General features: G+C 45.1%; 1 protein-coding gene across 1 annotated transcript; it reads right to left on the reverse strand.

Moving 5' to 3' along the window:
• Positions 1-36,065: 36,065 nt before the first annotated feature.
• LOC141178652 (dynein axonemal heavy chain 7-like) lies at positions 36,066-78,481 on the reverse strand. Its single transcript, XM_073660545.1, has 3 exons — positions 78,325-78,481; positions 36,940-37,065; positions 36,066-36,400 (listed from the first exon to the last, which is right to left on the reverse strand). The coding sequence occupies exons 1-3, from the start codon at positions 78,414-78,416 to the stop codon at positions 36,280-36,282; spliced, it is 339 nt and encodes a 112-aa protein (XP_073516646.1). The 5' UTR covers positions 78,417-78,481; the 3' UTR covers positions 36,066-36,279.
• Positions 78,482-144,179: the final 65,698 nt, after the last annotated feature.

A 144,179-nucleotide genomic window follows, 5' to 3' on the forward strand; every position in this document is an offset into this window, starting at 1 on the left:
GCCCCCAATTCAAAAGTGAAATTTCTTAAAGAGACAGTACACTTTCATATAAAATTGCCAAAAATAACCTTACACCATTGCCCACTACAATTATAAACCCCATACATATTTAAAATCACCCTGGGAACCTTCTTAGGGTGTCTTGACTAGTGTTGAGCCACCCCCGTAGTGTTCGAGTTCGGTTCGTCGAACACCCGTGTGTTTGCCGAACTGTTCGTCGAACTGTTCGTCGAACACCTTCGAACACCGTTAAAACCAATGGCAGGCAAACAAAAACACATAGAAAACACCTTCAAAGGTGTCCAAAAGCTGACAAACTGCTCAGAAGACACAACTAACACATGGAAAAGTGACAAGTACATATAGTCATGCGAAAAGAAAAGAGGTGGAGGAGTAAAAGGAGGGGGAGACACAGATATAGGCATGTCATGCCCTTCTAAAATCCAAAAAGTGAGAAGCCGACACGTTCAGTCCGCTCCTGCCCGTGCCACCTCCGTGTCGCCGGGTTTGTGCCAGAGCCGCGGTGAACCCTGACGGCCAGCCCCCCTCTCCCAATACTGGTGCCTGTCTGCTGGTGGGTCGAGCGAGCCCCCCTGTGGTGGAGGCAGCTCTAAGCTTTTTAATTTAAATTGTCTCTCTAATTTGAATGAATACACTTTAAATCCATTTACAAGGATCTATTGGAGGGCAAGTCTCATGCCAGCAGCCGCGTAATTCCAGCTCCAGTAGCGTCCACTAAAGCTGCTGCAGTTAAAAAGCTTTTATAAGGATCGAGCTCGGCAGTCCACCGCAAGGCATCCTACTGCCAGTCCCAGCCCCTATGCCTTGGGGTGCCTCCTGATGCTCTTCACTGAGTATCCCGTGGTCCCGAAGCATTTCCTTTGAAAAAATTAAGTGTCCAAACTACAGGTGGTGTAGCTTGCTTAACAGCCGGGATAATCCGCTGACTAGCAGACACTGCTACTAGGCACAAAGTATTTCCTGGGCTAGATGCAGTTAAAAATTTGTAATTAGATACTCTCGTTGGATGCTGAGAAAGCATTCCATAGAGTCTCCTGGCACGCCATATATGATTCTCTTAAAAAGCTTGGGGTAGGGGTCTAGGGGATCCTTTTATAGCCAAAATCACGGCTCTGTATCGCAATACGTCACCTAGGCTGAAGATGAATGGAACTGTAGCACCCTGAGGGCTCGGTTGCTACAGAGGTATTGCACCTCACCCAGAGGTGTGATATCTCACTCTCAGGTAAGGATGTAGTGTGGATCAGGACCCGACACCTGCATGCATTACACCACATTGCCGTGGGGCAGGGCAACCAATATGCCCCTGAGATGGGCACGACAGTCCCTGTCCCTGGCTGGAGTGGGGGGAGGGAACACTGAGGAAGGGGAACCCTGTAGTGCAGGAGCAGGGAGGAAGCAGTTCCTGGGTGCATTGAGAAGGGAGTATAAAATGTGGGCACCATCTTAGTTCAGTGCAGAGAAGTCTGAGAAGAAGTGGCAGGGAGCAGGGGCTCTGCATGAGCTCTGCTCCGGAGGCGGGCCTAGTAACAGAGGCCCAGGCCTGGAAGAGGGAGAAGGAAGGAAGAGGAGCGGAGAAGGCTCGAGGAACGAAGGGATCCCAGGGGTGCGGACGGGCGAGTCGCCACCGCACGCCCGAATCCACCTGCGTGGAGGGGTCAGGCCAAAGGGGGAGACCGGTCCCCGAAACTAGTGGAGGCAGGAAACGACCCTCAGCTAGAAACAGGAGGCTGTGACATTTTATATGGCGCAGCCCCTCGCTACACCCGCTAGGAAGGCACCACATAGGGTCAGGGAAACTGGCGCCAAGTTTACCAAGAGGAGGCCCGAGGCAGCCGGACAGAAGGGTTGGTAAGAAAGGCCAGACAAAGGACACACAAAGGGGGTCCTGTGAAGCGCTCCAAAGTTATCTGGGAGTTGTCTGAGCCCCTCACCTGGTGAGCACAGTACGACGTGGGCAGCCGTTACCTGCAGACGTGGTCTGGATAATAAGAACTGTGAGTAAAGGCCCTGGACTGCATCACTGACTCCATGTCGTTACTGCTGCTGCCCTGCACCATCACCCCCATCCTCCGCATACACTGCCCTGAGGCTATACTCCTCCCGTGGGGAGTTATGCTACGCTCTGCTGCACCCACAACACCAGCCTCAGCGGTCTGCCCTGGAGCGGCGGTTCACTCTGACCGCAATCCACGGATGGCGTAGTCGGACATTTAAACATCAAAACCACATAAATAGTTCCGCCACTGGTTTGACCGCCCTGAGCCACGGAACCGGGTCGCCGTCACGGAGACTAAAACCACCAGCATCCACCAAAAAGGGTCCGGCTCCGGGTGTCCCAAGGCCCAGGGGGCGCGTCAGAACATTTTCATCACCTTTCACAATCACCAATGGGACAAGGCAGGGATGTTCTCTGTCCCCTCTCTTATACATCCTAGTGACGGAGCACCTGCTCTCATCAATTCGCCATAACCCCAATATTAGGTGGATTGAGGTGGGAGGCACCGAGTACAAGTGCTCTCTATTTGCTGATGACGTCCTAGTATATATCACTCAATCACATATATCCATCCATGCTGTTATGGCTGAAATAGATCACTTTGTTACATGGTCAAATTTTAAAATCAATGCAGCGAAGTCTGAGGCCCTCGATGTCTCCCTCCCCAAATCCATATAGGATTCCATCCAGTCCAACTTTCCCTTTGCCTGGCCCTCACAGGGTATCAAATACTTAGGAATTCCTATTCATAGAGACCTCTCCCATCTATGTTATCTTAATTTTGGGCCCTTTATTGAACAACTCCATACAGACCACGGTTGGCAAGTTAGAACTGTAAGATTCACTACGTGAACCACTGGTGTTTTGTGGAAAAGCACATGTACACTGTGTTCCAAATTATTATGCAAAAAGTGTTTAGGAGTGATAAGGGAAGAATTCGTTTGTTTGTCAGTTAAACTCATTGATGGTGATGTGTGTCAGGGCTCTTTATATCACTGTAAGCAATTGCAGACACCTGTGCTAATTAGTTTGGCAGGTGTGTCCAATGAAAGGCAAGACTACTTCAAGACTACTTAAGAAGGCTGTCTCACATTATTAAGCAGCCTACATTTTCTGCCAAAATGGGAAAGAAAAAGGATGTGTCGGCTGCTGAGAAGCAACAAATTGTGGAGTGTTTAGGTCAAGGCATGACTACAATCAACATTGTGCGATGATCAGGATGAAGTGTCTTGGCAATCAAGAAGTATGTAGCTGATTCACAGTACACACGTGTGCGTGCTGATAAGGGCAAATTGAGGACTCTTTCCTACAGGCAATTACGTCAGGTTGAAAGAGCAGCGGCAAAAAAGCCTTGTCATAGCAGCAGACAAGTTTTTGAAGCTGCTGGTGCCTCCAACGTCCCCCAAACAACAAGATGCAGGGTCCTTCAGAGGTTTGCAGCTGTGCATACGCCATCCTGTCGACCTCCTCTATCCACTTCACACAAGCAGAAACGGCTCCAGTGGGCCAAACATTACATGAAGACTGATTTCAAAACTGTTTTGTTCACGGATGAGTGCCGTGCAGCGCTCGATGGTCCAGATGGATGGAGTGGAGGATGGCTGGTTGATGGACACCCCACGCAAACACGGCTACAGCGCCAACAAGGAGGAGGTGGAGTAATGTTTTGGGCTGGAATCATGGGGAGAGAGATTGTCGGCCCCTTTAGGATCCCTGAAGGCGCTAAAGATGAACTCCATAATGTATGTGGATTTTCTCAAACAGCACTTCCTGCCATGGTTCAAGAAGAAGAACCGTGTATTTCACAGCAAGATCATTTTTTTGCATGATAATGCACCATCTCATGCTGCACATAAAACATATGCATCTCTGGCTGATATGGGCATAAAAGGGGACAAACTTATGGTGTGACCCCCATGCTCCCCTGACCTCTACCCCATTCAGAACCTTTCGAGCATCATTAAAAGGAGTGTCTATGATGGCGGGAGGCAGTTCACATCTAAGCAACAGCTCTGGGAGGGTATTCTGTCCTCATGCAAAACAATTGAAGCAGAAACCATCCAAAACCTGACAAATTCAATGGACGAGAGAGTTCAGAAGCTCCTTTCGAACAAGGGGTCCTATGTGAAAATGTAACATCACCTAGAATAAAGTTTTGAGTTGAAAGCTGTTTGATTTCAGTTTCTAACAACCTGCTAATGCTTATAATTTCAAAAATGACCATTTTTTTGGTCTTTATTAAAATGAAAAGGTTGATCGAAAAGTTTGGGGGATCTAAGAGTGTGGCAACCCAGTAGTCATGATTACTTCGAATTCTGACAATATGAGGGTCATGCTGCAGGTAGTGCAGCAAGAAGGCACTTATGTGTCTTGCGCATCTCGGAGCCCCAAAATTATTTTCCGGGCTAGATGCAGCTAAAAATTATTATTAATTTTAAATCTGGTGAAGCTTTAGTATAGATGGCCTAATAGGATCAGTGCTGCACACTGCTACAAAGCCCAAATTATTTTCCAGTCAAGATACAGATAAACATGATTAGTAATTTTAAATCTGGTGGAGCTTATTATAGATGGCCTAATAGAATCAGTGCTGCACACTGCTACAAAGCCCAAAATATTTTCCAGCCAAGATACAGATAAACATGATTAGTAATTTGAAAGCTTAAAACGGTTGGTAGGGTGATTTTAACCAATCATCAAGCTTTTACTCTCCCCAGGATGACACAGGGGTAGAAAAGTCGTTTCGGATCCATGATTTGTTCATCTTTATGAACGTGAGTCTGTCTACATTATCAGTGGAGAGCCGCGTGCGCTTATCTGTCAGCACACCACCAGCAGCGCTGAACACACGTTCAGACAGAACGCTGGCTGCGGGGCATGACAAGATCTCCAAGGCTTAAGTGGCTAGCTCCGGCCATTTATCCAGATTGGAAGCCCAAAAAGAGCAAGGGTCCAGTGACACAGTCATGGCTTCAATGTTTACTTGGAGATACTCCTGTACCATCGTCTCTAGGCGTTGACTATGTGTCAGACTTCTTGTCTCCTGTGGCCTTGCAAAGGATGGGCTAAAAAAGTGGTGAAATGATTCCGCAAAATTGATGTTACCAGCAGATACTGTGGTTCTGTTACGGTTTGAGTGCTGAACACTTGACGGTCCCACGGTTGGCAAGTTGGAACTGTGAGATTCACTACGTGCACCACTGGTGTTTTGTGGAAAAGCACATGTAAGATTCTGCAACAGTCTCTGCTGATACTCCTGCATGCGTGCATCCCTTTCTATGGCAGGAATAATTTCTGCAAATTTACTTTTGTACCGGGGATCTAACAGTGTGGCAACCCAGTAGTCAGGATTATTTTTAATTCTCACAATTCGAGGGTCATGTTGCAGGTAGTGCAGCAAGAAGGCACTCATGTGTGTTGCGCATCCAGGAGCACCAAGTCCCTGTTGTGTTGGTGGCGCGGTAACAATCATGCTTCCTTCCTCTGTCCTCTCCCCCCAACCTCGCACAACAGAAATGTGATCAAGGTCTCCCTCATCTGATGAGTCTTCCATCAGTTCGTCCTCCACTTCTTCCTGGGCTCCTGCACCTTCCTCACTAGTTTGGCTGCTACCATGCGCCCTGGTAAAACCATCTCCCCCACCCTCACATGCCTGCCGCCTTGGTGCTGCCGACCGTCTGGACCTTGCAGATGTTAGCCCTTCCGCATACAACTCCTCCTCCTCTACTTCCTCCACCTCCTCTTGTGCCACCACCTGACTCCGAATTCTGTTTAACATGTGCTCCAGCATGTAAATCACCGGAATAGTCATGCTGATAATGGCATCGTCAGCACTAAACATCTTCGTCGCCATTTCAAAACTGTGCAGAAGGGTGCATAGGTCCCTGATCTGAGACCACTCCTCCAGCGTGATTTGCCCCACCTCTGGATCTCGTTGGCCCAGGCTATACGTCAGAACGTATTGCACCAGGGCTTGTCGGTGCTGCCACAGTCGCTGCAACATGTGCAGAGTTCAATTCCACCGGGTAGGCACATCGCATTTTAGCCGGTGAAGTGGCAGGCCCAACGACTTCTGTAGAGATGTAAGTCGCTGAGCTGCGGGATGCGAACGGCGGAAGTGAGCACACAGCGACCGTGCCCTCTGCAGAAGGCCATCTAGTCTGGGATAGTGGGTTAAAAATTGCTGGACAACCAGGTTCAACACGTGAGCCATACAAGGCACGTGTGTGACATTGCCCCGGCGAAGGGCCGCACCCAGGTTTGCAGCATTGTCGCACACGGCCTTCCCTGGTTTCAGGTCCAGTGGAGACAACCATTCATGAAATTGGTTCTCCAGAGCTGACCACAACTCCTCAGCTGTGTGACTCACATTTCCCAGACATTTCAAAGTAAAAACCGCCTGACGACGTTGAGCCCTACTGCCAGCATAGTAAGGAGGTGTGCAGGATCCCTTCTGCGCAGTTAGAAAGCTTGTGGCATGACCAGACAGGCTTTGGGTGCAGGTGGAAGACCGAGAGGAGGTTGAGGAGGCAGAAGCAGTGGAGGAACGACATGTAACGCCCCTGTCCATGCCTACTCGTCCAAGTGTCTGTGGTGAAATGCACCCTGTCACACACAGAGTTTCTCAAAGAAGCGGTGATGTTGTGTGCGACATGCTGGTGGAGCGCAGGCACACCTTTCTTTGAGAAGTAGTGCCGACTGGGCATCTGGTACTGGGGCACTGCGACGGACATAAGGTCTCGAAAATCCTCTGTGTCCACCAGGCGGAAAGGCAGCATTTCTGTAGCCAAGAGCTTGCAGATGGTGAAATTCAACCTCTTAGCTTTCTCATGGCTAGGAGGAAATGGTCTTTTACTTGTCCACATCTGAGGGACCGAGGGCTGGCTATTGTGCTTAGACGGGGTTGATAAGGGTGTCCCCGGCAAACTGCCGGTCTGTGAGGAAGATGCAGGCGGACATGTTACGTTGCCTTGATCCAAAGGTGGTGCTATCGATGTCGGACAGCGCTCAACACCAGCTGGTGTTACCACCTCCAAAGAAAATGATGACCTGCCAATCACGCTGGCTGTTGCGGGTAAAGAGGTGGCAGGTCTGCGCCCCAAAACAGGTGTGACTGCTGTCCCCCCAGTCACAGAGGATGAAGAGGCCGCGGATGCACAAGATATGGCAGACGGTGGTTGGCCCGGCCGGCTAGGCCGCATTGTAGCACACTGAGCTTCCCACTGCAACTTATGCTTCATGTCCATGTGCCGGTTCATGCATGAAGTACTCAAACTATGTATTTTTTGGCCTCTACTTAGCTTTTGCTGACAAATGTTACAGATAACACGAGTTGGGTCATCTTTATCGATCTGAAAAAATGCCCAGGCTATGCAAGGCTTAGCACCCATGCGACCTGAAGAGCCACCACGACTTGTGGTGAGAGGCAGAGTTGTGTTTGAGGATGCAGTTGTTGACGTGCTTCCAGTACTATGTCTCTGTCCAGGAAGGCGCAACCTGACCTCGCCGTCACTAGCATCTTCCTCCACCTCCTCTGCTGACCTCATCTCTTGGCTGACTGTGGGTTGACAGTAAGTGGGATCTCCAACCTCATCATCATCACCCTGTGCGTTATCACACCCGTCGTCCTCAGAGCCAACCTGTTCCTGCCCTGACAAAAAACTAAAGTTGTCGCTCCAATCAGGTATTTGAGTCTTATCATCGTCTTCCTCATTGTCTCCACCAACAGGAGTTACAGTTTGGGAATGAGGGTCTACATTATGGTCAGAACCTTCTGCGTCTGGTCCTGGATCCAACTCATAAAGATTCTGGGCATCAGTGCAGATCATTTCCTCGTCTGGATTCACAGAAGCGCTGGAGTCGACCTCTGATTCCCAGGCTATAGTATGAGTAAACAGCTCTGCAGACTCAACCATCTGTTCTACCTCATACTCAGACGGGCAGCTGGAGATTTGGGAGCTGTGAGGAAGCAAGTGCGATTGGGGTGACACCTTTGAGGACTGGAGTATTTGTGATGTTGAAGTTGATGTGGAGGAGAGCCCACTTAAAGGAGCACTTGATATCCGTTGAAGCACCTGCTGTTTTTGTGCCTCATCTGGAATTTGTAGCGATTGGCGTGGCCGTAAGAAAGGGATCTTATCACATTGTCCGCAAAAAGAAGTAGACATTTTAGTTTGGCTGGAAGATGGTCTTTCTTCTGCATATGTTACTGTTGCTTTAACACCTACCCCACGGACACAACCTTTTTTCCCCTTCCCAACACGCCTATTCCCCTTTCCACCAGCAGCAGGCCTTTTTCCACTCATTTTGGTGGTTAACTAATTCACAACTCTGGAGTTGTTTGCACAAAAAAACAATGGATGGGAACCGAGCAGAGCTGAGTGGCCAAACTGTGGTATTAGGCCAAAACTATTGGCTGGGTTAGATGCAGAAAAAAATTATATTCAATTTGCAACCTGATGGAGGTCAGTATAGATGGACTAATAGAACAAGTCCCACACACAGCTAGAAGCCCAAATATTTTTTCAGAGGTAGATGCAGAAAAAAATGTTATTCAGTTTGCAACCTGATGGAGGTCTGTATAGATGGATTAATAGAACAAGTCCCACACACTGCTAGAAGGCCCAATATTTTTTCAGAGCTAGATGCAGACAAAAAATTATTTTGAATTTGCAACCTGATGGAGGTCAGTATAGATGGACTAATAGAACAAGTCCCACACACAGCTAGAAGGCCAAATATTATTTCAGAGCTAGATGCAGAAAAAAAATATTTTTAATTTGCAACCTGATGGAGGTCAGTATAGATGGACTAATAGAGAAAGTCCCACACACTGCTAGAAGGCCAAATATTTTTTCAGAGCTAGATGCAGATAAAAATTATTTTTAATTTGCAACCTGATAGAGGTCAGTATAGATGGACTAATAGAACAAGTCCCACACACAGCTAGAAGCCCAAATATTTTTTCAGAGGTAGATGCAGATAAAAATTATTTTTAATTTGCAACCTGATGGAGGTCAGTATAGATGGACTAATAGAGAAAGTCCCACACACTGCTAGAAGGCCAAATATTTTTTCAGAGCTAGATGCAGATAAAAATTATTTTTAATTTGCAACCTGATGGAGGTCAGTATAGATGGACTAATAGAACAAGTCCCACACACAGCTAGAAGCCCAAATATTTTTTCAGAGGTACTGTAGATGCAGATAAAAAGTATTTTTAATTTGCAACCTGATGGAGGTCAGTATAGATGGACTAATAGAGAAAGTCCCACACACTGCTAGAAGGCCAAATATTTTTTCAGAGCTAGATGCAGATAAAAATTATATTCAATTTGCAACCTGATGGAGGTCAGTATAGATGGACTAATAGAACAAGTCCCACACACAGCTAGAAGCCCAAATATTTTTTTCAGACGTACTGTAGATGCAGATAAAAATTATTTTTAATTTGCAACCTGATGGAGGTCAGTATAGATGGACTAATAGAGAAAGTCGCACACACTGCTAGAAGGCCAAATATTTTTTCAGAGCTAGATGCAGAAAAAAATATATTCAGTTTGTAACCTGATGGAGGTCAGTATAGATGGACTAATAGAGAAAGTCCCACACACTGCTAGAAGGCCACATATTTTTTCAGAGGTAGATGCAGAAAAAAATATATTCAGTTTGCAACCTGATGGAGGTCTGTATAGATGGATTAATAGAACAAGTCCCACACACAGCTAGAAGCCCAATATTTTTTCAGAGGTAGATGCAGAAAAAAATATATTCAGTTTGCAACCTGATGGAGGTCAGTATAGATGGACTAATACAACAAGTCCCACACACAGCTAGAAGCCCAATATTTTTTCAGAGGTAGATGCAGAAAAAAATATATTCAGTTTGCAACCTGATGGATGTCTGTATAGATGGATTAATAGAACAAGTCCCACACACAGCTAGAAGCCCAATATTTTTTCAGAGGTAGATGCAGAAAAAAATATATTCAGTTTGCAACCTGATGGAGGTCAGTATAGATGGACTAATACAACAAGTCCCACACACAGCTAGAAGCCCAATATTTTTTCAGAGGTAGATGCAGAAAAAAATATATTCAGTTTGCAACCTGATGGAGGTCTGTATAGATGGAGTAATATAACAAGTCCCACACACAGCTAGAAGCCCAATATTTTTTCAGAGGTAGATGCAGAAAAAAATATATTCAATTTGCAACCTGATGGAGGTCAGTATAGATGGAGTAATAGAGAAAGTCCCACACACAGCTAGAAGCCCAATATTTTTTCAGAGCTAGATGCAGAAAAAAATTATATTCAATTTGCAACCTGATGGAGGTCAGTATAGATGGACTAATAGAATGATGCTATGCCCAAAAGATTTTACTTCACTAGGTGCAGTAAAAAAATTGGTATTCTATACACAGGTGGTATATCTTGCAACACAGATAGGCTACTCCACTGACTAACACACTCTGCAATAGGCCAAAAAGGATTAGCTTTGCTAGATTCAGCCAAATGCTGTGAAAAAAACTTGCACAGCACTGGCACAGACCTGCCTGGCAAAAACTGATAGGAACTGATGTAACCTAGTCCTGAAAAGGACTCCAATTACAATTAGTATTTACTCCCACAATCTATCTATTTAAGAGCACAGACCTGCCTGATAAAAGTCGTAGGAAATGCTGTAACCTAGTCCTTAAAAGGACTGCAATCACAACTCTTCCCTACTCCCAAGCTATCTGTAGATTTGTGCGAAAATTGGCTTGAAATTAACAAGGTATAGCGCACACAGCAACAGCGGTGCCGTCTAACACGCAGCTGCAGCAGTGAGAAAATGGTGGCGACGGGGAAAATGGCTTTGTCTTATAGGGCAAGGACATGTGACATACACTGCCAATGACACATGCCCTTGCTTGTGTGAAAAAAAGCACTTCGCTCCGTGTGTGCGCTGCTGATAGGCTGACAGATTGCACCTCCCCACTGTAAATGCGGGAAAGAGGAAAAAAAAATGGAGATCTTCATTGTTCCTGCAGAGATCTATCCCCTGCCCCTCCCCCCACCCCGCTGTACACTCAAACTGCGTATTAACATTAATTTTCATCATTACTGAGAAAAAATCCAGTTATGATTTTGGTGCACGAACAGTTATCGAACATAACCTCGAACAGCCGAATTTTTCTCAAATTGTTCGTGTTCGCCGAACGGCTCGAACACCGCCCAAAACAGCTCGAATTTGAGATTGGCGAACAGTTCGAGTAGAACAACGCTCATCTCTAATTATAAACCCCATACATATTTAAAATCACCCTGGGAACCATCTCAGGGTGTCTTGACAGTGCTATACTGCGATTTCCAGCCCCCAATTCAAAAGTTAAGTTTCTTAAAGAGACAGCACACTTTCATATAAAATGGCCAAAAATAACCTTATACCATTGCCCACTACAATTATAAACCCCATACTTATTAAAAATCACCCTGGGAACCTTCTTAGGGTGTCCTGAAAATGCTATACTGCGATTTCCAGCCCCCAATTCAAAAGTGAAATTTCTTAAAGAGACAGTACACTTTCATATATAAAATGGCCAAAAATAACCTTATACCATTGCCCACTACAATGATAAACCCCATACATATTTAAAATCACCCTGGGAACCTCCCCAGGGTGTCCTGAAAATGCTATACTGCGATTTCCAGCCCCCAATTCAAAAGTGAAATTCCTTCAAGAGACAGTACACTTTCATATAAAATGGCCAAAAATAACCTTATACCATTGCCCACTACAATTATAAACCCCATACATATTTAAAATCACCCTGGGAACCTTCTTAGGGTGTCTTGACAGTGCTATACTGTGATTTCCAGCCCCCAATTCAAAAGTTAAGTTTCTTAAAGAGACAGTACACTTTCATATAAAATGGCCAAAAATAACCTTATACCATTGCCCACTACAATTATAAACCCCATACATATTTAAAATCACCCTGGGAACCTCCCCAGGGTGTCCTGAAAATGCTATACTGCGATTTCCAGCCCCCAATTCAAAAGTGAAATTCCTTCAAGAGACAGTACACTTTCATATAAAATGGCCAAAAATAACCTTATACCATTGCCCACTACAATTATAAACCCCATACATATTTAAAATCACCCGGGGAACCTTCTTAGGGTGTCTTGACAGTGCTATACTGCGATTTCCAGCTCCCAATTCAAAAGTTAAGTTCCTTAAAGAGACAGTACACTTCCATATAAAATGGCCAAAAATAACCTTATACCATTGCCCACTACAATTATAAACCCCATACATATTTAAAATCACCCTGGGAACCTTCTTAGGGTGTCTTGACAGTGCTATATTGCGATTTCCAGCCCCCAATTCAAAAGTGAAATTTCTTAAAGAGACAGTACACTTTCATATAAAATGGCCAAAAATAACCTTATACAATTGCCCACTACAATTATAAACCCCATACATATTTAAAATCACCATGGGAACCTTCTCAGGGTGTCCTGAAAATGCTATGCTGCGATTTCCAGCCCACAATTCAAAAGTTAAGATTCTTAAAGAGACAGTACACTTTCATATAAAATGGCCAAAAATAACCTTATACCATTGCCCACTACAATTATAAACCCCATACATATTTAAAATCACCCTGGGAACCTTCTTAGGGTGTCTTGACAGTGCTATATTGCGATTTCCAGCCCCCAATTCAATACTTAAGTTTCTTAAAGAGACAGTACACTTTCATATAAAATGGCCAAAAATAACCTTATACCATTGCCCACTACGATTATAAACCCCATACATATTTAAAATCACCATGGGAACCTTCCCAGGGTGTCCTGAAAATGCTATGCTGCGATTTCCAGCCCACAATTCAAAAGTTAAGATTCTTAAAGAGACAGTACACTTTCATATAAAATGGCCAAAAATAACCTTATACCATTGCCCACTACAATTATAAACCCCATACATATTTAAAATCACCCTGGGAACCTTCTTAGGGTGTCTTGACAGTGCTATACTGCGATTTCCAGCCCCCAATTCAAAAGTTAAGTTTCTTAAAGAGACAGTACACTTTCATATAAAATGGCCAAAAATAACCTTATACCATTCCCCACTACAATTATAAACCCCATACATATTTAAAATCACCCTGGGAACCTTCTTAGGGTGTCTTGACAGTGCTATACTGCGATTTCCAGCCCCCAATTCAAAAGTGAAATTTCTTAAAGAGACAGTACACTTTCATATAAAATGGCCAAAAATAACCTTATACCATTGCCCACAACAATTATAAACCCCATACATATTTAAAATCACCATGGGAACCTTCCCAGGGTGTCCTGAAAATGCTATACTGCAATTTCCAGCCCCCAATTCAAAAGTTAAGTTTCTTAAAGAGACAGTACACTTTCATATAAAATGGCCAAAAATAACCTTATACCATTGCCCACTACAATTATAAACCCCATCCATATTTAAAATCACCCTGGGAACCTAATTAGGGTGTCTTGACAGTGCTATACTGCGATTTCCAGCCCCCAATTCAAAAGTCAAGTTCCTTAAAGAGACAGTACACTTTCATATAAAATGGCCAAAAATAACCTTATACCATTGCCCACTACAATTATAAACCCCATACATATTTAAAATCACCCTGGGAACCTTCTTAGGGTGTCTTGACAGTGCTATACTGCGATTTCCAGCCCACAATTCAAAAGTGAAATTTCTTAAAGAGACAGTACACTTTCATATAAAATGGCCAAAAATAACCTTATACCATTGCCCACTACAATTATAAACCCCATACATATTTAAAATCACCCTGGGAACCTTCTTAGGGTGTCCTTAAAATGCTATACTGCGATTTCCAGCCCCCAATTCAAAAGTTAAGCTTCTTAAAGAGACAGTACACTTTCATAAAAAATGGCCAAAAATAACCTTATACCATTGCCCACTACAATTATAAACCTCATACATATTTAAAATCACCCTGGGAACCTTCTTAGGGTGTCTTGACAGTGCTATACTGTGATTTCCAGCCCCCAATTCAAAAGTTAAGTTCTTAAAGAGACAGTACACTTTCATATAAAATGGCCAAAAATAACCTTATACCATTGACAACTACAATTATAAACCCCATACATATTTAAAATCACCCTGGGAACCTTCTTAGGGTATCTTGACAGTGCTATACTGCAATTTCCAGCCGACAATTCAAAAGTGAAATTTCTTAAAGAGACAGTACACTTTCATATAAAATGGCCAAAAATAACCTTATACCATTGCCCACTACAATTATAAACCCCATACATATTTAAAATCACCCTGGGAACCTTCCCAGGGTGTCCTGAAAATGCTATACTGTGATTTCCAGCCCCCAATTCAAAAGTTAAGTTTCTTAAAGAGACAGTACACTTTCATATAAAATGGCCAAAAATAACCTTATACCATTGCCCACTACAATTATAAACCCCATCCATATTTAAAATCACCCTGGGAACCTCCCCAGGGAGTCCTAAAAATGCTATACTGCAATTTCCAGCCCCCAATTCAAAAGTTAAGTTTCTTAAAGAGACAGTACACTTTCATATAAAATGGCCAAAAATAACCTTATACCATTCCCCATTACAATTATAAACCCCATACATATTTAAAATCACCCTGGGAACCTTCTTAGGGTGTCTTGACAGTGCTATACTACGATTTCCAACCCCCAATTAAAAAGTGAAATTTCTTAAAGAGACAGTACACTTTCATATAAAATGGCCAAAAATAACCTTATACCATTGCCCACTACAATTATAAACCCCATACATATTTAAAATCACCCTGGGAACCTAAATAGGGTGTCTTGACAGTGCTATACTGCGATTTCCAGCCCCCAATTAAAAAGTGAAATTTCTTAAAGAGACAGTACACTTTCATATAAAATGGCCAAAAATAACCTTATACCATTGCCCACTACAATTATAAACCCCATCCATATTTAAAATCACCCTGGGAACCTTCTTAGGATGTCTTGACAGTGCTATACTGCAATTTCCAGCCCACAATTCAAAAGTGAAATTTCTTAAAGAGACAGTACACTTTCATATAAAATGGCCAAAAATAACCTTATACCATTGCCCACTACAATTATAAAACCCATACATATTTAAAATCACCCTGGGAACCTTCTTAGGGTGTCTTGACAGTGCTATACTGCAATTTCCAGCCCCCAATTCAAAAGTGAAATTTCTTAAAGAGACAGTACACTTTCATATAAAATGGCCAAAAATAACCTTATACCATTGCCCACTACAATTATAAACCCCATACATATTTAAACTCACCCTGGGAACCTTCTTAGGGTGTCTTGACAGTGCTATACTGCGATTTCCAGCCCCCAATTCAAAAGTTAAGTTTCTTAAAGAGACAGTACACTTTCATATAAAATGGCCAAAAATAACCTTATACCATTGCCCACTACAATTATAAACCCCATACATATTTAAAATCACCCTGGGAACCTTCCCAGGGTGTCCTGAAAATGCTATACTGTGATTTCCAGCCCCCAATTCAAAAGTTAAGTTTCTTAAAGAGACAGTACACTTTCATATAAAATGGCCAAAAATAACCTTATACCATTGCCCACTACAATTATAAACCCCATCCATATTTAAAATCACCCTGGGAACCTTCTTAGGATGTCTTGACAGTGCAATACTGCGATTTCCAGCCCCCAATTAAAAAGTGAAATTTCTTAAAGAGACAGTACACTTTCATATACAATGGGCAAAAATAACCTTATACCATTGCCCACTACAATTATAAACCCCATACATATTTAAAATCACCCTGGGAACCTTCTTAAGATGTCTTGACAGTGCTATACTGCGATTTCCAGCCCCCAATTCAAAAGTTAAGTTTCTTAAAGAGACAGTACACTTTCATATAAAATGGCCAAAAATAACCTTATACCATTCCCCACTACAATTATAAACCCCATACATATTTAAAATCACCCTGGGAACCTTCTTAGGGTGTCTTGACAGTGCTATACTGCGATTTCCAGCCCCCAATTCAAAAGTGAAATTTCTTAAAGAGACAGTACACTTTCATATAAAATGGCCAAAAATAACCTTATACCATTGCCCACAACAATTATAAACTCCATACATATTTAAAATCACCATGGGAACCTTCCCAGGGTGTCCTGAAAATGCTATACTGCAATTTCCAGCCCCCAATTCAAAAGTTAAGTTTCTTAAAGAGACAGTACACTTTCATATAAAATGGCCAAAAATAACCTTATACCATTGCCCACTACAATTATAAACCCCATACTTATTAAAAATCACCCTGGGAACCTTCTTAGGGTGTCCTGAAAATGCTATACTGCGATTTCCAGCCCCCAATTCAAAACTTAAGTTTCTTAAAGAGACAGTACACTTTCATATAAAATGGCCAAAAATAACCTTATACCATTGCCCACTACAATTATAAACCCCATACATATTTAAAATCACCCTGGGAACCTCCCCAGGGTGTCCTAAAAATGCTATACTGCGATTTCCAGCTCCCAATTCAAAAGTTAAGTTCCTTAAAGAGACAGTACACTTCCATATAAAATGGCCAAAAATAACCTTATACCATTGCCCACTACAATTATAAACCCCATACATATTTAAAATCACCCTGGGAACCTTCTTAGGGTGTCTTGACAGTGCTATACTGCGATTTCCAGCCCCCAATTCAAAAGTGAAATTTCTTAAAGAGACAGTACACTTTCATATAAAATGGCCAAAAATAACCTTATACAATTGCCCACTACAATTATAAACCCCATACATATTTAAAATCACCATGGGAACCTTCCCAGGGTGTCCTGAAAATGCTATGCTGCGATTTCCAGCCCACAATTCAAAAGTTAAGATTCTTAAAGAGACAGTACACTTTCATATAAAATGGCCAAAAATAACCTTATACCATTGCCCACTACAATTATAAACCCCATACATATTTAAAATCACCCTGGGAACCTTCTTAGGGTGTCTTGACAGTGCTATATTGCGATTTCCAGCCCCCAATTCAATACTTAAGTTTCTTAAAGAGACAGTACACTTTCATATAAAATGGCCAAAAATAACCTTATACCATTGCCCACTACGATTATAAACCCCATACATATTTAAAATCACCATGGGAACCTTCCCAGGGTGTCCTGAAAATGCTATGCTGCGATTTCCAGCCCACAATTCAAAAGTTAAGATTCTTAAAGAGACAGTACACTTTCATATAAAATGGCCAAAAATAACCTTATACCATTGCCCACTACAATTATAAACCCCATACATATTTAAAATCACCCTGGGAACCTTCTTAGGGTGTCTTGACAGTGCTATACTGCGATTTCCAGCCCCCAATTCAAAAGTTAAGTTTCTTAAAGAGACAGTACACTTTCATATAAAATGGCCAAAAATAACCTTATACCATTCCCCACTACAATTATAAACCCCATACATATTTAAAATCACCCTGGGAACCTTCTTAGGGTGTCTTGACAGTGCTATACTGCGATTTCCAGCCCCCAATTCAAAAGTGAAATTTCTTAAAGAGACAGTACACTTTCATATAAAATGGCCAAAAATAACCTTATACCATTGCCCACAACAATTATAAACCCCATACATATTTAAAATCACCATGGGAACCTTCCCAGGGTGTCCTGAAAATGCTATACTGCAATTTCCAGCCCCCAATTCAAAAGTTAAGTTTCTTAAAGAGACAGTACACTTTCATATAAAATGGCCAAAAATAACCTTATACCATTGCCCACTACAATTATAAACCCCATACTTATTAAAAATCACCCTGGGAACCTTCTTAGGGTGTCCTGAAAATGCTATACTGCGATTTCCAGCCCCCAATTCAAAACTTAAGTTTCTTAAAGAGACAGTACACTTTCATATAAAATGGCCAAAAATAACCTTATACCATTGCCCACTACAATTATAAACCCCATACATATTTAAAATCACCCTGGGAACCTCCCCAGGGTGTCCTGAAAATGCTATACTGCGATTTCCATCCCCCAATTCAAAAGTTAAGATTCTTAAAGAGACAGTACACTTTCATATAAAATGGCCAAAAATAACCTTATACCATTGCCCACTACAATTATAAACCCCATACATATTTAAAATCACCCTGGGAACCTTCTTAGGGTGTCTTGACAGTGCTATACTGCGATTTCCAGCCCCCAATTCAAAAGTTAAGTTTCTTAAAGAGACAGTACACTTTCATATAAAATGGCCAAAAATAACCTTATACCATTCCCCATTACAATTATAAACCCCATACATATTTAAAATCACCCTGGGAACCTTCTTAGGGTGTCTTGACAGTGCTATACTGCGATTACCAACCCCCAATTAAAAAGTGAAATTTCTTAAAGAGACAGTACACTTTCATATAAAATGGCCAAAAATAACCTTATACCATTGCCCACTACAATTATAAACCCCATCCATATTTAAAATCACCCTGGGAACCTAATTAGGGTGTCTTGACAGTGCTATACTGCGATTTCCAGCCCCCAATTCAAAAGTCAAGTTCCTTAAAGAGACAGTACACTTTCATATAAAATGGCCAAAAATAACCTTATACCATTGCCCACTACAATTATAAACCCCATACATATTTAAAATCACCCTGGGAACCTTCTTAGGGTGTCTTGACAGTGCTATACTGCGATTTCCAGCCCACAATTCAAAAGTGAAATTTCTTAAAGAGACAGTACACTTTCATATAAAATGGCCAAAAATAACCTTATACCATTGCCCACTACAATTATAAACCCCATACATATTTAAAATCACCCTGGGAACCTTCTTAGGGTGTCCTTAAAATGCTATACTGCGATTTCCAGCCCCCAATTCAAAAGTTAAGCTTCTTAAAGAGACAGTACACTTTCATAAAAAATGGCCAAAAATAACCTTATACCATTGCCCACTACAATTATAAACCCCATACATATTTAAAATCACCCTGGGAACCTTCTTAGGGTGTCTTGACAGTGCTATACTGTGATTTCTAGCCCCCAATTCAAAAGTTAAGTTCTTAAAGAGACAGTACACTTTCATATAAAATGGCCAAAAATAACCTTATACCATTGACAACTACAATTATAAACCCCATACATATTTAAAATCACCCTGGGAACCTTCTTAGGGTATCTTGACAGTGCTATACTGCAATTTCCAGCCGACAATTCAAAAGTGAAATTTCTTAAAGAGACAGTACACTTTCATATAAAATGGCCAAAAATAACCTTATACCATTGCCCACTACAATTATAAACCCCATACATATTTAAAATCACCTTGGGAACCTTCCCAGGGTGTCCTGAAAATGCTATACTGTGATTTCCAGCCCCCAATTCAAAAGTTAAGTTTCTTAAAGAGACAGTACACTTTCATATAAAATGGCCAAAAATAACCTTATACCATTGCCCACTACAATTATAAACCCCATACATATTTAAAATCACCCTGGGAACCTTCTTAGGGTTTCTTGACAGTGCTATACTGCGATTTCCAGCCTACAATTCAAAAGTGAAATTTCTTAAAGAGACAGTACACTTTCAAATAAAATGGCCACAAATACAATTATAAACCCCATCCATATTTAAAATCACCCTGGGAACCTCCCCAGGGAGTCCTAAAAATGCTATACTGCAATTTCCAGCCCCCAATTCAAAAGTTAAGTTTCTTAAAGAGACAGTACACTTTCATATAAAATGGCCAAAAATAACCTTATACCATTCCCCATTACAATTATAAACCCCATACATATTTAAAATCACCCTGGGAACCTTCTTAGGGTGTCTTGACAGTGCTATACTACGATTTCCAACCCCCAATTAAAAAGTGAAATTTCTTAAAGAGACAGTACACTTTCAAATAAAATGGCCACAAATAACCTTATACCATTGCCCACTACAATTATAAACCCCATCCATATTTAAAATCACCCTGGGAACCTAAATAGGGTGTCTTGACAGTGCTATACTGCGATTTCCAGCCCCCAATTCAAAAGTGAAATTTCTTAAAGAGACAGTACACTTTCATATAAAATGGCCAAAAATAACCTTATACCATTGCCCACTACAATTATAAACCCCATACATATTTAAAATCACCCTGGGAACCTAAATAGGGTGTCTTGACAGTGCTATACTGCGATTTCCAGCCCCCAATTCAAAAGTTAAGTTTCTTAAAGAGACAGTACACTTTCATATAAAATGGCCAAAAATAACCTTATACCATTGCCCACTACAATTATAAACCCCATCCATATTTAAAATCACCCTGGGAACCTTCTTAGGATGTCTTGACAGTGCTATACTGCGATTTCCAGCCCCCAATTCAAAAGTTAAGTTTCTTAAAGAGACAGTACACTTTCATATACAATGGGCAAAAATAACCTTATACCATTGCCCACTACAATTATAAACCCCATACATATTTAAAATCACCCTGGGAACCTTCTTAGGGTGTCTTGACAGTGCTATACTGCGATTTCCAGCCCCCAATTCAAAAGTTAAATTTCTTAAAGAGACAGTACACTTTCATATAAAATGGCCAAAAATAACCTTATACCATTGCCCACTACAATTATAAACCCCATACATATTTAAAATCACCCTGGGAACCTTCTTAGGATGTCTTGACAGTGCTATACTGCGATTTCCAGCCCCCAATTCAAAAGTTAAGTTTCTTAAAGAGACAATACACTTTTATATAAAATGGCCAAAAATAACCTTATACCATTGCCCACTACAATTATAAACCCCATACATATTTAAAATCACCATGGGAACCTTCCCAGGGTGTCCTGAAAATGCTATACTGCGATTTCCAGCCCCCAATTCAAAAGTTAAGTTTCTTAAAGAGACAGTACACTTTCATATAAAATGGCCAAAAATAACCTTATACCATTGACAACTACAAATATAAACCCCATACATATTTAAAATCACCCTGGGAACCTTCTTAGGGTGTCTTGACAGTGCTATACTGCAATTTCCAGCCCACAATTCAAAAGTGAAATTTCTTAAAGAGACAGTACACTTTCATATAAAATGGCCAAAAATAACCTTATACCATTGCCCACTACAATTATAAAACCCATACATATTTAAAATCACCCTGGGAACCTTCTTAGGGTGTCTTGACAGTGCTATACTGCAATTTCCAGCCCCCAATTCAAAAGTGAAATTTCTTAAAGAGACAGTACACTTTCATATAAAATGGCCAAAAATAACCTTATACCATTGCCCACTACAATTATAAACCCCATACATATTTAAAATCACCCTGGGAACCTTCTTAGGGTGTCTTGACAGTGCTATACTGCGATTTCCAGCCCCCAATTCAAAAGTTAAGTTTCTTAAAGAGACAGTACACTTTCATATAAAATGGCCAAAAATAACCTTATACCATTGCCCACTACAATTATAAACCCCATACATATTTAAAATCACCCTGGGAACCTTCCCAGGGTGTCCTGAAAATGCTATACTGTGATTTCCAGCCCCCAATTCAAAAGTTAAGTTTCTTAAAGAGACAGTACACTTTCATATAAAATGGCCAAAAATAACCTTATACCATTGCCCACTACAATTATAAACCCCATCCATATTTAAAATCACCCTGGGAACCTTCTTAGGATGTCTTGACAGTGCAATACTGCGATTTCCAGCCCCCAAATAAAAAGTGAAATTTCTTAAAGAGACAGTACACTTTCATATACAATGGGCAAAAATAACCTTATACCATTGCCCACTACAATTATAAACCCCATACATATTTAAAATCACCCTGGGAACCTTCTTAAGATGTCTTGACAGTGCTATACTGCGATTTCCAGCCCCCAATTCAAAAGTTAAGTTTCTTAAAGAGACAGTACACTTTCATATAAAATGGGCAAAAATAACCTTATACCATTGCCCACTACAATTATAAACCCCATACATATTTAAAATCACCCTGGGAACCTTCTTAGGGTGTCTTGACAGTGCTATACTGCGATTTCCAGCCCCCAATTCAAAAGTTAAATTTCTTAAAGAGACAGTACACTTTCATATAAAATGGCCAAAAATAACCTTATACCATTGCCCACTACAATTATAAACCCCATACATATTTAAAATCACCCTGGGAACCTTCTTAGGATGTCTTGACAGTGCTATACTGTGATTTCCAGCCCCCAATTCAAAAGTTAAGTTTCTTAAAGAGACAGTACACTTTTATATAAAATGGCCAAAAATAACCTTATACCATTGCCCACTACAATTATAAACCCCATACATATTTAAAATCACCATGGGAACCTTCCCAGGGTGTCCTGAAAATGCTATACTGCGATTTCCAGCCCCCAATTCAAAAGTTAAGTTTCTTAAAGAGACAGTACACTTTCATATAAAATGGCCAAAAATAACCTTATACCATTGACAACTACAATTATAAACCCCATACATATTTAAAATCACCCTGGGAACCTTCTTAGGGTGTCTTGACAGTGCTATACTGCAATTTCCAGCCCACAATTCAAAAGTGAAATTTCTTAAAGAGACAGTACACTTTCATATAAAATGGCCAAAAATAACCTTATACCATTGCCCACTACAATTATAAACCCCATACATATTTAAAATCACCCTGGGAACCTTCTTAGGGTGTCTTGACAGTGCTATACTGCGATTTCCAGCCCCCAATTCAAAAGTTAAGTTTCTTAAAGAGACAGTACACTTTCATATAAAATGGCCAAAAATAACCTTATACCATTGCCCACTACAATTATAAACCCCATACATATTTAAAATCACCCTGGGAACCTTCCCAGGGTGTCCTGAAAATGCTATACTGTGATTTCCAGCCCCCAATTCAAAAGTTAAGTTTCTTAAAGAGACAGTACACTTTCATATAAAATGGCCAAAAATAACCTTATACCATTGCCCACTACAATTATAAACCCCATCCATATTTAAAATCACCCTGGGAACCATCTTAGGGTGTCTTGACAGTGCTATACTGCGATTTCCAGCCCCCAATTCAAAAGTTAAGTTTCTTAAAAAGACAGTACACTTTCATATAAAATGGCCAAAAATAACCTTATACCATTGCCCACTACAATTATAAACCCCATACATATTTATAATCACCCTGGGAACCTTCTTAGGGTGTCTTGACAGTGCTATACTGCGATTTCCAGCCCCCAATTCAAAAGTGAAATTTCTTAAAGAGACAGTACACTTTCATATAAAATGGCCAAAAATAACCTTATACCATTGCCCACTACAATTATAAACCCCATCCATATTTAAAACCACCCTGGGAACCATCTTAGGGTGTCTTGACAGTGCTATACTGCGATTTCCAGCCCCCAATTCAAAAGTTAAGTTTCTTAAAAAGACAGTACACTTTCATATAAAATGGCCAAAAATAACCTTATACCATTGCCCACTACAATTATAAACCCCATACATATTTATAATCACCCTGGGAACCTTCTTAGGGTGTCTTGACAGTGCTATACTGCGATTTCCAGCCCCCAATTCAAAAGTGAAATTTCTTAAAGAGACAGTACACTTTCATATAAAATGGCCAAAAATAACCTTATACCATTGCCCACTACAATTATAAACCCCATACATATTTAAAATCACCCTGGTAACCTTCTTAGGGTGTCTTGACAGTGCTATACTGTGATTTCCAGCCCCCAATTCAAAAGTTAAGTTCTTAAAGAGACAGTACACTTTCATATAAAATGGCCAAAAATAACCTTATACCATTGACAACTACAATTATAAACCCCATACATATTTAAAATCACCCTGGGAACCTTCTTAGGGTGTCTTGACAGTGCTATACTGCGATTTCCAGCCCCCAATTCAAAAGTTAAGTTTCTTAAAGAGACAGTACACTTTCATATAAAATGGCCAAAAATAACCTTATACCATTGCCCACTACAATTATAAACCCCATACATATTTAAAATCACCCTGGGAACCTTCTTAGGGTGTCTTGACAGTGCTATACTGCGATTTCCAGCCCCCAATTCAAAAGTTAAGTTTCTTAAAGAGACAGTACACTTTCATATAAAATGGCCAAAAATAACCTTATACCATTGACAACTACAATTATAAACCCCATACATATTTAAAATCACCCTGGGAACCTTTTTAGGGTGTCTTGACAGTGCTATACTGCAATTTCCAGCCCACAATTCAAAAGTGAAATTTCTTAAAGAGACAGTACACTTTCATATAAAATGGCCAAAAATAACCTTATACCATTGCCCACTACAATTATAAAACCCATACATATTTAAAATCACCCTGGGAACCTTCTTAGGGTGTCTTGACAGTGCTATACTGCAATTTCCAGCCCCCAATTCAAAAGTGAAATTTCTTAAAGAGACAGTACACTTTCATATAAAATGGCCAAAAATAACCTTATACCATTGCCCACTACAATTATAAACCCCATCCATATTTAAAATCACCCTGGGAACCATCTTAGGGTGTCTTGACAGTGCTATACTGCGATTTCCAGCCCCCAATTCAAAAGTTAAGTTTCTTAAAAAGACAGTACACTTTCATATAAAATGGCCAAAAATAACCTTATACCATTGCCCACTACAATTATAAACCCCATACATATTTAAAATCACCCTGGGAACCTTCTTAGGGTGTCTTGACAGTGCTATACTGTGATTTCCAGCCCCTAATTCAAAAGTTAAGTTCTTAAAAAGACAGTACACTTTCATATAAAATGGCCAAAAATAACCTTATACCATTGCCCACTACAATTATAAACCCCATACATATTTAAAATCACCCTGGGAACCTTCTTAGGGTGTCTTGACAGTGCTATACTGCGATTTCCAGCCCCCAATTCAAAAGTTAAGTTTCTTAAAGAGACAGTACACTTTCATATAAAATGGCCAAAAATAACCTTATACCGTAGACAACTACAATTATAAACCCCATACATATTTAAAATCACCCTGGGAACCTTCTTAGGGTGTCTTGACAGTGCTATACTGCAATTTCCAGCCCACAATTCAAAAGTGAAATTTCTTAAAGAGACAGTACACTTTCATATAAAATGGCCAAAAATAACCTTATACCATTGCCCACTACAATTATAAAACTCATACATATTTAAAATCACCCTGGGAACCTTCTTAGGGTGTCTTGACAGTGCTATACTGTGATTTCCAGCCCCCAATTCAAAAAAGAAATTTCTTAAAGAGACAGTACACTTTCATATAAAATGGCCAAAAATAACCTTATACCATTGCCCACTACAATTATAAACCCCATACATATTTAAAATCACCCTGGGAACCTTCTTAGGGTGTCTTGACAGTGCTATACTGTGATTTCCAGCCCCCAATTCAAAAGTTAAGTTTCTTAAAGAGACAGTACACTTTCATATAAAATGGCCAAAAATAACCTTATACCATTGCCCAATACAATTATAAACCCCATACATATTTAAAATCACCATGGGAACCTTCCCAGGGTGTCCTGAAAATGCTATACTGCAATTTCCAGCCCCCAATTCAAAAGTTAAGTTTCTTAAAGAGACAGTACACTTTCATATAAAATGGCCAAAAATAACCTTATACCATTGCCCACTACAATTATAAACCCCATACATATTTAAAATCACCCTGGGAACCTTCTTAGGGTGTCTTGACAGTGCTATACTGCGATTTCCAGCCCCCAATTCAAAAGTTAACTTTCTTAAAGAGACAGTACACTTTCATATAAAATGGCCAAAAATAACCTTATACCATTGCCCACTACAATTATAAACCCCATACATATTTAAAATCACCCTGGGAACCTTCTTAGGGTGTCCTGAAAATGCTATACTGCGATTTCCAGCCCCCAATTCAAAAGTTAAGTTTCTTAAAGAGACAGTACACTTTCATATAAAATGGCCAAAAATAACCTTATACCATTGCCCACTACAATTATAAACCCCATACATATTTAAAATCACCCTGGGAACCTTCTTAGGGTGTCTTGACAGTGCTATACTGCGATTTCCAGCCCCCAATTCAAAAGTTAAGTTTCTTAAAGAGACAGTACACTTTCATATAAAATGGCCAAAAATAACCTTATACCATTGCCCACTACAATTATAAACCCCATACATATTTAAAATCACCCTGGGAACCTTCCCAGGGTGTCCTGAAAATGCTATACTGTGATTTCCAGCCCCCAATTCAAAAGTTAAGTTTCTTAAAGAGACAGTACACTTTCATATAAAATGGCCAAAAATAACCTTATACCATTGCCCACTACAATTATAAACCCCATACATATTTATAATCACCCTGGGAACCTTCTTAGGGTGTCTTGACAGTGCTATACTGCGATTTCCAGCCCCCAATTCAAAAGTGAAATTTCTTAAAGAGACAGTACACTTTCATATAAAATGGCCAAAAATAACCTTATACCATTGCCCACTACAATTATAAACCCCATCCATATTTAAAACCACCCTGGGAACCATCTTAGGGTGTCTTGACAGTGCTATACTGCGATTTCCAGCCCCCAATTCAAAAGTTAAGTTTCTTAAAAAGACAGTACACTTTCATATAAAATGGCCAAAAATAACCTTATACCATTGCCCACTACAATTATAAACCCCATACATATTTATAATCACCCTGGGAACCTTCTTAGGGTGTCTTGACAGTGCTATACTGCGATTTCCAGCCCCCAATTCAAAAGTGAAATTTCTTAAAGAGACAGTACACTTTCATATAAAATGGCCAAAAATAACCTTATACCATTGCCCACTACAATTATAAACCCCATACATATTTAAAATCACCCTGGTAACCTTCTTAGGGTGTCTTGACAGTGCTATACTGTGATTTCCAGCCCCCAATTCAAAAGTTAAGTTCTTAAAGAGACAGTACACTTTCATATAAAATGGCCAAAAATAACCTTATACCATTGACAACTACAATTATAAACCCCATACATATTTAAAATCACCCTGGGAACCTTCTTAGGGTGTCTTGACAGTGCTATACTGCGATTTCCAGCCCCCAATTCAAAAGTTAACTTTCTTAAAGAGACAGTACACTTTCATATAAAATGGCCAAAAATAACCTTATACCATTGACAACTACAATTATAAACCCCATACATATTTAAAATCACCCTGGGAACCTTCTTAGGGTGTCTTGACAGTGCTATACTGCAATTTCCAGCCCACAATTCAAAAGTGAAATTTCTTAAAGAGACAGTACACTTTCATATAAAATGGCCAAAAATAACCTTATACCATTGCCCACTACAATTATAAACCCCATATATATTTAAAATCACCCTGGGAACCTTCTTAGGGTGTCTTGACAGTGCTATAGTGCGATTTCCAGCCCCCAATTTAAAAGTGAAATTTCTTAAAGAGACAGTAAACTTTCATATAAAATGGCCAAAAATAACCTTATACCATTGCCCACTACAATTATAAACCCCATACATATTTAAAATCACCATGGGAACCTTCCCAGGGTGTCCTGAAAATGCTATACTGCAATTTCCAGCCCCCAATTCAAAAGTTAAGTTTCTTAAAGAGACAGTACACTTTCATATAAAATGGCCAAAAATAACCTTATACCATTGCCCACTACAATTATAAACACCATACATATTTAAAATCACCCTGGGAACCTTCTTAGGGTGTCTTGACAGTGCTATACTGCGATTTCCAGCCCCCAATTCAAAAGTTAAGTTTCTTAAAGAGACAGTACTTTCATATAAAATGGCCAAAAATAACCTTATACCATTGCCCACTACAATTATAAACCCCATACATATTTAAAATCACCCTGGGAACCTTCCCAGGATGTCCTGAAAATGCTATACTGCGATTTCCAGCCCCCAATTCAAAAGTTAAGTTTCTTAAAGAGACAGTACACTTTCATATAAAATGGCCAAAAATAACCTTATACCATTGCCCACTACAATTATAAACCCCATACATATTTAAAATCACCCTGGGAACCTTCTTAGGGTGTCTTGACAGTGCTATACTGCGATTTCCAGCCCCCAATTCAAAAGTTAAATTTCTTAAAGAGACAGTACACTTTCATATAAAATGGCCAAAAATAACCTTATACCATTGACAACTACAATTATAAACCCCATACATATTTAAAATCACCCTGGGAACCTTCTTATGGTGTCTTGACAGTGCTATACTGCGATTTCCAGCCCCCAATTCAAAAGTTAAGTTTCTTAAAGAGACAGTACACTTTCATATAAAATGGCCAAAAATAACCTTATACCATTGCCCACTACAATTATAAACCCCATACATATTTAAAATCACCCTGGGAACCTTCTTAGGGTTTCTTGACTGCTATACTGCGATTTCCAGCCCCCAATTCAAAAGTTAAGTTTCTTAAAGAGACAGTACACTTTCAGAAAAAATGGCCGAAAATAACCTTGTACGATTGCCCACGACTATTATAAAGCTCATAAAACCCAATACTATCCATTATCATGATTGGAACCTATGCTTCCAGTAAACGAAGTAACCGACGACAATATTGGAGGAAGAATAAAGGTTGGTTATCATCTAGTAAATTGTCCAGTATTCCTTTGGCGCTCCCTGAGATCGCTGCACCATTGTTTACATGTGAAATATCGCCATAAGGAGCCAAAGCGGTAGGAGCCGCCCGGCATATTTGGATGTTTGAGGACCTGCGGTTATCCAGCCACCGGGATAAACAATGGAGGACCTGCGGTGACGTGGTATCCGGTCCGGCAGGATCGCGTTACCACTCGAGGAGCACGGAGGTGCGATACAAACACAGACAGGACGGTATTACAAATAGAGAGAGGCGACCCGGAGCCTCATTAATCACATGCTTAATCTTGGTTGTGTAGACGTACACAACCATCACAGGTGAGTGCACTGGCACTTTTTAATTTATATAAATAGCCCTGTGAGTCTACACATGAGCCCTTTCTTTTTTCATCAAATTCATTAAGAGGCACGCGTCAATTAATTTTGCGCATCTCATCAGTGGCATGCTACTGCAGGTGTCTTGCCATAAATGTTACTCCAGTCAGGCTTCTCCCCAGCTAATAACTTTGGTAGAGATGGTTGAAAGTGATGTGAAAGCACAAAAAGTCGTAATTTTGTGACTTTTCAAAGTGTTTTAATGTTGAAACGTGGAGTGGTTAATAAAGAACCTTCAAGGAATATCACAGCAAGAGACTTCTTTTTCAGCAGCTCAGCAGATGTTAGGCTATGTGCCCACGATGCAGAAATGAAGCAGAAAATTTCTGCAGCATTTCTGCATCTCCCTGGCAGAAAAAATGCATGCAGATTGTGCATGCGTTTTTCCTGCAGAATACATGCGGATTCACAAGCAGATTCACATGCGTTAACGCATGTGGATACGCATGCGGACTGACAAGCGCTTTCCAGGCGATAGCATCACTTGGAAAGTGCTTGACAACTAGGTCACACTGTATAAATCAATGCAAAAGGCATGGATTTATATAGCGTGACCGTAAAAATAGAAAAATAAAGCTATACTTACCCCCGATCCCCCACGTGTGCTGCAGCGCTCGTCCTGGCTTCTTCCGGGTTGCCGGCACATCGCGAGAGAGCCTGCGGTCACATGACCGCGACGTCATCTCAGGTCCTGGAAGGAGAAGCGCTGCAGGGGCCGCCGGACAGGTGAATATAAACTTTTTTATTTTATTCTTTTTTTTACAGGTACAATGGTACCCAGGTCTGGATGAGAGTCTTCTCTCCTCCAGACCTGGGTACCATCCGCACATTGAACCGCATATAATCCGCGTGTACAAATGTACAGACACGGATTATATGCGTCTCAATGCAAGTCAATGGGCGGTCATTCCGCTGCGCTTCCGCAAAATTAATGAACATGCTGCGGATTTATGAGCGCTGCAGAAACGCTGCGGAAAAATCCGCAGCATGTGCATTGACATTGTGGAATGCCATTGGGGACCATGGGGTGCGGATTACCAAGCGTTTTTGATGCGTTTCCGCTGCGGAAATTCCGGAGCGGAAACGCATGAAAAACGCATAGTGGGCATGCAGCCTTAAAGACAACCTGTCATCAGGATCAGGCATGTTAAACGTATGTATGGGTATAAAGGAGATGTCCTACTGGTTTAATAGGTACTTTAACTGTTCTTTAATTATCTTTAGACGTTTGTGTGCAATAAGCTGTTCGTTCATCGGAGTGGGCCTGTGGGCGGGACTGTAGATAAGGTCTTCAGCTCTGCTCCGGCCCCTCAGCTGCCTCTGGTCCCAGTATCTTGTTACTGTCACAAATTTTGTGCCGGCGCGGTCTTAACAGGGGGGGAGGGGGTGGCACTTGCATATTGACCTTGCAGTGGGCTTCATCAGAACGCCGCTGTCAGCGCATGCGCACATTGATCTCTTGGCGGTCTTCAGTAAAATAGCGCCAGAGGCGGCACATTCGCAAATTGAGATCTCGAGTCGTCATGGAGCCGAGATCTAAATTTGCGCATGCGCCAACACTGGCGCCATTTTCCTAAAGCCCACTGCGAGGTCAATGTACGCAGGCGCCTCTTGCGGCGCCGATGCAAAATTAAAAACAATAACAAGATATAGACACCAGAGGCAGCTGGGGGGCCAAAACAGAGCCAAAGACCTTATCTACAGTCCCGCTCCAGGACCCCCCTGATGAACGAACAGCTTATTGCACACAAACTTCTAAAGATAAAGAACAGCCACGCTGTCGATATCTTTAGTTTAACATGCCTGATCCTGATGACCGGTTCGCTATAAACGTGATTTTTATCCTAGTTTGAAAAATTCTGGCGAAACTACTTTGATGGGCACCAAAGTGCGTGTTCTGCAACTTTTTTCACCTTTACTATTTTAAGACATATGTAATACAAGCGTCTTTGATGGTATTTTTTATCTTTTTACATTTTCTTCATAGATTTTTTAGGTGTTTCTGAAGCACCATAGAGAAGTCTTTGCAAAAGAAAAAAATGCCGTTACCGAAAATGCATTGAAACATTGTGTTTAAATTCAACCTAACACAACATTTGGGAAATACACTCTCCTGCATGGTGTCTTAATGAAAAATAGGAATAGACTATAGGACAAAATAAAACTTTTCCTAAGAAAATGTTAGAGATGCTTATTTGTTTTCCAATACGGCATAATACAAACATGGTTCTGATCAAAGTAATACATATTTAGCATGTGTTCTATACGCATAGATCAATTTGTAGGAACTATATATACAATATGTTCGACATATAAATATATACAGTGAAGGAAAAAATTATTTGATCTCTTGCTGTTTTTGTAATTTTGCTCACTGACAATCATCTAAACCAGATACCAGGAATGCTAGGTGTAAAGTAACATGTACCCCCTTCCGGCTGAGATGATGTCGGCAGAGGAAACACACCAGTATACTATTAGCTTATTTAACCATGATATAAAGACAAGCCAGGAACCAGTGGACGTTATTCCCCTGACGAAGCTGCGCGGAGACGCGGCGATACGCGTGGGGCATGGGGCTCTGCTCCTTCATCCTCTCCACATGACTGGTATACTATAGCACTAGCCACGCTGACAGGGCACACCCGTCTACATCTTTCTGCTGGCCATTACATCTAGATTGTGTTACACCTAGATATATGCAGATGGGTCGGATCAAGTGATAGAATTACCTAATGCTGAATACAGGCTATAGGTAACATTTATTCTGTATATTGATAATAAGACCTTTTGCATCATTGGGATTTTATATAAGAATACCTTGTAATACTATTGTGCTATTTTGCAGGAGCATTAAGGATTTGATATTACCCGCTTATTTAGATTAGATATTGGGCTCTTATATTGCACAAATCTTGTTGATTAGGTGGCAAAGACCACGTTGTGGCTATTGTGTTTTTTGTTTATCCTGTACAGTGTTCATGGTCTCTTTTCTGTGTATTTTGATATGCTATATACGCATGTATTTATTGCATGATATACAAAGTATTGTCTGTGTATTGGTGACCATCTATTAACCTGAGCAGTCATGAGGGCCAGACCCCTTTGTCTATATATCTTTTAAATGTTTTGTCTATGAAGTTTCTGGAATAAAATGATACCTTTTATATATAGAAGTGTGCTGCTCCGTACATGTGGTTCTTTTCTCCTTTACTTGCATTCTTGGTTATACCACATGGGTTAGCACCTTCTTTAATATTATTGGACTCCATACTTGCTGTGCATTCCCGTATCCATATATATATGTATATAGTAAGAAAATGGAAGAAATACAAAATGACCGTCAATCGACATAGATATGGGTCTCCATGCAAAATCTCACTTCGTGGGGTATCCTTGATCATGAGGAAGGTGAGAAATCAGCCTAAAACTACACGGGGGGAACTTGTTAATGATCTTAAGGCAGCTGGGACCACATTTACCAAGAAAACCATTGGTAACACATTACGCCTTAAAGGTTTAAAATCCTGCAGTGCCCGCAAAGTCCCCCTGCTCAAGAAGGCACATGTGCAGGCCCGCCTGAAGTTTGCCAATGAACACCTGGATGATTCTGTGAGTTATTGGGAGAAGGTGCTCCGGTCAGATGAGACAAAAATTGAGCTCTTTGTCATTAACTCAACTCGCCGTGTTTGGAGGAAGAAGAAAGAGGAGTACAACCCTAAGAACATCGTCCCAACCGTGAAGCATGGTGGGGGAAACATTATACTTTGGGGGTGCTATTCAGCAAAGGGGACATGACTACTTCACCGTACTGAAGGGAAGATGGGTGGGGTCATGTATCACGAGATTTCGGCCAACAACCTCCTTCCCTCAGTAAGAGCATTGAAGATGGGTCGTGGCTGGGTCTTCCAGCAAGACAATTATACAAAACATACAGCTAAGGCAACAAAGGAGTGGCTAAAAAAGAAGCACAGTAAGGTCATGGAGTGGCCTAGCCAGTCTCCAGACCTTAATCCCATAGAAAACTTATGGAGGGAGTTGAAGCTCCGAGTTGCCAAGCGACAGCCTCAAAATCTTAATGATTTAGAGATGATCTGCAAAGAGGAGTGGACCAAAAATCCTCCTGACATGTGAGCAAACCTCATCATCAACTACAAAAAACATCTGACGGCTGTGCTTGCCAACAAGAGTTTTGCCACCAAGTATTAAGTGTTGTTTGCCAGAGGGATCAAATACTTATTTCTCACTGCAAAATGCAAAAAAAAATCTAATTTCTATGTGATTTTCTTGATTTTATTTTTTTTTGGATATTCTATCTCTCAATGTTAAAATTAACCTACCCTTAAAATCATAGACTATTCATATTTTTGTCAGTGGGCAAACTTACAAAAACAGCAAGGGATCAAATGATTATTTCCCCCAAAGTATATATAGATAATTATATAAAAAATATATATATATATATACACTGCTCAAAAAAATAAAGGTAACACATAAATACCACATCCTAGATATCACTGGATGAAATACTCCAGGTGCATATCTTTATTCATTACATAGTGCAATTCGTTGAGAACAATAAAGCATAAAAATAATCAATGTAAATCAAAAATATCCCATGGAGGTCTGGTTGATCCAACTTCAGTGGAAATGCCTCAAGATAAGGAAATGATGCTCAGTAGTGTGTGTGGCCTCATTGTGCCTGTATGACCTCCGTACAACGCCTGGCCATGCTCCTGATGAGGTTGCGGATGTTCTCCTGAGGGATCTCCTCCCAGACCTGGATTAAAGCATCAGTCAACACCTGGACAGTCTGTGGTGCAACGTGGCAATGGTGGATGGAATGAGATGTGCTCGATTGGCTTCAGGTCTGGGGAACGGGCAGGCCAGTCCAAAGCATCAATGCCTTCATCATGCAGGAACTGCTGACACACTTTAGCAACATGAAGCCTTGCATTGTTATGCATCAGAAGGAACCCAGGGTCCACTCAACCTGCATATGGTCTCACAATGAGGAGGATCTCATTCCGGTACCTAATGGCAGTCAGGCTACCTCTAGCGAGCACATGGAGGGCTGTGCGGCCCTCCAAAGAAATGCCTCCCCACACCATTACTGACCCACTGCCAAACCGGTCATGCTGAAGGATGTCGCAGGCAGCAGAACATTCACCATGGCGTTTCCAGACTGTCACGACTGTCACATGTGCTCAGTGTGAACCTGCTCTCATCCGTGAAGAGCACAGGACGCCAGTGTGGAATCTGCCAATCTTGGTGTTCTCTGGTAAATGCCAATCGCCCTGCACTTCATTGGGCTTTAAGCACATATATTTTATGTATACAGTACAGACCAAAAGTTTGGATACACCTTCTCATTTAAAGATTTTTCAGTATTTTCATGACTATGAAAATTGTACATTCACACTGAAGGCATCAAAACTATGAATTAACACATGTGGAATTATATACTTAACAAAAAAGTGTGAAACAACTGAAAATATGTCTTATATTCTAGGTTCTTCAATGTAGCCACCTTTTGCTTTGATGACTGCTTTGCACACTCTTGGCATTCTCTTGATGAGCTTCAAGAGGTAGTCACCGGAAATGGTTTTCACTTCACAGGTGTGCCCTGTCAGGTTTAATAAGTGGGATTTCTTGCCTTATAAATGGGGTTGGGACCATCAGTTGTGTTGTGCAGAAGTCAGGTGGATACACAGCTGATAGTCCTACTGAATAGACTGTTAGAATTTGTATTATGGCAAGAAAAAAAGCAGCTAAGTAAAGAAAAACGAGTGGCCATCATTACTTTAAGAAATGAAGGTCAGTCAGTCAGAAAAATTGGGCAAACTTTGAAAGTGTCCCCAAGTGCAGTTGCAAAAACCATCAAGCGCTACAAAGAAACAGCCCCAGGAAAGGAAGACCAAGAGTCACCTCTGCTTCTGAGGATAAGTTTATCCGAGTCACCAGCCTCGAAATCGCAGGTTAACAGCAGCTCAGATTAGAGACCAGGTCAATATCACACAGAGTTCTAGCAGCAGACACAGCTCTACAACAAATGTTAAGAGGAGACTTTGTGCAGCAGGCCTTCATGGCAAAATAGCTGCTAGGAAACCACTGCTAAGGACAGGCAACAAGCAGAAGAGACAAGTTTGGGCTAAAGAACACAAGGAATGTACATTAGACCAGTGGAAATCTGTGCTTTGGTCTGATGAGTCCAAATTTGAGATCTTTGGTTCCAACCACCGTGTCTTTGTGCGACGCAGAAAAGGTGAACGGATGGACTCTACATGCCTGGTTCCCACCGTGAAGAATGGAGGAGGAGGTGTGATGGTGTGGGGGTCCTTTGCTGGTGACACTGATGGAGATTTATTCAAAATTGAAGGCATACTGAACCAGCATGGCTACCATAGCATCTTGCAGCGGCATGCTATTCCATCCGGTTTGCGTTTAGTTGGACCATCATTTATTTTTCAACAGGACAATGACCCCAAACACACCTCCAGGCTGTGTAAGGGCTATTTGACCAAGAAGGAGAGTGATGGGGTGCTGCGCCCGATGACCTGGCCTCCACAGTCACCAGACCTGAACCCAATCGAGATGGTTTGGGGTGAGCTGGACCGCAGAGTGAAGGCAAAAGGGCCAACAAGTGCTAAGCATCTCTGGGAACTCCTTCAAGATTGTTGGAAGACCATTTCCGGTGACTACCTCTTGAAGCTCATCAAGAGAATGCCAAGAGTGTGCAAAGCAGTCATCAAAGCAAAAGGTGGCTACTTTGAAGAACCTAGAATATAAGACATATTTTCAGTTTCACACTTTTTTGTTAAGTATATAATTCCACATGTGTTAATTCATAGTTTTGATGCCTTCAGTGTGAATGTACGATTTTCATAGTCATGAAAATACAGAAAAATCTTTAAATGAGAAGGTGTGTCCAAACGTTTGGTCTGTACTGTGTATGTATGTGTGTGTGTGTGTGTGTGTGTGTGTGTATAATAAATATATATATATATATATATATATATATATATATATATATATCTGTACAATAAAATTCTCAATAGATTAAAAAGAAAAGAGTTTTCCTATTTACTGTAGAGTATCAGTCTATTCACATACTTATGTACCCCTCTTCTAACTGTATTGGAAAACTATGACCCTGGCAAGTTAAGTGGACTAATAGGCTAACAAATTATCCAGTAACATTTATATTCCTTACTTAAGTAATTTTTCCTTGGCAGAATCAATATGTCTCATAGGAAGATTTTGGAAAATGGATAGCTCCATTGACTCCTGGCGGTTGTGAAATTCATCAGTATCAACAAGACGTAATTGCCTTTGGAAATTAAAAAGAACAAAGTTAAAAATGTACATTAAAAATAAAGAAAAGCACCAACAACTGCACCTTATTGGCAATGGCTGTACTGACAGTGCGGTTTTGGTGTAGTTTTGTACACCCCTTTTAGCCAAAATTGAAGCCCTATAAATAAAAGGGGTATTCCTATCTCCGAGATCCTATCTCAATTTGTAGTAGGTGTAATAATAATAATATCATCAAATACCTCCAATTAGAAATGTAGTATAGTTTTTCTGATTGGCTATGTCTCTTTCCTCATTGCAGGACCTTTAGGTATCCATGGTTACGACCACTGATATAGTGACAGTTAGCTAGTTGCTAGTGGTCGTAACCATGGATACCTAATGTCCTGCAATGCCTGCACATGAGGAAAGAGACATAGCGAATCAGAAAAACTATACTACATTTCTAATTATTATTATTATTATTATTATTATTAAATGCCCCTTTAATGCGCACTTTACAAGACATCAAAAAAGAAAAGATAACCAAGGCAGAGTTGTATTGTAATTACTTACATGAATGAAGAATGCCATAAATCCAAAACAGCAGCCATTGTTGGGTTCATTGAGTTCAAATTTTCCTTGATGAAGTTGTAATTTGTCAAAAAAGACTTCTTCCAAGGTTTTGGCACTATTTCCAATCTATAAGGTAAGCATTTAAAAAAGTTTTTAAGTACAATTAAAAATACTATACCACTGAAGTTATGATATAAGAGATCAAGGTGTTTGATGTGGTTTCTTGATGTTACATTCTTGACAAAATAAATAAAATCCAATTACAGATAATTGATATTTTTGAGAAATCTGATCCATTGCCTTCTATTAACTTTAGATATACTTTTATACTTAGGAGGTTCTTTTTTTTTTTAATCAGAAATTTTTATTAAACATAACAAAACTTGGAACAGATATTACATGCCAATACTCGTTTTACAATATTACAGTAAGTCTGCCCCCATGGAGACCTTTCTTTCTCTTTTTTATTTTATCCCCCCCCTTCTTTCCTTTCCTTTTCTTTCCTTCCCCTACTCCCTTTCCTTCTCTTCCCCTTTTCTTCTTTCCTTCTTCCCTCTCCACTCCGCCATGCAGTTTACCAAGAGTTTTACTATACAGTATATAGGTGTTACTCTAATTAATCCTATCCAACCGTGGCTGCCATCATTTATGGAAGTATTCCTGCTTATTCGTCTTGGTGTAAATACTTTTTTCAAGTTGAATTATATAGTTCGTTTGGGCAATGAATTCTCGTCTGGACGGGGGCTCCTCTCTAATCCAATATTTTGCAATCAATTTTCTGGCAATAAACAATCTCGCAATTGCTATTTTGGTCATGTTGTCTGTTTTTATTTCCTCAACGTACCCTAATATATGTCAGTGGGTCCCTAGGGACAATACACCTATACACCATTCCAATACGGTTCAACACTACGATATACTTATGAGTTTAATGATATCCAATATACCGAAGTATTAAAGATGACTTAACCTATTAATGTCTGGGCCTGAAAGGGTCTTAGTAAAAAAAAAAATGTTTTAGTCTGTCCACTTTTATGTAGATATAATTTTATTTTTTCACTGATATAACTTCATGAGGCTTTGTTTTATGTGCAACAAATTATATAATTTTTTAGCACAGAGTTGGGGTACCTATAAATTATTGTATACTTTTGTTATGGTAAATATTCATACTTTGCTTTGATTATTACTTTAGACAATTAAATCTACCTATTTATCTTTGATATTTTAATATTCGCTTTATAAGTGTTATTCATAAAAGCGATAACACCGGGTATAGAGCTGTTTCTGTTACGCTTTCCTCTGTTTTTTTTAAAGTACTGTATAGTTAATTGGACAGAGCTGCTTTCAAGGACGACTGTTATTTCCAATTAAAATACTTTCTCTGTTAGGTAATGTTCGCCATCCCCTTTCTTCTGGGGGTGTAATAAATACTTGTTGCTTGGGATCTGAGGGCAGACAATAATTGTACACTCAGACACTGGCTGTGTGTTAGTTTATTTCTCCACTGCATCGTATTTATTTCATTTACCCAATTTGAACCAAAAATAGCAGATTTGGAGATAATTTGTATCTCAATCCAAATTAGCTCTTCTTGGAGGGGCTACCACGACAATTTATATATTTTGAGATGCAAATATCAGAAAAAGCTGAACATGTTCATGTTCCACTCCAAATAGCCTATTGAATGAACTCTCCAGGTGATTAGGTTTGTGTAGATACATTATGTATGTGTAGATTTTTGTTCCACTGTAACTGAGACATCCATTAGAACCCCAGTTAAAGCAAAAACCAGCCACTACATTGAAATAAGTCACTGATGGGGCTGATCTGGGCCTGCTAAGATCCAGCAGTTCTGCTACACTGGCAGACACCTGGCGATGTGATCACAAAATCCTACAGAATTATTGATGCTTATGTACAGTACATAAAGGCCCCGTCACACATAACGAGATTGCTAGCGAGATCGTTATTATGTCACGGTTTTGGGATCACTGGAAAGTCGTTTCGTGATCGCTGGGGAGCTGTCAAACATGCAGAACCTGCCAACTATTTCGGCCGCCCCAGCGATCTAACTAACGATCTCGGCGGTCGTTGGGACGCTTTCACACAGCAGCTATTTCAACGATCCACACCTTGATAGGGACTGTACTGTGTCACAAAGGCGTACATAAAATTACTTTTCCGCGCCCCCTCCTCTCCGATTGATGAACGCTACTGCATAAAATATACACATTTTTGTGTGCGTTTTTTTATGTATCCCCACCACACCATTTATTTCAATGTGTGAAAATGCTGTAAAAACACTGAAAGAATTGCCATGGCCCAGATTAGAAACTGCTTCATATCTGCATATCATGCTTCAGTTGGGAGACCTGCGGCTAGTCCATGCATTGTGATCCGTGATCGGACTGAGATCTCTGGACATCTTCACTGACTCTTAAAGTCCAATTCATGCATGCCTACGTGTCTCAGTTCTGAATTGCTAACGAGGTCGTTGATAAGGTGTCAAATACAGCGATGCACACTGCCCAGTGGGAGCGCAACGACCCAGGAATGGTCCAGGAAGCTTTGTAACGATCAGCGATCTCACAGCAGGGGCCTGATCGTTGCTACCTGTCAGACATAACGAGATCGCTAGCGAGATCGCTATTGCTTCACTAAAACCGTGACGTATCAACGATCTCTCTAGCGATCTCGTTATGTGTGACGGGGCCTTAACACTCATTGTGTACTATGTAGTTAGCAAAAGAATACAGAAGCAGTAATAAACCACCTCTGCTTTCTCCATAGAGTTCCCAGATATGTCTGACAGCCAGGCATCAGATTGGAGGAGCAGAAGCTTTAACTCCATGCCGCAAATTTACAACAGTGCAGAGTTATAGCCAAGGGCAAAACATCAGCACTGGGTCCCTACAAGGTTAAATTGGCAAAAATAATGCTCTCACCTTAAAAATGAACACCAGTGGTTCCCTCTCAGCCTTCCTTTATGGTGCTGCAGTGATGATATGCATCTTGACATTACTGAAATTGACAGCTCACTTATGTGGCCAGTAATGGCTACTGTGGTCACACAATGAGATGATGCAATGGAATAGCAGCAGCTTAAATCATGACTGACAGGTGGCAGATAACCATTAGAGAGGTGAGAATAGTAGGTATAGATCTTCTGTGGATGTAGGTTTGCACAAATTCTTCTGTCTCTTCATGAAATCCCAGACAGAATCGATGATCTGGAGATCACGGCTTTGTGGGGCCATATCATCACTTCCATTATTTGCGTGCATACCAACTTATACTTTAGTTAATTTTTTTTTTCGGTTAAGTTTAAGGTTTCTGCACTTAGTGCAGGTAAGCGTGTGGCCTTTCTTTCTTTAACCCTTTAATGACCGCCGATATGCATTAAAACAGCGGCCGCTATGGGGCCTTATTCCCATATCACAGTTTTAGCTGAGACCCTGAAGAACATGATCAGGGCTGGTTTTTCCGGTCCCTGATCACGTGATCGCCATTATTCAATAAATAACGGCAATCACATAAAAAGGGAGATCCGGTGTAAAAATCATTACTTTCTCTTCTGGCATCATATAATATGTCAAAGGAGAGAGAAATAGTGTCCCCAAACCACCACGGTACCTTAGTACCAGATCCGCCATCCCCTGGCCCTCTTCCTCATGAAGCAAAATGGTGGGCGCATGCACAGTGTGCCCGCCGAGATCTTCCGCAGGAATTTTTCCTATTGGTTCCTGACTTTTGATCACTATGATAGACCCTATCACAGTGATCAAAAGCCCAATAATTAGTAAAAAGGACAATACTTGGGTTGTGCCTCGCTGTGCAACCCCTTGATCATCCCCCTCATGTCATCCCCTTAGATCACATTTTTTTTATTTCTTTCATTCTTTGGCATTAGGATTAGGCTTATGGTTTGTCTTAAGGTTAGGGTTAGGTTTAGGGTTAGGCTTAGAGTTATGTTTTTTTTCAAAAGTTACGGAAAAAAAAATGACAATATGACGACCTAATGTTATTATCAAATTCTATGTAGTACCTGTGGGTTCAAAATGCTCACTATACCCCTGGATAAAATCCTTGAGGGGTGTAGTTTTCAAAATGGGGTCAGTTGTGAGGGATTTCTGCTGTTTAGGCACCTTAGGGGCACTGCAAATGCAACACTGTGCCCGCTATCTGTGTCAGCCAAATTTATGTTCCAAAATTAAAATATTGCTTCTTCCGTTCCAAGCCCTGCCGTGTGTCCAAACAGAACTTTTTGACTACATGTGGGGCATCTCTGTGCTTGTGAGAAAGTGGGTAACAAACTGTGGGGTCCACTGTTGCAAAAGTGAAAAAATTGAGGCTAAAGGAACATTTGAGGTAAAAAAAAAATGTTTTCATTCCACCTTGCATTAATTCCTGTGTAGCACCTGAAGGGTTAAAAAAAACTGACAGCAGTTTTGAAGTATTTGAGGGGTGCAGTTTTTAAAATGGTATCACTTTTGGGGAGTTTCCTACATATAGTTCCCTCAAAGTCCATTGAAATCTGAATAGCTCCCTATAGAAACAGGTTTTGTAAATTTGTTGAAAAAATGAAATTGCTGCTAAACTTTTAATCCCTATAACATCCTAACAACATAAAATGATGTTTAAAAAATAATACAGATATCAAGTAGAAATATGGGAAATGTTATTAGGCGGAGTTCACAGGATGCATTTTTAATGCGTTTCTGCGGCGTTTTTGCAGCTGCGGAAACTCCGCGGAAACGCATTAAAAACGCATGGTAGAAGGGCAGCAATGTTCCCCAATGGAAATCCGCATGTGCTGTGCCCATGATGCGGAATTTTCCGCAGCGTAAACGCTGCGCTCAAAAATCTTCAGCTTGTCAATTAATTTTGCGGAAACGCTGCTTTTTTGCCGCCATTGACTAGCATTAGAACGCATGGAATCCGCATCACTGTATATGTAGATGCGCATTCCATGCGGTCTAATGTGCGGATGGTGTGTATATAATATATATATATATACATACATACATACATACATATACACACATACTCACTCACCTTCTGACGGCCCGAGCAGCGCTCCTGCTTGGTTCCCGGCACTTCGCGGTTGAATGAAGAAGGACCTTCGCTGACATCAGAGTCATGTGACGGGTCACGTGACTCTGACGTTGGCAGGTCCTTCAGTCTTCACTGCCGGCAGCCGGGACCGAGCGAAGCAGGACACCGCGGGCCATCAGAGGGTGAGTATATATTTATTTTTTGACATTCACACACTATATAAATCCATGCTGTTTGCATGGATTTATATAGTGTGAAGTTGACAAGCACTCAAGTGATGCTAAAATTGCTTGGGAAGAGCTTGTCAACCCGCATGCGGAAATGAAAGTGAAGACCGCTTCACATCCGCATGTCCCTGGCAGGAAACCGCATGTACAATCCGCATGCGTTTTTTCCTGCCAGGGAGACGCAGAAATGCTCAGGAAAAAATCCTGAGCATTTCTGCATCATGTGCACATACCCTTAGTTAATTATTTTGTACGGCATGACTAACTGGTTTAATGATATAAAGATTGAAAGTCTGAAAATTGCAATTATTTTTTTAAACATTTTTGCCAAAATTGTAATACTTTTACCACTATCGTGAAGTAAAATGTGTCACGAAAAAATACTCTCAGAATCAGTGGGATCCGTTGAAGCATTCCAGAGTTATTACCACATCAAGTAACACTAGTGAGATTAGTAAAATTTGGCCAGATCATTAACCCCTTCACGACTTTGGGATTTTCCGTTTTTGTGTTTTCGGTTTTTGCTCCGCTTCTTCCCAGAGCCATAACTTTTTTACTTTTCTGTCCAGATAGCCATATGAGGGCTTGTTTTTGAAGGACGAGTTGTACTTTTTAAATACACCATTGGTTTTACTATATCGTGTACTTGAAAATAGGAAAAAAATTCCAAGTGCGGTGAAATTGCAAAACAAACTGCAATTCCACAATTGTTTTTTTTTTTTTTTTTTTGTTCACTATATCATAAAACTGACCTGCCATTATTCTCTAGGTTATTACAAGTTCGTAGATACCAAACATGTATAGGTTCTTTTTTACTTACGTGGTGAAAAAAAAATCCAAAGTTTTTAAAAAAAAAAAACAAATGGTGCCATTTTCTGTCTCCAATTTATGAGATCTGGGGCTGGGTGAGGAGTTATTTTTTTGCGCGACAAGTTGACGTTTTTATTGATACCATTTTGGGGTAGATCCTATGTTTTGATCGCTTGTTACTGCATTTTATTGCAATGTTGCGGCGACCAAAAATGCAGCCATTTTTATTTTTTTTCTCGTTACACCATTGACAGATTGGATTAATTCTTTTTATATTTTGATAGATCGGGCGTTTCTGAATGCAGCGATACCAAATATCTGTTTTTTTTTTTTTATTGTTTTATTTTAAATGGGGCAAAAGGGAGGTGTTTTGAAAGTTTATATTTTTTTTCATATTTTAAATCTTTTTTTAAAACTTTTTTTTTCTACTTTTTAGTTGCTTCAATAGTCTGCTCAGGAGACTTGAAGCTGCAACCTTCTGATCGCTTGTGCTACACATAGCAAGGCTGCAGCCCTGCTTTGTGTGGCAAAAATTATTTGTTATGAAAGCCGGTCATGGGTCAGCATTCATAGCAGATCAGCAATGATAAGCACAGTTGGTCTTTGGCAGACCCCCGATTGTCATGCCAACCGATCTGCCCCGCGCGATCATGTGACAGGGGCGCTGATGGGTGGGGTTTGTGACGCGCTTCCGGCGCGATCATGTTAAATGCCGCTGTCAAAGTTTGACAGCGGCATTTAACATGTTAACAGCCGTGGGTGGATTGCAATCAAATCAGCTGTCATGTGCCGGTAAAGATGTGGGATCCATGCCGGAGCCCGCATCAAAGGGGATACACGACCTATGACCTACCTATACATCATAGGTCGTGAAGGGGTTAAGGTCAAGATTAGCTCGGTCACTAAGGGGTTAGGCTGGACACTGTTTATATAGATTCCCATTTGCTGGGTATTCATATTTGGGACCCAGTCCTGCTCGGCCCTTATTCACATTGACGTCACATGGTAAGGTTCTAACACTAGAGGTTAAGACCATCCCGGTTTGTGAACACCTTGACGCTGGTGGAATGGCTTTTATGCTTTTTTTTTTTTTTTTTTTTTTAATCAAAAACGGTGTTTACCAAGTAACCTATGTTATTTATACGCACTATTGCTTTTTACTTATCTTATTTTTCGGACTATAAGACGCACTTTTTTCCTTCAAAATTTTAGAGGAAAGTGAGGGGTGCGTCTTATAGTTCGAATACTATATACATGGCTGTGCATGGTGGTGGGGGAGCAGCAGCTGGGGATCAGCGTGGCACAGGAGGCAGCAGCCACCTGCTGCAGCCTACGCTATGCCCGCTACTAAAGAAAATGAATATTCCCTGCTCCCCACGCCCATGGGCGTGGAGAGCAATGAATATTAATTTTTCTTAATAGCCGGCACCCTGGAGCCGCAGCGCGGCTCCTGCTGCCACTCTGCGGTCTGTGTGCCCGCTATTAAAGCTCATGAATATTCTCTATAACCCACTCCCATGGGTTGTAGTGAATATCTATAGTCTTTAAAAGCGGGCACACAGACCGCAGAGTGGCAGCAGGAGCCGCGCTGCGGCTCCAGGGTGCAGGCTATTGAACAGACTGAATGGTCACAGCTCCCCAAGCACAGTGTCCCGGCGTGGGGAGCAGTGACTATTCCAGCACAACGTCTCACAATGTGTGAGGGCGCATGGCAGGGACGCCATGCGCGCCCTGCCATGATCGGCTCACACAGTGAGAGTGTCGGCAGCAGAGCGGGACAGCGCTAGAGGAGAGAGGAGGTGAGTATGATTGTTTATTTATTTTTTTTCGTAGGCATACCAGGATGGGGGCTCAAGGGGTGCCATGCATACCAGGATGGGGGCTCAAGGGGTGCCATGCATACCAGGATGGGGGCTCAAGGGGTGCCATGCATACCAGGATGGGGGCTCAAGGGGTTTCATGCATACCAGGATGGGGGATCAAGGGGTGCCATGCATACCAGGATGGGATGGGGGCCACTTATACCAGGAAGGATGGGCCATACATACCAGGATGGAGGATATTAACAGAATTGGGGGACATTACCCCAATACCAGTGTCAGCAGCAGACCCCCTCCCCCATAACAGCGCATCATGACCACATTTTTTGCTTACATTTTTTTGCTATTTTCCTCCTTTACAACCCAAGGTGGTTTGCACGTTAATGACCAGGCCAATTTTTACAATTCTGACCACTGTCACTTTATGAGGTAATTACTCTGGAATACTTCAACGGATCCCCCTGATTCTGAGACTGTTTTTCGTGACATATTGTACTTCATGATTGTGGTAAAATTTCTTCGATATCACTTGTGTTTATTTGTGAAAAAAACAGAAATTTGGCGAAAATGTTGAAAATTTTGCAATTTTCAAAATTTGAATTTTTATGCCCTTAAATCAGAGATATGTCACACAAAATAGTTAATAAATAATATTTCCCACATGTCTACTTTACATCAGCACATGATGACAGAAAATACCCAAAAGTGACACCATTCTAAAAACTGCACCCCTCAATGTGCTCAAAACCACATTCAAGAACTTTATTAACCTTTCAGGTGCTTCACATGAATTTATGGAATGTGGAAGAAAAAAATGAACATTTAACTTTTTTCACAAAAATGTTACTTTAGACCCAGTTTTTTTTATTTTTTCAGGGGTAACAGGAAAAAATTGACCCCAAAATTTGTTGTGCAATTTTCCCTGGCCACACAGATATCCCATATGTGGGGAAAAAACTGTTTGGGCGCACAGCAGGGTTCGGAAGGGAAGAAGCGCCATTTTGACTTTTTGAATGTAAAATTTGCTTGAATAATTAGCGGACGCCATGTTGCATTTGGGGAGCCCCTGATGTGCCTAAAAAGTGGAAACCCCCCACAAGTGACACCATTTTGGAAACTAGACCCCTCAGTGAACTTATCTAGATGTGTGGTGAGCACCTTAAACCCCCAGGTGCTTCACAGAAGTTGATAACATTGAGCCGTAAAAATAAAATTTTCAAATTTTTCCCACAAAAATGTTTTTCAGCCACCATTTTTGCATTTTCATAAGGGTAACAGGAGAAATTGCACCATGCAGTTTGTTTTGCAATTTCTCCTGAGTAAGCAGATGCCCAATATGTGGGGGAAACCACTGTTTGGGCGCACGGCAGGGCTCGGAAGGGAAGGAGCGCCATTTGACTTTTTGATTATAAAATTTGCTTGAATAATTAGCGGATGTGCCTAAACAGTGGAAACCCCCCACAAGTGACCCCATTTTGGAAACTACACCCCTCAAGGATTTTATCAAGGGGTATAGTGAACATTTTGAACCCAGAGGTACGACACAGAATTTGATGACATTAGGTCATCATATTGAATAAGTTGTCATTAGTCTTGAGCGCAAGTGCTCGCTACTTGAGTTTGCATCGGGTACTCAGGTATGCACCATGTATCACGGGTGCTCAAGTGAAATGCTCGAGTCCCCGCCCGCATGTTTCACTGTTATTAGGCACCCCAAAAAAAACATGTGGGGATCGCTCGTGCATGGCAGGCAATCCCCGCGAGGTTTTTTTGGCCACGAAGCATATGGGGCGGAGACTCGAGCACCCGCGATACTCAATGCATACCCGAGCCCCCGACGCAAACTCAAGTAGCGAGCACTTGCGTTCAACACTAGTTGCCATATCGTCAGCCTTGGTTTTTTTTTTCAAAAAAAAAAACAAAAACAAAAAAAAACCCTAACCCAACCCTAACATTAGCACAACCCTAACCCCAACCCCAGCCCTAGTGTTTATTTTTTACGCCGTTACTCGTGCGGTATAAGTGATTAGACTACCTTATTCTTTGGGTCAGTGCGACTACAGAGATACCAGAATATCGGGTTTTTATGATTGACAGCTGTCACACACTAAAAGACACATATTTTGTAAAATTTAGTTTTTGCATCGTCATATTTTGAGAGCTATAATTTTTCCAAATTTTGGCCGACAGTCATGTGATGGCTTGTTTTTTGCTGGACAAGTTGACGTTTTTATTGGTGCCATTTTCAGGCACGTGACATTTTTTGATCGCTTTCTATTCCAGCTTTTGGGAGGCAGAATAACAAACACCTACAATTCAGGAATTGTTTTTTTTATTCTACTCCGCGTGTGATAAAATTGATAAGGCAGCGTTATTCTACAGGTCAGTACGTTTACAGCGGTACCACATTTATATAGTTTTTCTATGTTTTGGCGCTTTTACACAATAAAAGAAAGCTATTTTCTAGAAAAAATTATTTTTTTGCATCGCTTTATTCTGAGAGCTATAACTTTTTGATTTTTCGGATGATGGAGCTGTATGGCAGCTTGTTTTTTGTGGGACAAGATGACGTTTTCAGCGGTACCATATTTATTTATATTCGTCTTTTGATCGCGTGTTATTCCATTTTTTGTTTGGCAGTATGATGATAAAGCATTGTTTTTTGCTTCGTTTTTTATTTTTTTTTTTTTCACAGTGTTCACTGAATGAGTCAACTAGTGGGACAATTTTATAGGTCAGGTCGTTCCGGACACGGCAATACCAAATATGTGTACTTTTATTGTTTTTTTTTTTTTTTCATAACAATATTTATTGATGGGTACATTATATTTTTATTTTTGGTGGATTATTTTTTATTTATTTTTTTTTTTATTTTTACAATTTTGTTTTAATCTTTTTCACTTTCTGAAAGTTTTTTTACTTTTTTACTTTGTCCCACTCTGGGACTTTCACTTTTTTTTTATTCTGATAGCCTGCATAGCATAGGGATGGAGCACCATCCCTCTGCCATACAGGCAGTCAGCGCTACACAGTGAGAAGATTGTTTGGTCATGCACTGCGCATGACCAAACAATCTTCCTGCTGTCTGGTGACCCGGATGTTGTCATGTCGACATCGGGTCGTCATGGCAACACCCGGGAAGCCGCAGCAGACAGCGCTGGAGGCCGGAAGAGAAGGAGAGTATTGTGATCACCTCCCCTTGCCACCGCAATGATGCGATCGACTTCGATTGCAGCATTGCGGGGGTTAATGTGCCGGGAGCGGTGCGGGACCGCTCCCTGCACATTGTCACAGCTGACACCTGGTACTATCAGCTGACACCCGGCGGCGATTGCGCCCGAACAGCCTGTGTGTGCGATCGCGATGACGTACTAATACGGGTCAGGCTCTTAAGTCCCAGGGCACAGACACGTATTAGTACGTCATGGGCTTTAAAGGGGTTAATATGGGTCAGATCTTCACCCTGAAACAAATATTGTACAAGTCACAGACAGATGGAGAAGTCACATCTATGATCAGTAGTGATGAGCGAGCACTGTTATATTCGTAATTGCTATTAGAGATGAGCGGTGTTCGAATCGAACTGTTCGCCAATCTCAAATTCGAGCTGTTTTAGGTGGTGTTCGGGGAACACGAATGATTTGAAAAAAATTCAGCTGTTCGAGGTTATGTTCGATAACTGTTCGTGCACCAAAATCATAACTGGATTTTTTTCTCAGTAATGATGAAAATTAATGCTAATACGCAGTTTGAGTGTACAGCGGGGTGGGGGGAGGATCTCTGCAGGAATAATGAAGATCTCCATTTTTTTTTTTTCCCTTTCCCGCATTTACAGTGGGGAGGTGCAATCTGTCAGCCTATCAGCAGCGCACACACGGAGCGAAGTGCTTTTTTTCACACAAGCAAGGGCATGTGTCATTGGCAGTGTATGTCACATGTCCTTGCCCTATAAGACCCAGCCATTTTCCCCGTCGCCACCATTTTCTCACTGCTGCAGCTGCGTGTTAGACGGCACCGCTGTTGTTGTGTGCGCTATACCTTGTTAATTTCAAGCCAATTTTCGCACAAATCTACAGATGGCTTGGGAGTAGGGAATAGTTGTGATTGCAGTCCTTTTGAGGACTAGGTTACATCATTTCCTACGACTTTTATCAGGCAGGTCTGTGCTGTTAAATAGATGGATTGGGAGTAGGGTCTACTTGTAATTGCAGTCCTTTTGAAGACTAGGTTAGATCAGTTCCTATCACTTTTTGCCAGGCAGGTCTGTGCCAGTGCTGTGCAAGTTTTTTTCACAGCACTTGGCTAAATCTAGCTAAGCAAATCCTTTTTGGCCTCTTGCAGTGTGTGTTAGTCAGTGGAGTAGCCTACCTGTGTTGCAAGCTACACCACCTGTGTATAGAATACAAATTTTTTCACTGCACCATGGCAACTAAAACCTTTTGGGCATAGCATCATTCTATTAGTCCATCTATATATACTAAGCTCCACCAGGTTGCAAATTAAAAATAATTTTTATCTGCATCTAGCTCTGAAAAAATATTTGGGCTTGTAGCAGTGTGTGGGACTTGTCCTATTAGTTCATCTATATATACCAAGCTCCACCAGGTTGCAGATTAAAAATATTTTTTAGCTGCATCTAGCCCTGAAAATAATTTTTTTTCACAATAGTGGTAGCAATAGAAATATGGGGCGCGCACCTGGCTAACAAAAATATACGCTTCATAACAAAAAACACCAGCCTAGCGCACTGCATTAATAAGATGGCATCATCGTCTCTCCCAGTGCTAGGCCTACTACGCCGGCTAGCATTCCTGTGCCTAAAACACAATGTATGGGTCCGCGCTAGCCACGATGCTGAGGGGGTCTAAAGCTGCTGCTAACGCTTTATCACAATTCAATTGGCAGATTTTCACAGAGCTCCTCCCCAACTCCCACCCATCGGACAACAGTTGTCCACCCTCCCTATGGGATCTAGTGGCGAATAGTTGATGTCATTAATCAGTGTCAGTTGCCCCGTCGACGTGGCAAGCATACGGTAAGGCATGGGAAGAGTGGACACGACTAGTAGCAGGCAGACGGGTTGACCAATGTGAACAAGCCAGATCACAAGTCACCATAGAATTTCTCCACCAGCTAATGATGAGGGGCATATCAGGGGCGTCAGCGCAGCGGTGTCTGATCGGAGTAGCATTTCACTTCCAACTACTGAATTGGGGAGATGTGACAAAGATTCATCATCAGACAATCCATAAAAGGGTGGAAAAGGGGTCAGCCAAGTCAGGAGTGTAGACGTCCCGTCCCGTGTCACTAAAACTGATTTCTCACATCATATCCCTAACACCATTAACATGACACTCACAATTTGAAGCAACACTGTCTACTGCATTTGTGATCGCCTTCTTCGGGGCGCCATGCATAAGCGAATTAGTCCCTCAATCCAAAATTACCACCAGTGGAGGCTTATTACACCAGGACGCAGTCATAGCCAATAATGCAATACGTCTACGCATACACAAATCGAAAACGGTTCCAGCGGGCAGGGGCACTTGGGTACTTCTACAACCCACAAACGGTACACTGAGTCGGGTAACAATAGTAAAAACATATATAACCATCAGATCACAAAGTAATTTCTTCCTATCACACATTGATGGAACGCCATTATCAAGATACCAGTTCCAAGCTATATTTAATAAATGCCTAACATCGGCAGGAAACCACCCCAAAGATTACGGGACACACTCATTCCGCATAGGTGCGGCCACGGAAGCAGCAAGAGCAGAACTGTCAGAAACGGAAGTTCAGAGGATAGGGAGATGACGATCCACGTGTTTGGCGAGATACATAAGACCGGACTTGTTATCCTAACGTGGTTTTTCTTTTACAGGTGACGCTAAGCCAACAGTGTGGGTGATAGGCCACTCGTATATATATTGGGCAGAAAAAAGGGCGAAAGTCCGACCAGGCGGGAGGAAATTAGAGTTTCATAACACATATTTCAACTGGAGAGGTATTAGAGGCCTGCTATGGCCACAGGTACTAATGGAGGTAATCAAGGTAGGGAGAGAGGCAAGAGGTCTGGTCATCTTAGTTATACAGGCCGGGGGAAACAACCTAGGTCATCACAAGAGCGCATAACTAATGGCAATAATGAAACTAGACACTGAGCGCTTCAGAGAATTTTTCACAAAACTAACTATAGTATGGTCAGAGATTGTGTGCCGATAGCGGTATGGCAAGGTGTGCGAGACATCACGGCCATCGAACGGACAAGGCGGGTAATACATATTCGGATGGCAAAATTTAGAAGAGACATTGGCGGTGTAGTGATACAACACCGACAACTGGAAGGAGATAAAGCAGGCCTCATACGGCCCGACTGTGTTCACTTAATGGATATTGGACTGGACATATTCCTGTCAGGACTCCAGGATGGAGTGGAACAAGCGTTAAGAGTGATGGATGGGGGTCAGAATCCTGCATACGAGTACGCAGGATCCTCCGTGGCCTGGAAATAGAAAGGACATGTTGGAGAGTTACACTTGTTGGCCAACTTGCTGGAGTGGAGACCCAGAGCATGCTGCAACAAGCTGAATTATTTTCAAAATAAAATGCCTTTCTAATGGAATAAGTATAAAGAGTTAATAAAGCTGTGACCGATCCTCACCCATCCAGTTGTAAGAGTTAAATTATTGTATTGTCAAGGAAAGGGGGGCGGTAGGGGGGCTGAGCGTCTGGGTTTGGTTGGGGGTCCCCACAGTCTGCCTAGGCTAGATGCATTTAAAAATTCTTATTAGATACACAGGCGGTGCAGCTTGCTTCGCAGCTGGGCTACTACGCTCAAAGTATTGCCTAGGCTAGATGCAGTTAAAAATTCTACACTGACTAGCAGACACTGAAGCTTTGGAGCAGACCTCTGAGTAAACAGCTCTTCAGACTCAACCATCTGTGTTACCCCGAGCCATAGTGTATGTAGTTTCTTACAGTTAAAAGGGGGGGGGAAGCGACCCAACCCACCTGGAAATGACGATGCCAACATCACGTAAAACACAGCAAGGGGTCTCCAAAAAGAGTCTCCATTTTTTCCCAAAATTGTGGCACAGACACCACTTAACCCTAGAACGCATACCTGGGGCCTCGCAGGCCCGCCCTGTTAATTGTTTTCTATTTTCCTGCAAGATTACTTTAGTTAGAATTTTGAAACTCTAGGTATTCTTCATGCATATAGTTGTTTGTCATTTGAGTTTGAGTTATTCCATGTTATTTGCACACGGGCCTAAAAGGCCCCCAGGTATATGAAAGTGTAGATTTTTATGGTCATGCATTCTAGGGTTAAGTGGCATCAATTGCCCCAGAGTTGCTTAAAAAGGTTGGTGAGGTGATTTTACCAAATCCTCAAGCTTTGTCTCCCCAGGATGACACAGGGGTAGAAAAGTCCTTGCGAATCCATGATTTGTTCATCTTTATGAACGTGAGTCTGTCTACATTCTCAGTGGACAGCCGCTTGCGCTTATGTCAGCACACCACCAGCAGCGCTGAACACACGTTCAGAGAGAACGCTGGCTGCAAGGCGTGAGTGGCGAGCTCTGGCCATTTTTCCAGATTGGAATCCCAAAATGAGCAAGGGTCCAGTGACACAGTCATGGCTTCGATGTTCACTTGGAGATACTCCTGTACTATCCTCTCTAGGCGTTGACTATGTGTCAGACTTCTTGTCTCCTGTGGCCTTGCAAAGGATGGTCTAAAGTGGTGAAACGATAACACAAAATTGCTGTTACCAGCAGATACTGTGTTACTGTTACGGTTTGAGTGCTGAAGACTCGACAGTCCCACGGTTGGCAAGTTAGAACTGTGAGATTCACTATGTGCACCACTGGTGTTTTGTGGAAAAGCACATGTTAGATTCTGCAACAGCGTCTGCTGATACTCCTGCATGCGTGAATCCCTTTCTATGGCAGGAATTATTTCGGAAAATTTACTTTTGTACAGGGGATCTAAGAGTGTGGCAACCCAGTAGTCAGGATTACTTCCAATTCTGACAATCCGAGGGTCATGTTGCAGGTAGTGCAGCAAGAAGGCACTCATGTGTCTTGCGCATCCAGGAGGACCAAGTCCTTGTTGTGTTGGTAGCGAGGTAACAATCATGCTTCCTTCCTCTGCCCTCTCCCCCCAACCTCACACAACAGAAATGTGATCAAGATCTCCCTCATCTGATGAGTCTTCCATCAGTTCGTCCTCCACTTCTTCCTCGGCTCCTGCACCTTTCTCAACAGTTTGGCTGCTACCATGCGCCCTGGTTTATCCCTCTCCCCCACCCTCCCATGCCTGCCGCCTTGGTGCTGCCGACCGTCTGGACCTTGGAGATGTTATCCCTTCCGCATACGACTCCTCCTTTACTTCCTCCACCTCCTCTTGTCCCACCACCTGACTCTGAATTCTGTTTAATGTGTGCTCCAGTATGTAAATCACCGGAATAGTCATGCTGATAATGGCATCGTCGTCAGCACTAAACATCTTTGTCGCCATTTCAAAACTGTGCAGAAGGGTGTGTGGTGCCCCTGAGGGTTCAGTCGCCACAGAGTTACTGCATCTCACCCAGAGGTGTGGTATCTCACCCTCAGGTAAGGAAGGAGTATGGCTCAGGACCCTAACACCTGCATCCAACACATACCCGCAGTGGGGGTAGGGCAAGATTGCTCCTAAGGGAGAGCACAGTCCCAGGTCCCTAGCTGGCGGGAGGGTCCTATGTAGTGGGTGCTTAGGGGAGCAGCTTAGGGGAGCACATGACAGGGAGAGTATAAATAGGAAGCCATCTTAGAAAGAGCAAGCCAGTCAGAGGAGGAGAAGTGACAGGAGCAGAGGCTCTGCATGAGCTCTGCTCCGGAGGCGGGCCTAGCCTGGGAGGCCCAGGACTGAATGAGAGAAGAGAGGAGTGGGAGCAGGAAGGCTCCAGGAACCGAAGGGACCCTAGGGGTAAGGGCCGTGCAGAAGGCCACCCGAACGCCTGCTGCTACCAGGAGGTAGAGGGGTCAGGCCATATAGCTGGACAACCAGGTTCAACACGTGAGCCATACAAGGCACGTGTGTGACATTGCCCCAGCGAAGGGCCGCACCCAGGTTTGCAGCATTGTCGCACACTGCCTTCCCTAGTTGCAGGTCCAGTGGAGACGACCATTCATGAAACTGGGTCTCCAGAGCTGACCACAACTCCTCAGCTGTGTGACTCACATTTCCAAGACATTTCAAAGTAAACACCGCCTGATGCCGTTGAGCCCTGCTGCCAGCATAGTAAGGAGGTGTGCAGGATTCCTTCTGAGCAGTTAGAAAGCGGGTGGCATTACCAGACAGGCTTTGGGTGCAGGTGGAGGACCGAGAGGAGGTTGAGGAGGCAGAAGCAGTGGAGGAACTTCGAGATAAAGAGGATTGACGTACAACTTGTGGGGACGGCAAGACTTGGACAGCAGCCCCTTGTCCTGCTGTCACCATAGTTACCCAGTGCACAGTCAGCGACATGTAACGCCCCTGTCCATGCCTACTCGTCCAAGTGTCTGTGGTGAAATGCATCCTGTCACACAGTTTCTCAAAGAAGCGGTGATGTTGTGTGCGACATGCTGGTGTAGCGCAGGCACACCTTTCTTTGAGAAGTAGTGCCGACAGGGCATCTGGTACTGGGGCACTGCGACGGACATAAGGTCTCGAAAATCCTCTGTGTCCACCAGGCGGAAAGGCAGCATTTCTGGATCCAACAGCTTGCAGATGGTGAAATTCAACCTCTTAGCTTTGTCATGGCTAGGAGAAAATGGTCTTTTACTTGTCCACATCTGAGGGACCGGGGGCTGGCTGTTGTGCTTAGACGGGGTTGAGTAGGGTGTCCCCGGCAAACTGCCGGTCTGTGAGGAAGATGCAGGCGGACATGTTAGGTTGCCTTGATCCAAAGGTGATGCTCTCTGTCGGAGAGCACTCAACACCAGAAGGTGTTTCCACTTCCAAATGAACTGACGACCTGCCAATCACACTGGCTGTTGCGGGTAAAGAGGTGGCAGGTCTGCGTCCAAAAACATGTGTGACTGCTGTCCCCCCAGTCACAGAGGATGAAGAGGCCGCGGATGCACAAGATGAGGCAGACGGTGGTTGGCCCGGCCCGCTAGGCCGCATTGTAGCACAGTGAGCTTCCCACTGCAACTTATGCTTCATATCCATGTGACGGTTCATGCATGAAGTACTCAAACTATGGCTTTTTTGACCTCTACTTAGCTTTTGGTGACAAATATTACAGATAACACGAGTTGGGTCATCGTTATCGATCTGAAAAAATGCCCAGGCTATGCAAGGCTTAGAGCCCATGCGACCTGAAGAGCCATCATGACTTGTGGTCAGAGGCAGAGTTGTGGTTGAGGATGCAGTTGTTGACGTGCTTCCAGTACTCCGTCTCTGTCCAGGAAAGCGCAACCTAACCTAGTCGTCAATAGAATCTGTGACGCCCAGCTGCGCTTGGTATCACAGATCCTAGAAGACTGCATTGATGGAATCCTCCACAAGAGGCCCCCATAAACATTCACACATCTCCACCTTCCACCTCAGACCAGCAGAGGGAGCCCGTTAGGGATATAAATAGGGAAGGTGGAGCTAGGCAGTTCAGTTCCTCTGAAGAGTTCCTGCAGTAGAGAAGCCTAAGAGAGGTCAGTCTGCAGTGGAGCTCAGTCTAGTCTAGAGAACTGAGTTAATAGTTCAGCAGTGGAGCATGAGGCTCCTGCTAGCTAGATTCAGGGAGCCCAGTTAGAGCTTAAGGTGAGCCGGCGCCATAAGATCGGTGAAGCGCGGCAAGCTGCCGTTAGTGTGTATAGCCGAGTGAGGGCCCGATTAGGCCGAAGGCGAGTGGAGAGTTAGTACATAGGGGGCAGAGGAGCTTAACCAGCTCACCCCGAAGCATTTACCGGACACCGGATCCGAGCTTACCGGGATCTCTAGGACCCAGTAAGGCATAACCAGAATCCCTGGAGAACTACAAGTCCCAGGATCGCTAAGGTGCTGATACGTAACAGAGCCAGGAGACGCTTAGGCCCCGCATACTGGGAGAGTGAACTCCAAGACAAGGCCCTACCACAAGGTCAGCCAGCGCAGGACAGAGACAAAGTTAGGCCTAGCTCCAGGCAGGTCAGAAACTTACTACGCAGAGGCAAGAAACAGGAGGCCCTACACCCGCTCATTGGGGAGGATTCTGATATTCACCCTTCACCCTACCGTGCTCCAGGATGTGCCTGAATTTCCACCAGTAAAAGGTACTGAAGTGACTACCGTGTCCATTCCCGTTCTTCCTCTGACCCAGCTGGGTCTCGCCTGTCCTGCATTCCCCCTGCATACGCTGCCTTTGAGGCCTAGCTCCACCTGTGGGGAGCTATACCATCGAGCTGCCTTATCACCGGCCTCAGTGGACTGCTGCAGCACTGGTGCTTCTCACCAGATACCACAGGTGGCGTCTCGAACTCTTATAAAATTAACAATTATCCACCCTTTTAAAGAGTGACCCCAGTGTAGGGGCCGGGGAGACTACCACCGCGACATCCCCAAGGCCAGGCAAAGGCCCGGGTACCAAGTCATCCCCATCCCCTGGGCTAGTCACATCCTCCTTCACCTCCTCTGCTGACCTCATCGACTGGCTGACTGTGGGTTGACAGTAAGTGGGATCTCCAACCTCGTCATCATCACCCTGTGTGTTCTCACACCCGTCGTCCTCAGAGCCAACCTCTTCCTGCCCTGTCCGAAAAGTCAAGTTGTCGCTCCAATCAGGTATTTGAGTCTCATCATAGTCTTCATCATTGTCTCCACCAACAGGAGTTACAGTTTGGGAACGAGGGTCTACATTATGCTCAGAACCTTCTTCATCTGGTCCTGGATCCAACTCAAAGATTCTGGGCATCAGTGCAGATCATTTCGTCTGGATTCACAGAAGCTCTGGAGCCGACCTCTGATTCCCAGGCTATAGTATGAGTAAACAGCTCTGCAGACTCAACCATCTGTTCTACCCCATACTCAGACGGGCAGCTGGAGACTTGGGAGCTGTGAGGAAGCAAGTGCGATTGGGGTGACACCTCTGAGGACTCGAGAATTTGTGATGTTGAAGTTGAGGTGGAGGAGAGCCCACTTGAAGGAGCACTTGATATCTGTTGAAGCACCTGCTGTTTTTGTGCCTCATCTGGAATTTGTAGCGATGGGCGTGTCCGTAAGAAAGGGATCGTATCACATTTCCATGAAAAGAAGTAGACATCTTAGTTTGGCTGGAAGATGGTCTTTCTTCTGCAGATGTCCCCCCCCACCACCACCACCACCGCGGGGGGGCTCGACCCACCAGCGGACAGGCACCAGCATTGGGAGAGGGGGGCTGGCCGTCGGGGTCCACCGCGGCTCTGGCACAAACCCGGCGACACGGAGGGCGCACGGGCAGGAACGGACTGGCCATGTCGGCTTCGAACTCCAGCGTAGTCCCTCTGCCCGCTCGCGCCCGTAACCTCAAAGGGATGCGCAAGCGGCTTTTCTTCCCAGGGCTGTTCCCCGCCCAGCAGGAACGTGGGGGAGCTCAGGTCGGCCTTCCACTGTACTCCCTTACCTCCCTCGCCCTCTTTCCTTCTCCATCTAACCCCTTGGCTCTGTGGTGTCCGCTCTCCCTCCAGCTCTCTCCTTCTCACAGGTGGACTACCGCGTGTATTCACACTGTGGCGAATCTTTTGGGCCCAGGCATAAGAAGTTGTCAAGGTAATGGATAATATGTGCCCCCTTAGAAAAGTCCATTACAACCCATTCGAGGAAGCAACTAAACGCCTCAAATAGTGAGCAGGATCTGGACCACCCCATGGGCAAACGGCAATCTATATAGTATGCTCCTTCCCAGAAACAGCCCAATAGGTGGACACTATTCGGAGGCACAAGTATTAAGTAACCGGAACGCCGCATCAATGTCTGTTTTGGCCATTTGGCTGACCCTTCCCAACTTCTTGATCCGCCTGATTGCCTTGTCAAAGGATGTACAGTATATACTACTGTACTTGGTTCCGCGTCGATGTTGTCGTTTACTGACCTGCCCCTTGGATATGACAAATGGTGGATTAGTCCGAATGTATTGGGTTCCGTTTTTGGCACGACTCCCAACGGGCATACCACTACGTCTTGTAAGGAAAGTGTTCTGAATGGAACCGCCATTCTACCTAAAGATATTTCTTTTTTTAATTTTCTTGTCACGACGTCTGGGTGTTGGTAGGCTGATTTTAGATTTTTACTCCAGCCTTTCTTGATTTTAGAAGGGCATGACATGCCTATATCTGTGTCTCCCCCTCCTTTTACTCCTCCACCTCTTTTCTTTTCACATGACTATATATACTTGTCACTTTTCCATGTGTTAGTTGTGTCTTCTGAGCAGTTTGTCAGCTTTTGGACACCTTTTTGAAGTGTTTTCTATGTGTTCCTATGTGTTTTTGTTTGCCTGCCATTGGTTTTAACGGTGTTCGAAGGTGTTCGACGAACATACGGGTGTTCGGCGAACCGAACTGAACTCTAACACTACGGGGGTGGCTCAACACTAATCACTATACTCGTAACGAGTACTTTATACTCGGTATTCGGCACGAATACGCGATTATTACAATGTAAGTCAATGGGAAATGCGAGTAACTTTCTGCTGGGCCCTACTAAGGGGCCTGAGCAAAAGGCTGAAATGGATGGGAAAGTGATGAAACAGAATAGAAGAGCCTGGAGAATGTGCCTGCATGCATTTCTGACTCACATATGGTTTCTGGGAATAAGTTTGTCGCAGTATTACGCCACTTTTACAGACACACAAGAACAACTACCAAACCTAATCTAAATTGCATTTAACAGGCCAAAATGGTTAAGAAACAGTTTTTCCTGCACAATAACTTGTATATAAGGCTAAATAAACCAGAGAAACAAAAAAAATATCCCTTTTAGTGTATGTTCACACATACTGTTGTGGCTTTTTTTTGCTTTTTACAATTGGGAGGGTCCTGACTTATACAATTTGTAGGTCCCTCTCTCATACATCATTTTTAGCTCGCTATTCCCCAGCACTTTACAACTCAGCTAGAACGTACTAGTAGGTATGTTGATCTTTGACCTGAGAGGCCTCAGGTGGCTCTATAACATGCGTTTTGGACAGACAGCTGTTATTTAGACATTTGGGCAGTTCCTCCATCATTGACACTCAGATAGTGGAATACATATTCAATAGCAGTTTACAATGTGCCCATTGTAGCGTTGGGTTGACCCTCCTCCTCCTACTCCTCCACCACCATGTGATACTGTGGCCTTAAATTCAAATGTTCAGAGGCCCTGCAGTAGGCAGGAAAGCTGAGTTTTGTGAGAGCCCTCATGTGGCCCTGTAACATACATTTTGAAGTGCCCTCCTCTAGAGATTTTTGGAGGTCCCTCTTGTGTACATTTGAGAGTGCCCTCACTTATTCATATTACAGGGCCCTCACTCTATTATTTAACTAATTTAAGGGCAGAGACTACAGAGAAAAAGGCCAAGAGACATGGAGTGCTAGAAGGTAGCAGTGAGTGCGGCCTGCGATCCTCAGGTATGGCTGAACTCTGTGAGCTGGAAAAATAAAGCTGCACTAGTCAACTGGATGACTAGCTCAAATATATCACTTGTGCAAGTCAATGGACAAAGGATATATGGTGACCCCCCTCCAGGAGGGTTGGAGAAGTTTCTCCAAATGGCTCAGAGATTTTGATTGTCAATATTCCCAAGATTATATAAGAAGAGAAGACTTCTTGATATTGTACTACTTGGTCCAGTGCAGAATGTGCATCATATTTCCAAAAATTACTCCTGGGGGCTGTGTCATAGGTGCAGGGAGAATCCTTGACAAGGGCATCCCTTGTCAAACATTATCTACGATGGAGTACTGTAGAAGTTGTGGCCCTCAATTCAAGTTTTCAGAGGGCCATCAGTCGGATATCAACAGTCAGTGTAAATTTCTATTGAATATGTATCCCCTATCTCAGTTACAATGTGGCACAAGCCAGGCATGTTTTTTGCCAAATAGAGTGACTGACAGTACATTTCTATTGAATATGTATCCCCTATCTCAGTCACAATGTGACACAACCTGTGACAAGGGCCTCCAATGACAAATATTAATTTGGTAGGACCACTGTACATTCCAGATTTGTTCACTACACAATGTGCATAGGGTTTGTAAAAATTAGCCCTATGGGCTGAGTCATGGTTGACGAAGGAAGGAAACGGGTTTTTATGGTTAACAGCAGTAGCATGAATCTGCATTTTTGGTGAATTTAGGTTGGCTTGCTGTCATCTGGAGGAATTACAAACTGTGGAGATATCCAGTCCTTGTTGAATTTAATTAGAGTAAGTCTGTCTGCATTTTCCGTGGAGAGGCGTGTGCGCCTATCAGTGATTATTGCCCCAGCGGAACTGAAAACACGCTCAGACACCACACTAGCAGCCGGGCAGGCCAGCACCTCCAAGGCATATAAGGAGAGGTCGGGCCAAGTTTTCAGCTTAGACACCCAATAATTAATGGGAACTGAAGCGTCAGAAAGGATACACGTATGGCCACTTAAGTAACCCTTGACCATGTTCTGCAACTTACCCCTCCTTGGCATTGTTACAGGCACAGATAGCCCTTGCTGTGTTACTGGTCTATGGAAAATTGACCAATTTGTGCACATTTTCCCCCCACCTCTGTTAGAGCTGGGGTTCGTGTCTCTCCCCATTATCCCTTGGTGTTGAAAAGAGCTGGTACCTCTGCCACCAGCATTGTCTGAGGGGGATATTTTCAGCAACTGATCTACAACGACCTTCTTGAACGATTGCATTGTAAAACTTTTTGTCGACTACAAAAGGAGAGAAGGAAATTTCTCCTTGTACTGTGGATCGAGAAAGGTGGCCAACCAGTATAAAGTTGTTGGATAAAATGTGTATCACACGAGGCTCTTGCCACAGACACTTACACATGAACTGTGCCAAGTGGGCCAAGCTGCAAAAAGGCAAATATTTTGTGTCCCCAACAGTAAAAAAATTACCCATTTTGTGGGTGCGTGGCTGGGTATTTACGCTTTCTTTCCAAGCTCTCAGGCACGAACAATTGGACGCTTTGCTGGAACAAGGACGTGGATGTGGTTGATGTTTGTTGTGTGTGAGCAAAAGCAGCTTGTGGGCAGAAGGTATGAGCGCCTGCTTCCTGAACAGCAGATTCTGAAGGACATAGCCCAGGCGACATGGCATTGGTTTGACCCGCAGACGCAGATTTGGTACCCTGGTGTTCCGCCCACCTACTAGAGTGCTTGGCTGCCATGTGGTTTCGCATACTGGTGGTGATTAGGTTGCCTTTGCCCTGGCCTCTGCTCAACTTTGTAGCATGTGCCATACCATGTTTTTCTCTGAAGGACTTTCAGAAAAAAAATTCCACACAGCAGCTGAACGCCCCCTTGCCCTGACTTTGTGCACAGCGGGGGGGCTCTTGGGAACAGTTGACCCAGTTCTCACTCTGGGCATCAACGCACGCCACCTCCTCTTGTGCCTCTTCAATGCTGCACGGTGATAGTCCAGAGCCTAAAGGATACGTAACAAACAGATCCTTGGAGTGGCCAAACTTGGGGTCATAAGTCTCCTGTTACTGATAATGGCTAGAGGAAGGAGAACCAGCTTCAGGATTGGATGGGCCAGCCTTCAGTGTATCCACAGACTGTGTGGTCGTGGAAGATTTGTTGCTGCTTGACAAATGCGTAGAAGCCTTGTCTGCTATCCAAGACAGAATCTGCTCTCGCTCTTGTGGCTTCCACACACATTTACGTTCCAGACCGGGAAATTTTTCCAGGAACATAGTGGATGCATCAAGCTTCTTCTGACCTGACACAGACTGAATGCCTTCTCACGCACCACGTCCATGTCCACGTCCCTTAATAGGCTTTTTTGGCATTTTGGGTTTTGTTGACAGATTTTCAGATGATGATGGCACAAGCAAAGCTAGCTGTCACAGCCAAAATAGTGGTTAAAATGGTCTGGTGCATGCTTTGTAGTGGGCAGTATGAAATGTTTGGACTACTGCTTGTGTAAGGCACTCAACGATTTTTTAAGTGGACTAATATGGACAGAAGGCAGGCGGACACCCCAAAAACAGCAGGGAAAATGGTCTGGTTAGTGCTTTGTAGCAGGCAGTAGGAAATGTTTGGACTACTGCTTTGTGTAGGGCACAAAACGCTTTAAGTGGACTAATATGGACAGAAGGCAGGCTCTGACCCCTAAAACAGCAGGGAAAATAGACTGGTGGTAAAAAAAAAAAAAAGCAGCACAAAACGCTACTTCTGTGTGTGCTGGTAAAATATTGCTGTGCCTCTGACAAGAGCTGTTTTAAGATGGAAACTGGAAGAACACTTTAACCTCTCCCTACCTAATACACAATCTCTCCCTCCTTGTACTCTCACTTTGTAGTGTGCCTTCAGCTCTGAAAAGAGCTATTTTTTGGTGGTATTATGGAGCTAGTGAGCGGCTCCTTTAAACACATAACTAGTATACACTGCAGGTAGGCTTTACAAGGGCTTTTGTTTTATCAAGAGGCCTAAACACTCTCCCTAGCTGCTCAGCGATCTCTCCCTATGCTTATAGAATGCAGGCTCCAAACGCAATGTGCACAAAATGGCGGCGGCAGGGCTTAAATAGACCCTATGATGCTGGGCGGCCAGCCAAGCACAGTAATGCCACAACCAAGATGTCTGCAGCATTACTGTGATTGGTTAAGAAGCCCAGCATGTTTAGTGGCTGCAAAGGAGGCGCCAAAACTGCAGGGTGGGACATAAGAATATAGCGAGGCGAGTACACAAATACTCGAAATATAACGAGTAATCCGAATACCGTACTATCCGTGCGAATAGCGAATAGTAATGAATACACTCGCTCATCACTAGTCCGTACCTTCTCCAAACATTACAGACTAGACTTAACGTCTGTTAAAGATTTGGCCTTTGGTATAAAAGTTCTCCAGGCTATTATCTCTCCTTAAACATTTAGTCTTTGGTATTCCTCCTGTGGTGCTGTCCATGGGGGTAATTGGAGAAAACAGAATTAGACTTACCGGTAATTTGGTTTCTAATAACCCACCACGACAGCACAGGTAATTCCCTCACCTTGCTCAATTATTTACTGCATTACTTTGAATCAGGTGAAAATAAACATAATTTGAAGCATTCATACTCTTATGGTCCTTTATAATAACCCTGGAGAGAGGATGTGGGAGGGGATTTTTGACCTCTTTGTGTTTACTGTCCCTAGGCTATAACGGGGGGGGGGGGTGATATCTTGCTGTGGTGCTGTAGTGGTGGGTTATTAGAAACCAAATTACTACTACGTCTAATTCTATTTTTATCTTGCCTGATAACTGAGGTAAAAATTAAAATGGCGTCCCTTCCCCACAGTGCAATTAAAACATGGAGTGAATAAACGCAAATCCTTTTATTTTTGTTTGTTTTGTTTCTTTGGCAAGCGATGTGGGAAGGGTATTGGTTTCAACGTTAATAGTTGTCAATATGATCCTTCAGGTCAGTATGAGACTGCAGCGACACCAAAATGGTATTACCAGTTGCCTCCTCTCCCTCCAAAACCCCGTAGAACAAACAAAAATATTCATATGATGAAGTTCGGACACAGGTTTAAAATACTGTAATATATAATTACTAGATTTAGGCCCGATGCTATGGCATCGGGAGGGTGGTAATGTCACGATGGGGGCAGGCTTTGCATCATTGAGAATCTCTCCCCCCTCCCCATGTGCTCACCCACCTATCCACTTTCTCTTTTTTTCCCGTCTGTGCTCTCTTCTTTGACCTGTGTACCCCACATACTATCCCCCTTGTCTGCTATCTCTCTCCACCCCTGTGCTGTCTTCTTCCCTCTTTTGTTCTTTCGTTTGAGCTGTCTCCCCCCTGTGTGTCCCCTTTCCTAAGTGCACTCATCCCTCACCCTGTGTTAAAAAGAAAGCAAAGTAGATAAAGGTAACATTTTATTAACATTGTATCCACATAAGGACAAAAAATACATTTTATTCTATAATCTATGTCTATCTATCTATCCCTGTATCTATCTATTATATATGTATTTTATATTGATCTATCATCTATCTATATCTATATCATCTGTTATTTGTCTGTGTCTCAATCTATATTTAATGTATGTGTCATTTCTATCTATCTCTCATGTATGTCTCATTGATGTATCTCATATGTATCTATCATCTATCTATGTATCTCATATCTATCTAGCTATCTATTTATCCATGTATGTCTATATCTATATATCTCTATGGACCACACCCTGAGGTGGAGATATGGTGAACAGCCATCCCGCCCATCTCTTTAGCTGTTCACAAAAAAACACAGCCCTGTTAAAGTTAATTTAAGTCTCTCAGCATCTGTGACACTGGAGCATTAAATCCGGGTTCATATCACCAAGCTTTACAAACTGGATGACACATATCTCCCCTGTGATCACCTTACAATATTAAATATCTGTCACATAATCTATCTATATCTATCTCATAGCTATGAAACATCTATCTATGTGTATGTGCATCTATCTATCCACCTACAGTTAGGTCCATATATATTTGGACAGAGACAACATTTTTATAATTTTGGTTCTAGACATTACCAAAATGAATTTTAAACAAAACAATTCAGATGCAGTTGAAGTTCAGACTTTCAGCTTTCATTTGAGGGTATCCACATTAAAATTGGATGAAGGATTTAGGAGTTTCATCTCCTTAACATGTGCCACCCTGTTTTTAAAAGGGACCAAAAGTAATTGGACAGATTAAATAATTGTAAATAAAATGTTCATTTCTAGTACTTGGTTGAAAACCCTTTGTTGGCAATGACTGCCTGAAGTCTTGAACTCATGGACATCACCAGACGCTGTGTTTCCTCTTTTTTGATGCTCTGCCAGGCCTTCACTGCGGTGGTTTTCAGTTGCTGTTTGTTTGTGGGCCTTTCTCTCTGAAGTTTAGTCTTTAACAAGTGAAATGCCTGCTCAATTGGGTTGAGATCAGGTGACTGACTTGGCCATTCAAGAATATTCCACTTCTTTGCTTTAATAAATTCCTGGGTTGCTTTGGCTTTATGTTTTGGGTCATTGTCCATCTGTAGTATGAAACGACGACCAATCAGTTTGGCTGGATCTGAGCACACAGTATGGCTCTTAATACATCAGAATTCATTTGGCTGCTTCTGTCCTGTGTCACATCAAATTTCATATTCGCCGTCTTCCACCACAGGAGGAACTGTGACAGTGGCGTCCCTATCAGACACGTCAGCCTTTTTCAACAAGGAGACATGAAACACAGGATTAATCTTCCAGGAAGTAGGGACATCCAACCTAACAGCAGAAGGGTTAACAACCTGAAGCACTTTAAATGGACCCACAAGCTTAGGACCCAGTTTTTTAGAGGGAATCCTCAACCGCAAGTTCTTTGAGGACAACCAAACCATGTCACCCACAGTAAACAAAACCTCTTTACGTTTCCTTTCAAAATACTTCTTGGACTTCTTGTTAGCCTCTTGAAGGTTGCAACTTACATTAGTCCAAACTCTCTCCAAATCACCGGAAAAATTCTCCTCCTCCGGCACCGCCAACCCCAAGTTGGAGAACGAACCAAAAGACTGATGTCTCCCAGTACAACAAAAAAAAGGAGAACACCCAGCAGAGGAGGATGTATGAATGTTCAGAGCAAATTCTGCGAGAGGCAGAAACTCACACCACACCTCTTGATTGTCTGCCACAAAACAACGCAAAAACTGTTCAACATCCTGGTTCTTTCTTTCAGTCTGTCCATTAGACTCAGGATGATAACCAGACAAAAATGACAAATGGACTCCCAACCTGTCACAAAAGGCACGCCAAAAGCGAGCCACAAACTAAGGTCCTCTATCAGAAACAATATCCGTGGAAGCGCCATGGAGCTTGACAATCTCCTTAACAAACACCTTAGCGAGTGTCTTGGTGCAGGGCAACTTAATGAATGGAACCAAATGACACATCTTACTAAAACTGTCCACGACCACCCAGATGACAGTAAAACCCTCGGACACAGGAAGATCAGTAATGAAATCCATTGTGAGATGCGTCCAAGGTGCACTAAGAACCTCCAGAGGGCAAAGCAACCCCACAGCAGGAGTATGTGAAGCCTTTGACCTAGCACCCACAGTACACTGACGCACCCACTTGATGACTTCCTTCTGCCATCCAGGCCACCAAAAACTGCAACTGATAAGTCGCTTAGTTTCCAAAATTCCTGGATGACCTGCCAACCGAGACTCGTGACACTCCACAAACAAATCTCTCCTAAAGGCTCTAGGCACGAACAACCTCCCATTGGGAGTGTTAGATGGAGCATCATCTTGAGTTTTCAGAATCCCATTCTCCAAAACGGAGTCCAAAGCCGCCACTACAACTCCTTTTTGTAAAATACTCTCCTTCTCCTCGGCACCGACCGTAGGAGAGAAGCTGCGAGATAAAGCATCGGCTTTAACATTCTTAGTACCAGGGATGTAGGTAACAGAAAAATGAAACCAAGAAAAAAAAGTGCCCACCTAGCTTGACGGGCATTCAAGCACTTGGCAGCATCCAGATAGATTAGATTCTTAAGATCTGTGAAAACCTGAATAGGAAATCTAGCACCTTCCAAAAAATGACGCCAATGTTCAAACGCAAGTTTAATATCCAGCAACTCCCGATTTCCAACATCATAATTCAGTTCGGTTTCCGAAAATTTTTTCGAAAAGAAGGCACAAGGATGTACTCCACCCTTATTCTCCTGAGACAAAACTGCTCCAACCCCCACCGATGAAGCATCGACCTCGACCAAAAAAGGCTTTGTCTCATCAGGCTGAATAAGGATAGGGGCAGAACTGAACCTCTCTTTGAGATACTCAAACACTTCAATGGCCTCAGTAGTCCACTGGGCCGTATTCGCCCCTTTCCTGGTGAGATCGGTTAGAGGTTTAACAATTACAGAAAAATTCTTAATGAATTTCCTGTAATAATTGGCAAAACCCAAAAATCTCTGTATAGATTTCAAACCAATAGGCCTAGGCCATTCCTGCACAGCCTGACCCTTCACAGGGTCCATCTCAAAGCCCTCGCTGGAGACAATGTAGCCCAAAAAACTAATTTTCTGCACAGCGAACTTACATTTCTCCAGCTTAGCAAAGAGTGAATTATCACTCAATAAATGCAAAACTTCACCTACACTCTGCCAATGGGACTTGAGATCTGGCGAATAAATCAAAATGTCATCCAAATACACAACCACATTCTTACCAATCAAAGGTCTCAGGATGTCATTAATAAGGTTCTGAAAAATGCAGGTCAATTGGTAAAACCAAAAGGCATCACCAGATTCTCAAAATGACCTACCGGAGTGTTAAAGGCAGTTTTCCATTCATCACCCTCTTTCACACATAACAAATAGTATGCCCCCCGGAGATCAATTTTGGAGAACCACTTGGCTCCCACTAACTGGTTAAACAAGTGAGGAATTAACGGCAATGGGTAGGAATTGCGTACGGTAATCTTATTAATTTCACGAAAATCCAGACATGAACGTAAACCCCCGTCCTTATTTTTAACAAAGAAGAATCCAACTGCCACAAGTGACTTAGAAGGTCTAATGTGACCAGCAGCCAGGCTAGCCTCTATGTACTCCTCCAAGGCCTTTCTTTCAGGGATAGTCAGATTAAACAAGCGACTTTTGAGAAGAGTAGCACCCGGAACAAACTCAATGGCGCAATCATAATCCCTATGAGGAGGTAAAACTTGCGACTCCTCCTCCGAAAAAAAACTACAAAAATCTTGAATAGGTATGGGTAATTCTCCTTTTTCCACAGCTGCAATGCGACCATTACAACATTTAGCATAGCACTTCGGACTCCAAGACTTAATCACATTAGTAGACCAGTCCAATAAAGGATTGTGCAGTTTTAACCAAGGCAATCCTAGAACAACTGGAGAGGGCAAATTATCCAAAACAACCAAGTCCAAAATTTCTTGGTGACCTCCATTGAAAGTGACAGGAAATGCAGCAGTCTTGTGAGTAATACATTTCAAAGGAGTGTTATCAATTGCAACCACAAAAATAGGTGATGGCAAAGGTTTGGATTTCAATTTAAGTTTTTCCAAAAACCCTTTATCAATCACATTAAGTGTTGAACCACAATCCACAAATACCTGAAATTCAATCAAATCTCCTTGCAGAGTAGTACTCCCAGAAAGAAACACTCCTGCAGCGCGTAAAAAAGCTATGCAGGCGTAACTGACCTTTTTTTTTTCTTTACTTAAACGACGCTCACAATACTTAATCAAATGGTCGGCTTTACCACAATAAAGACACAAACCTTCTGCGAATCTCCGATCTCTTTCCTGAGAGCGGAGTGACATCGCCCCCACATCCATCGGTTCTCCGCTGACAGAGCAGATTTTTTGGGAACTAGGACCTGAAGTTACAGGAGTTTTTACATCATTAACCCTGGACCTCAGTCTCCTGTCAATACGAACAGCTAACTGCATAGCTTCCTGCAGAGTCTCAGGTACAGGGAATGCAATTAGCAAATCCTTAACCCTTTCACTCAGACCAGCAAGAAATAAACATCTCAGCGCAGAATCATTCCATTTAACTTCTGAGACCCATCTCCTGAAGTGTGTGCAATAATTTTCAACATCATCTGACCCCTGATTCAAACATCTGAGTTCTGATTCAGCAGATGAGATTCGATCAGGATCGTCATATAATAGCCCCATAGCAGAAAATAAATCTTCAACAGAACTTAAACACTGATCATTAGGTTGGACAGAAAAGGCCCACCCCTGTGGTTCTTTGCGCAAAAGTGATATAATAAAACCAATGCGCTGTGATTCATTCCCAGAGGACCTTGGTCTCAAACGAAAATATAACAAACAAGCATTTTTAAAGGAAAAAAAAATCTTGCTGTTTACCATAAAAAACATCAGGCAGTCCTACCTTGGGTTCGACAAAATGCGCTCCAGGACAGCTACTCACGTGTTGCTGAAGCTCGGCCACCTCCAGAGACAATCCCTGCAGGCATTGAGCCAACTTCTGGACGGAAACCATACTGATCCCCGAATTTCTTTCCTTTTTTAGTTTTTTTTTTTTTTTTTGGGCTGGACTTAGTTTATGTTGCAGATCATAACAGTAAGGGAAAGCTGTCCCTACAGTAAGACTAAGCTGAATCCCTACGATGTAGCGGGCTGCCTGTTCCTTGTGAACAGACCCACCTTCGTCCTCGGCTAGTCTGAACGGAGACCTATAGATTTAAGGAAGGGGTCCCTAAATGAACTAAGGACTGTGACAAAAATGGGACACTTCCTAAACAGAAGTTGTTGCAGAGCACAAAAGACAAACTGACAAAAAGTACTAGAGGTCCAGAGGACCAAGCGAACTAAACAGATAGGCACCGAAGCACCTGGCTAGAGAGACAGTCAAAACAACACTGAAGTCCAGCAAAGCCAGAAGGGCGGAGCTGAAATATATAGGCAGATGGTCACGTGACCACAAACACAAGATAGAAAAAACTAACAGGAGGGTTCTAACGGTGTTTGTGTGAGAGTGTGTCAGTGTGTTTATGTGAGCGTGTTTATGTGAGAGTGTGAGCATGTTTGTGTGAGCGTTTGTGTCAGCGTGTGTATATGTGAGCGTGTTTGTATCAGACTTTTTTGCGTCAGCATGTTTGTCAGCGCGTTTGTGTCAGCGCGTTTGTGTGAGTGTTTGTGTGAGTGTGAGCGTGTTTGTGTGAGTGTTAGCGTGTTTGTGTCAGCATGTTTGTATGTGAGTGTTTGTGTCAGTGTTTGTGCGAGCGTGTTTGTAAGCGTGTGTGTGTGAGCGTATGAGCATGTGTGTGTAAGATTGTGATCGTGTTTGTGTGTGCATGCTTGTGTGAGTGTGTTTGAGTTTGTGTGAGAGTGTCAGCGTTTGTGTGAGCGTGCTTGTGAGAGTGTTGGTGTAAGAGGGTTTGTGTGAGCGTGAGGAGGTTTGTGTGAGGTTTGTGAGTGCTTGTGTTTCTGTCAGCTTGTTTATGTGAGTGTTGTGTGAGCCTGTTTGTGTGAGTGTGAGCCTGTTTGTGTAAGTGTTTGTGCAAGCGTGTGTGTCATTGTGATCGTGTTTGAGTGTGCATGCTTGTGTGAGTGTTTATGTTACTGCGTGAGTGTCAGCGTATTTTTGTGAGCGTGCTTGTGAGAGAGTGTTGGTGTAAGCGGGTTTATGTGAGAGTGTGAGGAGGTTTGTGTGAGGAGGTTTGTGTGAGTGTTTAAGTGTTTGTGTCAGCGTGTTTGTATGAGAGTGTAAGCGCGATGTGTGAGTGTTTGTGTGAGAATGCTTGTGAGCGTGTTTGTGCGAGCGTGTTTGTGTGTTTGAGTGAGTGTGTGAAAGTGTGTGTGTATAAAGTAAGGTTAAAGTACGTTTGTGTGAGGAGGTTTGTGTGAGGAGGTTTGTGTTCAGCGTGTTTGTGTGAGCGTGAGAGTGAGGTTTGAGTCAGCGTGTTTGTGCGAGCGTGTTTGTGCGAGCATCTTTTTGTGAGCGTGTTTGTGTCAGCATGTTTGTATGAGCGTGTCAGCGAGTTTGTGTCAGGCCGTTTGTTTGTGCGAGCGTGTTTATGTGAGTATTTGTGTGAGCGTCTTTTTGTGAGCGTAAGTGTTGTGTGAGCGTGTTTGTGTGAGTGTGAACATGTTTGTGCGAGTATTTGTGTGTTTGAGAGTGTTGTGTGAGCGTGATTGTGTGAGCTTTGTGTCAGCGCGTTTGTGTGACAGTGTGAGCATGTTTGTGTGAGCGTGCTTGTGTTCAGCATGTTTGTATGAGCGTGTCAGCGTGAGAGAGTGTGTGTGTGTGAGCGTGTTTGTGTCAGTATTTTTGTGTCAGCGTGTTTGTGCGAGCGTCTGTGTCAGTGCGTTTGTGCGAGCGTGTTTATGTGAGTATTTGTGTGAGCGTCTTTTTGTGAGCGTAAGTGTTGTGTGAGTGTTTGTGTGAGAGTGTGAACATGTTTGTGCGAGTATTTGTGTGTTTGTGTGAGCGTGATTGTGTGAGCTTTGTGTCAGTGTGTTTGTGTCAGAACGTTTGTGTGAGCGTGCTTGTGTTCAGCATGTTTGTGTGAGCGTGTTTGTGTCAGCGTGTTTGTGCGATCGTCTTTGTCAGTGCGTTTGTGTGTGTGTTTATGTGAGTGTTTGTGTGAGTGTCAGCGTTTTGTGTGAGCGTGCTTGTGAGAGAGTGTTGGTGTAAGCGGGTTTATGTGAGAGTGTGAGGAGGTTTGTGTGAGGAGGTTTGTGTCAGCGTGTTTGTGCGAGCGTGTGTGCGTCAGCGAACTTGTGTCAGCGCGTTTGTGCCAGCGCGTTTGCATCAGCATGTGTGTGAGAGTGTGATCATGTTTGTGTGAGCGTGCGAGTGTAGTGTGCGTGTGTTTGTGTGAGCGTGCTTGTGTTCAGCATGTTTGTATGAGCGTGTCAGCGTGAGTGTGTGTCAGCATGTTTGTGCGAGCGTCTTTGTGTCAGGCCGTTTGTTTGTGCGAGCGTGTTTATGTGAGTATTTTTGTGAGCGTAAGTGTTGTGTGAGCGTGTTTGTGTGAGAGTGTGAACATGTTTGTGCGAGTATTTGTGTGTTTGTGTGAGTGTTGTGTGAGCTTTGTCAGTGCGTTTGTGTGAGAGTGTGAGCATGTTTGTGTGAGCGTGCTTGTGTTCAGCATGTTTGTGTGAGCGTTTTTGTCAGCGCATTTGTGTGTGTGTGAGAGTGTGTGTGTGTGTGTGTGTGTGAGCGTGTTTGTGTCAGCATTTTTGTGTCAGCGTGTTTGTGCGAGCGTCTTTGTGTCAGTGCGTTTGTTTGTGCGAGCGTTTATGTGAGTGTTTGTGTGAGCCTGTTTGTGTAAGTGTTTGTGCAAGTGTGTTTGTGAGATTGTGATCGTGTTTATGTGACTGAGAGTGTCAGCGTATTTGTGTGAGCGTGCTTGTGAGAGAGTGTTGGTGTGAGCGTGTGAGAGTGTGAGGTTTGTGTGAGCAGGTTTCTGTGAGAAGGTGTGAGTGTTTGTGTCAGCGTGTTTATGTCAGTGTGTCTGTGCAAGTATAGATGGGTCAGTGTGTTTGGGTCAGTGTGTTTGTGTCAGTGTGTTTGTGTCAGTGTGTTTGTGTCAGTGTGTGAGCGTGTTGTGTAAAAGTGCTTGTGTGTTCATGTGAGTGTGTTTGTGTGAGAGACAGTATGTGAAAGAGTGTGTGTGTGTAAAGTAAGGTTAAAGTAGGTTTGTGGTCAGCGTGTTTGTGGTCAGCGTGTTTGTGGTCAGCGTTTGTGTGAGCGTGTTTGTTTGTTTGAGCATGTTTGTGTGTTTGAGTGAGTGTGTTTGAGTGAGAGACAGTATGTGAAAGAGTGTGTGTGTGTGTGTGTGTGTGTGTGTGTGTGTGTGTGTGTGTGTGTGTATGTAAAGTAAAGTTAGTATTATCAAATCCTTCCCAAATTTACACCTCCAGGAAATTTAAATTAGTTGCAAAAGTATTTTTCCTATTTTGTTACTATCTAAACCTGGGGTGTGTTTAAAATTAAGGTGAGTTCAATAATTAGAAAAAATCGAATACTTTCTATAAATTATTAGCAAAATGTTTAAATTACACCTATGAAAAAAACAGCCTCCTCCATATCCCCTCAAGCTGTCCTATCCATCACCAAGATAGATGCGTTTTCTGCCATTTAGGTAGAAGTAATCTTCAAACAATTTGCTTCTAATTTAGATTAAGTAGCTGGAAGGTATATCTTGCAAACTTTGGATGTGATGTTTGCCTATCAAACAATCGTTTGTGCGAGAGGGTTTGAACCTCAATGGGGAGGGTGCAGTGGTGCTGGGGAAGAAGATGGCTAATAGGTTGGAGGAGTTTTTAAACTAGAGACGGGGGGGGAAACCAAGGAAATAGGTAGGATGTGAGGCAAGCAAGGGGGAAGGGGAGAAGTGAATATAATGAGGGTGGAGAGGGGGGTGGGGATAGTACAGTTAGATCGTTAGAGAAGAATAGGATGCTAAATAACCCCAAAGTTTTATCTTGCATGCTGACCAACGCAAGAAGCCTGACCAATAAGGCGGATGAGCTGCGGGCGCTTATATCGGAGGAGAGGTATGACATCGTAGGTATAACAGAGACTTGGCTAGACGATAGCTACGACTGGGCGGTAAATTTAACAGATTATAGTTTATTTAGAAGGGACCGGAAACAGGGGAAGGGCAGAGGAGTCTGCTTATATGTAAAGTCACGTCTAAAGCCCAGACTAAGGGAAGATATAGGAGAGGGAGAAGAGGGGGTCGAGTCCATGTGGGTAGAGATAGAGGGGGCAAAAAATAATAATAAAATATTACTGGGGGTCTGCTATAAGCCACCCAATATAACAGAGGAGAATGAGAAACTGCTATTAGGACAAATAGACAAAGTAGCAAAACATAATGAGGTGATTGTAATGGGGGACTTCAACTACCCGGATATTGACTGGGAAACAGAAACCTGTAGATCGCAGAAAGGAAAAAGGTTCTTGACAAATATCAAGGATAATTATCTCTCCCAACTAGTGCAGGAACCAACGAGAGGGAAGGCAGTGTTGGACTTAATATTGACTAATAGGCCTGATAGAATAACTGAGGTACAGATAGGGGGGCACCTAGGTAATAGCGATCATAATATTATCAATTTCAAAATGCCCTTCAGTAGTAGGGTTATCAATAAGGGAACAACTAAAACATTAAACTTTAGGAGGGCGAAGTTTGATCAGCTGAAAGAAAACCTTCAACTTATAGACTGGGACAAAGTTCTTAATCAAGGAAATACGAATAGTAAATGGGAAACCTTCAAAAGAATTCTGAATACTCAGTGCGAGAGGTATATACCGTATGGGAATAAAAGGGCCAGAAATAAGAGGAAACCAATATGGTTGAATAAGAACGTAAAAGGGGCGTTAAATAGCAAAAAAGAGGCATTCAAGAGATTAAAACAGGAAAACAGCAAGGAGGCACTAATGTGTTACAAGGAAAAAACGAGAACCTGCAAAAAACAAATAAAAATAGCAAAGGAGGAAACAGAGAGACGTATTGCTAGCGAAAGTAGATCAAATCCCAAACTGTTCTTTACGTATATAAATAGTAAAAGGACTAAATCGAATAATATTGGACCGATAAAAAGAGATGAAGGCAAAATCATAGAGAAAGATGAGGATAAAGCTAATCTATTAAATAAATTTTTTTCGTCAACTTTCACAAAGGAAAAAGAACTAACAGGAGAAATGAGAAGTGACAAGCTTAATCCTCCACTAAGTATGACAAATCTAACCCAAGCTGGGGTACAGAAACGCCTCAGTAACATTAAAATAAACAAATCACCAGGACCTGATGGCATACACCCACGGGTACTAAGGGAACTAAGTAATGTGATAGACAGACCGTTATATCTTATATTTAAGGACTCTGTTGAGACTGGGTCTGTACCACTTGATTGGCGACAGGCGAATGTAGTGCCAATATTCAAAAAGGGAGCAAAAAGTAACACCGGAAACTATCGGCCGGTGAGTCTGACGTCCGTTGTGGGCAAAATTTTTGAAGGCTTTATTAATGAGGCAATCATGGAGCATCTTGATGCTAATAATCTATTAACCCCAAACCAACATGGATTCATGAGGAATCGCTCCTGCCAAACAAACCTGATTGACTTCTACGAGGAGGTTAGCTCTCGAGTAGATCAGGGGGAACCAGTGGATGTCGTGTATCTCGACTTCTCAAAAGCGTTCGATAGCGTGCCACATAATAGGTTGGTATACAAAATGAGAATGATGGGGCTAGGGGAAAATGTCTGCAAGTGGGTAGCTAACTGGCTAAAGGATAGAAGGCAGAGGGTGGTTATAAATGGAATATACTCAGATTGGGTAAGCATCACTAGTGGGGTACCACAGGGGTCTGTACTAGGCCCAATGTTATTTAATATCTTTATTAACGACATAGTCAACGGGATAAATAGTAAAATATCAATATTTGCAGATGACACAAAGTTATGTAAAACAATTAATACAAAAGAGGATAGTGAAGACCTACAGAGGGATTTGGATAAGCTGGGTAGGTGGAGCATTAAATGGCAAATGAGGTTTAACGAGGAGAAATGTAAGGTCATACATATGGGAAGGAAAAATGGAAGTCACCAGTACTCACTGAATGGGAAATCATTGGGGAATTCAGAGATGGAGAAGGACTTGGGCATCTTGATTGATAGCAAACTAAATTGGAGTGCCCAAAGTCAGGCCGCTGCTGTAAGGGCAAACAGGGTAATGGGATGTATCAGAAGAGGTATAGCTGCAAAGGATGAGAACATTGTTCTTCCACTGTACAAAGCACTGGTCAGACCACACTTGGAATACTGTGCTCAGTTATGGGCCCCAATATATAGAAAGGATATAAATGAGCTTGAAAAGGTACAAAGGAGGGCAACAAAATTAATAAGGGGAATGGAGGGACTGCAATACCCAGAGAGGTTGGCAAAACTAGGACTATTCAGCCTGGAAAAGAGAAGGTTGAGGGGGGACATAATAAATGTGTACAAATATGTTAGGGGACAGTATAGAGACCTTGCCCGGGATTTGTTCAAAAGGAGGGATATTACGGTAACAAGAGGGCATTCACTAAGACTGGAAGAGAAAAGGTTTCAGCACCAGCATAGGAAGGGGTTCTTTACGGTAAGAGCAGTGAGAATATGGAATTCACTGAGTGAGGAGACGGTAATGTCGGATTCACTAAACCAGTTCAAGCGGGGACTGGATGCTTTTCTAGATACCAGGCAGATTTCTGCATATACTTAAAAATAGAATAAAATAGTAGGTTGATACAGGGATTTATTCTGACTGCTGGTTTCAGAGTCGGGAGGGAATTTTTCCTCAGGTGAAGATTGGCTAAATCATTTGGGGTTTTTGCCCTCCTCTGGATCAACTTTAGCAATTACAGAACTAACAGGTCGAACTTGATGGACGCAAGTCTTTATTCGGCTTTACTAACTATGTAACACTATGTAACTATGTGTTTGTGTGAGCGTGTTTGTGTGAGCGTGTTTGCGTGAGCGTCTTTTTGTGAGCGTGTTTGTGTGAGCGTAAGTGTTGTATGACCATGTTTATGTAAGTGTTTGTGTGAGCGTGATTGTGTGAGCGTGTTTGTGCCAGCGTGTTTGTGTGTTTGTGTGCATGGGTTTGTGTGAGCATTGTGTCAGCGTGTTTGTGTGAGCGTGTGATCGGGTTTGTGTAAGAGTGTTTATGTGAGTCTGTTTGTTTGAAAGTGTCAGCCTGCTTTTGTCAGCCTGCCTGTGTCAGCCTGTTTGTATGAGAGTGTGAGCGTGTTGTGTGAGCATGTTGTGTAAGAGTGTTTATGTGAGTGTTGTGTGAGCCTGTTTGTGTGACCCTGTTTGTGTAAGCGTGTGTGTGTGAGCGTATGGGCGTGTGTAAGATTGTGATCGTGTTTGTGTGAGTGTTTGTGTGTGCATGCTTGTGAGTGTTTATGTGACTGTATGTGTGAGAGTGTCAGCGTATTTGTGTGAGCGTGCTTGTGAGAGTGTTGGTGTAAGCGGGTTTTTGTGAGAGTGAGAGCGTGTGAGAAGGTTTGTGTGAGGTTTGTGTGTGTCTGTGTCAGCGTGTTTGTGCAAGTGTAGATGGGTCAGTGTGTTTGTGTCAGCGCATTTGTGTCAGCACGTTTGCATCAGCGTGTTTGTGTCAGCACACTTGTGTCAGCGCGTTTGCGTCAGCGCGTTTGCATCAGCGTGTTTGTGTGAGAGTGTGATCGTGTTTGTGTCAGCGCGTTTGTGTCAGTGTAGATGGGTCAGTGTGTTTGTGTCAGCGCGTTTGCATCAGCGCTTTTGTGGGAGAGTGATCGTGTTTGTGTGAGCGTGCGAGTGTTGTGTGAGCGTCTTTGTGTCAGTGTTTTTGTCAGTTTGTTTGTATGAGAGTGTGAGCGTGTTGTGTGAGAGTGTTGTGTAAAAGTGCTTGTGTGTGAGCGTGTTTTTGTGAGCGGGTTTGTGTGTTTGAGTGAGTGTGCTTGTGTGTTCATGTGACTGAGTGTGTTTGTGTGAGAGACAGTATGTGAAAGAGTGTGTGTAAAGTAAGGTTAAAGTAGGTTTGTGTGAGGTTTGTGTCAGCATGTTTGTGTGAGTGTGCGTTTGTGTCAGCGCATTTGTGTCAGCGTGTCTGTGCAAGTGTGGATGGGTCAGTGTTTTTGTGTCAGCGCACTTGTGTCAGCGTGTTTGTGTGAGTGTGATTGTGTTTGTGTGAGCATGCGAGTGTTGTGTGAGCGTGTTTGTGTGAGCGTGCTTGTGTGTTCATGTGAGTGTGTTTGTGTGACAGTATGTGAAAGAGTGTGTGTGTAAAGTAAAGTTAGTATTATCAAATCCTTCCCAAATTTATACCTCCAGGAAATTTAAATTAGTTGCAAAAGTATTTTTCCTATTTTGTTACTATCTGAACCTGGGGTGTGTTTTAAATTAAGGTGAGTTCAATAGTTAGAAAAATCTGATACTTTCTATAAATTATTAGCAAAATGTTTAAATTACACCTATCAAAAAAACAGCCTCCTCCATATCCCCTCAAGCTGTCCTATCCATCACCAAGATAGATGCGTTTTCTGCCATTTAGGTAGAAGTAATCTTCAAACAATTTGCTTCTAATTTAGATTAAGTAGCTGGAAGGTATATTTTGCAAACTTTGGATGTGATGTTTGCCTATCAAACAATAGTTTGTGCGAGCGTGTTTGTGCGAGCGTGTTTGTGAGTATGTGTGAGCGTCTTTTTGTGAGCGTGTTTGTGGGAGCATGTTTATGTGAGTATTTGTGTGAGCGTCTTTCTGTGAGCGTGTTTGTGTGAGCGTAAGTGTTGTGTGACCGTGTTTGTGTGAGAGTGTGAGCATGTTTGTGTGAGCATTTGTGTGTTTGTGTGAGAGTGATGTGTCAGCGTGATTGTGTGAGGGGGTTTGTGTCAGCGCGTTTGTGTGAGCATGTTTGTGTGTTTGTGTGAGCGTTGTGTCAGCGTGTTTGTGTAAGCGTGTTTATGTGAGTCTGTTTGTTTGAGAGTGTCAGCCTGTTTGTGTCAGCCTGTTTGTGTCAGCCTGTTGGTATGAGAGTGTGAGCCTGTTTGTGTGAGCCTGTTTGTGTGAGCGATTGTGATCGTGTTTGTGTGCGCATGCTTGCGAGTGTTTATGTGACTGTGTGAGAGTGTCAGCGTATTTGTGTGACCGTGCTTGTGAGAGTGTGAGGAGGTTTGTGTCAGAGTTTTTGTGTCAGTGTGCGTATGTGTCAGCGTGTCAGTGTGTTTGTGTCAGCATTTTTGTGTCAGCGCGTTTGCATCAGCGTGTTTGTGTGAGAGTGTGAGCGAGTGTGTTTGTGTGAGAGACAGTGTAACATACCTGGCGGCGTCCTTGCATGGTGGTCCATCTCCCACTGTGCAAGAGCGCGCACTTGATCTCCAGTCCAGAATGTCTCTCTGGCTTCCCTCCATGCTGTCTGTTTGTGTCTGTTTCTGCTGCTTAAGGGTGGCGCCCGATCACTTCCTGCTTTTTGTACCTGCTGTGGGTCACACCCCTTGTGCGTCCTCAGCCTATTGCTGTCTGTCACCTGGTATATAGCTCAGCTGCTCCCATCTATTCCTGCCTGAGCATAGTGTTTCATTCAGTGTGTGCTTGCACTCTGAAGGTGCCAGGTCCCGTTCTGTGTTCTCTTGTCTGCCTATCCTGGAGGCTGTATTTCCAGGCCTGTCTGAACACGCTCCTAGCCTGTTCCTCCTGCCTTCTAGGGGCCGATTACCTAGACCCGTTCCTGTATCTTGTCTGACCTGTCTGAACACGCTCCTAGCCTGTTCCTCCCGCCTTCTAGGGGCCGATTACCTAGACCCGCTCCTGTATCTTGTCTGTCCTGTCTGAACACGCTCCTTGCCTGTTCGTCCTGCCTCTCTGGGGGCCGTATTCCCAGACCCGCTCCTGTATTCCGCTGCAGTGTCGGTCTCCTCCGTACACTCAGTTCCAGTCTGAACTCTCTCCTATCCTTTACCTGTTTTGCCTCTATGTCCGTTCCCTTCCTTTTTCTGCAGAGTCTGAACTCGTACCTAACTCCTGCTTGTTGTCTCTGTACTCCCGTTTGTGAGTTTGTGGTCCACTCGCTACTTCTCTGCAAGTACCCTGTGGGTGTCTGGCTCTGCCTTTCCCTTCCTGTCTGTTCCGTGTGAACAGAGCCCTGTCCCCCCTACTCAGCCTTGCCTGCTCTTACTCCTTTGCTCACCACTCCGGCGGTTCTAGCCTGCTCTGACTCCTTTGCTTACCGCTCCGGCGGTTCTAGCCTGCTCTGACTCCTTTGCTCACCGCTCCGGCGGTTCTAGTCTGCTCTGACTCCTTTGCTCACTGCTCCGGCGGTTCTAGTCTGCTCTGACTCCTTTGCTTACCGCTCCGGCGGTTCTAGCCTGCTCTGACTCCTTGCTCACTGCTCCGCAGCCTTGCTCCGCTCTGACCCTTTTGCTCACTGCTCCGGCAGCCTTGCTCCGCTCTGACCCTTTTGCTCACTGCTCCGGCAGTCCTGTCCTGCCCTGCTTCTGCCCGCTGCTCCGGCAGTCCTGTCCTGTCCTGCCCTGCTTCTGCCCGCTGCTCCGGCAGTCCTGTCCTGTCCTGCCCTGCTTCTGCCCGCTGCTCCGGCAGTCCTGTCCTGTCCTGCCCTGCTTCTGCCCGCTGCTCCGGCAGTCCTGTCCTGTCCTGCCCTGCTTCTGCCCGCTGCTCCGGCAGTCCTGTCCTGTCCTGCCCTGCTTCTGCCCGCTGCTCCGGCAGTCCTGTCCTGTCCTGCCCTGCTTCTGCCCGCTGCTCCGGCAGTCCTGTCCTGTCCTGCCCTGCTTCTGCCCGCTGCTCCGGCAGTCCTGTCCTGTCCTGCCCTGCTTCTGCCCGCTGCTCCGGCAGTCCTGTCCTGCCCTGCTTCTGCCCGCTGCTCCGGCAGTCCTGTCCTGCCCTGCTTCTGCCCGCTGCTCCGGCAGTCCTGTCCTGCCCTGCTTCTGCCCGCTGCTCCGGCAGTCCTGTCCTGCCCTGCTTCTGCCCGCTGCTCCGGCAGTCCTGTCCTGCCCTGCTTGTGCTCGCTGCTCCTGCAGCCCCGTCCTGCTCTGTTCTTGCCCACCGCTTCGGGCATTCCCTCTCTGCTGTGGTTGTCTACCGCATCTGCGGTTCTGTGACCCAGTCTGTACTGGGTCTTAACCTTTCTGTGCTCCAGCCCGTCCTTTCGGCCAGTACCTCCCTGCCTGCATACTCGCCTGTATCCACCCATCTGCATACCTGCCGTGTTTGCTTACATCCACCAGTCTGTGCCAGCCTAACCTGCCTGTTCCAGTAATCCCAGTGTGGGTCAACCCCCGTGTCCGGAGTTTGACCTGGAGTAGCACCTGGTCCCTCTACCCGGTTTCTCCCTGGTGCACTGGCGTCGTATGCCGTCGTGCCACCTTGGTCGGATCGGCCAGATACTTAGTCACGCCCCTCCAGGCACTCTCCGGTCCATGGTCCAGTGGAACCACAACACCCGCACACGCCAGTCAGTCCGGGCGTGTGCATAACAGACAGTATGTGAAAGAGTGTGTGTGTGTGTGTGTGTGTGTGTGTGTGTGTGTGTGTGTGTGTGTGTGTGTAAAGTAAAGTTAGTATTATCAAATCCTTCCCAAATTTACACCTCCAGGAAATTTTAATTAGTTGCAAAAGTATTTTTCCTTTTTTGTTACTATCTAAACCTGTGGTGTGTTTTAAAATCTGATACTTTCTATAAATTATTAGCAAAATGTTTAAATTACACCTATCAAAAAAACAGCCTCCTCCATATCCCCTCAAGCTGTCCTATCCATCACCAAGATAGGTGCATTTTCTGCCATTTAGGTAGAAGTAATCTTCAAACAATTTGCTTCTAATTTAGATTAAGTAGCTGGAAGGTACAGTATATCTTGCAAACTCTAGATGTGATGTTTGCCTATCAAACAATCGTTTGTGCGAGAGGGATTGTGTGTTTGTGCGAGCTTGTTTGTGTGAGCGTGTTTGTGCGAGCATGTTCATATGAGTATTTTTGTGAGCGTCTTTTTGTGAGCGTGTTTGTGTGAGAGACAGTATGTGAAAGAGTGTGTGTGTGTAAAGTAAATTTAGTATGATCAAATCCTTCCCAAATTTACACCTCCAGGAAATTTAAATTAGTTGAAAAGTATTTTTCCTATTTTGTTACTATCTAAACCTGGGGTGTGTTTTAAATTAAGGTGAGTTCAATAGTTAGAAAAATCTGATAATTTCCATAAATTATTAGGTGTAATTTAAACATTTTGCTATCAAAAAACAGCCTCCTCCATATCCCCTCAAGCTGTCCTATCCATCACCAAGATACATGCGTTTTCAGCCATTTAGGTAGAAGCAATCTTCAAACAATTTGCTTCTAATTTAGATTAAGTAGCTGGAAGGTATATCTTGCAAACTCTAGATGAGATGTTTAGCTATCAAACAATCGTTTGTGCGAGAGGGTTTGTGTTTTTGTGCGAGAGTGTTTGTGTGAGCGTGGTTGTGCGAGAGTGTTTGTGTGAGCGTGTGATAGTGTGTAAGAGTGTTTATGTGAGTGCTGTGTGGGCGTGTTTGTGTGGGCGTGTGTGTGAGATTGTGATCGTGTTTGTGTGTGCATGCTTGTGTGAGTGTTTTTATGTGAGTGCCAGCGTGTTTGTGTAAGCGTGTTTATGTGAGCATGCTTGTGTGTGTGTTTGTGTGAGATCATGTATGCATGCGTGATAGTGAGTGTGTGAGAGAGGGTGTGTATGTGAGTGTGTGTGCATGACAGTGTTTGATAGACAATGTGTGTGTATGTGTGTGTTTTAGAGTGAGTGAGTGTGCGCATGTGATAGTCAGTTTGTGTGAGTGTGTGTCTGAGAGTGTGTGTAGGAGAGTGAGAGAGGTTGTGTGAGTGTATGCACATGATAGTGTGTGTGTGTGTAGGAGAGTGTGAAAGAATGTTTGTGAATGCAAGAAAGAGAAAAAGAGAGAGTCGGGGAGTGTGTGCATGTGTGTGTCAGTGAGTGAGTTATGCACACACAAAGGACGCAGACGTGACGTACGGTACGCAAACATGCACGCATACAGAAGGCAGACATGCACACACACGGTACGTAGACATGCACTCATACACAGACAAGCACACATACAATACGCAGACATGGACACGGAGACACGCACATATACAAAAATATACACAGATAAGTACACATACAGGATACGTGTTAGAACCCTTCTGTTAGTTTTTTTTTCTATTTTGTGGTCACATGACTTTCTGCCTATTTATTCCAGCTCCGCCCTTCTGGCTTTGCTGGACTTCAGTGTTACTATTACTCTTAAGCTAGCCAGGTGCTTTGTACCTATCTCTATAGTTTGCTGGGCCCTTGGACCTCTAAGTACTATTTGTCTGTTTGTCTTTGCTCCGCTCCAACTTCTGCTAGGAGGTGTCCAACTTTATCCCAGTCCTTAGTTCTTGTAGGGACTCCTTCCTTATATCTATAGGTCTGCGTTCAGACTAGCCGAGGACGAAGGCGGGTCTGTTCACAAGGAACAGGTTGCCCGCTGCATCGTAGGGAATCAGCTTAGTCCTATTGTAGGGACAGATTTCCTATCTTTCCTTAGCTCTTGTAGCAGATCATAACAATATGTACATATACAGTCATGGCCAAAAGTATTGAGAATGAGACAAATAGTAATTTTTCCAAAGTTTACTGCTTCATTTTTTGTAATGGCAATTTGCATATACTCCTGAATGTCAGAGTGATCAGCTTAGCAGCAATTACTGTACTTGCAAAGTCAATATTTGCCCAGAAAATGAACTTTAACCCCCAAAACACATTTCAACATCATTGCAGTCCTGCCTTAAAAGGAGCAGCTAACATCGTTTTAGTGATTGATCCATTAACACAGGTGTGGGTGTTGATGAGGACAGGGCTGGCGATCAATCAGTCATGATTAAGTAAGAATGACATCACTGGACAATTTAAAAGGAGGCTGGTTCTTGGTATCATTGTTTCTCTTCAGTTAACCATGGTTATCTCTAAAGAAACACGTGCAGCCATCATTGCACTGCACAAAAATGGCCTAACAGGGAAGAGTATCGCAGCTACAAAGATTGCACCTCAGTCAACAATCTATCGCATCATCAAGAACTTCAAGGAGAGAGCTTCCATTGTTGTCAAAAAGGCTCCAGGGCGCCCAAGAAAGACCAGCAAGCGCCAGGACCGTATCTTAAAACTGTTTCAGCTGCGGGATCGGACTACCAGCAGTGCCGAGCTTGCTCAGGAATGGCAGCAGGCTGGTGTGAGTGCTTCTGCACGCACTGTGAGGCGGAGACTCTTTGAGCAAGGGCTGGATTCAAGGAGGGCAGCAAAGAAGCCACTTCTCTCCAGAAAAAACATCAGGGACCGACTGATATTCTGCAAAAGGTACAGGGAGTGGACTGCTGAGGACTGGGGCAAAGTCATTTTCTCTGATGAATCCCCTTTTTGATTGTTTGGGACATCTGGAAAACAGCTTATTCGGAGAAGAAGAGGTGAGCGCTACCACCAGTCTTGTCTCATGCCAACTGTAAAGCATCCTGAAACCATTCATGTGTGGGGTTGCTTCTCAGCCAAGGGAATCGGCTCACTCACAGTCTTGCCTAAAAACACAGCCATGAATAAAGAATGGTACCAGAATGTCCTCCAAGAGCAACTTCTCCCAACCGTCCAAGAGCAGTTTGGTGCCCAAAAATGCCTTTTCCAGCATGATGGAGCACCTTGCCATAAAGCAAAGGTGATAACAAAATGGCTCATGGAACAAAACATAGAGATTTTGGGTCCATGGCCTGGAAACTCCCCAGATCTTAATCCCATTGAGAAATTGTGGTCAATCATCAAGAGACGGGTGGACAAACAAAAACCAACAAATTCTGGCAAAATGCAAGCATTGATTATGCAAGAATGGACTGCTATCAGTCAGGATTTGGTCCAAAAGTTGATTGAGAGCATGCCAGGGTGAATTACAGAGGTCTTGAAGAAGAAGGGGCAACAATGCAAATATTGACTTGCTGCATTAACTCATTCTAACTGTCAATATAACCTATTGGTACTCATAATATGATTGCAATTATATTTCTGTATGTGATATAAACATCAGACAAACACTAATAAAAACCAGAGGCCAGCAGATCATGTGAAAATATAATTTTGGTGTCATTCTCAAAACTTTTGGCCATGACTGTACATATTTGAAGACAAATTTACAGAAACTCTGCTGTGAACTCCCTAAAGTTAACGCAGTTCACAGCTGGCCATTTGACAAAGAGGTAAACAGTGGAAACCCCCCCACAAATGACACCATTTTGGAAACTAGACCCCTCAGGGAACTTATCTAGATGTGTGGTGAACACCTTGAACCCACAGAAGTTTATAACATTGAGCCGGAAAAATAAAATTTTCACATTTTTTCCACAAAAATATTTTAAGCCCTCAATTATGCATTTTCATAAGGGATGCAACATGCAATTTGTTCAGTTTCTCCTGAGTAAACCGATACCCCATATATGGGGGAAAACCAGCATTTTGGCACACTGCAGGGCTCGGAAGGGAAAGGGCACCATTTGACTTTTTTGAATGTTAAATTTGCTTGAATAATTAGTGGATGCCAGGTAGCGTTTGGGGAGCCCCTGATGTGCCTAAACAGTGTAAACTCCCCACAAGGGACACCATTTTGGAAACTAGACCCCTCAGGGAATTTATCTAGATGTGTTGTGAACACCTTTAACCACCAGGTGCTTTACAGAAGTTTATAACATTGAGCCGGAAAAATAAAATTTTCACATTTTTTCCACAAAAATATTTTAAGCCCTCAATTATGCATTTTCATAAGGGATGCAACATGCAATTTGTTCAGTTTCTCCTGAGTAAACCGATACCCCATATATGGGGGAAAACCAGCATTTTGGCACACTGCAGGGCTCGGAAGGGAAAGGGCACCATTTGACTTTTTTGAATGTTAAATTTGCTTGAATAATTAGTGGATGCCAGGTAGCGTTTGGGGAGCCCCTGATGTGCCTAAACAGTGTAAACTCCCCACAAGGGACACCATTTTGGAAACTAGACCCCTCAGGGAATTTATCTAGATGTGTTGTGAACACCTTTAACCACCAGGTGCTTTACAGAAGTTTATAACATTGAGCCGTAAAAATAAAATTTTTACATTTTTCCCACAAAAATGTATTTCAGCCCCCAATTTTGCATTTTCATAAGGGTAACAGGAGAAATTGCACCATGCAATTTGTTGTTCAGTTTTTCCTGAGTATGCCGATACCCCATATGTGGGGGGGGACCAGTGTTTGGGCACACGGCAGGGCACTGAAGGGAAGGAGCGCCATTTGACTTTACAAATGTAAAATTTGCTTGAATAATTAGCGGAAGCCATGTCACGTTTGGGGAGCCCCTGATGTGCCTAAACAGTAGAAACCCCCCACAAGTGACAGCATTTTGGAAACCAGACCCCTAAAGGAACTTATCTACGGTTGAAACAAGAAGTTTACATACACTATATAAAAAGACACATATGCATGTTTTTCTCAATATCTGACATGAAGTCAGAATAAACCTTTCCTGTTTTAGGTCAATTAGGATTACCATAAATTTTAATATTTGCCAAATGCCAGAATAAAATATTCTATAATAAAAATATTATGTACCCCAAAATGTTACCAATAAAAAAAAAAAAAAAAATTTATCCCGCAAAAAAACAGCCCCCACTGAGGTCCGTCATCTGTCTCTGGAACTATAGAAAGACTCAGGAAAAGCAACATGGCTTCCGCAAATAAAATCCAGTGAATTCTGCGCTCCCAAATCCAAATGCCCCACTCCTTTTAAGTCCCACTGTGCCTAAATTACAGTAAGCAGCCACATGTTTGGCATTATTGTAGTGTGGAGAGAGCACTTAACAATTTACGGGGTGCTTGTGTCTCCTGAATCACAAGCTGGTCACAATGTATGGGGGTGCTACAATATATGGGGGCACAATGTATGGGCACTAAACTGGCATATTTGCAATTCTCCAGAAAAAAAAAGCCTGGCGTGGATGTCACAGAATAGTAACTGCAGCCATAGATGAATTCATTGAGAGGTGCAATTTCTACAATGGGGTCACTTTTGGTTTTTTTTCTGCTGTTCTGGCAACTTCGGGGCTCCGCAAATGTTGCACGCAAACTATTCTAGCAAAATCTGTGGTTTCTTAGGCAGTAAAGTTTCTAATATGGGGTCACTCTTGGTGAATTCTGCTGTTCTGGCCCCTCAAGGGCTCAGCTAATGGAGCCCACAATCTATTCAAAAAAATATGCATTCTAAAAGTAAAGTAGCGCTCTTTCCAATCCAACCCCTGCTGTGTGCCCCTGGATAAAATCTTGAGGGGTCTAGTTTTCAAAATGGGGTCAGTTGTGGGGGGTTTCCATTGTTTAGGCACATCAGGGGCTCTCCAAATGCGACATGGCATCTTTTCTCAATTCGAGCCTTTTTTGCATTCTAAAAGTCAAACAGTGCTCCTTCCCTTCCGAACTCTGCCGTGCACCCAAACAGTAGTTTTCCCCCTACATATGGAGTATTGGCGTGCTCAGGAGAAATTGCACAACAAATTTTGTGGTCCATTTTCTCTTGTTACCCTTGTGAAAATAAAAAAATGTAAGGTCTGTAGTAAAAAAAATTTGTGAAAAAAGTTAAATGTTCACATGAACTAAAGCAATGTGGAAGGAAAAAATGAAGCACCTTAAGGATTAATAAACGTCTTGATCTGTGTTTCATTTATGCTAAAGACACTACCTCTCTGGACTTGATATCTCCTCCCTACTAACCAAAATCCCATAATGTCTGTCCGCTATTGCATCCTTCTTCTCTGCTAGATTTCTAAAACTTAACAAGGATAAAACAGAATTCATCATCTTTCCACCATCTCATTTATCCCCCCCCCCCATCTGACCTATCTATAAACGTCAATGGCTGCTCACTCTCCCAAGTCCTGCAAGCTCGCTGCCTTGGGGTAACCCTGGACTCTGATCTCTTCTTCAAACCACATATCCAAACCCTTTCCACTTCCTGCCGACTCCAACTCAAAAATATCTCCTGATTCCGCACATTCCTCAACCATGAATTTGCAAAAACACTAGTGCACACCCTCATCATCTCCCGCCTTGACTACTGCAACCTCCTTCTCTGTGGCCTCCCCTCTAACACTCTTGCACCCCTCCAATCTATTCTAAATTCTGCTGCCCGACTAATCCACCTGTCCCTACGCTATTCCCCAGACTCACCTCTCTGTCAATCCCTTTACTGGCTCCGCATTACCCAGACTCCAGTTCAAAACCCTAACCACGGCATACAAAGCCCAAAGCCATCCACAACCTGTCTCCTCCATATATCTGTGACATAGCCTCCCGGGACATACCTGCACGTAACCTCCGATCCTCACAAGATCTCCTGCTCTACTCCCCTCTTATCTCCTCTTCCCACAATCGCATACAAAATTTCTGCCGTGCGTCCACACTACTCTGGAACTCTCTACCCCAACATATCAGACTCTCGCCCACCGTGAAAACCTTCAAAAGGAACCTGAAGACTCACTCACCTCTTCCAACAAGCCTACAACCTTTGCTCCAGCCGGTAACCATTGCTCCACCATACCGCTGCACGACTAGCTCTACCCTCACCTACTGTATCCTCACCCATCCCTTGTAGACTGTGAGCCCTCACAGACAGGGTCCTCGCTCCTCCTGTACCAGTCGCCGTCACATTTTGTTAAAGATCATTGTAATTGTTTTTGTAGGTATACCCCTTTTTTCACATGTAATGCGCCATGGAATAAATGGCACTATAATAATAATAATATTAATGTGTTTTTTAGCACCTTGAGGGATGCAGTTTTTAGAATTGTGTCACTTATGGGTATTTTCTGTCATATAGACCCCTAAAAATCACTTCAAATGTGATGTGGTCCCTAAAAAAAAAAAACGGTTCTGTAAATTTTGTTGACAAAATGAGAAATCGCAGGTCAACGTTTAAACATTATAAGTTCCTAACAAGAAAAAAAAATGGTTTCAAAAATTGTGCTGATGTAAAGTAGACATGTGGGAAATGTTATTTATTAACTATTTTGTGTGACATATCTCTGATTTAAGGGCATAAGAATTCAAATTTGAAAATTTGCAACATTTTCAACATTTTTGCCAATAAACGCAAGTCATATTGAACAAATTTTACCACTTCCATGAAGGACAATATGTCACGAAAAAACAGTCTCAGAATCAGTGAGCTCTGTTGAAGCGTTCCAGGGTTAGTACCTCATAAACTTACCCTGGTCAGAATTGTAAAAATTGGTTTGGTCATTAAGGGGAATCTGTTACCCCTTGGGACTTATCTGACCTACTAAGATGGGCATACAGGTGACAGAAATGTAAATCTATTTATACCTGTATTCCTCATATTAGAGGTCTTATTGCTGTGAAATGTCTTCTTATTCATTCTGGTTTCTGATGCGTTCCAGTCCCTGGGCCCGGAAGAAATCCCCACCTCCTGTGTGATTTATAATGTTTCCCCACTCCACTGCACGTCACAGTGCCCTGTGACGTGCAGTTGCGGCGGCCAAATCCCGGACCGGGAAGTCATAGAGACTTGTAGGTGCCTGCACACAAGATCCCTCCAGTACTATGACCAAACACGGGAGTGCGCCTTCTGCAAAATGTGAAGTGCGCAGGCGCGGGATTTGGTCGCCGCAAATGCACGTCACAGGGCACTATGACGTGCAGGGGAGGGGGGAAACATTATAAGTAATATAGGAGGCAGGGATTTATTCCAGGCCCAGGGCCCGCAAGCCATCTGAAATCATTATGAATAAAAAGAAATTTCACAGCAACAAGACCTCTAATATGAGGCATACAGGTATGAATAGATTTACATTTCTATCACCTGTATGCCCATATTGGTAGGTCAGATAAGTCCCAGGGGGTGACAGATTCCCTTTAAGGTCAAAATTGGCTTGGTCACTAGGGGATAAAATATATGGGGGGAGGCCACGACATTTTTTTTTTCATTTATTTAATGCGCTGACTGCAACTGTCATCAGCGTTGCCTGGTCTTGCTAGTCACAGGAAGACTAGGAGAGGATGATGACAGTTGTCAGCACCCGGTATCAGCGCTAACCAGGGCTGTGGAGTCAGAGTCCATTTTGGTGGAGTCAGAGTCGGTATCAAATGGACTGACTCCGACTCCTAAAATATATAATAAATTGGGTACAGTAGTTCAATGCAGTTTGTGGGGAATATTTTTTCATAAGAATTTTGGAAAGTTATGAAATGTCCTATAAATGTCTGTCCTATTCCTGATCTAAGGGTCTAGACTTTTAGCTGAGATGAATCTGTGCTACAGTAAATTTATCACTTAAACATGAGCCATGTATGAGGGAGTCGGTGTCATGGAAATTGAGGAGTCGGAGGTTTGGCTTACCGACTCCACAGTCCTTGCGCTAACTGTACTGCTTTTCCAGGCGCTGGAGCTTTTCATTCTGGTACATGTCAACCGTGTGTCATCAGTGTGCACGTGTGTCATCAGTGTGCACGTGTGCGGCACGCACGCATTTCCTTCGTGCTGCTAGAAAAAATTACATGTCTGCAAGTTTTTCACACGGACAAGTCATCCATGTGAAAAAAACGACATTCGTGCACCACCATTGAATACAATGGGTGTGCGTGTGTCCGTTTTTGCAGCCCTTAAAGGGAATCTGTCACCACTTTGGAGTTATCAGACCTCTACTATGGGCATACAGGGTATAGAAAAGTAAATCTATACATACCTGTATGGCCATGGTAGAGATCTGAATGCAGAGAAATGTAGTTTTATCTCCTTGGTTTTTCACAGGCTTGGCGTCCCCCCACAGGGAGGGCCCTTTGTTTCCTCCCGGGCCCGTTTGTCTGAGTACAGTGCCACAGTGCTCTATTGCGCAGGCGCCGGGGAGTCACTGTGGCACTGTGCTCAGCCAAACGGGCCCGGGAGGAAACAAAGAGCGCTCCCGGTATGCCGCGCTTTGCGCTTGTGTCGGGAGGTGAGGGAAGAAAGCGCACGTCACAGGGACCTGTCAAGTGCGGGGAGGGGGAGAAATATGGTAAACGTGGACATAGGCGGGAATTGGTGGAATAATAAGCAGATTGGTGGGGATAGCTTGGTATCTTGTGAAAAACCAAGGAGATAAAACTACATTTCTCTGCATTCAGACCTCTACCATGGGCCATACAGGTATGTATAGATTTACTTTTCTATACCCTGTATGCCCATAGCTCCAAAGTGGTGACAGATTCCCTTTAAAAAGTGGATGTGTGAAGGTAGGCTAACACGTACACTTCACATACTGTGTGTAAATAGACAGCACATCTATACTACAGATATGCAACCACCACATATACACTATGGATTAAATCAGCATTTTTTTAAGAGAAAACCAGGAGTGAAACAAACAGATAAAATCTATCTTGGAGAGACCTGCACCTCTTTTGCACCGACTCCTGATTTTCGCTTACAAATTCTTGACCCAAATCCAGGCCAAAATCTGTCTGTGAATGTGTCCCCAGGATGGCGGCAGTAATATGGGACAGTGTCTTTCTGATTTCTCCCACAGTCCCTGCAGCAGGGGCAGCCGCACAGTAACAGATGTGATACCAGGGGTGAGGGGAGACACCTGCTGCAATCCTTGTATCCTGCAGTACTGCGGCCATTGTACCGGGGTCCTAGAAAGTTCTACCGCAGGGAAGACAGTGGAGGGAGGAATACGGACACGGATCATTAATACTTATCTGTCACTTTGTGCGGAGCCTGAGATCAGTAAATCACAATCTTCCATCTGCGGCCTGGAGAAAATGCTGCTCATGTTTGGGGTCTAAGGGGAGGACACATCTGCCGGTGAGACGACTGCTCTGCTCAAGTGATCGGCTGCAGCTGGTGCGAGTGGCGGATCGAGCAATGTCATAAGGCAGAAGGCGATGAGGTCAAAAGAGAAGAGAGAAGCCCAGGACAAGCACAGCAATTCATTGTCACTGCTTTCTTCATTTTCTTTGTAATCTGGAATAAACATTTATTTAGAAACTTCTCTATGATAGAACAACCACCCCCAATAAACCCAGCACAGGATGTGCCCCGGAGTCTCTACTATAGTGCACATGATAAAATCCATATCTATATACTTCATGGTACAAATGGTGACAAGAGCACTACCTGCAGCCACCAGTAGAGGGAGCGCAGGAGCGAGCTGCATGAAGCCGCACATTACATGTCGTGTCAATACATTTACCGGGCGGTAGATGGCGCAGTTTTAAACAAAATCACCAACTGTCGCAGCCAGCGCTGGCCGCCAGGCTCCTTCCTCCGGCTCCAGCACAGTGACGGCCAGGGGGGCAGGCGGCCCCTAACACCGCCCTCTGCCCGCCCCCCGCCGGCGGTACCTCCCTGGGGTGTCAGCGTCGTCCGGGACAGAAGCTGAGGGCCTCGTCTGTCACTTCAGCAGGACGCAGGGAATCCGGTGTCACGCAGGGGACGTCGGGCAGCGCGGTGACGTCACTGCATGGCGCGCAGAGACACGTGATAGCAGAGGAGCCGGAGGCTGCGGTGCACCCTGGGGCTGGAGCAGGGTTGTGGCCTGGTCATTCTGGCCCCTGGCATTGTGCTGTCACCCAGAGCCGGCTATTCCCTGCTGGGCAGAGGGACCAGGCCCTTCTGGCCACTGTCATTGTGCTGTCACACAGAGCCGGCTATTCCCTGCTGGGCAGAGGGACCAGGCCCTTCTGGCCACTGTCATTGTGCTGTCACACAGAGCCGGCTATTCCCTGCTGGGCAGAGGGACCAGGCCCTTCTGGCCACTGGCATTGTGCTGTCACCCAGAGCCGGCTATTCCCTGCTGGGCGGAGGGACCAGGCCCTTCTGGCCACTGGAATTGTGCTGTCACACAGAGCCGGCTATTCCCTGCTGGGCAGAGGGACCAGGCCCTTCTGGCCACTGGAATTGTGCTGTCACACAGAGCCGGCTATTCCCTGCTGGGCAGAGGGACCAGGCCCTTCTGGCCACTGGCATTGTGCTGTCACCCAGAGCCGGCTATTCCCTGCTGGGCAGAGGGACCATGCCCTTCTGGCCACTGGCATTGTGCTGTCACACAGAGCCGGCTATTCCCTGCTGGGCAGAGGGACCAGGCCCTTCTGGCCACTGGCATTGTGCTGTCACCCAGAGCCGGCTATTCCCTGCTGGGCAGAGGGACCAGGCCCTTCTGGCCACTGGCATTGTGCTGTCACCCAGAGCCGGCTATTCTCTGCTGGGCAGAGGGACCAGGCCCTTCTGGCCACTGTCATTGTGCTGTCACCCACACAGAGCCAGCTATTCCCTGCTGGGCAGAGGGACCAGGCCCTTCTGGCCACTGGCATTGTGCTGTCACCCAGAGCCGGCTATTCCCTGCTGGGCAGAGGGACCAGGCCCTTCTGGCCACTGTCATTGTGCTGTCACCCACACAGAGCCGGCTATTCCCTGCTGGGCAGAGGGACCAGGCCCTTCTGGCCACTGGCATTGTGCTGTCACACAGAGCCGGCTATTCCCTGCTTGGCAGAGGGACCAGGCCCTTCTGGCCACTGGCATTGTGCTGTCACCCAGAGCTGGCTATTCCCTGCTGGGCGGAGGGACCAGGCCCTTCTGGCCACTGGCATTGTGCTGTCACCCAGAGCCGGCTATTCCCTGCTGGGCAGAGGGACCAGGCCCTTCTGGCCACTGGCATTGTGCTGTCACCCAGAGCCGGCTATTCCCTGCTGGGCGGAGGGACCAGGCCCTTCTGGCCACTGGGCTTTATCCTGCCCTATATGACAATGCTGAACCCCACTGGGCTGCAGGACACTTATTGGATGTAGATCTATACAGGGGCGGACCTACCGCCCGTGCAGACGGTTCATTGAACGGGGGCCCCTCCTGCCTCCAGCAGGGCCGCCATCAGGGCACGACGCAACGCTGGAGTCCGGATCAGCAGCAGGTAAGAAGGGAGGTGAGTATTTGATTTTTTTTTATGTATGGGGGCATGAGGCATTATATGGTGGGGGGAGAGTGGGTGTGACATCCTGCATGGGGCATTATATGGGGGGGAGAGGTGACATCCTGCATGGGGCATTATATGGGGGGGAGAGGTGACATCCTGCATGGGGCATTATATGGGGGGGAGAGGTGACATCCTGCATGGGGCATTATAAGAGGGGAAGGGGGAAGTGACATCCTGCATGGGGCATTATAAGAGGGGGAGGGGGGAATTGACATCCTGCATGGGGCATTATAAGAGGGGAAGGGGGGGAAGTGACATCCTGTATGGGGCATTATAAGATGGGGAGGGGGGAATTGACATCCTGCATGGGGCATTATAAGAGGGGAAGGGGGGAAGTGACATCCTGCATGGGGCATTATAAGAGGGGGAGGGGGGAATTGACATCCTGCATGGGGCATTATAAGGAGGGGGTGTGTGTGGCCTCCTGCATGGGGCATTATAAGGGAGGGGGTGGTCTGACATACTGCATGGGGCATTGAAAAGGGGGAAAGTGACATCCTTCAAGGGGCATTATATGGGGTGAGAGGTGACATCCTGCATGGGACATTTATGGGGGGTAGAGGTGACATCCTGCATAGGGCATTAAAAGGGGGGTGTCATCCTGCATGGGGCATTATAAGGGGGGGAACAGCCTGCATGGAGCGTTATATGGGGGCCAATATTCTGTATGGAGCGTTATATGGGGGACAGTATTCTCTATGGAGCATTATATGGGGTCAGTATTCTGTATGGAGCGTTATATGGGGGCCAGTATTCTGTATGGAGCGTTATATGGGGGCCAGTATTCTGTATGGAGCGTTATATGGGGGCCAGTATTCTGTATGGAGCTTTATATGGGGGCCAGTATTCTGTATGGAGTTTTATATGGGGGCCAGTATTCTGTATGGAGTTTTTTATGGGGGCCAGTATTCTGTATGGAGCGTTATATGGGAGCCAGTATTCTGTATGGAGCGTTATATGGGGGCCAGTATTCTGTATGGAGCATTTTATGGGGGCCAGTATTCTGTATGGAGCATTTTATGGGAGCCAGTATTCTGTATGGAGCATTTTATGGGAGCCAGTATTCTGTATGGAGCATTTTATGGGAGCCAGTATTCTGTATGGAGCATTTTATGGGGACCAGTATCCTGTATGGAGCGTTATATGGGGACCAGTATCCTGTATGGAGCGTTATATGGGGACCAGTATCCTGTAGGGAGCGTTATATGGGGACCAGTATCCTGTAGGGAGCGTTATATGGGGACCAGTATCCTGTAGGGAGCGTTATATGGGGACCAGTCTCCTGTATGAAGCGTTATATGGGGACCAGTCTCCTGTATGAAGCGTTATATGGGGACCAGTATTCTGTATGGAGCGTTATATGGGGACCAGTATCCTGTATGGAGCGTTATATGGGGACCAGTATCCTGTATGGAGCGTTATAAGGGGGTCAGTATCCTGTATGGAGGACTATACTGTCCGGTCTGCACTGTGCGCTATGAGGATTTGCCGGTTTCTGAGCTATTGTAGAATTTACAATAGATATCGCTCATGTAATGTAGTAAGTGAAATCCTTGGCCTTGTACTATATATATATATATATATATTTCTCTGTGGTATCTGTGCATCAGGAATCCATGGTATGTGTTAAAGGGGCCCACTGAGACTCTTTCGCCCAGGGCCCACAAAAACCTGGAGCCGGCCCTGGGGGTAAGTATAACAAGTTTTATTTTTTTTAAATACAATTAATTAACTAGGAGTGGGGGGAATCAGAGATGCACGGGAGGGATGAGAAATGCACTGGGGGGGGCCCTTCATGCCCCCTATGAAGGGCGGGGGGGTGGGGCCCCAAAAAAATTCTTCCACAGGGGCCCACTACATTCTGTGTCCGCCCCTGGATCTATAGGAATCCTGGAATGGTATTTTTCGCAGTAATATTGAGCCGTGGACTAGATATGGCTCATATCTATTTTTATGGTGCGTTTATACGCAGGAATTTCCCCCCTGATTTCGGTCTGTACAATATCCTGCTCTGATCACATCCACGTCCATTTCATTTACTGGTGATCATTTTTGTTGATCACAGGACCACAGATTTCTTCCAAGCTTGCACCTAGGGGTGTTTTAACCCTCGGGCCATTTTCAGTTTTATCATTTTTTTCCTTTTTTATTTTTCTGTCCACATAGTCTTTGGGGGCTTTTTTTTTTTCTTTTTTGGCGGGATGTTTTTATTGATACCATTTTGGCGTGGATACCATGTTTTGATTGCCTCTTATTGCATTTTATTGCAATGTTGTGGTGGCCAAAAACACGTAATTCTGGCCTTTCAATTTTTTTCTCATTATGCCGTTTAGTGATCAGATTAATTTATTTTATATAAGGGGTTAATACTATAACTACTGGCCCAATGCACCAGTTCCTTCCTCCCTCTAGGATTTTGCCTGCTTTATATAAGAAAGCTAAATCCCAGTGGATGATTTCCTGGTGTTTTTATTTGAAGTAAATTGATTTTTTTAAAGGGAATCTGTCACCCCCTGGGAGTTATCAGACCTCTAATATGGGCATACAGGTGATAGAAATGTAAATCTATACATACCTGTATGGCCCATATTAGAGGTCTGCTTGCTTTGAAATATCTTTTTATAAAATCAGGATGCCGGGAGGAAGTGGAGACCAAACCTTATTGTTGTGCACACCGGAGGTCACTGGAGCGGAAGTCACAGTGACTCCCTAGCACCTGCGCACTAGAGCCCAGCAGTGTAAAATAGGGAAGGGAGAAAAAAGAACGCGCCTTGCATTATAGGAGCATTGCTCATGTGCGGGATGTGCAGACCTAGACTGTGATGGTGAGGGGGGGAATATTTAAATTAAGTAGGTAGACGGACATTTCTTGGCGTCCCCTGGACGCCAAGCTTAGCAGAATGGCTTTTATAAAAAGATATTTCAAAGCAAGCAGACCTCTAATATGGGCCATACAGGTATGTATAGATTTACATTTCATACACCCATATTATGTATGGCCATATTAGAGGTCTGATAGATCCCAGGGGGTGACAGATTCCCTTTAAGTGAGTAAACATCCAAAGTTGTACATTCATTTTTAATACCGTTTTATATTTTTTATGTATTTCGATGCAGCCAAAAAAATCTGCAAAATTTAGTTTTTTGTGATGAATAAAACTAGCAATTTTATTATACAAATAATTACACTCAGTGCTGATTGTTCAGTTTGTCCCAAATTCAACTTTTGAGGAATGTAACATAGTAACATAGTTTTTAAGGTTGAAGGAAGACTAAGTCCATCTAGTTCAACCCATAGCCTAACATGTTGATCCAGAGGAAGGCAAAAAAAACCATGTGGCAAACACTAAGCTCCACATTGGGGAAAAAAATTCCTTCCCGACTCCATACGACAATCAGACTAGTTCCCTGGATCAACGCCCTATCAAGGAATCTAGTATATATAACCTGTAATATTATACTTTTCAAGAAAGGAATCCATGCCCTTCTTAAATGTTAGTAGTGAATCACTCATTACAACATCATGCGGCAGAGAGCTCCATAGTCTCACTGCTCTTACAGTAAAGAATCCCCGTCTGTGATTATGATTAAACCTTCTTTCCTCCAGACGTAGAAGATGCCCCTTGTCCCCGTCTCTGGCCTCAGAGTAAAAAGATCAGTAGAAAGGTCTTTGTACTGTCCCCTCATATACTTGTGCATAGTAATAAGATCACCCCTAAGCCTTCGTTTTTCCACAGTAAATAACCCCAAGTGTAATAACCTGTCTTGGTATTGCAGACCCCCTAGTCCTCTAATAAGCTTTGTCGCTCTTCTCTGCACCCGCTCTAGTTCAGCTATGTCTTTCTTATACGCCGGAGACCAGAACTGAACACAGTATTCTAAGTGTGGCCGCACTAATGACTTGTATAGAGGTAAAATTATCTTCTCCTCATGAGCATCTATGCTTCTTTTAATGCATCCCATTATTTTATTTGCCTTTGCAGCAGTTGCCTGACACTGGCCACTAAACGTGAGCTTGTCGTCCACCAATACACCCAGGTCTTTTTAAGTTTTACAATTAAGCATATAATTATACATTTTATTTCCTCTGCCCAAGTGCATTACCTTACATTTATCCCCATTAAAGTTCATTTGCCATTTATCAGCCCAAGCTTCTAGTTTACATAGATCCTCCTGTAATATAAAATTGTCCTCCTCTGTATTGATTACCCTGCAGAGTTTAGAGTCCTCTGCAAATATTGAAATATTACTCTGTATGCCCCCTACAAGGTCATTAATAAATATGTTAAAAAGAAGCGGGCCCAATACTGACCCCTGTGGTACCCCACTGTTAACTGAGACCCAGTCTGAGTGTTTTCCATTAATAACCACCCTTTGTTTCCTATCACTGAGCCAGTTCTTAGCCCACATACATATATTTTACCCTATCCCCATTGTTCTCGTTTTATGTATCAACCTTTTGTGTGGAACCGTATCAAAAGCTTTTGAAAAGTCCATATACACAACATCCACTGCATTTCCTTGGTCCAGTCCAGAACTTGCCTCCTCATAAAAGCTGATCAGATTAGTTTGACAGAAACGGTCCCTCGTAAACCCATGTTGATATTGGGTCATGAGGTTATTCTTCTTCAGATACTCTAGTATAGCATCTCTTAGGAAACCCTCCAGGATTTTACCCACAGTAGAGGTTAAGCTTACTGGCCTATAATTTCCAAGTTCGGTTTTTGTCCCCTTTTTGAATATTGGCCAGGCGCACCACCGTTTTTAACAGTGGGCGGAGCTTTACGGGGAAAAGCGTATAGGAGCGCAGCCGACAGTCATCAGTATTTACAACAGAAAAACAATGTAAATTACTTCAGAAAAGTACAGGGTTCCTGGAGTATAAGGACATCCTTCGCCCAACAACTCTATTCTAGCTGACTCCCTACAGAAAACCAAGTAAGGCTGTGTGCGCACGTTCAGGAATTGCTTGCAGAAATTTCTGAAGCGTTTCTGCACCTCTTGGCAACAAAAATGCTGCAGAAAATCCGCAGCGTTTACAAGCGTTTTTGCCTGCGGGTTTTCCAAGCGTTTTTTTCCGCATATGAAATCCGGTCAGGAAAATTCCTGATCATGTGCTCAGAACTTGCAAAATGTCATAGGAAGTCATGGGATAAAGGTATGCAATGCGTTTTTGGCCCATTTCCACATTGAAAAAAAAACGCACTGTGCGCACTTAACCTAAATGAGCCGAAGTATAAACTTGATATACAGTACAGACCAAAAGTTTGGACACACCTCATTTAAAGATTTTTCTGTATCTTCATGACTATGAAAATTGTACATTCACACTGAAGGCATCAAAACTATGAATTAACACATGTGGAATTATATACTTAACAAAAAAGTGTGAAACAACTGAAAATATGTCTTATATTGTAGGTTCTTCAAAGTAACCACCTTTTGCTTTGATGACTGCTTTCCACACTCTTGGCATTCTCTTGATAAGCTTCAAGAGGTAGTCACCGGAAATGGTCTTCCAACAATCTTGAAGGAGTTCCCAGAGATGCTTAGCACTTGTTGGCCCTTTTGCCTTCACTCTGCGGTCCAGCTCACCCCAAACCATCTCGATTGGGTTCAGGTCTGGTGACTGTAGAGGCCAGGTTATCGGGCGTAGCACCCCATCACTCGCCTTCTTGGTCAAATAGCCCTTACACAGCCTGGAGGTGTGTTTGGGGTCATTGTCCTGTTGAAAAATAAATGATGGTCCAACTAAATGCAAACCGGATGGAATAGCATGCCGCTGCAAGATGCTGTGGTAGCCATGCTGGTTCAGTATGCCTTCAATTTTGAATAAATCCCCAACAGTGTCACCAGCAAAGCATCCTCACACCATCACACCTCCTCCTCCATGCTTCACGGTGGGAACAAGGCATGTAGAGTCCATCCATTCACCTTTTCTGCGTCGCACAAAGACGAATGCCTAGAGTGTGCAAAGCAGTCATCAAAGCAAAAGGTGGCTACTTTGAAGAACCTAGAATATAAGACATATTTTCAGTTGTTTCACACTTTTTTGTTAAGTATGTAATTCCACATGTGTTAATTCATAGTTTTGATGCCTTCAGTGTGAATGTACGATTTTCATAGTCATGAAAATACAGAAAAATCTTTAAATGAGAAGGTGTGTCCAAACTTTTGGTCTGTACTGTATGTGGAAAGGGTAAGAACACGTTCACACCATGGCCATTTCAGAGAGAAAACACAAGAGAAAAAAATTTGAGCATATACCCTATTTTGTGACAAAAATGTATATTTGGTGGAGAAAGGTTGGACTTGATAGACCTAGGTCTTTTTTCTTCCTATGTAACTATGTAAATAAATAGTGTGCTATTACTAATTATTTATTTACTTACTATAGGGTATAGACCAGGGCTGGACTGGGGCTAAAATTCAGCCCCGGCACACAGACCCCACATGCCATATTGTCGTCCCCCCCCCACTCCTACATCACAAAAAACGTCCGCACCACTTCTTTCAAAGGGGTTGTCCACAACTCTGACCACCCTTTCTCAATCAGCATGTTTTCCCCCGTTAAAATAACACTTGGGGCTCATACCCATATGTGTGGAAAAAAAAGTTCCGATATCTGGACCGAAAAATCGGACGAGTGCCATACAAGTGTCATGCGATTTTCATGAGAGGACAATGGGATTTTTCACACCTAGCATCCATATGCAATACATTTTTTTTTCTCTGCAACTATTATTCTGCAATCATTTACAGGACCATTTACAGTGTTCTTGCTTCAGAATGGTAATTTTTTTCTCGCACCCATTGACTTGCATTGGCAAGTCTCATCCAAGATACGTGGCAATACGCAGCATGATTTTTTTCTCAGTCCAATTTCAACGGAGAAAAAAATTGCAGATGAGATGTGCCTCACAGAATAACATTGGTCAGAGTGCAATCAGATTTTTTATCGGATTGCACTTGTCCGTTTTTCTCGCATATTAGTATGAGCCCTTATGCAGAGCTATTCAATCATGTATGTGCCTTTAGGCGATGTTTACACAGTGCTTTTTTGCAGCATTGTTTCCTGCACAAAAAACAATGTTGGCAGGAAAAACGCTGCATACATTATGTGCTTTTTTTGATAAAAACATCCAGCAAAAACGCTGCAAGAATTTAAACACTGCAGTTGTAAGATGAACGCATAGTAGCTCAAAACGCAAAGAAGAAAAAACTGCAAATTAAATTTTAGAAATCATATTTATTTTGCTATTATTCTAAATGCTGCATTTTTTTTTCAAACGCATGAAAAGCATGGAAAAAGCAGCAGAAATGCTGTGTGAACAAGCTCTAATTAGGATTCCAGGTGTCACAATACTGTTGCCTGATAACTCGGGACCAGGGTCTCCTACCCTGCCCCCAACGTTAGGGGCGCCCTAGCTATCCCTGCTCCCGAGGTTACTTCTGACGGTGAAAATGCTGGGGCCACGTACCTTTCTGTACCCTGAATCAACCCTTATCTGTCCCCACCCAGGGAAGTGGGGAGGAATAGTGTATGTAAATACGCAAACCAGATAAACAAGGAAAATACCAAACATGCAAAATATGCACTCACAGACAACAGAGGGAAACACTGAAGGGATTAAGGGAAAACAAAAATAGAAGACAAAGGGACTATGCATACAGCCAAAATACCAAGAAACAGTCACAGTACAACTCTCCTTATACGCCTCTACAGAACAACGAATCCTCCACTCCTCACCAGGCAGTACAAGACGTAACACCGGCAATCCAGATTGCCATAGCTGAGACTATATAGGAGAGGGAAGTGGCTGATACTGCACAGCTGAGAACTTACAAGAAGGAAGCTACAGAGACTCAAGGTTGAGCAGTTTAACTCCTGCACTGCTGAAAGAAGCCAGGACCATTTAATAAGATGGAGAAGTGCTTCTATTCAATCCAAGAGTACGTGAACGCAGATGCTGCGATCTTCTGGCTCCTCTCTGTCGCGGTAAATACGTGAAACCAGGTATGTTTGTTTTTTAAAGATGATTGTAGAAAACACATTAAAAAAATTCATGTAAACTGGCAGCGTTTCTTACACCAAAAATGCTTCTGGCAAGTTGAACAGCGGTGCCTCAGTAAATGTGGCAAATTCAATAAGTGGTTTGTGCCTCTTAAGGAATTCGGCACATCTTATTCCTTCACTCCCCTCATTAAGGCTGGCATACAAAACACCAGTCTTAATGAATTGGGGCCTTTATATGAAATGGAGTACTATACTAAGCTATTACAAAACACAAAAAAATAATTAATATACAGTAAATCAGAAAAATCAGGACAAAAGTACGTCCTTTTTGTCTCTGCTTGTTGAGTGGAGCCCTAGGCAGGGGCGTAACTCCAATTGGTTCAGGGGTTGCAGTCTCACGCAGGCCATGGAGTCTAACAGGCCCAAACGGTCCTTTAAGCCCATATGAGAAGACCAATACTATTACAGACCCATGATTGCTAGGGGCCCTGTTGGAGATTTTGCATTGGGGCCCCTGAACTTCAATTTATATCACTGGCCCTATGGATATATTTAGTGTGGTTGATAAGGAGTTTTTTTGGCATACAAGCTAAGTGAAGACCACTAGCTTGATGTGAACATCACCTAATTTCTGAGCCCATCATCCACAAAATTAAAAGGCCATCTCAAATTGCAGCTGCCATGAGCAATTATCAATAGGAGCGTCTCAGCCCGTCACCTTGTCACTTCTGGTACCCCTGCCAACTGAACATAGTTCACCTCTGCTTCATGGACACTGTCATTTTGTGACCACATTAGTATTTTTCCAGTAAATACTGCAGGAGGTTGGCACTTATATACCTGTGTGAATGTCTGTTCTGACAATGATGAACTTCAGGGCAAACTCTGCAACCAGGAAGATTTAGAAGCTACTAATTAGTGCACCATATAGGAGACCTGCTTGTCAAATCTGTGTCCAGGTGCTTTGTGGAGTGACCTTCCTAAACTCTTAGAACACTGAGTTGTCCAGTCATTTTGTTTATTTATCTACCATGTAGATCAGCGGATGACCTCAGACTCCACAGAATGCAGGACTCACTGCTACATAATGGTACACTGACAACAGAAGTCAGGCGGCCCATTTTATGACCTACCAGACCAGCCCACACCGGGCATCTACCAGATAAGGCCGATTATCAGTCTGGGCCTGGTATAGGCTCAACTTGTTTCTTTTCTTGAGGTTTGTCTCACTGCAGGGATAACTAGATTGGAGTTGCTGTATTTAGGTTCAAGATTTCTGGGCACACAAAATACGGACGTCCTCCATACAGCAACTCCATTCTAGCTGTATCAGTACAGAGATGACTAGATTGGAGTTACTGCACGGAGGTTCATGATTTCTGCACCGTCAGTACTGTCTATCATTGCTTATTCAGATATCCATACACGTCTCGGAATGAAATGCACGTACTGGCTGCGGGTCTCCCGACCCAAGCATGAGCCTTCATAGATTTCTATGAGGCTGTCATGCTCTGGTTGGCTGAGCCTCGACAAGTCCATGCATTGCGTTCTGAGATCAGACCGAGGTGCATGGACGTCTGAATGAGCCCTTACACAGATTAAGGCTATGTTCACACACGTGTTTTTTTCTGCTGCAAATCTGCTGCTACCTTTTCTCTGGCAGGAAAACAGCTGCGTAAAAAACGCCCATATTTGCTGCGTATTTGTTACGTTTTTTTGCTATTTGCTGCATATTTTTGACCACCCATTACTTTCTATTGGTGAAAATACGCAGCAAAAAAGCAAGTGCGTTTTCTGCTGCAGAAACACTGAAAGAAGTGACACGCTCTATTTTCCAAATACGCAAGCAAGGCAGAAAATACACAGCAAACAAAAAGCAACATATATGAAAAGAGAATTTGGTTTCTCATAGACTTTGCTGGTACTGCAAGACGCAGCTGAAAATTTGCATAAAAATCTGCTGCAAAATACGCAGCAAAGCACAAAATGTGTGAACACAGCCTAAGGCTTCCATACACAAAAAGCAAAAGCCAGCAGGATCAGCCAACAATCTGACGTGTATTGGGGCTTCCTGCCTCTCCCTTGATAACCAATGTCAGGGGAGAGAATGATCCGGCGCATTGGAATTCCAGTAGTTGATCCTCTTGTTCTCTCTGAAGATAAGCTGCCACCAGAGGAGCTCGACACCTGCTCTCTAATAGAGATCACAAGAACACAAGGCTAAGCACGCCTGTATGATAGTCAAGAGAGAGCTGTCAACCAAAGGATTGTAGGGATTGGGTGTTTATGGGCCTTAAAGGGTTTGTGTAGTGAAAACAAGTTACCGATCCAAGAGACAGGTGAAAACTTGCTGATCAATGAGTGTCCGACTCACACTGCTTGGAAAAATGGGGAATTACAGAATTAGGTCTCTTTCACACATCCGGATATTTCCGATACTGGAAAAAACAGTACTGGAGATATCAGTGTCCCGTGTGTGTGATACGTGTGGCAGCCATGTGCCGCATCAGTATCACAAGTACTGGCACCTGGAATCAGCGTACAGTGAGTGCTGTTCCCAAGCGCCGGGTGCTCAACGCTGCCCTCATCGTCGCCTGCTTTCGCTGCGATCAGCGCTAGCAAGGGACAATGATGAGAGTAGTATTCCGCTCCCGCTGTGTCTTGGTGTAAAAATAAGAATAAAATGTAAAAAGTCCTTATACTTACCTGTCTGAAGATGTCCCCCGCTGTAATCCACCTGACCGCTCACGCCGGGGAGAATGACTCACTGCAGCGAGCGGGCGCTGGACCACCGCTAAGCTCACTAAGTGGTGTCCTATCACTCACTAAGCTCAGCGGAGGTTAAGGGCTCGCTCGCTGCAGTGAGTCATTCTCCCCGGCTCCTCATTGTGAGCGGTCAAGTGGATTACAGCGTGGGACACTTAGGACAGGTGAGTATAAGGATTTTTTTTACTTTATTCTTATTTTTACACTTGCTGGACACAGCGGGGGCTGAATACTACAGCGCAGCGCAAGCTGGGGACAATGATGAGGTCAGCGTTCAGCACCCGGCAATTGGGAACAGCGCTAACTGTACACTAATTCCCAAACGCCGGTATGTGTCACACTGATGACACACATCATCACTGTCAACCTGTGCAGGAATTTTTGCGACCAGTGCTGCGAGAAAAAAACCGACATGACAGCGTGTTTTGCCCTATGATCACGGTCCGAGGAAACACACTGACGTGCACAGACCGATTCATTAAAATGGGTCTTCGTGTGTCAGTGTCTCCAGTACGTGTGGAGACGGACACCACACGTACTGGAAACATGGATGTCTGAAACGCGCCTTAAGAAGTAGGTTGGATGTCTGACCATTGCTATGTGGCTGCCAGAAAAAAGCAACATCGCTGGAGAGCCCCGTAGGGTGATAATGGAGGTCAGACTGAGCATGTGCACTATATACCCATGCTGAATAAGTGCTGCGTCACTCACCCCCTCGTCATGTGGTCTGTGTGACGCGCCCCTTGGTTTAGCTGGCCACTTCCAGGTGCGCGTCGCGCTGGCCACGTGACCGGACCTCCTTTATTCAGCATGGGTATATAGAGACCCCGAGCCATGTCCTCCTCACACTCTCTGCCCTTGAGAAAGCGGCCGGTGACGCTGCGAAACGTGCGTTGGGCTACGAGGCTTCGGTCCTCACCATCTCCACGCTCCCTCTGTGACTTGCTATGCACCTTGGATAGGTAATCCTCAATTTCACCGCTGTAAATCACCTTTCATCTTGAATGGATTCGAGTGAGCTGATTATAAGTCTTTATTTAACAGCAATCATTTTGCCCTGACCATTTAGCATATGCTCCTTTCCCATTTATTTGTGTCTTCTATAGAGCCTAATTGAGGAAGAACCTTTAATATTCACACAATTTTCCCTCTACCTTCAATTGATACATGACACATTTCTTGACAATAGCCTAGCTATGACATTGTATTGTTTTGAGGGCGTTAAACTAGAAGAAGAGGGGATGGGAAGAAAAACGCCGGACACGAACATGAAACCAGATAACATACTAACGAAAGATATGAAGTGCGACAAAGAAGGTCCAAGACAAGATACTTGGAAGGGAGGTAAGAAAATTTCTAATACAATCCACAGGGAGAAGATTGGAACAAAACAAAATCGTGTAAACTGCGTGCTAGCAAATGCCAGAAGCCTGACAAACAAGATGGATGAACTGGAAGCAGAAATATCTACAGGTAACTATGACATAGTGGGAATAACCGAGACATGGTTAGATGAAAACTATGACTGGGCAGTTAACTTACTGGGTTACAGTCTGTTTAGAAGGGATCGAAGAAGTTGGAAAGGGGGTGGAGTCTGTCTATATGTAAAGACGTGTCTAAAGCCTACAATACGGGAGGATGTATGGGAGGGAAATGAGGAGGTCGAGTCCTTATGGGTGGAGATACATGGGGCAAAAAACAAAAATAAAATTATCATAGGAGTCTGTTATAAACCACCAAATATAGCAGAAGCCACGGAAAGTCTATTAATGAGACCAATAGACGAAGTAGCAAAAAATAACGAGGTGATTATTATGGGGGACTTCAACTACCCCGATATAGACTGGGAAACCGAAAGCTGTAGATCTCCGAAAGGAAACAGGTTTCTGTCAATTATCAAAGACAATTATTTGTCACAACTTGTGCAGGAACCAACTAGAGGGACGGCCCTTTTAGACTTAATATTAACTAACAGGCCAGACAGAATATCTGAGGTGCAGGTCGGGGGGCACCTGGGAAATAGTGACCACAACATTATACAATTCCACATGTGCTTCAGTAGGGTGCCCAGCAAGGGAGTCACAAAAACACTGAACTTCAGGAGGGCAAAGTTTGATCAGCTAAGAGATGCCCTTCACCTTATAGACTGGGATAGTATCTTTAGTAATAGGAGCATGGATAGAAAATGGGAAATTTTCAAAACAGTCCTACATAGTCACTGTAGAAGGTACATACCTTATGGGAATAAAAGGACTAGGAATAGGAGGAAGCCAATGTGGCTAAATAAGGAATTCAAGAGGGTAATGAAAAACAAAAAAAGGGCTTTCGGTAAACTTAAACAAGAAGGCAGCGAGGAAGCGCTAATATCTTATAGGGAAAAAAACAAAATCTGTAAGAAACAAATAAGAATAGCAAAAGAGGAGACAGAGAGACTAATTGCCAAGGAAAGTAAAACGAATCCCAAACTGTTCTTTAACTATATAAACAGTAAAAGGATTAAAACTGATGGAGTTGGCCCATTGAAAAATGACCTGGGTAAAATCATAGAGGGCGATGAGGGTAAAGCAAACCTACTCAATAGCTTCTTCTCCACTGTTTTCACAAAAGAAAATTTATCGGAGGAAATGCAGAGTGATAAAGTAAACCCTCCACTAAATATCACCCACCTAACCCAGGAGGAAGTTCAGAAACGCCTAAATAATATCAAAATAGACAAGTCACCAGGCCCAGATGACATACACCCCCGGGTACTAAAAGAATTAAGTAATGTGATAGACAGACCGCTGTATCTTATATTCAAGCACTCTTTATGGACAGGGTCTGTCCCACTAGACTGGCGCCAAGCAAATGTGGTACCAATATTCAAAAAGGGGTCTAAAAGTGACCCTGGGAACTATAGACCAGTAAACTTAACGTCTGTTGTGGGTAAATTGTTTGAAGGATTTCTTAGAGATGCTATTGTAGAATATCTTAATGATAATAACTGTCTAACTCCATATCAACATGGATTCATGAGGGATCGCTCCTGCCAAACAAACCTGATGGCCTTCTACGAGGAGGTGAGCTCACAGCTGGACCGGGGAGAGTCAGTGGATGTTGTATACCTTGACTTCTCCAAAGCGTTTGATACCGTGCCACACAAAAGGTTGGTATATAAAATGAGAATGCTTGGCCTGGGGGATAATGTGTGCAAGTGGGTAAATAGCTGGCTGAGTGATAGAAAGCAGAGGGTGGTTATCAATGGAGTAAGCTCAGGGTGTGTCAGGGTTACTAGCGGGGTGCCTCAAGGGTCTGTCTTGGGTCCTATATTATTTAATATATTTATTAATGATCTAGTGGAAGGGTTGCATAGTAAAATAGCAATATTTGCAGATGATACTAAACTTTGTAAAGTAGTTAATACAGATGAGGATAGGGCACAGCTACAGGAGGATTTAGATAAATTGGGGAGTTGGGCCAAAAAATGGCAAATGGGGTTCAATGCCGATAAATGTAAGGTCATGCACATGGGAAAGAAAAACAGCAGTCACCCATACATATTAAATGGGAAACCGTTGGGGAAATCTGACATGGAGAAGGACCTGGGCATCTTGGTTAACAGCAAATTAAATTGGAGTGCCCAGTGTCAGGCAGCAGCTGCGAAGGCAAATAGAGTCATGGCATGCATCAGCAGAGGAATAGGGGCATGTGATGAGAACATTGTTCTTCCTCTGTATAAAGCGCTGGTAAGGCCGCACTTAGAATACTGTGCACAGTTCTGGGCTCCGGTGCTCAGGAAAGACATTGGAGCTAGAGAGGGTACAAAGAAGGGCGACTAAGGTAATAAAGGGAATGGAGGGACTGGAATACCCAGAGAGGTTGTCAAAATTAGGCCTATTTACGTTGGAAAAGAGAAGGCTTAGAGGAGACCTCATAAACATGTATAAATACATCAGGGGGCAGTACAGAGATCTCTCCCATGACCTGTTTATACCAAGGATGGTGACAAAGATGAGGGGGCACACTATGCGTCTGGAGGAAAGGAGGTTCCTGCACCAGCATAGAAGGGGATTCTTTACGGTCAGAGCCGTGAGACTCTGGAACTCTCTGGGAGAGGAAGTGGTGATGTCCAACTCACTTAATGAGTTCAAGAGAGGCCTGGACGCCTTTCTTGAAAACAATAAAATTACATCTTATGCTTAGTGATAGTTAATTAATCCAGGGATTTAATCTGACTACCAGATTGGAGTCGGGAAGTGAATTTTTCCTCAATGATGTAAATTGGCCTATACCGCATGGTTTTTTTTGCCTTCCCCTGGAATAGCTGCAGTGCACAAGAAATAGGCTGAACTGGATGGACGCTTGTCTTTTTTCGGCCTTATAAACTATGTAACTATATGTAACCCCCAATCCTGGTATGCATGGTCCCCTCACCCCCCAATCCTGGCATGTGTGGTACCCCTCACCCCCCAATCCTGTTGTGTGGTACCCCTCACCCCCCAATCCTGGTATGTGTGGTACCCCTCATCCTGGTATGCTTGATCCCCTCACCCCACAATCCTGGTATGCATGGTCCCCTCACCCCACAATTCTGGTATGTGTGGCCCCCTCATCCCTTTCACACTGTACACACATACAAAAAAATAAACAGTTATACTCACCTTTCTTCTCTGTGCTCCAGCGCTGCTGCGTCCTGTTCTGCCGGAGGCTGGGGAAGGAGTATGGCGACGGAGCACCGCGCTGTCCGGCGCCATTTTGCTGATGACACACTGCAAATGTGTCTTCAGTAAAATGGCGCAAGATAGCGCTATGTGCATGCGCCGATCCGGCGCCCCACTCTTGCCACGGTCCCCGGTGAAGAGAGGCGCTGCGGCAACGCTCCTCCCTGTCAGGTAAGTATGTAAGTATGGCGTCGGAGATCGCGGTATGCGTTCAGTGCCTACGCATACCACGATCTCCGGCGCCATACACTCCTCTTACCTGTAACGGCTGTATGGATGATTCTGTCTGGAGCCAAACTGCGCGTCGCGCATGCGCAGTCTATCGAGGCTTCAGACAGAGACACGCTTGCAGTGTTATATTGTAGATGGTGTTTCTCCGGTAACGGTTTTATATGAATTTATGAAGGTGCCTAAGGCTTTTAATTAATGCTGGATCCTACCTGCCCTTTAAATTTTTACGCTTATAGCCCGGGAGAGGCATGACTGATAAATATTATGATTAGGATCCCATCAAAGAAAGGTCACCTTGTCACGGCCAGTGGGCTCTCCTGAATTTGCCAATTTATGTGCTAAATACTGTAATTTTTATAAGTAAATTCTATATAGCAGCAATGCGGTTCAAATGTCATATATTCAATGTTTGCAGCACTTACAGGGGCGGCTGTATTCTCCTGTATCTATCTATACTGAGGAGAGGGTGGACATGCCTTGGTGTTTGGGACCTGATCTTTTAAGACCCTAACAACGCCCCCGCTGCTATCCGTCCTTGGTGACACTGTTTACCTCTTGGTATCACTTTGCAGCAGCCAACAGAATGTCTCCGCACTGTGACCCTAAACTACATTCTCACTTATCTTTTTGCAAAGGACCAGAAAAAGAGGGGAGGAGACATCACACCATGTGAGCACATCCCGCCCACTTTTACTGCAGTCTTAATGCAATCTAACACTACACTAGATTCATGGGAAATGTCTGCAGCTGCTCCCCCTAGTGTTTAAAAGTTGAAAATATCAAAACTTTTAAAATTTTTATATTTTTTTACCATTAAAAGATTTTTGTTTTTTAAATTAAAACTTTAGTGCTTTACATTTTTTCAATTGTTGCTGCGAGACCTCTGAAGATGATGAGTATTATACTATCCATTTCTGAGCTTTACGCTGCTTTACTCCCTTCTTCACAGTACACTGACGTTGAGTATGGTCTCATCCATATGGGGTCACAAAGGTTCAGCTAATGTTATCGCCTTTTGCAGGGCTTTTCATACTGGATACATCACCGTCCATCATATTAAAGTCCAACCATAAACAATATTCCATGGACCCTCAAGGTAAATCCCAAACTTCTCCCTGATCTTCTCTATGGGATATTCATGAAGCTGCTTTATATTTTATCCATGACTGTATAATAACAAGGGCTCTCTGGTTGATTAGATTATGTATAAGAGAATTTCTAAATGTTTTTTTTTTATTACAGGATGACCCACTACGTGTGGTTCCCTGGAAAAATTCCTCTGAAGATTCCATCAAGCTTCCTCTTTGGATCTTCCGTGCCACAGTTTTTGTTGCGCTGATGACACTTGTGACAATACTAGAGAACTTGGCTTTAAAGCGCACCTGTCAGCAGGATTGTGCTTAGTAAACCACATACACTGACCGGTGGGCGCCATTACACTGAGTAAAATGATAGCTTTGTTGATGAAATCCGTCCAGAGGTTCTTTTATAATCTTTAGTTTCAGTTTTGCCATAATGAGATACTCGTGCTCTGGGACGGGACTTTCGGGAGGTGCTGTAGCTGGTGCTCTCATTATGTATGCCTATCTCTGACAGGTCACTGTGCTTTCAGTCGCCGGCCTAATATTTTAAATATTGCCTTTGAAATTTACATCCCCAAAATGGCCGCAAAGGCCCGCGCATGCGCAGTAGCATCTTTCGGTTGCCGAAAGATGCTACTGCACACGCGAGGTCGCCATTTTGCTAAAGGAAAAAGAAACTTGCCTGCAGCAATATGGCACCCAGCAACCGAAAGATGCTACTGCGCATGCGCGGGCCTCGGCGACCATTTTGGGGGATGTAAATTTCAAATTGACAGAGAAATTACAAAGGCAATATTTAAAATAGAAGCAGAAGCACAGTGACCTGTCAGAGGCCAGAGATAGGAATACATAATGAGAGCACCACTTACAGCCCCTCCCTAAAGTCCCACCCCAGAGCAAGAGCATATCATTATGGCAGAACTGAAAATAAAGATTACAAAAGAACCTCTGGACGGATTTCATCAACAAAGGTATCATTTTACTCAGTGTAATGGCGCCCACCGGTCAGTGTATGTAATTTACTAAGCACAGTCCTGCTCACATGTGCGCTTTAAGGCTTGTCCTGAGCAAGAAGGCAAAGTCTAAACCTGGTGAAACAACTATAAAACCCACTCCTAAGAACAAAAACATTCTGGAAGAACAAAGTACTTGTAAGGAACCAATTTGTATCCCTCAGATTCAGGAGCAAGTTTCCAGGAGAATAACTGTTCTGCCAAATGGCAAATGTTCTGGTCCATCCATGGCTCCTGCACCATAGGATGCGAATAAAGTTCCTAGATGCAACTATAAAGATGGTTTCAGTGATATTGTCTGGGTCCATACTGTACCATATTACAGCAGAAGAAGAGCTCGAAGTTCTACAGAGCAAAAAGAGGTTTCTGATCTTTGAATGAAGCCAATAACCAATAACCTAGAATTTCAGAGCCGAGAACGCCAGAGTTGAGCACACCAGTACCAAGAATACCAGAGCCTAGAGATTCAGAACCTTGAATGCTGGAGCCTAGAAAGCCCACAATACTGCAACACAGAATCGAGAGGAGAAGATTTTTCTGTAGATGTCTAAGAGGCAAAAAAGATTGAGAAAACATCTGCCTGTAGTTTCCATCGCTTGCATCTCACCTATTCCCGATCCATCACAGATTTGAGGGATACCTCCTGATGTCATCAGCATCGTAACCATCTGTGGTTCACATCCCACAGATGACCATAAACTTGAAGTTCATATTTCTGGGTGGCTAAATGCTGGAGGGTGATGACCTATTGATGGCCCACAGCCAGAGGTTCATTACCTGTTGATGGTACACAGCTGGACAGTGGGTCAATAACTTTTGATGGGACACATCCAGGTTCCTCCCTGATTACAAGGGACCCTAGTGAATACTGATCATTCTGAACCCCCAGTGACTATATACTTGCTCCACCTCACCCTATACCATCATGGAGGACACTTCCACCTGTGTCCACTGTAAGGTTGGACTTTCTTTTATAATTACAGCAGATTAATAAATATCATAAAGCTGAAAAAGTGTTGAGTAATTTTATTATTAATAAATATAAAGTATAATATATATCTATAGAGGGCACATAAGATGACTAACTATAGAAAGCATAGTATCGCCTGATATATACTGTATATTCTAGATGGCGCTATTAAACTAAATACATCACAACCTCCAGGGTGATATTACCGTACAATGCGAGATCACTAATAATGGCCACAGATTATGAGAAAATGACCAGCTCCATAGTCCTGGAGTTATTATAAATGTCTCTAGTGTGAGGCAGGGACTGGACGAGTGTTGGAGGGAGGTATATTCCCCCAGGACGTCCTTTATGTATCCATGCTGTAGAATCTGCCGTATACTTCTGTTCTAGCAGTCAGACATTTCACTCTGCAGATCACAGGCTCAACATTGTGTAAAACTAACACCTTATATAAGAGCACTCAGAATAAAAACTAGCGGCATGCCGTGCACTGCCCACGTCATGTGACGCGCCCCCTGGGCCTGTGCTGCTTCTGCTGCGCAGGGGGATACCCTTAGCCGGATCTGCTGGGGATAGTAGTCCTCGTGGCGGTGACCCGGTCCGTGCCCAGGGTGTCAAACTAAGCGGCGGAGTTTAGTATAAGATGTTATAGTGTTCGACTACGCCACCCGTTGAATGCGGTTATGAAACCGCCGCTGCAGGGCAGACCGCTGAGGCCGGTGGTACGGTTGTGCAGCGTGGATAGTATAACCCCCAACTGGAGGGGTATGGCCTCAGGGTAGCGGACATGGATGATGGGGATAGTAGAATTGCTCGCAGGCACCAGGAACCACTCAGAGACGGTGCGGTGTAGTTCAGGGTCTTTACTGGTGGCAAAGGTAGACCCTCCCGGGAGTACTGGCTAGCGATCGGGGCCTGGTCAGTCCGTGAGCAGATAGGATCTCCCCTGGCCAGTCGGAGTTGTAGGCCTCCCCACTAATTGTACTCTTCCTGGCTACCTTGCTAGAAGCGGGTAAAAGTAGCCCACGTCCCTGAGTGTACCGTGTGGTGCTCACCCGTATGGCCGGTGACTCGGGGCCTTCTGGTAGCCTCCGCTCCACGACAGCGGTGCTGGTCCCTTGCGTGTGACCGTGCCTTCGGGTTTCTTGGCCAGAGGACCTGAAATCCCCTGCCGGACGGTTTCTGCTGCTGGGTATGGAACAGTCCCCACAGCCTCGGACTCCGTGTCCGGTGAGATCTCTTCAGTCAGGACGAGCTCTACAGCTTCCAGTCTCTGACCCCTTTTATCACTGCTCCCACAGAGCTCCTGATCTTGCTCTCCCTGTATCAGCTCCACTCCAGACCAGACTGTGTCTCTGTCTCTGTCTGTGTTCTCCTCTTCTTCTCCTCTAACCCCGCCTCAGCCCCAGTTTATATAGGGGAAGTTCTTCCCCTCCCAGGACTGGGCAGGAGATGTTGCATGCTTAGGATTCCTGACCAGGAGACCTCCCACCTGCTCACAGACGTAATATTGCTATTACTGTGGTAACCAGACCCCTGGGGTTCCACATTCCCCCCTAGTAAAATTTAGTACTCCGGGACTAAACATATTTTTTTTTTTTGAAAACATAACAGGGTATAAACAGGAACAATACAATAAGGAAAAACATGTTAAAGTGTCACGGAGTGTCCGCAACTGGGTGCAATTTTTGAAGCAAAAAGGGTGTCCATTTCACCCAAGAACAGGGAGCCGTAACCAGGTAGGGGTCTGTCCTGCCCCGAGTCTTTAACAGTCTTTAGTCCGTTCCTGGGTTACGCTCCAAACATATATACAATAGAGTTCTAGTAAATCCACAAAAGATACCTATAAAATAACTGGAAAAACATAATTATTTACAAGCAACAGTAAACAGGTAAATATTAATAAAACAGTCTAAACACTTTAGATCCTCCAACGTACGGGCAACTGGCCTCTAGTGGCCCTAGTAGACCTACGGAGCTTACTGAGCGGTCCTGAGCTACAGGGTGTAGGAGCTGTCAAAGGTAAGCTGGGCAGCTGTCTACGGACTCTTTGGCTCACTAGGGGCACGGCAGGCTCACTATAAGCAGAGGGTCGATTCTCCTGGTCTGCTTGTGTGGGGTCTTCTGCCTCCTGGACCGGCTGCTCTTCCAGCTCTACCTGTTTTTCCGTAGGCACTTGGGATGCTGGCTGGAGGAAGGTGAGGACGGGTACCACAACAGCGCCATTTACTTGTGTCCAAGACCGAGGGAAGTCTCCGAGTACAGTACTGACCATCTCTTCCCTTTCCTCTGCGGGTCGAGGGTTTTCTTGATCTTCTTCAGGGTTTCGTAGTTGCTCGGGACACTTCTTCAGGTGATCTCGGGAGACAATGGCTGTGGTTTCTCCTCCATCCTTACTGATTGTGCAGATTTTTGGGTTTTCATGGCTTGATGGCAGTACGGTGTACGGGTCCTTCTCCCACTGGTCGTCCAACTTGTGGAGCCGTCTTTTCCTCTTCAAGACCTGCTCTCCAGGTACCAGGGGAACAGCGGGAGCACACTGGTTGTAAGTCTTCTCCTGTCTTTCTCTTGCTTGACGGAGACTTCGCTCAACGCTCTCCTGTACTTTCCGGTACTGCTGCTGCCTCTCTGTGTCCCAGTCTGCTTCTGGTGAAGTGTCCTCGGGTGTCAGGACTCCCATATCCAGATCAACAGGCAGCTTACCAGGTCTTGCTCTCATTAGGTAAGCCGGGGTACAGTTGGTAGAACCTACAGGGATGTGGTTGTATAGGTCCACCAGATCAGGCAGTTTCTCAGGCCACAGACTGCGTTCTTCCAGGGGCAATGTTTTCAGAAGGTCTATCACCACCTGGTTCATCTTCTCGCAGAGTCCATTGGTTTGCGGATGATAGGGTGTTGTTCTTATCTTCCGGCAGCCATACAGAGTGCAGAACTCCTGGAAGACTTCCGCTTCAAAGGCAGGTCCTTGGTCCGTGTGGACGGCAGAAGTGCTGCTGGAAGGCTCTAGCTGCTGTTTGAGCCGTTAAGTCCTTGACGGGGACTACAACCAAGAACCGGGAGTAGTGATCCACGATGGTTAACGCATAGACGTAGCCACTTCTGCTGGGGGTCAGTTTTACATGGTCCAAGGCTACCAGTTCCAACGGCTGCCTGGTGACGATGGACTGCAGGGGAGTCTTCTGGCTGGCACGGTCCTTCCTTCTTAGGTTGCATGGGCCACAGTCTCTGCACCACCTCTCGATGGTTCCTCTCATGCCTACCCAGTGGAACCGCCCGCGCAGCAGGAACTCCAGCTTCTTCCATCCGAAGTGCCCAGCTCCGTCGTGGTATGCCTCCAGTACCATTGCCGCGTCTCTTCTTGGCACCACTACTTGCCAGACCAGTTCATGCATCCGGGAGTTAACCATTCTGCGGCACAACTTCCCCTTGTAAAGGAACAGTCGACTCTTCTCAGCCCACAGTTGCTTGGTCTCCTACGGAGCGTCTGGGTCAAGGCGGGCATCTGGCTGAGTCAGCATTTCCTTCACCAGTCGGACGGCGGGGTCACTGTCTTGCGTTTCTGCCCAGTTATAATGAGGTAAGGGGTTGAACGTAGCGGATTGCTTACCCCTTACACGGTGGGAATACTGGGTAGTCCCATGACGGTGAAACGCGGGGAGTTCAACTTCTTCCAGTTCCCCTGGATCTTCCCCTACGTCCGGTAGGTTTGGCATTCTGGACAAGTCATCCGCGTTGGTATTGGAGCGTCCTGCCCGGTATTTGATCGTGAACTCATAGTTGGACAGGCGGGCCATCCATCTCTGCTCCAGGGCACCGAGTCTTGCAGTGTCCAGGTGTGTCAACGGGTTGTTATCCGTGTACACGGTGAACCGGGAAGAGGCGAGGTAGTGCTTAAAGCGTTCGGTGACTGCCCACACCACTGCCAGGAACTCTAGCTTGAATGAGCTGTAATTCTCAGGGTTTCTTTCGGTGGGTCGCAGTTTTCGGCTGGCGTAAGCAATTACCCGTTCTCTCCCCTGCTGGATCTGGGACAGTACGGCTCCCAGCCCGATGTTACTTGCGTCGGTGTAGAGGATAAAGGGCTGGCTGTAATCAGGGTACGCCAGGATTTCATCCCCCGTGAGGGCCATCTTCAGCTGGCGGAAGGACTCTTCTTCCAGCTTCTCCCATCTGAAGGGCGGCTTCTGGTTCTTGGCCTTCCTGGACTGGCCTATCATGAGGTCCTGCATAGGAGCTGCCTTTTTGGTGAAACCGGGAATGAATCTTCGGTAGTAGCCTACCAACCCGAGGAACTGCCGCACTTCCTTTACGCTGGAGGGTCTTGGCCATTCCTTAATCGCGGTGATCTTATCAGGGTCGGGGGCCACTCCGTCAGCACTTACCACGTGTCCCAGGTACTGCACTTTTGGTTTTAGCAGGTGACACTTCGACGGTTTCACCTTCAGACCGTAGTTTGCCAGGGCTTCAAACACCTCCGCCAGGTGTTTCAGGTGGTCCTCGTAGGTTTTGGAATAAACTATAACATCGTCCAGGTACAGCAGGACCGTCTCAAAGTTCCGGTGTCCCAGACAGCATTCCATCAATCGTTGGAAGGTTCCTGGTGCGTTGCAGAGTCCGAACGGCATGCAGGTAAACTCGCTAAGTCCCATCGGGGTGGTGAATGCGGTCTTCTCCCGGTCCGCCTCTGCTACAGGAACCTGCCAGTACCCGCTAGTGAGATCCAAAGTGGAGAAGAAGTTAGCAGATTTCAAAGCAGCCAAAGACTCCTCTATCCTTGGTAAGGGGTACGCATCTTTGTGTGTGATACGGTTGATTTTCCGGTAATCTACACACATTCTCATAGTGTTGTCTTTCTTTTTAACCAAGACTAGTGGAGCTGCCCAGGGGCTACAGCTATCCCTGATTACCCCAGCCTCCTTCATGTCTCTAAGCATCCCCTTGGCGTGTTGGTAGTGTGCAGGGGGTACGGGTCGGTATCTCTCCTTTATGGGAGGATGGTCTCCCGTGGGGATGTGGTGTTCTACCCCCTTTACTCGCCCGAAGTCTAGCGGGTGTTTACTAAACACTCTCTCGTACTCTCGAACCACCCGATAGACTCCCTGTTTCTGGTGTGAGGGAGTGGAGTCAGTACCCAAATGCAGTTGCTGACACCAGTCCTCCATTTGTTGCTTAGAGCCGTTACCTTCCTCTGGATGAGATGGAGGCAAGGGTTCCACGGACTGTACAGAATTTTGGTTGATGGTATACAATTTGGCTAGCGTGGCATACCGGGGCAGGTACACTTCCCTCTTCCCGATATTTATTATGCGAACGGGCACCCTCCCATGGCGTACATCAACCACCCCCCGTGCTGTCAAAATGGTGGGCCTACTGTCTGAGTAGACGGGTTCTACCATTGCTTGGTAGTCTCTACCTCTGAGACCAATAGCTGCCCGGCACCAAATCATCATCTCACTTTTTGGGGGCATGGCAATAGGGAACGGGTCACACATTCTCACGCTACCTATCTCACCACCGGAGAGTTCCACTTGTTGCCGTCGCATCGGTGCCCGGATCTCTTTTTGGAGCACCCGCTGCTGACCGGAGCTGGCGTTCTTGGAAACCTGCTGTAAAATGAGAATCACCTCTGCGAGACAATTTTCAATCACATTAGTTCCTAGAGTTATCTTTGGGTGACTCTCGCGCTTGTCAATGTCTACAATGATCAGTCCCTGTGCTGCCAGTTCGACTTTACCGATTTTAATGGTCATCTCTTTAAATCCGATCTGTGGCACAGGCTGACCATTGCTGGCGATGATACTCAAGTCATCGTCTGGGTAGCGGGTTATATCCGAGTCATTCCAGTACTGCTTGAAGAGCACGTACGGGATGGTGGTGACCTGTGACCCGGTGTCAAGTAGGGCACTCATAGGAATGCCATCCAGTACCACAGGCAAGACTGGACGTCCTCCCACGTATTTGTCACGCCAGTTCGATGGGCCTGGTGATCTTATTCCTAGGGGTTGGCCCTCTACCCCAGGTTGTGCCAGTTTAAAGGACAGTACCTTGCCATATGTCCGGGTTGATTGCAGCGGCGGCAGATGGGTTGTCCGTCCTCGTTGTATCGGTCTCTGGGTCTTCCTCTGGCCGGTGGGGTCCTCCTTGGTCGGCGCCACGGGATATCCTCCGGTCCGGATGCCAGCTGGATCTTCCCTGGAGTAGGAACCTGTAAAGACTGCACAGTTCGGGTTAGCGCGGCAACGCTTTTAGTTAGCTCTTGGACCTGATGGTGCAGGTCTGTAGCCGGGTCATTGTTTAAAGCCTGCGCATCAGCTCCCACAGGCCCTGCCGACAAGGGCGCCGTCTCCTGGTGGTAAGTGGTAGCAGGGCGTTTGTGGGTCACAGCGCCACCTGGTGCCGGTTCTCGGAGCACCCGGATGGCTCTGTCCTTGAACTGTGCAAAGTCCAGATGAGGGTCCTGTAAGGCCATTGCTCGCAACTGGGTTCGGTGGGCATTGCAATGTAGACCCTCTATAAATTGTTCAGTCAATAACTTGTCTTCGTTTCCCACGCCGTCAGGGTCGGCCTGCTTAATGGCTCTCAGGGCCTCTTGTAGGTTTAGCGCATAGTCCCTTATATTCTCATGTGCTTGCTGCTTGCACCCGTAGAATCTAAGCTTGATCTCGGCTGAGGTACGGGTATCAAAGGTGTCCTTCAGCCGGGCTAGTATCTCTGCGACAGTCCTCCTCCTCCCAAGTGGCCAGGACTTTACCTCCCTTTGGGCTGCCCCTGTTAATTGAGCCACCAGGATGCTCACTTTTTGCTCTTCTGTGAGGGGGTACACCTGGAAGAGGCTATCCAGCCTTTCTCTGAAGTCATTTAGGGTATGTGACTCCCCTGAGTACTGGGGTAGCCAGGCTGCCCCCGGGATGTAGGGCATGGTGAAAGACATGACCGCAGCAGCTGTGGTGCTGGCGGTGGCTGTGGCAGTGAAGCTCTCCTCCGTATCCGACATCCTCCTCCCCCCTAGTGGACCGTGGCCTACCTTGCGATGATCCTCTTCCGTAGGCCGCGGCTCCGCAGTGGATCGTCAGGGTTGAGGACCTTCCGTCGCGCTCCTGTGACGTCGGCGTCTGCTGGGTTCCTTCCAGGACCTTACGCAACGTCCGGACGTGAGGCGGGGCTTCAGTTCTCGCGCGCTTTCGGAGTCCACGCCCCTCTTCTTCCCGCGCGGCGTCCTCGAGATGGGGTCCAACGGCGGGAAAACTCCACGGATGGCGGGAAGAAGGCAAAAGATGGCGTCGGATGGCGGGAATCTTCACCACAGGTAAGTTTAACAGTCTTTTTCAGGCACGCAGTGACTGACAGCTGGCTCCCCGCTGCCTAACAGCAGGGAGCCGGCTGCCAATCAGCATGAAGTTGGCAGTCATGCCTCTGTGTCACCCTGGCCTGGATGCCACAAGTGTAATTAAAGCTGTGTCTGAGAGCAAGGGGGAGGTTCTCTAGTCAGGGGAACATTAGCATGCAATGCCTCCTGTCTCAGGCCAGTTGGGGGAGCTGGCTGCCCCTATAAAAGCTGGTATTGGGGGCAGGGTTAGAGAGAACTTGATGGCCTGTCTCAGCACTGAGACTTGTCCCAGAGCAGAGCAGGGACAGACAGTTGCACTGCACCTAAGAGGAAGTGTGGCAGGAGGAGAGCCACAAGCCAGAGACAAGAGGCGAAGAGAGCCTGTCTTGGCAGATAAGAGACTGACTTTACCAGACTTTGGTGTCTGAGGCTGGGAGGATTCTACATCCTCCAGGAGAGAACCAGTCCGCAAGGGACTGTATATTCCTTGGCCTAAGAAGCCTGGAGGCCCTGCCACAACCGAAGGGACCAGTAAAGCCGTACCAGGCTGGGAGCAGAAAGGAACCCACGTCGCAGGCCATACAGGCGAGAATACACGGAAAGCTTGGAAACCTGGGCTGTTACCCTATAACGAGGAGATAGCCAGAAGGAGCGCAGAAAGCACGGTAGGCCTACACCCTCACCCTGACCAGGGCCAATTTCCCCGTTGCTCTCAGACATCCAGGTCCCCTCCTAGCTGGGACTGTTTATGGGTCAGTTTACCTGTTTCAGTAAAGACCCTGGACTGCAACCTATTGTCTGTGTGCTCCTTCGCGCCTCCAGCACTACCGGTACTGGGACTCTCACCACCATCACTCCCACCATCCACTACACTGCCCTAGGGCTGCACTCTTCCCGTGGGGAGTCACACCATCTTAGCTGCACACCTCATCAGCCCCAGCGGTCTGCCTTGCAGCGGCGGTACCTAATGACCGCAAATCCACGGGTGGCGTAGTCGGACATTATCAATAGCACATAACGGACTACCACTGGCCTGACCACCCTGAGCCACGGAACCGGGTTGCCACTACTACTCCCACCGTTTCCCTAATTGCCCGGATCCGAGTGCCCCACGGCCCAGGGGGCGAGTCACCTCCATGACAGAGCAGATAGGAAAAGGAAGAGCTGTCCTGTTGACGTGAAACACCAGAATTGCTGTTAGGAGCAGTTCAGGAGCGATCTGAGTCGCCACCAGCTAAAACAGGCAGGTAGTTAGCAATTACCTGCCTGTTAGTTCTTAGTAATAACTCATAGGAAATAGTAGCATGTTAAACCCACTATAAAAAAAAATCAAAGGTTATATAATGGCATAATACACATGCAGGTATTGAAGGACTCAGGTGGACAACTCGTCATGAAATACTTATATACGGAGACAAAAAATGACGAGCAATAGTCCAGGGTAATGTACAAAAGTAGGAAAAAACAAGGAGTGATCCAGCATCCAAAAGTCTTCTTTAAAATCAATAATCCTATATTGGAAAACTATTTTAAAAGTCATATGCAGAAAAGTCACATCATACAATGATTAAGGACCATAAGGTCTGAAACTCGTCTGTACATCACCTCCTCCTGTGGGGGCTGTGACTTCTCTGCATATGATTTTTAAAATAGTTTTCTAATATAGGATTATTGATTTTAAAGAAGACTTTTGGATGCCGGATCACTCCTTGTTTTTTCCTGCTAATCTCCCGGGGCACTGCCGGCTGTTCCGTGCACCTGATGTCTGAGTAAGTTGAGCTGACTTTTTTTTCCTCTTTTGTTTCAATGTTCAAAAGCAGAAAATTTATTGATGGATAAAAAAAAACATGAACAGGGCAGGGGGGAATAGGACACACATCCACGTGTGAAGACAAACTGTGGAAAAAAGGGGCACGCAATATAGGAACATTAATAATAGTATATATCAAATATCATATACATTATCATATGTACTATCATAACAGATATAAAGGAATACTATGTCATAAAAAAGAAATCCTGCCGTTATACCAATAAATAGCGTTATTAAGGTATATGTGACAAATTAATAGATTAGCTTTATCCTCATCTTTCTCTATGATTTTGCCTTCCTCACTTTTTATCGGTCCAATATTATTCGATTTAATCCTTTTACTATTTATATACGTAAAGAACAGTTTGGGATTTGATCTACTTTCCCTAGCAATACGTTTCTCTGTTTCCTCCTTCGCTATTTTTATTTGTTTTTTGCAGGTTCTCGTTTTTTCCTTGTAACACATTAGTGCCTCCTTACTGTTTTCCTGTTTTAATCTCTTGAATGCCCCTTCTTTTTTGCTATTTAACGCCCCTTTTACGTTCTTGTTCAACCATATTGGTTTCCTCTTATTTCTGGCCCTTTTATTCCCATACGGTATATACCTCTCGCACTGATTATTCAGAATTCTTTTGAAGGTTTCCCATTTACTATTCGTATCCCTTTGATTAAGAACTTTGTCCCAGTCTATAAGTTGAAGGCTTTCTTTCAGCTGATCAAACTTCGCCCTCCTAAAGTCTAATGTTTTTGTTGTTCCCTTATTGATAACCCTACTGAAGGGCATTTCGAAATTGATAATATTATGATTGCTATTACCTAGGTGCCCCCCTATCTGTACCTCAGTTATTCTATCAGGCCTATTAGTCAATATTAAGTCCAACACGGCCTTCCCTCTCGTTGGTTCCTGCACTAGTTGGGAGAGATAATTATCCTTAATATTTGTCAAGAACCTTTTTCCTTTTTGAGATCTACAGGTCTCTGTTTCCCAGTCAATATCCGGGTAGTTGAAGTCCCCCATTACAATCACCTCATTATGTTTTGCTACTTTGTCTAATTGTCCTAATAGCAGATTCTCATTCTCCTCTGTTATATTGGGTGGCTTATAGCAGACCCCCAGTAATATTTTATTATTATTTTTTGCCCCCTCTATCTCTACCCACATGGACTCGACCCCCTCTTCTCCCTCTCCTATATCTTCCCTTAGTCTGGGCTTTAGACATGACTTTACATATAAGCAAACTCCTCCGCCTTTCCCCTGTTTCCGGTCCCTTCTAAATAAACTATAATCTAATAAATTTACTGCCCAGTCGTAGCTATCGTCTAGCCAAGTCTCTGTTATACCTACGATATCATACCTCTCCTCCGATATAAGCGCCCGCAGCTCATCCGCCTTATTGGTCAGGCTTCTTGTGTTGGTCAGCATGCAAGATAAAATTTTGGGGTTATTTAGCATCCTATTCTTCTCTAACGATCTAACTGTACTATCCCCACCCCCCTCTCCACCCTCATTATATTCGCTTCTCCCCGTCCCCCTTACTTGCCTCACATCCCACCTATTTCCTTGGTTTCCCCCCCCATCTCTAGTTTAAATACTCCTCCAACCAATTAGCCATCTTCTTCCCCAGCACCGCTGCACCCTCCCCATTGAGGTGCAGCCCGTCCCTACGGTAGAGCCTGTAGCCGACCGCGAAGTCAGCCCAGTTCTCCATGAACCCAAACCCTTCTGCCTTACACCAACTTTTTAGCCACTTATTCACCTCCCTAACTTCCCGTTGGCTCTCCTGTGTGGCTCGCGGGATTGGTAGTATTTCTGAGAAAACTACCTTGGAGGTCCTTGCCCTAAGCTTCCTACCTAGATCCCTGAAATCATTTTTAAGGACCCTCCATCTACCACTCACTTTGTCATTGGTGCCAATGTGGACCATGACCGCTGGGTCTTCACCAGCCCCTCCCAGTAACCTGTCAACCCGATCTGCGATGTGCCGAACTCGAGCGCCAGGGAGGCAGCACACCGTTCGGCGATCCCGGTCTTTGTGACAGATTGCCCTATCTGTCCCCCTAATAATAGAGTCACCCACTACCAAGACCTGTCTAGCCTGCCCTACACTTCCCCCCTCCCCCTCATTACTGGAGCATTCACTCCCCGGGCGGTCAGAGGACCTGTCGTGCTCCAATAATGCCGGTTATCCAGCTCCCTGCCTGTTCAGCCTGCACTTCCCCACTATGCTCCACCCCCAGTGTTGACCCATTGAGTGTCTGCTCGGTGAGCAGCAAACTCCGTTCCATGTTGTCGATGCTCCTCAGTATCGCTATCTGAGCACTTAGATCCAGGATTTGGGCTTCCAAGTGCACGATATGCTCACATCTCTCGCAGCAGTATGGATCCTTGAGCGGTAGCTCACGGAATGCATACATTGCGCAAGATGTACACTGCACGGCTTCGGCCAACATGGACGCCATTCTAAATATGGGGATACAGTCGGTATATATATACAAGTACAAAACACAATTATTTATATATAGGTGTATGGACGGGGATCAATTAGGGATGTGCAAGTGTATCGATTAGATATCGGCGCGGGATCAGTTAAGTATGGACGGGGGATCAATTAAGTATCAATTAAGTATGGACGGGGGAATCAGCTGAGTGGGTCAGGTGGATTAATTAAGTATGGACGGTGTGTCAATTAACTGGGGATCAATAAATGTGGACTGGGGAAATAATTAATTGTGGACTGGGGAATCAATTAATTAATTATGGACAGGGGGTTAATTAAATATGGATGGGGATAAGGCAAATAAATAGGTATGGACGGTGTGTCAATTAACTATGGACTGGGGATCAATAAATGTGGACTGGGGAAATAATTAATTGTGGACTGGGGAATCAATCAATTAATCATGGACAGGGGGTTAAATAAATATGGATGGGGGATAAGGCAAATAAATAGGGACTGGGGATCAGTAAAAGTGGACAGGGGGAATCTATTAAATTGGACAAGGGGGATCAATTGATTATGGGCTGGGGGGGTCAATCAGTTAAATGTGGTCAGGGGGATCACTTTAATATGGACGGGGGGTGGTCGGGGATCAATTAAATGAGGACGGGGGGGTCAATTTAAATGTGGTCAGGGGGATCAGTTAAATATGGGCGGGGGTGATCAGGCATGTAAGGGATCTAGAGGTTGACAACATGTCTTCTTAACGGGAGTCCAGGTGCCCATCTCCACAAATGGACTTTTCAGGATCCGAGGGTGGCACCGTAGGCCGCAACCAATTGCCGCAACTTCTTTAATTTCATGCCTGCAGACTATAAAAAATAACCCCAAAAAGTTTGGTTGATTGGTCTGTGGCGTTCTTTTAAAGTGTTGCTTATAGTGGTCTCTGTGAGCTTCTCAATGCTGTTCAGCCAGGTATCCTGCCTGCAGTACATGGAATGTGGCAATGGAACACTGCTGCACGTGTCACAATAGGCTCTGAGACTTTATAAACCTGCGCACGGCAGCAGCCACCTTCAGTCTGCTGCTGGACAGCCAGCAGCAGCAAGCGGAAAAGTGCAGGCATGTAAGGGATCTAGAGGTTGACAATATGTCTTCTTAACGGGAGTCCAGTTGCCCATCTCCACAAATGGACTTTTCAGGATCCGAGGGTGACACCGTAGGCCGCAACCAATTTCCGCAACTTCTTTAATTTCATGCCTGCAGACTATAAAAAATAACCCAAAAAAGTTTGGTTGATTGGTCTGTGGCGTTCTTTTAAAGTGTTGCTTATAGTGGTCTCTGTGAGCTTCTCAATGCTGTTCAGCCAGGTATCCTGCCTGCAGTACATGGAATGTGGCAATGGAACACTGCTGCGCGTGTCACAATAGGCTCTGAGACTTTATATACCTGCGCACGGCAGCAGCCACCTTCAGTCTGCTGCTGGACAGCCAGCAGCAGCAGCAGCAAGCCGAAAAGTGCAGGTATGTAAGGGATCTCGAGGTTGACAACATGTCTTCTTAACGGGAGTCCAGGTGCCCATCTCCACAAATGGACTTTTCAGGATCCGAGGGTGGCACCGTAGGCCGCAACCAATTGCCGCAACTTCTTTAATTTCATGCCTGCAGACTATAAAAAATAACCCAAAAAAGTTTGGTTGATTGGTCTGTGGCGTTCTTTTAAAGTGTTGCTTATAGCGGTCTCTGTGAGCTTCTCAATGCTGTTCAGCCAGCCAGGTATCCTGCCTGCAGTAGATGGAATGTGGCAATGGAACACTGCTGCGCGTGTCACAATAGGCTCTGAGCCTTTATATACCTGCGCACGGCAGCAGCCACCTTCAGTCTGCTGCTGGACAGCCAGCAGCAGCAGCAGCAAGCCGAAAAGTGCAGGTATGTAAGGGATCTAGAGGTTGACAACATGTCTTCTTAATGGGAGTCCAGGTGCCCATCTCCACAAATGGACTTTTCAGGATCCGAGGGTGGCACCGTAGGCCGCAACCAATTGCCGCAACTTCTTTAATTTCATGCCTGCAGACTATAAAAAATAACCCAAAAAAGTTTGGTTGATTGGTCTGTGGCGTTCTTTTAAAGTGTTGCTTATAGCGGTCTCTGTGAGCTTCTCAATGCTGTTCAGCCAGCCAGGTATCCTGCCTGCAGTAGATGGAATGTGGCAATGGAACACTGCTGCGCGTGTCACAATAGGCTCTGAGCCTTCATATACCTGCACACGGCAGCAGCCACCTTCAGTCTGCTGCTGGACAGCCAGCAGCAGCAGCAAGCCAAAAAGTGCAGGCATGTAAGGGATCTAGAGGTTGACAACATGTCTTCTTAACGGGAGTCCAGGTGCCCATGTCCACAAATGGACTTTTCAGGATCCGAGGGTGGCACCGTAGGCCGCAACCAATTGCCGCAACTTCTTTAATTTCATGCCTGCAGACTATAAAAAATAACCCAAAAAAGATGGTTGATTGGTCTGTGGCGTTCTTTTAAAGTGTTGCTTATAGCGGTCTCTGTGAGCTTCTCAATGCTGTTCAGCCAGGTATCCTGCCTGCAGTAGATGGAATGTGGCAATGGAACACTGCTGCGCGTGTCACAATAGGCTCTGAGCCTTTATATACCTGCGCACGGCAGCAGCCACCTTCAGTCTTCTGCTGGACAGCCAGCAGCAGCAGCAGCAAGCCGAAAAGTGCAGGCATGTAAGGGATCTAGAGGTTGACAACATGTCTTCTTAACGGGAGTCCAGGTGCCCATCTCCACAAATGGACTTTTCAGGATCCCAGGGTGGCACCGTAGGCCGCAACCAATTGCCGCAACTTCTTTCATTTCATGCCTGCAGACTATAAAAAATAACCCAAAAAAGTTTGGTTGATTGGTCGGTGGCGTTCTTTTAAAGAGTTGATTATAGCGGTCTCTGTGAGCTTCTCAATGCTGTTCAGCCAGCCAGGTATCCTGCCTGCAGTAGATGGAATGTGGCAATGGAACACTGCTGCGCGTGTCACAATAGGCTCTGAGCCTTTATATACCTGCGCACGGCAGCAGCCACCTTCAGTCTGCTGCTGAACAGCCAGCAGGTGCAGCAAGCCGAAAATTGCAGGCATGTAAGGGATCTAGAGGTTGACAACATGTCTTCTTAACGGGAGTCCAGGTGCCCATCTCCACAAATGGACTTTTCAGGATCCGAGGGTGGCACCGTAGGCCGCAACCAATTGCCGCAACTTCTTTAATTTCATGCCTGCAGACTATAAAAAATAACCCAAAAAAGTTTGGTTGATTGGTCTGTGGCGTTCTTTTAAAGTGTTGCTTATAGCGGTCTCTGTGAGCTTCTCAGTGCCGTTCAACTAGCCAGGTATCCTGCCTGCAGTAGATGGAATGTGGCAATGGAACACTGGCTGCGCGTGTCATAATAGGCTCTGAGCCTTTATATACCTGCGCACGGCAGCAGCCACCTTCAGTCTGCTGGTGCACAGCCAGCAGCAGCAGCAGCAAGCCGAAAAGTGCAGGCATGTAAGGGATCTAGAGGTTGACAACATGTCTTCTTAACGGGAGTCCAGGTGCCCATGTCCACAAATGGACTTTTCAGGATCCGAGGGTGGCACCGTAGGCCGCAACCAATTGCCGCAACTTCTTTAATTTCATGCCTGCAGACTATAAAAAATAACCCAAAAAAGTTTGGTTGATTGGTCTGTGGCGTTCTTTTAAAGTGTTGCTTATAGCGGTCTCTGTGAGCTTCTCAATGCTGTTCAGCCAGGTATCCTGCCTGCAGTAGATGGAATGTGGCAATGGAACACTGCTGCGCGTGTCACAATAGGCTCTGAGCCTTTATATACCTGCGCACGGCAGCAGCCACCTTCAGTCTTCTGCTGGACAGCCAGCAGCAGCAGCAGCAAGCCGAACAGTGCAGGCATGTAAGGGATCTAGAGGTTGACAACATGTCTTCTTAACGGGAGTCCAGGTGCCCATCTCCACAAATGGACTTTTCAAGATCCCAGGGTGGCACCGTAGGCCGCAACCAATTGCCGCAACTTCTTTCATTTCATGCCTGCAGACTATAAAAAATAACCCAAAAAAGTTTGGTTGATTGGTCGGTGGCGTTCTTTTAAAGAGTTGATTATAGCGGTCTCTGTGAGCTTCTCAATGCTGTTCAGCCAGCCAGGTATCCTGCCTGCAGTAGATGGAATGTGGCAATGGAACACTGCTGCGCGTCTCACAATAGGCTCTGAGCCTTTATATACCTGCGCACGGCAGCAGCCACCTTCAGTCTGCTGCTGGACAGCCAGCAGCAGCAGCAGCAAGCCAAAAAGTGAAGGCATGTAAGGGATCTAGAGGATGACAACATGTCTTCTTAACGGGAGTCCAGGTGCCCATCTCCACAAATGGACTTTTCAGGATCCGAGGGTGGCACCGTAGGCTGCAACCAATTGCCGCAACTTCTTTCATTTCATGCCTGCAGACTATAAAAAATAACCCAAAAAAGTTTGGTTGATTGGTCTGTGGCGTTCTTTTAAAGTGTTGCTTATAGCGGTCTCTGTGAGCTTCTCAGTGCCGTTCAACTAGCCAGGTATCCTGCCTGCAGTACATGGAATGTGGCAATGGAACACTGGCTGCGCGTGTCATAATAGGCTCTGAGCCTTTATATACCTGCGCACGGCAGCAGCCACCTTCAATCTGCTGCTGGACAGCCAGCAGCAGCAGCAAGCCGAAAAGTGCAGGCATGTAAGGGATCTAGAGGTTGACAACATGTCTTCTTAACGGGAGTCCAGGTGCCCATGTCCACAAATGGACTTTTCAGGATCCGAGGGTGGCACCGTAGGCCGCAACCAATTGCCGCAACTTCTTTCATTTCATGCCTGCAGACTATAAAAAATAACCCAAAAAAGTTTGGTTGATTGGTCTGTGGCGTTCTTTTAAAGTGTTGCTTATAGCGGTCTCTGTGAGCTTCTCAATGCTGTTCAGCCAGGTATCCTGCCTGCAGTAGATGGAATGTGGCAATGGAACACTGCTGCGCGTGTCACAATAGGCTCTGAGCCTTTATATACCTGCGCACGGCAGCAGCCACCTTCAGTCTGCTGCTGGACAGCCAGCAGCAGCAGCAGCAAGCCAAAAAGTGCAGGCATGTAAGGGATCTAGAGGTTGACAACATGTCTTCTTAACGGGAGTCCAGGTGCCCATGTCCACAAATGGACTTTTCAGGATCCGAGGGTGGCACCGTAGGCCGCAACCAATTGCCGCAACTTCTTTAATTTCATGCCTGCAGACTATAAAAAATAACCCAAAAAAGTTTGGTTGATTGGTCTGTGGCGTTCTTTTAAAGTGTTGCTTATAGCGGTCTCTGTGAGCTTCTCAATGCTGTTCAGCCAGCCAGGTATCCTGCCTGCAGTAGATGGAATGTGGCAATGGAACACTGCTGCGCGTGTCACAATAGGCTCTGAGCCTTCATATACCTGCGCACGGCAGCAGCCACCTTCAGTCTGCTGCTGGACAGCCAGCAGCAGCAGCAAGCCGAGAAGTGCAGGCATGTAAGGGATCTAGAGGTTGACAACATGTCTTCTTAACGGGAGTCCAGGTGCCCATCTCCACAAATGGACTTTTCAGGATCCGAGGGTGGCACCGTAGGCCGCAACCAATTGCCGCAACTTCTTTCATTTCATGCCTGCAGACTATAAAAAATAACCCAAAAAAGTTTGGTTGATTGGTCTGTGGCGTTCTTTTAAAGAGTTGATTATAGCGGTCTCTGTGAGCTTCTCAATGCTGTTCAGCCAGCCAGGTATCCTGCCTGCAGTAGATGGAATGTGGCAATGGAACACTGCTGCGCGTGTCACAATAGGCTCTGAGCCTTTATATACCTGCGCACGGCAGCAGCCACCTTCAGTCTGCTGCTGGACAGCCAGCAGCAGCAGCAGCAAGCCAAAAAGTGAAGGCATGTAAGGGATCTAGAGGATGACAACATGTCTTCTTAACGGGAGTCCAGGTGCCCATCTCCACAAATGGACTTTTCAGGATCCGAGGGTGGCACCGTAGGCCGCAACCAATTGCCGCAACTTCTTTCATTTCATGCCTGCAGACTATAAAAAATAACCCAAAAAAGTTTGGTTGATTGGTCTGTGGCGTACACCTTTGGATTATTGCGGCTTGAGGGCAGTACGGTGTACGGGTCCTTTTCCCACTGGTCGTCCAACTTATGGAGCCGCCTTTTTCTTTTCAAGACCTGCTCCCCAGGTACCAGGGAAACAGCGGGAGCATGTTGGTTATAAGTCCTCTCCTGCCTTTCTCTTGATTGACAGAGACTTCGCTCGACGCTCTTCTGTACTTTCCGGTACTGCTGCTGCCGTTCTGTATCCCATTCTGTCTCTGGCAAGGTGTCCTCGGGTATCAGGACTCCCATATCCAGGTCAACAGGCAGCTTACCAGGTCTTGCTCGCATTAGGTAAGCCAGGGTACAGTTGGTGGAACCTACCGGGATGTGGTTATACAGGTCCACCAGATCGGGCAGTTTCTCAGGCCACAGACTGTGTTCTTCCAGGGGCAATGTTTTTAGCAGATCTATCACCACCTGGTTCATCTTCTCGCAGAGTCCATTGGTTTGGGGGTGATAGGGCGTTGTTCTTATCTTCTTGCAGCCATACAGGTTGCAGAACTCCTGGAAGACCTCCACTTCGAAGGCTGGTCCTTGGTCCGTCAGCACTTGGTCCGGGTACCCGTGTGGGCGGCAGAAGTGCAGCTGGAAGGCTCTAGCTGCTGTTTGTGCTGTTAAGTCTTTGACGGGGACCACCACTAGGAATCGGGAGTAGTGATCCACGATGGTTAGGGCGTAGACATACCTGCTTCTGCTTGGAGCCAGTTTAACATGGTCCAGAGCGACCAGTTCCAGCGGCTGCCTGGTGATGATGGGCTGCAGGGGAGTCCTCTGGCTGGCACGGTCCCTTCTTCTTAGATTGCACGGGCCACAGTCTCTACACCACCTCTCAATGGCTCCTCTCATGCCTATCCAGTAGAACCGTTCACGCAGCAGGAACTCCAGCTTCTTCCATCCGAAGTGCCCTGCCCCATTGTGGTAGGCCTCCAGCACCATAGCTGCGTCCCGTCTCGGTACCACAACCTGCCAGATCAGTTCATGTGTCCGGGAATTGACCATTCTGCGGCACAACTTCTCCTTGTAGAGAAACAGTCTGCTTTTCTCCGTCCACAGTTGCTTGGTCTCTTCCGGAGCGTCTGGATCCAGGCGGGCGTCAGCCTGGGTCAGCATCTCCTTCACCAGACGGACTGCGGGGTCACTGTCTTGCATCTCCGCCCAGTTGTAGTGGGGTAAGGGGTTGAACGTAGCGGATCGCTGGCCCCTCACACGGTGGGAATACTGGGTAATCCCATGACGGTGAAACGCAGGGAGTTCGATCTCTTCCAATTCTTCTGGATCCTCCCCTTCGTCCGGTAGGTTTGGCATCCTGGACAGGGCGTCCGCGTTGGTATTAGAGCGCCCTGCCCGGTATTTGATCGTGAACTCATAATTGGACAGGCGGGCCATCCATCTCTGCTCCAGGGCACCCAGTCTTGCAGTGTCCAGGTGTGTCAGCGGGTTGTTGTCCGTGTACACGGTGAACCTGGAAGAGGCAAGGTAATGCTTGAAACGTTCGGTTACTGCCCACACCACTGCCAGGAACTCTAGCTTGAACGAGCTGTAATTCTCAGGGTTTCTTTCCGTGGGTCGCAGTTTTCGGTTGGCGTAAGCTATTACCCGTTCTCTCCCCTGCTGGATCTGGGACAGTACGGCTCCTAGCCCGATGTTGCTTGCATCCGTGTGGAGGATAAAGGGCTGGCTGTAATCAGGGTACGCCAGGATTTCATCCCCCGTGAGGGCCATCTTCAGCTGGCGGAAGGACTCCTCTTCCAGCTTTTCCCATTTGAAGGGTGGCTTCTGGTTTTTGGCCTTCCTGGACTGGCCTATCAGGAGGTCCTGCATAGGAGCTGCCTTCTTGGTAAAACCGGGAATGAATCTTCGGTAGTAGCCTACCAACCCGAGGAACTGCCGCTCTTCCTTTATGCTGGATGGTCTTGGCCAGTCCTTAATCACGGTGATCTTGTCAGGGTCGGGGGCCACTCCGTCAGCACTCACCACGTGTCCCAGGTACTGTACCTTTGGCTTCAGTAGATGACACTTTGAGGGTTTTACCTTTAGGCCATAGTTTGCCAGGGCTTCAAACACTTCTGCCAGGTGTTCCAGATGGTCCTCATAGGTCTTGGAATAGACGATGACGTCGTCCAGGTATAACAGGACCGTCTCGAAGTTCCGGTGTCCCAGACAGCATTCCATCAACCGTTGGAAGGTTCCTGGTGCGTTGCAGAGCCCGAACGGCATACAGTTAAATTCGCTGAGTCCCATCGGGGTGGTGAATGCGGTCTTCTCCCGGTCCGCCTCTGCTACAGGAACCTGCCAGTACCCGCTAGTGAGATCCAAAGTAGAGAAAAAGTTAGCAGATTTTAATGCAGCTAAGGACTCTTCTATCCTTGGTAACGGGTACGCATCTTTGTGTGTGATACGGTTAACCTTCCTGTAGTCTACACACATTCTCATGGTGTTGTCTTTCTTTTTCACTAAGACTAGTGGAGCTGCCCAGGGGCTACAGCTGTCCCTAATTACCCCAGCCTCCTTCATGTCTTTTAACATCCCCTTGGCGTGTTGATAGTGTGCAGGGGGTACGGGTCGGTATCTCTCCTTTATGGGAGGATGGTCTCCCGTGGGGATGTGATGTTCTACCCCCTTTACTCGCCCGAAGTCTAGCGGGTGTTTGCTAAACACTCTCTCGTACTCCTGAACCACCCGGTAGACTCCCTGTTTTTGGTGTGAGGGAGTGGAGTCAGTACCCAAATTCAGTTGCTGACACCAGTCCTCCATTGTTTTCTTAGAGCCATTGAGATGGAGGCAAGGGGTCCACGGCCTGTACAGAGTTCTGGTTGATGGTGAACAATTTGGCTAGTGTGGCATACCGGGGCAGGTATACTTCTCTCTCCCCGATATTGATGATGCGGACGGGCACCCTCCCATGGCGTACATCGACCACCCCCCGTGCTGTCAAAATGGTGGGCCTGCTGTCTGAGTAGACGGGTTCTACCATTGCTTGGTAGTCTCTACCTCTTAGACCAATAGCTGCCCGGCACCAAATCATCATCTCACTTTTTGGGGGCATGGCAATAGGGAACGGGTCACACATTCTCACGCTACCTATCTCACCACCAGATAGTTCCACCTGTTGCCGTTTCATCAGTGCCCGGATCTCTTTTTGGAGGACACGCTGCTGGCTGGAACTGGCGTTCTTGGCAACCTGTTGCAAAATAAGAATCACCTCTGCAAGACAGTTTTAGATTACGTTAGTACCTAGGGTTATTTTTGGGTGACTCTCGCGACGGTCAATGTCCACAATGATCAGTCCTTGTGCCGGCAGTTCAACTTTACCGACCTTGATGGTCACCTCTTTAAATCCTATCTGGGGCACGGGCTGACCATTGCTGGCTATAATGCTCAGGTCGTCATCTGGGTAGCGGGTTATGTCCGAGTCATTCCAGTACCGCTTGAAGAGCACGTACGGGATGGTAGTCACCTGTGACCCAGTGTCTAGTAGGGCACTCATAGGAATGCCATCCAGTACTACAGGCAAGACCGGACGTCCCCCTACGTATTTGTCACGCCAGTTCGATGGGCCTGATGATCTTATGCCTGGGGGTTGGCCCTCTACCCCAGGTTGTGCCCGTTTAAATGACAGTACCTTGTCATATGTCCGGGTTGATTGTAGCGGCGGCAGATGGGTCCTCCGTCCTCATTGCACCGGTCGCTGGGTCTTCCTCTGGACAGTGGGATCCTCCTCTGTCAGTGCCACGGGACGTCCTCCGGGCCAGATGCCAGCTGGATCTTTCCTGGAGAAGAGACCTGCAAAGACTGCACAGTTCTGGTTAGCGCGGCAACGCTCTTAGTCAGCTCTTGGACCTGATGGTGCAGGTCCGTAGCCGGGTTATTGTTCAAAGCCTGCGCATCAGCTCCCACAGGCCCTGCAGACAAGGGCGCCGTGTCCTGGTGATAAGTGATAGCAGGGCGCCTGTGGGTCACAGCGCCACCTGGTGCCGGTTCTCGGAGCACCCGGATGGCTCTGTCCTTGAACTGTGCAAAGTCCAGGTCAGGGTCCTGTAAGGCCATTGCCCGCAACTGGGTTCGGTGGGCATTGCACAGTAGACCCTCAATAAATTGTTCGGTCAACAGCTTGTCTTCATTTCCCACGCTGTCAGGGTCTGCCTGCTTAATGGCTCTCAGGGCCTCTTGTAAGTTTAGAGCATAGTCCCTTATACGTTCATGTGCCCGCTGTTTGCACCCGTAAAATCTGAGTTTTATTTCGGCTGAGGTGCGGGTGTCAAATGTGTCTTTCAGCCAGGCTAGTATGTCTCGGACAGTCCTCTTCTTCCCAGGTGACCAGGACTTTACCTCCCTTTGGGCTGCCCCGATTAACTGGGCCACCAGGATGCTCACTTTTTGCTCTTCTGTGAGGGGGTACACCTGGAAGAGGCTATCCAGTCTTTCCCTAAAGTCACTTAGGGTATGTGACTCCCCTGAGTACTGGGGTAGCCAGGTTGCCCCCGGGATATAGGGCATGGTGAAGGGCATGACCGCAGCAGCGGTTGCGCTGGCGGTGGCTGTGGCAGTGGAACTCCCCTCGGTATCCGGCATCCTCCTCCCCCCTAGTGGACCGTGGCCTACCTTGCGATTCTCTTCTTCCGTAGGCCGCGGCTTCGCAGTCGATCGTCGGGGTTGAGGACCTGGCGTCGCGCTCCGATGACGTGAGCGTCGCTCTTCCTCCCTTCCAGGACCTTGCGCAGCGTCAGTGCGTGGGGCGGAGCGTGGGGCGGAGCTTCGGATCTCGCGCGCTTTCGGCGTCCACGCCCCTCTTCTTCCTGCTCGGCGTCCTGAAGATGGTGTCCGATGGCGGGAAGCAGCTGCGGATGGCGGGAAGACGGCAGAAGACGACGGGAAACGGTCCAAGATGGCGTCTGATGGCGGGAATCGGCTCCGGATGGCGGGAAACTTCACCACAGGCAAGTTCAAAAGTCTTTTTCAGGCACGCAGTACCTGGTGGTTGCGGGCACGAAATCCTGCCGACTACGCCAAAGTCGACGCGCCCCCTGGGCCTGTGCTGTGCAGGGGACACCCGGAGCCGGATCGCTGGTGGGATGCTGGGGGTTGTAGTCTCTTTGTGGCGGCGACCCGGTCCGTGCCCAGGGCGGTCAAACCAGTGGCAGTCTTTGCGTTATAATAAGTGTCCGACTACGCCACCCATGGATTGCGGTCAGTGAGGACCGCCGCTGCGCTGCAGACCGCTGAGGCTGATGTGATTTGCACAGCCGAGTATGAAATAACTGCTGACGGGAGAAGTATTGCCTCAGGGCAGCTAATGTGGATGATGGGAGTGATGGTGTGAGCGTCCCAGTACTGATGGTGCTGGTGCGGCGATGAAACACAGAGACGTGTGGTGCAGTTCAGTGTCTTTACTGATGGTATAATGCAGACCCTCCCGGGAGTACTGGCTAGCAGTAGGGGCCTGGTCAGTCTGTAAGCAAGTAGGATCTCCCCTGGCCAGGTGGAGTTGTAGGCCTCCCCGACTATCTGCACTCTTTCCTGGCTACCTTGCTGTGTGCGGGTAGAAGTAGCCCACGTCCCTGAGTATACCGTGTGGTGCTCACCCGTATGGCCGGTGACTTGGGGCCTTCCGTTAGACTCCGCTTCACGATGGCGGTGCTGGTCCCTTGCTTGTGACCGTGCCTCCGGGCTTCTATGGCCAGAGGACATGGAATCCCCTGCCGGTTGGATTCTGCTGCTGGACATGGATGTCCCCACAGCCTCGGACTCCGTGTCCGGGTTTAGTGTCTTCAGCCAAGGCGAGCTTTCTAGCTTCCAGCCTCTGGCACTCACTCCTGCTCCTACAGAGCTCCTAGTTCTTCCTTTCCCTGTGTCTGGAACTGTCCTAATCCCGCCCCAGACCCAGTTTATAAGGGCAGATTCCTCCCCTCCCAGGTCTTGGCGGGCCGTGATGCAAGGGCTCCTGACCAGAGAAACCTCCCACTTGCTCTCAGACATAATATTTCTATTACTGTGGCAACCAGACCCCTGGGGTGCCACATCTTCTTAACGGGAGTCCAGGTGCCCAGCTCCACAAATGGACTTTTCAGGATCCGAGGGTGGCACCGTAGGTCGCAAGCAATTGCCGCAACTTCTTTAATTTCATGCCTGCAAACTATAAAAAATAACCCAAAAAAGTTTGGGTGATTGGTCTGTGGCGTTCTTTTAAAGTGTTGCTTATAGCGGTCTCTGTGAGCTTCTCAATGCTGTTCAGCCAGCCAGGTATCCTGCCTGCAGTAGATGGAATGTGGCAATGGAACACTGCTGCGCGTGTCACAATAGGCTCTGAGCCATTATATACCTGCACACGGCAGCAGCCACCTTCAGTCTGCTGCTGGACAGCCAGCAGCAGCAGCAGAAAGCCAAAAAGTGCAGGCATGTAAGGGATCTAGAGGTTGACAACATGTCTTCTTAACGGGAGTCCAGGTGCACATCTCCACAAATGGACTTTTCAGGATCCGAGGGTGGCACCGTAGGCCTCAACCAATTGCCGCAACTTCTTTAATTTCATTCCTGCAGACTATAAAAAATAACCCAAAAAAGATTGGCTGATTGGTCTGTGGCGTTCTTTTAAAGTGTTTCTTATAGCGGTCTCTGTGAGCTTCTCAATGCTGTTCAGCCAGCCAGGTATCCTGCCTGCAGTAGATTGAATGTGGCAATGGAACACAGCTGCGCGTGTCACAATAGGCTCTGAGCCTTTATATACCTGCGCACGGCAGCAGCCAACTTCAGTCTGCTGCTGGACAGCCAGCAGCAGCAGCAGCAAGCCGAAAAGTGCAGGCATGTAAGGGATCTAGAGGTTGACAACATGTCTTCTTAACGGGAGTCCAGGTGCCCATCTCCACAAATGAACTTTTCAGGATCCGAGGGGGGCACCGTAGGCCGCAACCAATTGCCACAACTTCTTTAATTTCATGCCTGCAAACTATAAAAAATAACCCAAAAAAGTTTGGGTGATTGGTCTATGGCGTTCTTTTAAAGTGTTGCTTATAACGGTCTCTGTGAGCTTCTCAATGCTGTTCAGCCAGCCAGGTATCCTGCCTGCAGTAGATGGAATGTGGCAATGGAACACTGCTGCGCGTGTCACAATAGGCTCTGAGCCTTTATATACCTGCGCACGGCAGCAGCCACCTTCAGTCTGCTGCTGGACAGCCAGCAGCAGCAGCAGTAAGCCGTAAAGTGCAGGCATGTAAGGGATCTAGAGGTTGACAACAAGTCTTCTTAACGGGAGTCCAGGTGCCCATCTCCACAAATGGACTTTTCAGGATCCGAGGGTGGCACCGTAGGCCGCAAACAATTGCCGCAACTTCTTTAATTTCATGCCTGCAGACTATAAAAAATAACCCAAAAATAGTTTGGTTGATTGGTCTGTGGCGTTCTTTTAAAGTGTTGCTTATAGCGGTCTCTGTGAGCTTCTCAATGCTGTTCAGCCAGCCAGGTATCCTGCCTGCAGTAGATGGAATGTGGCATTGGAACACTGCTGCGCGTGTCACAATAGTCTCTGAGCCTTTATATACCTGCGCACGGCAGCAGCCACCTTCAGTCTGCTGCTGGACAGCCAGCAGCAGCAGCAGCAAGCCGAAAAGTGCAGGCATGTAAGGGATCTAGAGGTTGACAACATGTCTTCTTAACGGGAGTCCAGGTGCCCGTCTCCACAAATGGACTTTTCAGGATCCGAGGTTGGCACCGTTGGCCACAACCAATTGCCGCAACTTCTTTAATTTCATGCCTGCAGACTATAAAAAATAACCCAAAAAAGTTTGGTTGATTGGTCTGTGGCGTCCTTTTACAGTGTTGCTTATAGCGGTCTCTGTGAGCTTCTCAATGCTGTTCAGCCAGCCAGGTATCCTGCCTGCAGTAGATGGAATGTGGCATTGGAACACTGCTGCGCGTGTCACAATAGGCTCTGAGCCTTTATATACCTGCGCACGGCAGCAGCCACCTTTAGTCTGCTGCTGGACAGCCAGCAGCAGCAGCAAGCCGAAAAGTGCAGGCATGTAAGGGATCTAGAGGTTGACAACATGTCTTCTTAACGGGAGTCCAGGTGCCCATCTCCACAAATGGACTTTTCAGGATCCGAGGGTGGCACCGTAGGCCGCAACCAATTGCCGCAACTTCTTTAATTTCATGCCTGCAGACTATAAAAAATAACCCAAAAAAAGTTTGGTTGATTGGTCTGTGGCGTTCTTTTAAAGTGTTGCTTATAGCGGTCTCTGTGAGCTTCTCAATGCTGTTCAGCCAGCCAGGTATCCTGCCTGCAGTAGATGGAATGTGGCAATGGAACACTGCTGCGCGTGTCACAGTAGGCTGTGAACCTTTATATACCTGCGCACGGCAGCAGCCACCTTCAGTCTGCTGCTGGACAGCCAGCAGCAGCAGCAGCAAGCCGAAAAGTGCAGGCATGTAAGGGATCTAGAGGTTGACAGCATGTCTTCTTAACGGGAGTCCAGGTGCCCATCTCCACAAATGGACTTTTCAGGATCCGAGGGTGGCACCGTAGGCCGCAACCAATTGCCGCAACTTCTTTAATTTCATGCCTGCAGACTATAAAAAATAACCCAAAAATAGTTTGGTTGATTGGTCTGTGGCGTTCTTTTAAAGTGTTGCTTATAGCGGTCTCTGTGAGCTTCTCAATGCTGTTCAGCCAGCCAGGTATCTTGCCTGCAGTAGATGGAATGTGGCAATGGAACACTGCTGCGTGTGTCACAATAGACTCTGAGCCTTTATGTACCTGCGCACGGCAGCATCCACCTTCAGTCTGCTGCTGGACAGCCAGCAGCAGCAGCAGCAAGCCGAAAAGTGCAGGCATGTAAGGGATCTAGAGGTTGACAACATGTCTTCTTAACGGGAGTCCAGGTGCCCATCTCCACAAATGGACTTTTCAGGATCCGAGGGTGGCACCGTAGGCCGCAACCAATTGCCGCAGCTTCTTTAATTTCATGCCTGCAGACTATAAAAAATAACCCCAAAAAGTTTGGTTGATTGGTCTGTGGCGTTCTTTTAAAGTGTTGCTGATAGCGGTCTCTGTGAGCTTATCAATGCTGTTCAGACAGCCAGGTATCCTGCCTGAAGTAGATGGAATGTGGCAATGGAACACTGCTGCCCGTGTCACAATAGGCTCTGAGCCTTTATATACCTGCGCACGGCAGCAGCCACCTTCAGTCTGCTGCTGGACAGCCAACAGCAGCAGCAGCAAGCCGAAAAGTGCAGGCATGTAAGGGATCTAGAGGTTGACCACATGTCTTCTTGACGGGAGTCCAGGTGCCCATCTCCACAAATGGACTTTTCAGGATCCGAGGGTGGCACCGTAGGCCGCAACCAATTGCCGCAACTTCTTTAATTTCATGCCTGCAGACTATAAAAAATAACCCAAAAAAGTTTGGTTGATTGGTCTGTGGCGTTCTTTTAAAGTGTTGCTGATAGCGGTCTCTGTGAGCTTCTCAATGCTGTTCAGCCAGCCAGGTATCCTGCCTGCAGTAGATGGAATGTGGCAATGGAACACTGCTGCGCGTGTCACAATAGGCTCTGAGCCTTTATATACCTGCGCACGGCAGCAGCCACCTTCAGTCTGCTGCTGGACAGCCAGCAGCAGCAGCAAGCCGAAAAGTGCAGGCATGTAAGGGATCTAGAGGTTTGAAACATGTCTTCTTAACAGGAGTCCAGGTGCCCATCTCCACAAATGGACTTTTCAGGATCCGAGGGTGGCACCGTAGGCCGCAACCAATTGCCGCAACTTCTTTAATTTCATGCCTGCAGACTATAAAAAATAACCCAAAAAAGTTTGGTTGATTGGTCTGTGGCGTTCTTTTAAAGTGTTGATTATAGCGGTCTCTGTGAGCTTCTCAATGCTGTTCAGCCAGCCAGGTATCCTGCCTGCAGTAGATGGAATGTGACAATGGAACGCTGCTGCGCGTGTCACAATAGGCTCTGAGCCTTCATATACCTGCGCACGGCAGCAGCCACCTTCAGTCTGCTGCTGGACAGCCAGCAGCAGCAGCAAGCCGAAAAGTGCAGGCATGTAAGGGATCTAGAGGTTGACAACATGTCTTCTTAACGGGAGTCCAGGTGCCCATCTCCACAAATGGACTTTTCAGGATCCGAGGGTGGCACCGTAGGCCGCAACCAATTGCCGCAACTTCTTTAATTTCATGCCTGCAGACTATAAAAAATAACCCAAAAAAGTTTGGTTGATTGGTCTGTGGCGTTCTTTTAAAGTGTTGCTTATAGCGGTCTCTGTGAGCTTGCTTCTCAATGCTGTTCAGCCAGCCAGGTATCCTGCCTGCAGTAGATTGAATGTGGCAATGGAACACTGCTGCGTGTGTCACAATAGGCTCTGAGCCTTTATGTACCTGCGCACGGCAGCATCCACCTTCAGTCTGCTGCTGGACAGCCAGCAGCAGCAGCAGCAAGCCGAAAAGTGCAGGCATGTAAGGGATCTAGAGGTTGACAACATGTCTTCTTAACGTGAGTCCAGGTGCCCATCTCCACAAATGGACTTTTCAGGATCCGAGGGTGGCACCGTAGGCCGCAACCAATTGCCGCAGCTTCTTTAATTTCATGCCTGCAGACTATAAAAAATAACCCAAAAAAGTTTGGTTGATTGGTCTGTGGCGTTCTTTTAAAGTGTTGCTTATAGCGGTCTCTGTGAGCTTCTCAATGCTGTTCAGCCAGCCAGGTATCCTGCCTGCAGTAGATGGAATGTGGCAATGGAACACTGCTGCGCGTGTCACAATAGGCACTGAGCCTTTATATACCTGTGCACGGCAGCAGCCACCTTCAGTCTGCTGCTGGACAGCCAGCAGCAGCAGCAAGCCGAAAAGTGCAGGCATGTAAGGGATCTAGAGTTTGACAACATGTCTTCTTAACGGGAGTCCAGGTGCCCATCTCCACAAATGGACTTTTCAGGATCCGAGGGTGGCACCTTAGGACCACAACCAATTGCCGCAACTTCTTTAATTTCATGCCTGCAGACTATAAAAAATAACCCAAAAAAGTTTGGTTGATTGGTCTGTGGCGTTCTTTTAAAGTGGTGCTTATAGCGGTCTCTGTGAGCTTGCTTCTCAATGCTGTTCAGCCAGCCAGGTATCCTGCCTGCAGTAGATGGAATGTGGCAATGGAACACTGCTGCGCGTGTCACAATAGGCTCTGAGCCTTTATATACCTGCGCACGGCAGTAGCCACCTTCAGTCTGCTGCTGGACAGCCAGCAGCAGCAGCAGCAAGCCGAAAAGTGCAGGCATATAAGGGATCTAGAGGTAGACAATATGTATTCTTAACGGGAGACCAGGTGCCCATCTCCACAAATGGACTTTTCAAGATCCGAGGGTGGCACCGTAGTCCGCAACCAATTGCCGCAACTTCTTTAATTTCATGCCTGCAGACTATAAAAAATAACCCAAAAAAAGTTTGGTTGATTGGTCTGTGGCGTTCTTTTAAAGTGTTGCTTATGGTGTTCTCTGTGAGCTTCTCAGTGCCGTTCAACCAGCCAGGTATCCTGCCTGCAGTAGATGGAATGTGGCAATGGAACAATGCTGCACGTGTCACAATAGGCTCTGAGCCTTTATATACCTGCGCACGGCAGCAGCCACCTTCAGTCTGCTGCTGGACAGCCAGCAGCAGCAGCAGCAAGCCGAAAAGTGCAGGCATGTAAGGGATCTAGAGGTTGACAACATGTCTTCTTAACGGGAGTCCAGGTGCCCATCTCCACAAATGGACTTTTCAGGATCCGAGGGTGGCACCGTAGGCCGCAACCAATTGCCGCAACTTCTTTAATTTCATGCCTGCAGACTATAAAAAATAACCCAAAAAAGTTTGGTTAATTGGTCTGTGGCGTTCTTTTAAAGTGTTGCTTATAGCGGTCTCTGTGAGCTTCTCAATGCTGTTCAGCCATCCAGGTATCCTGCCTGCAGTAGATGGAATGTGGCAATGGAACACTGCTGCGCGTGTCACAATAGACTCTGAGCCTTTATATACCTGCGCACGGCAGCAGCCCACCTTCAGTCTGCTGCTGGACAGCCAGCAGCAGCAAGCCGAAAAGTGCAGGCATGTAAGGGATCTAGAGGTTGACAACATGTCTTCTTAATGGGAGTCCAGGTGCCCATCTCCACAAATGGACTTTTCAGGATCCGAGGGTGGCACCATAGACCGCAACCAATTGCCGCAACTTCTTTAATTTCATGCCTGCAGACTATAAAAAATAACCCAAAAAAGTTTGGTTGATTGGTCTGTGGCGTTCTTTTAAAGTGTTGCTTATAGCGGTCTCTGTGAGCTTCTCAATGCTGTTCAGCCAGCCAGGTATCCTGCCTGCAGTAGATGGAATGTGGCAATGGAACACTGCTGCGCGTGTCACAATAGGCTCTGAGCCTTTATATACCTGCACATGGCAGCAGCCACCTTCAGTCTGCTGCTGAAAAGCCAGCAGCAGCAAGCCGAAAAGTGCAGGCATGTAAGGGATCTAGAGGTTGACAACATGTCTTCTTAACGGGAGTCCAGGTGCCCATCTCCACAAATGGACTTTTCAGGATCCGAGGGTGGCACCGTAGGCCGCAACCAATTGCCGTAACTTCTTTAATTTCATGCCTGCAGACTATAAAAAATAACCCAAAAAAGTTTGGTTGATTGGTCTGTGGCGTTCTTTTAATGTGTTGCTTATAGCGGTCTCCGTGAGCTTCTCAATACTGTTCAGCCAGCCAGGTATCCTGCCTGCAGTAGATGGAATGTGGCAATGGAACACTGCTGCGCGTGTCAAAATAGGCTCTGAGCCTTTATATACCTGCGCACGGCAGCAGCCACCTTCAGTCTGCTGCTGGACAGCCAGCAGCAGCAGAAGCAAGCCGAAAAGTGCAGGCATGTAAGGGATCTAGAGGTTGACAACATGTCTTCTTAACGGGAGTCCAGGTGCCCATCTCCACAAATGGACTTTTCAGGATCCGAGGGTGGCACCGTAGGCCGCAACCAAATGCCGCAACTTCTTTAATTTCATGCCTGCAGACTATAAAAAATAACCCCAAAAAGTTTGGTTGATTGGTCTGTGGCGTTCTTTTAAAGTGTTGCTTATAGCGGTCTCTGTGAGCTTCTCAATGCTGTTCAGCCAGCCAGGTATCCTGCCTGCAGTAGATGGAATGTGGCAATGGAACACTGCTGCGCGTGTCACAATAGGCTCTGAGCCTTTATATACCTGCACATGGCAGCAGCCACCTTCAGTCTGCTGCTGAAAAGCCAGCAGCAGCAAGCCGAAAAGTGCAGGCATGTAAGGGATCTAGAGGTTGACAACATGTCTTCTTAACGGGAGTCCAGGTGCCCATCTCCACAAATAGACTTTTCAGGATCCGAGGGTGGCACCGTAGGCCGCAACCAATTGCCGTAACTTCTTTAATTTCATGCCTGCAGACTATAAAAAATAACCCAAAAAAGTTTGGTTGATTGGTCTGTGGCGTTCTTTTAATGTGTTGCTTATAGCGGTCTCCGTGAGCTTCTCAATACTGTTCAGCCAGCCAGGTATCCTGCCTGCAGTAGATGGAATGTGGCAATGGAACACTGCTGCGCGTGTCAAAATAGGCTCTGAGCCTTTATATACCTGCGCACGGCAGCAGCCACCTTCAGTCTGCTGCTGGACAGCCAGCAGCAGCAGCAAGCCGAAAAGTGCAGGCATGTAAGGGATCTAGAGGTTGACAACATGTCTTCTTAACGGGAGTCCAGGTGCCCATCTCCACAAATGGACTTTTCAGGATCCGAGGGTGGCACCGTAGGCCGCAACCAATTGCCGCAACTTCTTTAATTTCATGCCTGCAGATTATAAAAAATAACCCCAAAAAGTTTGGTTGATTGGTCTGTGGCGTTCTTTTAAAGTGTTGCTTATAGCGGTCTCTGTGAGCTTCTCAATGCTGTTCATCCAGCCAGGTATCCTGCCTGCAGTAGATGGAATGTGGCAATGGAACACTGCTGCGCGTGTCACAATAGGCTTTGAGCCTTTATATACCAGCGCACGGCAGCAGCCACCTTCAGTCTGCTGCTGGACAGCCAGCAGCAGCAAGCCGAAAAGTGCAGGCATGTAAGGGATCTAGAGGTTGACAACATGTCTTCTTAACGGGAGTCCAGGTGCCCATCTCCACAAATGGACTTTTCAGGATCCGAGGGTGGCACCGTAGGCCGCAATCAATTGCCGCAACTTCTTTAATTTCATGGCTGCAGACTATAAAAAATAACCCAAAAAAGTTTGGTTGATTGGTCTGTGGCATTCTTTTAAAGTGTTGCTTATAGCGGTCTCTGTGAGCTTCTCAATGCTGTTCAGCCAGCCAGGTATCCTGCCTGCAGTAGATCGAATGTGGCAATGGAACACTGCTGCGCGTGTCACAATAGGCTCTGAGCCTTTATATACCTGCACATGGCAGAAGCCACCTTCAGTCTGCTGCTGGACAGCCAGCAGCAGCAGCAGCAAGCCGAAAAGTGCAGGCATGTGACGCGCCCCTGGGCCTGTGTCGCGCTGCGTTGCGCACGCGGGAGCTTACCCGGAGCCGGATCTGTTTAGGGTTGTAGTCTCGTGGCGGTGACCCGGTCCGTGCCCAGGGAGTCAAACTG

This window comes from Phyllobates terribilis, unplaced genomic scaffold (genome assembly GCF_046119375.1).
Source record: "Phyllobates terribilis strain yellow unplaced genomic scaffold, ASM4611937v1 Scaffold_29__1_contigs__length_15306474, whole genome shotgun sequence".
In the NCBI taxonomy this organism is placed as follows: domain Eukaryota; kingdom Metazoa; phylum Chordata; class Amphibia; order Anura; family Dendrobatidae; genus Phyllobates; species Phyllobates terribilis.

Excerpts from the sequence above, each read along its gene's own strand:
- LOC141178652 (XM_073660545.1), bottom strand. The coding sequence starts at position 78,416 with ATGGAGGGAAGCCAGAGAGACATTCTGGACTGGAGATCAAGTGCGCGC. Across the intron at positions 37,066-78,324 it reads CCATGCAAGGACGCCGCCAG|ATTGGAAATAGTGCCAAAAC; the intron begins GTATGTTACACT and ends CTTACCTTATAG. Across the intron at positions 36,401-36,939 it reads TTATGGCATTCTTCATTCAT|GCAATTACGTCTTGTTGATA; the intron begins GTAAGTAATTAC and ends TAATTTCCAAAG.